This window comes from Pogona vitticeps, chromosome 6 (genome assembly GCF_051106095.1).
Source record: "Pogona vitticeps strain Pit_001003342236 chromosome 6, PviZW2.1, whole genome shotgun sequence".
In the NCBI taxonomy this organism is placed as follows: Eukaryota; Metazoa; Chordata; class Lepidosauria; order Squamata; family Agamidae; genus Pogona; species Pogona vitticeps.
The window spans coordinates 31,056,105-31,186,426 of NC_135788.1; the positions used below are offsets into that span (position 1 = coordinate 31,056,105).

General features: G+C 40.1%; 2 protein-coding genes and 2 long non-coding RNA genes across 7 annotated transcripts; 2 read left to right on the plus strand and 2 right to left on the minus strand.

The window, feature by feature from the left end:
- Positions 1-1,858: 1,858 nt before the first annotated feature.
- Positions 1,859-74,435, minus strand: CRPPA (CDP-L-ribitol pyrophosphorylase A). 3 transcript variants are annotated; one of them, XR_013537196.1, is made up of 11 exons: positions 73,989-74,435; positions 68,499-68,778; positions 52,309-52,458; positions 48,575-48,679; positions 46,331-46,376; positions 41,354-41,451; positions 37,363-37,455; positions 34,356-34,448; positions 33,960-34,082; positions 17,600-17,806; positions 1,859-3,359 (listed from the first exon to the last, which is right to left on the minus strand). XR_013537196.1 is itself a non-coding variant. In XM_073003261.2 (10 exons), the coding sequence occupies exons 1-10, from the start codon at positions 74,213-74,215 to the stop codon at positions 17,702-17,704; spliced, it is 1,320 nt and encodes a 439-aa protein (XP_072859362.2). In that variant the 5' UTR covers positions 74,216-74,434; the 3' UTR covers positions 9,379-17,701. The 3 variants fall into 3 exon arrangements, 1 of the variants encoding a protein (XP_072859362.2); XR_013537195.1 differs by lacking the exon at positions 1,859-3,359 and adding an exon at positions 7,555-9,339; XM_073003261.2 differs by lacking the exon at positions 1,859-3,359 and having other exon boundaries at positions 9,379-17,806; positions 73,989-74,434.
- Positions 74,436-74,453: 18 nt separating this feature from the next.
- Positions 74,454-91,872, plus strand: LOC140708136 (uncharacterized). 2 transcript variants are annotated; one of them, XR_013537197.1, is made up of 3 exons: positions 74,454-76,138; positions 76,493-76,723; positions 83,350-91,872. It is a non-coding gene; the product is annotated as an uncharacterized LOC140708136 (long non-coding RNA). The 2 variants fall into 2 exon arrangements; XR_012088293.2 differs by lacking the exon at positions 83,350-91,872 and having other exon boundaries at positions 76,493-81,825.
- On the minus strand, positions 91,345-96,325 carry SOSTDC1 (sclerostin domain containing 1). The gene is made up of 2 exons (XM_020782187.3): positions 96,110-96,325; positions 91,345-92,601 (listed from the first exon to the last, which is right to left on the minus strand). The coding sequence occupies exons 1-2, from the start codon at positions 96,318-96,320 to the stop codon at positions 92,186-92,188; spliced, it is 627 nt and encodes a 208-aa protein (XP_020637846.2). The 5' UTR covers positions 96,321-96,325; the 3' UTR covers positions 91,345-92,185.
- A 253-nt stretch (positions 96,326-96,578) lies between these two features.
- On the plus strand, positions 96,579-120,958 carry LOC140708137 (uncharacterized). Its single transcript, XR_012088294.2, has 2 exons — positions 96,579-96,685; positions 97,814-120,958. It is a non-coding gene; the product is annotated as an uncharacterized LOC140708137 (long non-coding RNA).
- The last annotated feature ends 9,364 nt before the right edge of the window (positions 120,959-130,322 follow it).

The following is a 130,322-nucleotide window of genomic DNA, read 5'->3' on the forward strand; positions in this document are numbered from 1 at the left end:
GCCAACATTAAGTGCAATGATGTTAATTGCACTGATGAATTACCGCTACTTAACAAGCCATTGCATGCTTCCCTCATTGTGCACTAGTCGCATGAGTTCATGTAATTCTGGGCTACTGTGTGTGTGTGTGTGTGTGTGTGTGTGTGTGTGTGTGTGTGTGTGTGTGTGTGTGTGTGTGTGTGTGTGTGTGTACGTGTGTGTACGTGTGTGTGCGCGCGTGTGTGAGCCTTTTTGTTGCTGTGCAAAGGGGGTGATATCACAATCCTGCTTTCCTTTTTCATTCAGACTGATGACAACATTTGCAGTCAGACCACCAATACATTATTTGCTTTTAATAAATGGCACTGAAACTCAGTGTCAGTGGCTGGGGGAGGGGTGCTCTGGGATTGTGAAACTTGCCCAAGGCTACCAATGTTGGCCCTTCTCATGGATTCCCTTAAGGCAGGCTAAGGGAATCCAGGTTGCCCTTTGCAAAGATGGAGGTTGCAGCTTCCCTTCCCTAAATGAAGCTGCAGCCACCATCTTTGTAAAGGGCAGCCAGTGTCCGTTACTGCAGGCCAAGGCTGTGAAGGTCACTGCAGTGGGTGGTGATGGATGACAGCGGCGCTGGGCAGCGGCGGATGGTGGCAGCGGCTAAGGTAGGGAGAGGAAGGGGTGGGGGATACGCTGTGGGGGCAAGTCCCTGTGAAGCTGGCTATCAGCCTGCCCATCAGCTGATCCGAGGGATCATAGGCAGAATGAGAAGGCCATAGGAAGAGAGGAAAGGCTAGCCTTCCCTCTTCCTATGGGAGATGAATAAAAATGGGACAATATTCATCCATTCATATTCGTCAAGGTCTCTGGAACTAATGAATATGAAGGGATGAATATTTAATGAATCAGCAATTTTTATTGAATACCTCCATTCGGTTGTTTATTTGCCCCATATCTAATTGTAAGCATTTGCTTCTTGATCTGTAAGCAATCACCTGTCTAGCTCCAAATAATGAGAGGCACCCCCCCTACAAAAGTAGGAAACAGAAAAAAAACTACTAAATGGTATGTGGATGAGATCCAGAAATGAAAAGTCTATGGCTCTCTAGCTGTTGACAGATGCCACCTTCCATTATCCCTGATTGTTGACTGTGCTGGTCAGGTGTGATGAAAATTAAGTTCAACATCTGGAGCAGTGCAGGCTTTCCAGATGTCTTTGCCCTTTCAATGAACATTGTGAGGGAATGAGCTCCAGCAGGCAAAACAAGGAGAGTAGATACCCCTAAGTGTAGTTGAATGGCCCTTCTTCTTGGCAGGGATGGCCCATGTTCTCCTGCCACTCAAGGTAGGAAGGAAGATGCCCCTCCCTGCAATTGGCTGCACATTTCCCTGTCCCTTGTTGATGACAGAAATCCACCTCCCAGTGCAGGGGTTTGAGGGGGAGAAAGAGACACGGAGGGAGAAGAGAAGAAAACTTACTTTGGTGCTTTCTCCTGTCCTGCTCACCTCTTTGTGGGAGTACCACAGCAGCACTACTCCCTTCTCCCCACATCTACAGCAGCATATACAGTGGGGTCTCTACTTAAGAACGTCCCTACTTAAGAACAATCTAACTTAAGAACAGCTCCATTTGCTAAATTTTGCTTCTACTTGAGAACAGAAATCCAAGATAAGAACAGGAAAAAAAAACCTTTCCTGCTCTTTTTTTAACCTTAGGTCATCTTAGGTTTTAAAAAAATTCTCCCCATAGTGGTAGAGTACGTATTAACCAGCTCTGGTTAATGTACGAACGCACCTCTACGTAACAAAAAAACAGCCAGAACGGATTAATTGGTTTTCAGTCCATTCCTATGGGCAATTTTGCTTCAACTTAATTAAGAACATTTCAATTTAAGAACACCATTCCAAAACGGATTAAGTTCTTAAGTAGAGGTTCCACTGTAGTTTCTATGGACGGAAAAGAGCAGATACGGATTAAATGGTTTTCAATGCATTCCTATGGGAAATGCAGATTCAACATAAGAACTTTTCAACTTGAGAACCACCTTCCAATACGGATTAAGTTCTTAATTAGAGACCCCACTGTATAGACATTTTTTTCCCTGTTCCCCTCCTCTCTTTGCTGAAGGGGCATGCAGCACCCTGCTTCCTTCTCCTCACATCCAGTTTGCTTGGGCCCTTCCAAGGTAGTGTTAGCAATGGAGAAACAGCTGTTTTTTTCCACCTGACTCTGCATTTTGGTGTGTTCCTTTCTTCATGGTTTATAAGATGTTCCATGTACTGAAGCATTTTCATTGACACCTTGTTTCAAAATGACGCCAGCCCTAGCTGGCAGCTGACAGTAGGGGTGGTCTCTCCCAGTGCCCCAGTTGTTAGCCCTCGTTTATGCCTACCATGCTACTGTGGGGTTTCAGCAGGACTTGGATTAAGGCAGTACAGTGAAGGAACGACTGCTGTAGTTTGCTTCCACAATACATACCGAGACTGAGACTGCATTTCGTAGTGAGATGGATAAAATGGTGGGGTGATAATGAGAAACACTACCAGCTGAAGGCTCAGACTACACTCACAGTTCCCAAACCATCTTGGAGTTAAAACAAATGCTATAACAGTAGCTCTATTCTTCAATTAGAATTAGTGTTGCAAAATAGTTGGAAGAAATGTCCAAAGCAGGATCTCAGGAAGTCTGGATGAAAATATCCTTGATTCAGTGCTTGATTTAATGCAAGAAGTGGGTCCACCCATCGGCACATTTCCTTTCTTAAGTGGAAAGGTCAGGAAAAGGCAATCTTCATGTAGCAGAGATCACACTTTTCCACAGCGACTTATTATTGAGACTAGATCTGGATAAAATATGCTCCTACAGAATCTGCCCAATAACTTTAAATCTGTTCTACATAATACTAGAATGAGATTTAAATTCACAACAAGAGGAATATTACACACACATAGACACATATTTACACTTTTGGGGGGGTTAAAATTATATTCTAATGTAATAGTTACAAGAAAGGAAGTTTCTCTAAGAAACTCATTTCCCAGACAACACTTGACTGCCAGTTTAGTTTGATTTATTCAGCGCAGGAAATACAATAATTCTGGCTTTGTCTTTTAAACCTTCATGGGAAGGAAAGAATCATGTCCCTGGAGTCTCTGGGTGGCAGCTTGCACGAAGGTACACACAACACACACAGGATTAATGACGAGTTGTTATGATTTCAAACAATGAAGAGAAAGGTGGCTTTTGTGTTGTGCACTCAAGGCATTAGAAAACCTTTTGTTTTGCTTTCCCCCTCAGCTTAGTATGATTTCCTTGAGCGGGTGCTAAGCGGGCACTCCCCAAATCCTTTGCAGACAGTTGGTTTCCTTCCTTCCTTTTCTTTCCCCTACCAAACAAACAACAAACAAACAAAAAAAAAGATTACAGTTCCAACCCTTAAGACTTTTTAAATACTGTTTTCATTGCAGGTTTTAGAGCAAAGCCTGTTGGAGGTCTGGCCTGCATTGAAGCTGCTGGCCCATTGATCTGTTATATGCATGCAGAAATGGGTTTTAAAAGAATTCCCAGCAAGGGGAGGGATGCTTTCTTGGAAGGAAGATTTCCTTAGTTAACTAGCAGTTGCCACCATAAAGGGTTGCTCTTTCCACCAGATGCTGATCATCTGTATTCTATTGGCACTGGCAGTGACATCTGCTGCTAGCCCCACCAAGCAGAGCTGAGCAGAGCCAAAGACCAACAGCCTCAGTTCCTGCTCCAGAGCAGTGAGGAAAGGATTCTTGTGCCAGACCGTGGCCTTGGGTTAGAACACAGAAGGGGATCATTAAGTCGAGCAGGGTGGGCTTTGACTGAGAGACTGAGACAGAGGAGGGAAGCAAGAGGCTAGCAGCACAGAGCAGCACAGAGCAGCACAAAAGCAGCTTAGGAAGGATGGTAAAACATTGGTTGATGTCAGCTATGGGACAGCTGACGAGATTGTGGGGAAAGTGGGGTGGCCTGGGGGAGGGGGTGGACTCGGATAAAAGACTTTTCTAATGCTATCTGAGAAAAGCAATAACTGGCATTGCTAGAACTTTATTTAGACTTATACCCCACCCCTCTAGACAAAGTCTACTCGGGGCGGCTTACAAAAAATGATAAAATACAATAGAACAATATAATTACTAAAACCTAATAATACAACTAACTAGTGGATATATACATTATCAAGATGGGAAATTAAAGAAACGAAACAGTTAATTGACTGGAGGGAAGGCCTGCCTAAAGAGCCAAGTTTTTAAATGGCTTTTAAAAACACCCAGCGAGGGAGCCAGGCGGATTTCCGTTGGTATAGTATTCCACAGCCAAGGGGCCACTGCCGAGAAGGTCCAGTTTCTTGTTCTTTATTTCCGGGCCTCTCTTGGCGTAAGGCCCCTCAGCCGTCCCTGCTGGCTTTGTCGGGTGATTCGAGTAGACTTGGCTGGGAGAAGGCGATCTGCCAGGTATCGATTAACTGGATTTTAAAAAAAAACATACTAATCCTATGTAAGGAATGGGATGTGCATGAGAAGGTAGGCATAGGCATGTGCTTTTTAAAAACTCCAAACCTCCAAATGTTCTAAGAATTCTCCAGGTAGAATTCTGGGAATCCCAGCCCACAGACACCTGCATTTCACTCATCTGGATGGGCACCTCTTCACGCCTTACCACCTATATTAGACCTTACTTTTCAAAAAGGAACCTACCCCAGGCTTCCTGAGAGGCCTACACTGTGGGAAGTGTAATCCCACTGCTCATTAGGCTCTATCGAAGGCTTCTATGAGGAACTATACCTCCCACAAAAAAATGAGGTCTCCTAGGAAGCACTAGGGCGGTGTCCTTTTTGAACTTGAAGCAAGGCCTAAAGTAGGCCCTGGTCCAGGTGAATGAATTGTACGTGTCTGTAGAAATGTATTTGTTGACTGGGACTCCCAGAATTCTACCTGAAGAATTCTTGAAGAACTGTGATTATTGGAGTAAGAAGGAAAGAAAAAAAGCCCAACTAGGAATCCTGATTGCAGAAGTTTTATGAGAGTGTTCCTCCAACATGTTTTCAAGATTCTATCCAGATCACTGCATTCAATGAACAAAGGTCGTTCATGCAACTAGAGGGCAGCAATGTTTGATTGCAAAATTTGCATAGGTACTCATTTCCCATCTTTGCTTTAACTGTATTTTTGGTGCTGATAAACCCTGGCATAAGGGCATTCAGTGTGTTTGATGGTGCTTCAAACAAGCTTTCTAAGTTTGAATCGCTCTCCCAAGTGCTGAGGCTTACTGTAAGGATTTCTCCGCTTTCTCTTCCTCTGCCTCTTTGGTCGACATTGTGGTGCCTTTGAGAGGATGGGCAGGAATCCCTCTCATGTCTGCTAGAATGGTCACCCTTTATAGTTGGAAGCAGCAGCGAGGCCAGCTGCTTTGGTTCAAGCAAGTGTGTCGGAGCTCTTGATGGGTTCATTTCTTGACTTCAGCCTGTATGGGTGTGCCTGAAGACTGGTCAATAGGAGCGTGGCAAATCTAGGACATCCTTCTGTGTAAATCACTATTTTCCCCCTTTTATAGAAGGTACGTGTCTCGGATGGAAGCAATACTAGCTTTCCAGTTGTGCAGACTGAACAAATAATTGGGGTGAAGTGAATTCACTCCTCATCGTCTAGCAACAGGGGAAGTGGACACACCTAACTCTGACTCACTGGCTCTGTATAAACTTGCTGTTGTAGACTCCAATAAGATAGGATTAGGACACATCTAATTGATTTATCATGCACTTAATTGCTTTTATTTTTCTTTCAGCCAGACAGCACAAAGCTTCTTTCTCTAACTGTACTCCTATCTACTCCCCATGTCTCGCTGCATACTAGCACTGAACTGAAATGAGTGTGTTTTGTGACTTTTTAAAATCCCACCAAGAAAAAGACTTTGGGCAATTTGACACACCCTTGGCAAGAAGATGTGAAACTGTTCACAAAGAAGCAAATATGTGATAAGAGGGAACATGTTTCCGTTCTGAGGCAACTGGGCCAATACTTACTTGGGCTGGGCCAATCATTCTTAGTTGATGGGTCTAGCCAAAAAAAGAGGGGGGATGTGTGTCAGAAAGCATACCTGCTGAAAGCAATTCAGTGCAGACAGATGACATCCGTGTTCAGATGTGTTTACCCAAAAGCAATATACTGTTCAACAAGTTATGTGCAACTAGAGATAGAGCAGGGTGAGAATGGTAGCTTATGGTTTTGATGGCTGTAAAACTGCAAGATCATCGATAAAAAACAAAGCAGCTGCATGGTTGCCAGGGCAACAGAGATGTGATCCTCCCTCCCCCAAAAAAAAAAAAAAAAAAGATGAGAAAATAATTGACTGAATAGGAACCGGGAGGAATAGGAAGCCTCAATGTGCAGGTAGGTTTTCTGGCAAACATGTTCCAGTCCCTTAAACAGAAAACATTGCATGTTCTCTGGTGCTGAGTTGATATAGCAACCTGTCTACATTTCACAATCACAGAAATTGTTTTCCTAGACTCCCCCCACCCCCGTTCCCTAGTGTAAACCTAATGATTAGTTCCCTTTGAAAGAAATTAAGGTCATTGCATGGAAAGAAAGCAAAAAAGAAGTGCATACTGCTTATATACTGCCTCATAGTTCTTAAAGCACTCTCTAGGTGGTTTATAATTTAGTCAGGCAGGCTACATACAGTGGGGTCTTGACTTAAGAACGGCTCGAGTTAAGAACATTTTGACTTAAGAACCACTCTCATAGGAAAATATTGACTTGACTTACATACTTAGATTTGAGTTAAGAACTGAAAAAAACCCATGTGGGAGGCAGGGAAAGTGCAAAATTTGAACTTTCAGTTAACTGTTGGCCAGTGAAAAGGGTGCCTGTCTGCTTCCTCACTCCTCCCAGCGTTTAGAGAGTGGATTGGGAGACAGTCTTCAGACTGCCTGGTACTGCACTGCCTGGACTGTATTTTCCCTGCCTTCCCTGAACCTTTCTTGACCTAAGAAAAAAAGAAACAAAATATTCCCCTCTAATGGTTGAAGGCGGAATAGCAGCTTCCCATTAGTTTCTATGGACGGAAAAGAGCAGATACGGATCAAATGGTTTTCAATGCATTCCTATGGGAAATGCAGATTTGACTTGAGAACTTTTTGACTTGAGAACCGCCTTCCAATACGGATTAAGTTCTCAAGTCAAGACCCCACTGTATTGTCCGGCCCCCAGGAAGTTGGGTATTCAATTTACCAACCTCAGAGGAATAGAAGGATGAGCAAACCTTGAGCTGGCTACCTGGGGCTGAACCCAGGCCCTGAGCAGAGTTTTGGCTGCACTACCACAGTTTAACCACTGCACCATAAGGCTCCTGGTGAAGTAATTAACCAAAACATTCCGAGGAATTGAATGGAAAGAAAGCTAAGAAAGGAGCAAAATAATTGTACTGCAAGGATTATGTAGCATAGCACAACTGTCGACATAGTTAATTAGTTAGTAAGCAAATAACACTTTTTTTGGAGGAAAGACCAGAGAGCCCAAGGTATTACCATAAAATGCTCCATTGAAGACATCATGTTCAACATTATTTTATTTATTTATTTGGCTTTTATACCGCTCATCTAGATAAATTTACTGTGGGTGATTTACAGGCCAAAAAAGCAATAAAATGAAAACATCAATAATAATAATAATAATAATAATAATAATAATAATAATAATAATAATAATAATAATAATAATAATAATAATAATAATAATAATAATAATAATAATAATAATAATAAAACAAAAACAAGCAAACATAATCCAAGATGGAAAAACCAAGGGAAGAAATTAAGTAATGTCAGGAGAGAAGGCCTGCTTGAAGAGTCAGGACTTCAGTTTATTCTTAAAAATTCCCAGCGAGGAGCCACGCGGATCTCAGGGGGAAGGATGTTCCAAAGGCGAGGGGCCACCACCGAGAAGGCCCGGTTTCTAGTTTTTTCCTTCTGGACCTCTCTCGGAGTTAACCCCCTCAGCCGTCCAGCCTGGCTAGAACGAGTGACAACGGGTAGAACTAGGTAGAACTACCATGAAACATGTCTGGCATTGTTATTTTACACTGACACAAATGATCACACATACCACAGATTAATGCAAATTGTGTGTGTATTCTGTGCCATAAAGTCGAAACCAACCTATAGCAACCCCAAATATCTCAAATTAAGTGAGATATTTAAGGAGTGGTTTTACCAGTTCCACTCTCCCAGTGAGTTTCCATGGCCAAGTGGGGATTTAAAGCCTGTTCTCCAGAGTCCTAGTCTACTACTCTATCCATTACATCACACTGGAATAAAAAGCTGCAAAAAGAGTATGCCCCTGTTGGCAGAGCAAAAAAACAAAAAACAAAAACACACACAACACAACTGATGAGGAGAAAAGTCTAGGCTTATTCATGATTAGTTGTACATTGTGCAGTTAACACTGAATTTAATTGTGTTAAATATATTGAATTTAACCATGTCAAATCTAGAGCAATATGGTGATATTTTGCAATGGAGTTGACCCCTCTTGCAGAACAAATGTAGAGTATTAATCTTAAAGGTGCCTCATTACTTTTCCCATTTGGTTTTCTTGTTGCTGAAACAAACACACACAACTACCTCTGAGAAGACTGAAACATTTTAAACAAACCATTTTAGAAAACTGACTAATGTTAAACACTTCATATCTCATCATTTTAGGAAACCATAACATCATGTGGAAAAAACACATTAGCAAGTCCAGATGCACCAAACTCCATGATGGCACAGAAATTTGAAGACACAACACCTACAAGCATTTTTTTTGAAATTTATGAAGCATTACTTGAATGATAGTTGCTAACATAAGACACACAAGAAGTCTGAGTTCTAGCGGTAGGGCATGAGCAAAATAGAAATGAGATGATTAATGAAAAAAAGCTTTCCAGAACTGTTTCCAGCATCATGAGAGTCTAAATTTAATGTTTCTCCCACAAATAATGTCCTTCTCGTTTTCTAAAAGTTAAAACTGTAATATTTTTTTTGTCTCCGTCAAAATAACTTCGCATTTAAAGTGTATGTGCAAAAGAATAAAGGGGGGAAAACAGAGAAAACAAAACCACATTTTGCTGAAGGTACTGTCGTGTTCCCATGTCTGGGATCTATCCAGTAGAAAGATGGCAGTGAAGTAGTGCTTTTCTAGTTGGGTCATATGCTGTATCACACAAATATAAAAGCTAGCAGTTTGTGGAAAAATGATCAACTGGAACACTTCAAGTAGTTATTTGTTTTGCATATCTTGGCATGCTTCCAAGCAAAGTCAGGGAGAAAAGCTAGCTGTAGGTTCAGGTAAGTGATCCTTGAAACAAACAAGAGGAAATGCCTTTGAATAGCCGTCTTTCAAAGTCATACAGAAAATCTTTTATTCAACAAACCGTATATCTTATATCCATTAATACTTTTTTTTAAAAAAAGAAGCCACTAGTATTAGAATGAAGTCTATTCTATTAGAATGAAGTCTATTCTATTAGAATGAAGTCATTCTACTATAATCTAACAAAATAGTTCTGACTAGCATATTAATATTTGAGCATGCTTACAATTATTTTTGTCCAGTGTGGTGCTGATCTGCATGACTTTCAGAAGATTTGCTTCTTGTTACCTGATCTTTTCATTGATTCCAAATTTGAAATGCTCTCTGTATTTAATAGAACTCAACATATACCAGAGCAGAAGAGCTTTACCAGGATTTCTGGCAAAATGAAGTTTCCAATCATTTTAATCTCTAGCCCCCACTTTCTAAAAATCTTCTAAAAGGTATGCACATGCAAAAAAGCAAGCAAGCAAGCAAAGGACATTTTTAAATTTCTTGCATTTTTTCTTACTGTTTCTCAACCACTAGACTAGGACCTGGTGTCACACCTGCATCTAAGACAAAAGAAAAACTAGCATTCTATTTTCCTACCTCAAAACTAGATGAGGAAGAAAAAAAGCTTTATTTATGGTTGAGGCAGGTGGACTCACTTGGTTAGACAGCCTGTTGAACTTTGTCAAGCTTCAGGGAATGATCTCCCTCCAGCACAAGACCAAGACACCATGTGCGGTTTTTTCCGTCATTGTGCTTTGTGTAATTTCTGAAAATACCTGTTGCACAAATACCTTTGCTCTTTCTGAAGCTAAGCCCCTGCACACATAGCAAGTACAAAATGATAGTGCAGATGTCATTTAATTGTACTGTATTAGTTTTTTAAAAAATCCATGCAACAAGACAGCAGTTATTATAGACTATGTTCTGCACAAAAATAATATAAATGCACAAAAATCTTTTGCGGTTTTTTTTTTAAAAGCCTCACCATTTTGGAAAGTTAGAGGAAGGCACTATCTTGTTTAATACACATGAATAATTAGGTCACAATTTACATTCCTCCTTAAGGCTACCATGTGTAAGAAAGATGTTCAGATCCCTTGTTTCTGCTGCTTGTTTGTCAGAAACAAGGTCCAGTGTGGTCCAACAGTAAGCCATTTACAAGCTGACACTACTGTTTGGCTCTGATGTCATTAACCAGTTTGATGATGTCACAGGAAGCTTGGGTACCTCAGAATACTATAGTATATGAACTGGTTTAGCTAAATTAAAATGCACAAATATTGTTTTTCAGTGTAATCTCAAGTTCAATTATTGTGGCTATTTTTTTTCCTTTCAAAAATGATTGTTTAATTTAATGAATATGCTAGTTAATTTGTTCTGTCATAGAAATATACCATATAATCTACCATTGTGGATGAAGACTGATAATCACAGAAATGCATATAGCACTCAGATGAGATGATGAATGTAAGCACTCTGAAATAGAATTTTACTGCAACATTTTAAAGCCCTGTAAGGTAGACCAGTTGTAATTTCATGCTGCAAACAGAGAGATATTGCTTAGAGCCACATCTGGGCTATTTACTACATAATTAAGGAAAACTCCCCTCCACTGCGCCAGAGAATTGCTGACCTGAAGGTGTTTGGTGAAAACGGGTTTAATGGAAACACTGGAAAGTGTTCAGCGGTTCACTGCCATGGGATTAAAAGACAGGACAGATATTATTTCTGTAAGTTCAAGCAAAGGTTTCTTTGGGGCAATCTTTCCATGCACTAAGTAAGGAGGACAACAGGAGAACACATGTTATGTGCAAAAATGTGTCCCCAAGTCAGAAGCCTAGCATATCACGTGTGCCCACTGCTACAGCCAAATCAGAATACTGCCTGGACACACTCCCCCAGGAGCATACACAGGTGCTCATAGCAAGGGTAAAAAGTAGCTACAAAAATAAAGGCCAGGAGTGGTCATTAAAATAAATAAAAAATAAATAAAAGCAAGCAAAAAACCATGGGGCAAGGGTATGGAGTAAAACAGGCCCTAGAATTTCTTTGACCTCACTAATTGAAGCCCACATAAGGAACTTAGTCACTTATCCCACATTCACATTCACTCAAATTCTTGGTAATGAAGATTTCGGTGTAGCAAGCTACTTGAAAGGAAAAAAACAAACAAAGAAGGGCATTCCAGAACATGGTCAGTCTAGTAACTGATATAGAATACTTCCTCCACCATGCCTGGCTGTAAAATGGCTGCTTGATTGGGTGGGTGGGAATATACAGTGAGGTTTGTCTGACCTTCTCCAGGAGCTCAGTAACTGGAGTTTCTAATGGAGGTTTTGGCTTTCACTGGGATTCATGTGTTAAGCACTTCCTACTTTAATGCTTACTTCTCTTGCTACTGCAAATAGTGCCACATTTTTCCCTCACTAGAGATCCGGAGGAGTGATTTTCCTCTTTTTTTTTCCCTGGAAAAAGTGGATTTTTCTAGAAATTTTACATCTCTAAAGGGAACTTAAATACATAAAAGTTTCAGAAGTCTTTCATGAAGGTCCTCATGTTATATAGTTTGAATGTCATGTCATATACATATTATTTATCATTGTAATAGTCCACAATCCATTTTTAAAAAATCTGGAAAAAAACAAAAAGTGGTTCTGAAAAAAATAGGGGAAAACTTTTCCCCCCTCAATTTTCCCTTCCCCCCCCCAGACCTTCCCATCTCTATTCTCCACAGAAGTTTAGCATTTCAAACCCCAAATGTCAGTAAATTTGTGATTTGTAGATGTGCTTGAAGCTGGCTGGCTAGCTCAGTGAGATATGTAGGTATCTAGCTGTGGAGCTAGAGATTGGGAGTTTAACTCCTCATGGTACTTCCACAAAAGCCAGCCTGTGTGGCCTTGGGACAGCTGCACAGTTCCAGGATGCCCCCAGAAGAAGGAAATAGTAAAATACTCACTACCCCAGAATCCTTGAAAAGGGTTGCTGTAAGTCAGAATTGCCTTGACAGCACACAATAAGAGGTGAACAAATTGACCCAAGGGTGACTTGGAGACTTCATGAACTAACTTGCAACTGATCTGGAAATGCACATATACTGTATCTCTGCTCCATTCTATCTGGACACATTTCTCAAAAGTCAATGTATACCCCGAGTTTATATGGCCAAATAGTGTAATATAGTAATAGGCAAACAAGCAATCTCTACCTGTTTTGGGCTACAACTCCCAGCTTTGGCTGAGCCAACAAAAACAATGGTTACATTTTAAGGAAAATGCAGTCTAAAACATCTGGAGTGCACTAGGCTTGTAACCTTTACATGACCCTTGCACCTCTGTTTCTGAGTTCCTGTTTTCTCTTCACTATATTTCTTGGAATGAGGTCAAAAATTCTTAGCAGCAATGACCTAAATATTGGATTTGCTGCACAAAAATACTGTGATTATTCAATCAGCTCTTCTATAATTCAATAACTTCAAGAGCATTAAACAAGCTTCATTCAAGGATACAACAAAGGTGTCAGAATATGAGCATGTCATTCTTTCCCAGATGTTCAAAAAGATGTTCAAATAGTTTGGGCAGAAATATCCATGCAAACATATAAAACTATGTAATACTTATTAAATATTAGATTTGTTTCTGTTCTCTTTACATATTTATTAGATTAGATTAGGCATCCTTCAGTCTTGAGAGACTATGTAACATGCTCTGTATGGAGGACTTGGAAAAGCATCTAGGGTGGCTGAGAAGGCCAATTCGAGAGTGACAATCCCTTCCACACTGAAGACAAATACAATCTGCCCCCTGTCCAGCTCCTTGTTTTTGGCTGGTTTTGGGATTGCCTCTTTGCCTTGGCCTGCTGGACAAGGGCCTCTTCAAATTGGGAGAGGCCACAATGCACTGCCTGACTCCAGGCTGAACACTCAGACGTCCAAGGTTTCCCATCTGTTGAGGTCCATCCCTGAGGCCTTCAGATCCCACTTGCAAATCTTGTATCACAACTGTGGTCTCCCTCTGGGGCTGCTTCCCTGCACTAATTCTCCATACAGGAGATCCTTTGGAATCCGACCATCAGCCATTCTCACGACATGCCCAAGCCAACGTAGATGTCGCTGTTTCAGTAATGTATACATGCAAAAATTCCAGCTCATTCTAGGACTACTTTATTTGGAACTTTGTCCTGCCAGGTGATATAAAAAATGTGTCGGAGACAATGCATGTGGAACGTGTTCGGCTTCCTCTCCTGCCGTGCACAAAGGGTCCAGGACTCACTGCAATACAGGAGTGTGCTCAGGACACAGACTCTATAGACCTGGGTATATGCCGTCAATGTCTTATTAAGCCATACTCTCTTTGTGAGTTTAAGGAACAGGGTAGCTGCTTTGCCAATGTGTTTCTCCAGCTCAACATCTAGGAAGAGGGTGTCAAAGATAGTTGATGACTTGTGTTTTCTTCAGGCTGATTGTTAATCCAAAGTCTTGGCAGGCCTTGCTAAAGCAATTCATGAGTTGTTGGAGGTCTTCAGCAGAGTGGGCAACAACAGTTGCATCATCGGCGAATAAAGTCCCGCATGCATTTCAACTGGACTTTGGTCTGCGCTCTCAATCTAGAGAGATTAAAGAGCTTTCCATCTTATTTAGTTTGGAGATAGACAGTTCCAAAGGTGTGGTGTGCTTTAGCATGACAGCAAAAAAGATCCCAAACAGGGCCGGCGCAAGGACACAGCCCTGTTTCACTCCACTTCAGATGTCAAAGGGATCTGATGTTGAGCCATCAAAAACTACAGTGCCCTTCATTTCATCATGAAAGGACCTGATGATGTTAAGGAGTCGAGGTAGACATCCAATCTTGGGAAGTATTTTAAAAAGGCTGTCCCTGCTAACCAAATCAAAGGCTTTTGTGAGATCTATGAAGGCCACAAAGAGTGGCTGTCATTCTTCTCTACATTTCTCCTGCAGCTGTCAGAGGGAGAATACCATGTCAGTGGTGAATCTATTAGTTCGAAATCCCCACTGTGATTCTGGATGGGCTCTGCAAGCACCTGGAGTCTCTTCAGCACAACACGGGCAAGCAGCTTCCCTACAACACTGAGATCCCATGGTAGTTATTGCATCCACCCCTGTCTCATTTGTTCTTATACAATGTGATGATGTTTGCATCCTTCACGTCCTGTGGGACTCCACCTTCCCTCCAGCAAATACAAAAGATTTTGTACAGCTTGGTGGTGATCTCTTTACAGCACTTCAGCAGGGATGTTATCCTTCCCAGTTGCCTTGCTAGAGGTGAGGGAATCCAGGGTTGCTTTTATTTCTGCTAAAGTTGGTTTGTTGTCCAACTCTTCCAAGACAGGCAGGCACTCAATGTTATTTAGAGCCTCTTCTGTTACTATATTCTATCTCTAAAATAGCCCAGAGTAGTGCTGCACCCAGCATTCCATCTGCTGTGCTCGGTCCTGGATGATCAAGCCTGTAGCAGACTTCAACAGAGCAGATTTCTTTTGCATTGGACCTAAAGCCTGCTTGATACTGTCACACATTCCATTGACGTTACCTTTGCTGCTGTTTGTATTTAAGAGCAGAACTGAAGCCAATAATCATTGGAACATCTGCTGGCAGCCTGTTGGACTTTGCTACAAGCAAGTCAAAGAGCCTGCAAGTTGTACTCACTAGGATAGGCTTTGTATGCTGCTAGAGCCTCCTCTTATCCTTGAAGGCTGGCATCAATTCTTCCAACCAGTATGCCTTCTTTTTGGTCTTCTTGCCAAATGGTGGACAGGGCGGTGTTATAAACAGCGTTCTTGAAATGTTCCCATCATTCAGGTGCATTTGCATCAGCCAGGCCTGGAAGGGTTTCCTCAAGCGCTTGGGCAAATTCCTCCACTTTTTCTTGATCGCGAGACTTGCTGATGTCAATACGTGGTCTTCCTTTTTTGTGTGATACAATCTCTTTGTTCGCAGTTTTACTTTACTACACACCAGGGAGTGATCAGTATCACAATCAGCACTCTGGTAGCTGCGTGTGATCGCAATACTAGGAAGGCTAGAACATCTAGTGAGGATCAAATCGAGCTGATGCCAATGCTTTGATCTTGGATGTCTCCAGGAAACTCTGTGTTGAAGCTTCGTATTAAAGAACATGTTGCTGACACAGAGACCATAACAGCAAAACTTCAGCAAGCGTTGGCTATTTTCGTTCATCTTCCCAATGCCAAAACAGCCTAGACAAGTGGGCCAAGAATTGTGATCAGCACCAACTCTAGCACTAAAGTCTCTGAGAATGAACAGTGTCTCTCTCTTGGGGATTTTTTTGATAGTAGCTATACTTATTTATACACCGTATGAAAACAGACATAACTGTGTACTCATCCACATTTAATGCTAACAGAATACAGCTGAAAGGGAAAAAGTAACTAACTGAGACTCCATAAAGAAAATGGCACACTTAGTTATTTAGATCATCTTTATGCCATATGTAGCATGCAATGAGGACATAGTACTGTAACACTGGCATTTTTTGCAACTGATTCTTAAGGCATAAACACACATATAACAGTCTTCCCAACATACTCTTGTGTTTATCAATGCGACTATATCATCTGAACTTTGTATGTTTGTTGCAGGAAACACTGACATAACTACTGCAATATTTTCTCCTGGCTTAAGGCATGAGTTAGCTAATACATGTATTCTTTTAATATGATGGTTTCCTTGTTCACTTCACTGGTTATTCACTGCAAAGTAATGTCTTCCCCCAAGCTAGGGGAACACATATAGGCCAAATAAGTCCACCAAGTAAGTAGTGGTTGGTGTTGACGATGATGGCTACCCACTGGACTTCTCATATTTTTTTTCTAAGTGTAAAAGCAGCAAAAACAGAAAGGAAAAATTTGAATGTAATGTCTCTTTTAGTGTCTGTTAAAGGGTATTTCTGAAGAAAGCTGGAGAGGAAAACAGTCTTTCTGAAACACATCAGCAATAAAAAATATCACCACCACCTGCAGGAATCTTTCTTCTCTGTATGAAAACACACCTCCTAGCAAGTAAGGTCCATTGAACAGAAAAGGACTTATTTTCCAGTAAATATGCTATTACATTAATTAATATGCTATTAAACTGTATTAGTCATATTTATTTCAAGAGCAGAGTTGAGCACACTTTGTAATCCACATCATGAATTAAGTGACTTGCACTACTAAAACTCTACACTTATGCCTCTTTAAGACACTAGTAACCTTTATGTATCACATTTCCTTGACCAAAGTCATTCAAGGCAATATACATAATGTTCTGTACTTTTGAGTAACTATATTTCATATAAAATCTGTCTCATGAAAATATTCAGATTGCGATGCTAAAAAGCATGGCGGTAGATTTTAGTTTCAGTTTGGGCTGTCTGATCATAGGGTTTTCAAGGTCAGAAAGCTTCAGCAGTGGTTTACCATTGTCTTCTTCTATGTAATATTAACAAACTTAGTTTCAGTGTCATTGCTGTTCTCTGTGAAAGATCCTTTGCCAGCGTCACCGTTAGCTACTGCTGCTGCCCAATAGCTGCCCTCCATTCTCTTCTGCTGATGTAGCCATCACCCCTGAAGAGGGCTCAAAAGGGCAGCAGTGAAGGAAAAGAACATCAAGTGAAAGGATGTGTCACTGGAGACCAAGGTCAAGATAATCTGCACTATTGTATTCCAGATTACTATGTACGGGTATGAAAGCTGGACAGTGTCAGGGGAAAAAATGACTCATTTGAAATATGGTGCTAAAGGAGAGCTTTGCTGCTATACTAGACTGCCAAAAAGACAAACAAATGGATCCTAGAGCAAATTAAGCCTGAATTATGTCTGGAGGCAAAAATGATGAAACTGCTGCTGCCCTACTTTGGGCACATCATGAAAAGGCAAGAATCTCTGATAAAAACAATAATGCTAGGGGGAAAGGCCGTAGGAAAAAAGGAAGACCAAATATAAGATGGATTTACTCGAGTCTGCAAGAGCTGAACAGGGCTGTTGAGGCTAGGATATTTGGTAGATCTCTCATTTGCAGGGTCGCCGTACATTGGGGGCACCTTGACGCCAAGCAACAACAACAGATTTCAGTTTGTTAAAGGACCTGCTTTCTCATTAATCGGTGAACTGACTTTATTCAGTCGATGCTAGCTGTAGCTGATTATTTTTCTGACTTTTTATCTCAGTCCAGATCCTGTTGCTTATATTTAAGCAATTTGCATATGTCAATATATAATTTCCCACCACAACTTACTTCATTTTCTTGCCTGTCTTGTCAATTAAGGATAGATCAGTTTTCTTCCTTCTGGGTGAGAAAAACAAGGAAGTTTGCTTGAAATAAATGTTCCCTCTCTTTTCATGCTTCCAGGATCTGGCCAACAAAGACAGGATTTCTTTCCCTTATTAATGCCATGATAAGTGCAGCAGCTGAATCTATGGTCTCTTCCAGCATCAGGCTGTCCTGAAAGAAAAGAAAAAGGAAACAATCATCGGTTGCCTTGGTTTGTAGAAATTAAACTCTTCCTCCAGCTGAGGAAGCGAAAGTCAAAAGGTAGGGTAGGCCCATAGTTCAGCGCTGAAGTATATGCTTTGCTTGCTGACAGCCACAGGCTCACTGTTGGGATCGACAGTTTCTAAAAGGACTTTTGATTGCAGGAAAGGAAAATAACTCTGTGTGGTATTCGCACCTCATGGCCCCTCCCTGACTCCCCAAACACAGAGCACATGAAGGCAAACCAATAGTCCGTTTCACACACTGCCACCAGTTGATCACTAAATCAACATACTTTACTTATGGAAGGATGAAGATGAAGGTCCAAACCTCACTGTCTTTTAAATAAAACATGTTTATTGATTACAGATGTTTGATAATCATAAGTAACTTCTACAGGTTTATTTATCATCAATCTCAACCTTCTATTTGATCTTAACAGTTTTTATTCACTCTTCTCACTAATCACACCTCAGATCTCCCAAATATCCATTCTAAAGGAAATCAACCCTGAGTGCTCACTGGAAGGACAGATCCTGAAGCTGAGGCTCCAATACTTTGGCCATCTCATGAGAAGAGAAGACTCCCTGGAAAAGACCCTGATGTTGGGAAAGTGTGAAGGCAAGAGGAGAAGGGGACGACAGAGGACGAGATGGTTGGACAGTGTCTGTGAAGCTACCAACATGAATTTGACCCAACTCCGGGAGGCAGTGGAAGACAGGAGGGCCTGGCGTGCTCTGGTCCATGGGGTCACGAAGAGTCGGACACGACTAAACAACAACAAAAAATCTCCCTCTCCACTCTCATCTCCCTCTTGATTCTCACTCACTCTCTGACTCCACCTGTTTTTTACCTATCTCTTGGCTCCGCCTCTCAGCAACATTAGCCTGCAACATGAATATATATGACTACTTAATAAGGGTGAACACTACACTCTGTATGAGATCTTGGACAGCTAATTGGAGAAGCACACACTGCACCAGTGCCCAAAATTCTTATACAGCTTCTTGTCATTAGATTCTTTTTCATTCTTCTAGGTTAGACCTTCACATGTTCACAGATTTGGATATATGTGTAAAGTTGAGACATGTTGTAAACTATCAAACACAGCAGGGCAGGAAAACAGAATAAGCAGCAGAGATCTTGTTCTTGTCTCACACCAATTAACTTAAATTCCCGACCACCCACAACTTCTTGTGTAGCTCTGGCACTCTGGTTATATGATGCTTATGTATCATGCAAAGCAGAATCTTTTACATATTAGCAAAACTGGTAACAATAGCAAAAACATAGTGATTTTCGTAATTACTTTTTCCAATCACTCATTTCCAAAACAGGCCAGCTTGCTAAATTACTAGTTTAATAAATCCAGATTAGTTAATGCCTTATGGAATCTTCCTGGCTTGTATTAATTTTATTGTTATATAAATGGATGATCTGCTGCATTTTTACACCAACTAACACTGTCTTTACCACAACAATTGGATATAATTTGGAAAAGAAAGCAGTCTGATATATCGCCACTCATGCAATCTATAAATTCATAGCACCCGAGTTTAATTCTGCAAGACAATAGGCATTTTTTTGAAGTAAGAAAAGACTTGTGGCACTAGATGGATTCAGATGTGCACTCACTGATCTGTGTTGCTTCTAACTATATATGCCCATACAATACACAGTCCTTGCATGCTTTAATGCTTGCAAGATCCCACTAACAAAAGGGGGGAGGGGAGAGAAACCAGCTCAAGTCTTAAGTGTTACACGTGCAAATATAAATAAGTCCTTGATAATGTGAGAAAATAATTGTTCACATTTTACCGAATATATGAGAAAGTGTTGAGCAGTAAAGGGACTTCTACAAAAGTATTCGTGCACTTGTTTCTGATCCTTTTAAGTTGGTACAGAAAGTAAAATACAGTAAAGTAATAATGGGAAAAGCAGCAAGTAAAGGTCTTAAAAACAGAGATTTCCAGAAATAAACATGTGTTTAAAAGCGTGCAGAAATTTTAAAGAAATGTGTTTTTTTTTCTTGATGGCTTGAAAATTGCAACCTTACTGCCAGACAACCTTCTTTGGGAAGGACATCTCACAACAGGGGCTTTACTACTGTTTCCTGCTAGCAATTCTGGGGTAACTTCTGCTTGATTCTGTGACATTTATGTTAGGAGGAACAACAGGGTTCCATCGGCCCCCTTGTGCTGTTTAATATTTATAAGAAGCTGTTGAGTGAGTTCATTCGGAGGTTAAGAGTTCGGTGTCACCAGTACACTGATTAGGCACAACTCTTTCCAACTGGACCTGTAGAAAGCTGATTCATTCTCTAGTATTCTCCCCACTCGATTACTTTAATGTTGTTGCATCTAGGGCTGCATTTGAAAGGGTCTCCTGATAATCACCCACAACTGAAGTGAGACACAGAGCAGCAAGAAAAAAGTGCTGGGCTACCTTCTAAGGAAGTACTGTAGTGGGGGAAAAGCATGAACTTGTTGCTGTCATCAGAAACACTACGTAGGCCCTAAAGACCTCTCCTTTGCATTCAGCTGTATCCTCAATGAGCCTTTGAGTATTACCATTCTAGCAGTCTCTCAGTCTATTCTACCTGCAACTCCCAGTAAAACAAGGAGTCAAATGGACTTCACATACCAGTAAAGAACAGTGGTGCCTCGCTTAGCGATGTTAATTCGTTCCGAAAAAATTGCTGCTAAACGAAAACATCACTAAGCGAAATTAAAAAGCCCATAGAAACGCATTAAAATGTGATTAATGCATTCCTATGGGCTTAAAACTCACCGTTGAGCGAAGATCCTCTATAGCGCCGCCATTTCTGTGCCTCTAAAGCGAGGAATCCATCCCAAAAAACAGCGGGTGGCCATTTTGTTTACCCGACAGCCATTTTGAAACTGCCGATCAGCTGTGCGAAAATGGGGGCTTTGCGATGATTGCTTCCCTGCGATCATCGCAAAGCGAAAATACCCCATAGGGACCATTGCAAAGCGATCGCAAAAAATGCGTCGCAAAGCAATTTCATCGCTAAACGGAGCGATCGCTATGCGAGGCACCACTGTATGAGGAAAGTCTTTTCATCACTCTAGTGTTCATTCCACTACGGCAGAGGGTTTTGAAACACTAATTGCAACTAGAAACTACCAAAGGCATTCAAGAATCCATAGGATTTGGTACATGTCTGGAGATGGAGACACTTTACTTCTCTTGCACAGATAGTGCCTCTCCTCATCAGGTTGTGGTTACCACCAAAAATATTCACCTGTGACTGTCTTAGCTGCCAAGAATTCCTCATCTGGTCTTAATGAGGAGACCTTAGCGTGAATACTTGATCTTCGCTCTCAGTGCTGAGTTTTGGCCACAGCTAAATTTTAAAAACTTCAAAAACCATGCTACTTTTATTATCAAACCACAAGGCTTGGAATCTGACACCTTAAACATGCCTATTCTGTTTCCTGTTATTCTGAATTCACACCAGGCTAAAGCTTTGATGCCAAGTGACAACTGCATTTTTGTTTATGAAATACTTGCAAACATATATTTAAACTGAAGCTATTCTATTCTAATCTACTACATCCACCACAACTAAATCAAATAAATTGCTTCAAAAAGTTGACCAGTGATAAAAAGCAAGATAGCTCTATAGAATACATGTGGAACTTGAAACGAATATTGAATAAATAAACTTCTTCTGGGTAGTGGCAGTGAAGTATCCTGAATAATGGCATATAACTCATGTATAACTGACTCAGTAGCACAACCAGACCCTGGTTTCATTTCATCAGGTTTAAGATAAGGAAAGCATTAGAAGTCCACTTTCTTATTTCCCCTGGTATAGTGTGGCAATACCAGTCGTCTTGCTTCAGAAGTTCTTAGAAATCTGTAGAAACCTTCTAATTCTCTTCAGGAGATCATCAGGTTCTCTCTCTCTCTCTATTTGAGTGCCTGCCTTTCAGTACATCCATTATTTGCATATATGCTAAGATAGCAATTTGGTGACAGAAGAACAAGGACAGTCTGCATATTATTTTGATGACTAGGGGTTGTGGATTAGAAGACCAGCAAACTTTCTTCTTATGGTAAGGAAAACCAAAATTCTGGGAGCTGGGGGGGGGGGTGGACAACCATCTAAACCACAAAAGGTAAAGAAGATTTAAGAAAGCTTATCCAAATATACATATACATCAGCAATTTATGGTAAAGCCAAAGTAAATTGTTTTCCAGTGCTGCTTCTCCGATTCTGATCAGAACGCAATATCAACCCTTTTGTTTCCCCTTTATTTCTGTTTCTCATCTGTTCCTAACAATTAAGAGTTTAATCAGTCATTGATTAAGGGCTTTATTTTCTTTTTGCTACAAGAACAGCCTTTTTGCATTTGTTCCTGACTAAATTCCTGGTTTTAGTCCATGGTTCTCATTTGTAGTTAGCTGGGATTAATAATGCAAATCTGCTCTTTACATGCTCTTTAAATTCTTCAGGAATGTCATTTATATTTTGATATGATTATTTTAATCCTCTCTTTCAGTTTTATTCTAATATTTGACATTAACAGTTCATGGTCTCTGTCACAGTTAAAACGAGGTCAGACTCTCTGGCTAGTGGCACAGTGGGAACACCCAGGGTTAAATCTCATCTTAACTAATAAGTTCAATGGGTGGCCTCATGTCTGTTACTATTTCTCTAACTTAACCTATATCACATTGAATGTGAGGATAAAGAATAGGGTGGACATGAAAAATCATGGAGGCTGCCTTGAGGAAGTAACCACCATTAATACCACCACCTATTGGTATGAAAGTATAATAACACTCCCTATCCTTTCTGCTTAGCACTATAATATTAGTTACCTTATAAATGAAAACATCTTCATGGAGATTTTATAGAATGCATTAAATCTTCTACAGAACACAACAATGAGGATGTAATACAGTTTTCCATATTCTCAATTAAAAGCACACTTATCTGGCTTCTTGGACACACTGGATACATAAACAGTAATTTTGCATGTTACGAAAGGTTTCCCTGTCTAGACAAAAATGTGAAGCTACAGTAACCTGTATTCATCTAAATTTATTATTGGTGTTTTAAATCTTCAATTAATCCAAACTTTACAAGCTGAGAATAATTTGAGACATCAAGAATGTGTAATAACTACTGAATTCATTCCAAACATTCCTCTCAGGTTATAGATAATCCAGTTGAGATGCCTGGGTAGAAAAGCTAGTATATGGAAATGGAGCTTTAAACGCAGCTCTATAGGGAAAAATGTTACTCAGAAATCCGGTGTGCAGATTGGACAGTCCTATAAGACATATTATTCCTAATTTAAATTTTTGTGGCCAAAGTATATAAAAGTTAGATTTTAGATTAGGCATCCTTCAGTCTCGAGAGACTACGGTAATGTGCTCTGTATGGAGGATTTGGAACAGTGTCTAGTGTAGCTGAGAAGGCGAATTTGAGAGTGACAATCTCTTCCACACTGAAGACAAATACAATCTGTACCCTGTCCAGCTCCCTGATTTTGCTGGTTTGTGGACTACCTCTTTGCCTCGGCATGCTGAACAAGGGCCTCTTCAAACTGGGAGAGGCCGTGATGCACCGCCTGCCTCCAGGCTGAAAGCTCAGATGTCAAGGTCTCCCATCTGTTGTGGTCCATCCCTAAGGCCTTCAGATCCCGCTTGCAGATATCCTTGTATCGCAGCTGTGGTCTCCCTCTGGGGCCCTTTCCCTGCACTAATTCTCCATACAGGAGATCTACTTGGACTTTACAAATAAAAAGTAAAATCATGCTCTGCAAATCAATAAAGTTTCTCCCCCCACCCCCATGGGCAGTACTCCTTACAAACTATATATCATTGCCGGTCATCACCATTGCAGAACTTTCTACTGTTAGTGGCTTCATATTAAGTTTCAAAAGAAAGCCACAAGTGTGTTTATTTTGTCAAATCACTAAATAAAGAAAACTCAATCATCTTTAAGTTTTCATTATCCTAATAAAAGCCAGCTATTGTCATCTGGTAATTCAAAAGCCTAGGGGGATATGAAGTCAACACACATAACCCAATTTGGTTTCAGCAGCTGAACTTGGGGTTTGAAGTTTACACTGATACATTCTTAACTTCATTGAGAAAAACAGTAAGTTGGTTGGATCCCAATTTAGTCATACTTCACAGATGACCCAGTGTTTGCAGCAACTGTCCACACGTACTCAAAACTAAAGCCTACTGAGTTCATTGTGCACCATCTAGACGGCAGGGCTTGGAATATTGAGAAGTGTGGGGAAATAGTGGGAAGCACTACAAATGATTGCTCATCAAATTTATCCTGCTCAGACAGAAGCAGCTTCAGAAATGGTAATATGGTTGTACCCACAGTTTGTAAGACACGGTTATATGAAGGAGATTTAAAAATTGCATCTTCCATGAGTTAACAAATAGAAATCTCTCATTCTATGTCTTTCAGGTTGCAAATCAATTTGCTCCAGAAGGCTGTACATAAACACAGCTGGAAGGGATAAATCAGGAGAGGAGATAAGCACATTAACCCTTTTCACATATTTCATATATTTGTGCTTCCTCAAAATACTATCTTAGACCTCAAGCTTTACTTAGACATACACTTAAAATTTTTCAGAATTGCCAACATTTGTGTTCAGATTTTTGAGTAAATTATTTACAATTCAACACAGGAAATTAAAAAGCTCACCAACTAGATGGTCCATGAACAATGAGGGATACCAGACAAATCAGATACTAAAGGGGCTTTTTGCAAATTAAGTAGAGACCAATGCTTCCAAAACAGATAAGTGGTTTTAAAAAGATAGCAACAACCAACACATGTGAAAGTATCTACTGGACTGGATAATGGATATGCCAGACAAGTGCAAAATGATTCCTGAAAGGGACTTCACATATAGTACCTCAGATTTTAATTTTAACTCATTTAAAAATTCATGTTTGTCATGTTTCAGTGTGTAAATGAGCATATGTGCTGTGGAGATGAAAGAAAGACAAGAACAGCAAGGGTAATTAAGAAGCATGAAACTGAGCTAATTTATTATCTTTGCTTCTTCATTTTTTACTTGTTCTTAAATAGTTTTGTCTCTTCTGCACAGACTAGTGGTTTCAATTGTAGGAAAGAGCAACAGAATGGAAAATTTTTAATTACTCTATGAAAGAATGTACATTTATGTTTTCTGTTAAAATTTTACCATAAAAATTAGCTGTGCTTCAATGTAATTTGCCAAGGAACACCACACTCTATGTTCTAAATGAAAACAGATAACTGGCATGGCAATAACTACCGTATTTTTCTGTGTATAAAATGACACTTTTTCCTTAAATAATTTGAGAAAAAATTGAGGGTCGTTTTATACAGATAGGCGGGGTATAAATCAAATAAATAAATAAATAAATAAATAAATAAATAAATAAATAAATACACGGAAGGCAGCTGCCTTTTGCGAAGGCACAGGGCTTAGCAAAAAGGGGAGGCGTTCCTCCCTTTTTGCTAAGCTCTGTGCCTTCGCAAAAGGCAAGGGCGCTGGGCTTAGCAAAAAGGAAGGGGAGTCGTTGCTCCCTTAATTTTTGCTAAGCTCTGTGCCTTCTCAAAAGGCAAGGGTGCTGGGCTTAGCAAAAATGAAGGGGAGTCGTTGCTCCCTTCATTTTTGTTAAGCTCTGTGCCTTCACAAAAGGCAATGGGTGCTGGGCTTAGCAAAAAGGAAGGGGAGTTGTTGTTCCCTTCCTTTTTGCTAAACTCTGTGCCTTCTTAAAAGGCAAGGGCACACACGTGGGGCTTTAGCAAAAAGGAAGTTCTTGCTCCCTTCCTTTTTGCTAAGCTCCATGCCTTCTCAAAAGGCAAGGGCACATGGGGCTTTATCAAAAATGAAGGGGAGTCATTGCTCTCCCTTTTTGCTAAGCTCCATGCCTTCTCAAAAGGCAAGGGCGGGTGGGGCTTTATCAAAAATGAAGGGAAATCATTGTTCACTTCCTATTTGCTAAGCTCCATGCCTTCTCAAAAGGCAAGGGTGCACATGTGGAGCTTAGCAAAAAGAAAGGGAAGTCATTACTCTCTTCCTTTTTGCTAAGCTCTGTGCCTTCTCAAAAGGCAAGGGCACTGGGCTTAGTAAAAAGGAAGTGGGTCCCTTCCTTTTTGCTAAGCTCCATGCCTTCTCAAAATGCAAGGGCACACTGCGGGGCTTTAGCAAAAGGGAGTTATTGCTCCCTTCCTTTTTACTAATCTCTGTCCCTTCTCAAAATGCAAGGGCGCGTGGGGCTTTATCAAAAATGAAGGGGAGCTGTTGCTCTCTTCCTTTTTGCTAAGCTCCGTGCCTTCTCAAAAGGCAAGGAAAACGGCAGTCACTTCGACAGCCGCTTTCCTTGCCTTTTGCGAAGGCGCAGGGCTTAGCAAAAAGGGAGCCCTTTGATTGCTGTTTTTCCCCCCTAATTTGGGGTTAGAAAAGGGGGGGTTGTCTTATACATTGGGTCATCTTAGAAACAGAAAAATACGGTACTACTGTCCCTAAAATAGCTAGGAAAGAAGGCCTGCTTGCAACAAAATGTAAAGCGTATTAATAAGCCACAGATCCAATACACAAGAACATACCACACACACACTTATTTGCATAAGATATTAAGTAGTGGTTTTAATTTACATCCCTGATTAGCAGCTCTGAGCTTCATTCAACTGGACATGCTTACTTTGCTTAGAAATAATTAGGTAATTTTTCCAACTGAAACACATTTTGTGGCAGCTTATTTATTTAAATACATAAAAGAATATTCTTATTATGGGTTATGTGTGGCTCATAAATTACCAGAAACAGTTGCAATGAGGAGAATGCAGTGAGTACAACCCTAAGCTTACCCACCCAGAGAAATTCTCATTCAGTTACACCAGAATGTATAATGGTAGTCAGGCTGTTAGCACGCGCTGGGGCAGAAGCAAAATTAAAAAAAAGTGTAGGAGAAAAGAGAAAGAAGCTCTACCACAGCACAGTCTAATTCAGAGTTCCTGCATCAACCAAGAAACCTCTTCTTTCTCTGGTGATGAAGTTATCAGACAAGAATGAACGAAATAACATAAAAAAACCCACTTACAGTACATATTCTGCATGACAGTAGGTAAAACATGAACAGAATGCAAGTATCCATTAACTTTCGTGAATGATCATGAACTACCATGTCTAATGGCTTGATACATAAGGGTAAAATATTCAGTTCCATAAAGATAGTAAGGAAATTCAGTAGAATTACACTCATCACTGTTTGATTAAGTGTAATCTACAAAAATATATCCTATTCTGATCACAAGCTTGACACATTTAAGCACCTCCATGGTTAGTTGGTTATTCTTTAATTTATATTTATTTATTCACTCAATTTATACATTTCTTTAATATTCATCTTACTTCTTTCTCCAAAAACTGGAACTGAAGGAGGCTTACAATAAGATTAACTACAAAGGTACACATGCAAACATATAAAGACTGAGCAGCAAAACAATTAAACAAATTAGTCCTGGCAGCTTGAACTGCCTCATAAGGAGTTGGAGATGGTAATATGTTCAAAGCAGATATAGTGACAAGTTTGCCACTCAAGCCACACTATTGGCAATCATGTATTATGCAAAATGAAACCTGAGTGTCAATTGCAGAGGACCTCCTGTGAGTGTAATCAAAATACAGTGGTGCCTCGACTTATGAACGCCCTGACTTACGACCATTTTGAGTCACAACCAGCTCTGGCCACAGAATTTTGCTTCGACTTGCGGCCGGAGCTTCCACTTACGAACAGAAAAACGCACAGAAAAAAGGAGGGGAATTCAAATTGCTAACCGTTGGTGGCAAAGAGCTTCTTTGTAGCTCTTTCACCCCAATGGTTAGAGTGAGTGTGATCGGTGGAGGCTTCGGACTGCCTGGAAAAGTAAGGTGCTACTTTCTGCTTTTTAAAAACTGTTTTGGGTGGGTTTTGCAGCGTGGTTTTGGGCTGGGGGTTACGTTTCTGTGCTGTGATGGGTCTTGGGGGGTTTTTTTTGGGTTTTTTCCCCATTTCTGATGGGTCTTAGGAGGTTTCTTTGCTTTTTGGGTTCCCCCCCCCCATTTCCGATGGGTCTGGGGCGGTTTGCTTGCTTTTTGCTTTGCTTTCCCCCCATTTCCGATGGATCTTGCACGCTTTGCTTGCTTTCTGCTTTGTTTTTTTTTGCATTTCCGATGGGTCTTGCGGGGTTTGTTTGATTTCTGCTTTGCTTTTTTTGCATTTACGATGGGTTTTGCACACTTCGTTTGCTTACTGCTTTGCTTTTTTTGCATTTCCAAAGGGACTTGCATGCTTCACTTGCTTTCTGCTTTGCTTTTTTGCATTTCCGATGGGTCTTGCACGCTTCGCTTGCTTTCCCTTCCCCCTTCAGCCGGAAAAGATTAATTGGGTTTCCGATGGGTCTTGCAGTGATTTTTTGTTTGTGTGATTTTTTTCTTCGGCTGGAGAGCATTAATTGCATTTCAATGGGAAATGGTGCTTTGACTTAAGACCATTTCGAATTATGGCTGGAGTTCCGGAACCAATTAAGTTCGTAAGACGAGGCACCACTGTACTGAAACATAGTTTTACACCCTGGTTACAATAATGCACATAGTGCTCAAAACCCTGTTGCTCAGCCTAGTACATCACTAGCGTACATTGCATCAGTGGGTATGTGGTGAGTCAATTCCTCCATAAATTCCATTGATTTAAATGGGCCTACTCCAACTGTGATTTATTGTGCTAAAATAAGTTGCAATTCAAGTAGGCCCATTTGAACCATCAGACCTTACAGAGGAGTTGATTCACCAAATCCCATTGATTCAGTAGGCTTGCTGTAGTGCAATTTACTATGTTAAGAAACAGGATTTTGGTCAGTGGGTTGCAGGCCAGAGTAAATTAGTTGAACTTAGGTAATACAGAAATCGGTGTGAAAAGGCAGACATTACTAACGTCAATCTGACCGATTTCAGTGGAGTCTCAGAGAAAGCGCTACTTGCCTGGATCCAACCCAATCTAGTTTAAGAAAGCCAAGAAGTTATATAGCTGCTTACTATCTATGCAACGTTAATTATTATTGACAAGTACAACAACCATCTATACTCCCAATTACAGTGATGCCTTGATTTATGAACGTCCCGACTTACGACCATTTCGAGTTACGACCGGCTCCGGCTGCAAAATTTTGCTTCAACTTGCAGCTGGAGCTTCCAGTTACAAACAGAAAAAGGCACAGAAAAAAAGGCGGGGAATTCAAATTGCTAACTGTTGGTAGGCGAAGAGGCTGCTTCTTTGTAGTTCTTTCGCCCCAGCAGTTAGAGTGAGTGCAATTGGAGGAGGCTTCGAACTGCCTGGTAAGGTAAGGTGCTGCTTTCTGCTTTTTAAAAATTGTTCTTGGTGGGTTTTGCAGCGTGGTTTTGGGCTGGGTGGTGGGATTATGTTTCTATGCTGTGATGGGTTTGTTTTTTTGGGGGGGTTTCAACCATTTCCAATGGGTTTTGAGGGGGTTGTTTGCATTTTGGTTTCCCCCCTCCATTTTCGATGGGTCTTGAGGGGGTTGTTTGCTTTTCCCCCCCCTCATTTCTGATGGGTCTTGGGGGGTTGTCTGCTTTTTGATCCCCCCATTTCTGATGGGTCTTGCGGGGTTCGTTTGCTTTTTGGATTTTCCCCCCATTTCCGATGGGTCTTGCAGGATTTGTTTGCTTTCTGCTTTGCTTTTTTGACATTTCCAATGGGTCTTGCATGCTCTGCTTGCTTTCTGCTTTGCTTTTTTTGCATTTCTGGTGAGTCTTGCACAGTTTGCTTTCTGCTTTGCTTTTTTTGACATTTCCGATGGGTCTTGCATGGTTTGCTTGCTTTCTGCTTTGCTTTTTTTGCATTTCCGAAGGGTCTTGCACGGTTTGCCTGCTTTCTGCCCTTCTTTTTTTTGCATTTTCTAAGGGTCTTGCACGGTATGTTTGCTTTTCTTCCCCCCCCCCTTCGGCTGGAACGGATTAATCACTTTTCCAATGGGTCTTGCAGTGTTTTATTTTTTGTCTTTTTTGGTGATTTTTTTCTTTGGCTGGAACAGATTAACTGCATTTCAATTCATTCCTATGGGAAATGGTGCTTTGACTTCCAACCATTTCAAGTTATGACCAAAGTCCCGGAACCAATTAAGTTCGTAAGTCGAGGCACCACTCTAAGTCAGAAGAGATTTTCTAAGGTATTCTGGAGAAGTATTATTTCAACTTGCCAAAGTACTTGGGGAACTAGCAACAGGAAGTCCATTCATTTTTACTGGCAGTACATTGGCTAAGCACTAAATTTTAGCTCCTGTGAGGGATATGTATTCTGTTATTACATCTGGAGAGTAAAGATGGCCACCACTCAAAACAGTATGAATATATTCTTGCCCACAGAAAATGACTTTTGAAGATCTGCATTGTCAAGAAGCATGCACTAGCAGGCAAGTGAATGTCTTGTGTTGATATAAAATGCTGAAACTTTGGCAATACATTATAATTATAAATCAGGACAAAATGAAGATCTATTACCTGTTACTGTAATTATATTAATAAAATCACTGCTGACTGATGAAGACATATGATATTTATGCTTGAGGGATTAAAAAGGAAAACTCATTGATGGTCAAAATAGTTGAGTAATTGAGTTTTTGGTGGAGCATTTTTCCTGAAATATAATGTAAACTTTTTCTGAACTCTACCTGGTTAACCCTTATGCTCCTCTCCCCTTTGTCTGTCTTATTTCATTGTCAATTCTATTACTGATTTGTTTGTATTTTATCAGATACTCACCAAAATCCTGTTGCTTAGTTTAGTAATTCAAATTAGAATAGGCCTACTGAATCAATGGGGATTTAGTGAGTCAGCTCCTTTGTATGTTCCATTGGTTCAAATGGATGTACTGTAACTGCAGTTTACAGTGGGGTCTTGACTTGAGAACTTAATCCGCATTGAAAGGCGGTTCTCAAGTCAAAAAGTCTGTAGGTCAAGTCTCCATTGACCTACAGTGCATTGAAAACCGATTAATCCCGTAACAGGCCGTTTTTGTTCCATTTTGGTTTTTTTCTGGTCTGTAAGTCAATTCTCAGGCTGCAAGTCAAACCTAAATTTTGCGGCCAGAGAAGTCTGTAACTCAAAAAGTCTGTAAGTCAAGCCGTCTGTAAGTCAAGGGTCCACTGTACTGTGCTAAAGTATAGTCCCCCTACCAGCACAGTGAAGGGGGTGAACAGGAAGAAAAAGGTAGCACCATCTCTGCCATTACCGCTGCCCTTTTATCCTCAGATAAAAGCAGGAGGAGAAGGAAGGTGCAGAAGAGACAACAGGATTGATGACAGAGAAAGGAATCACCAATAATAGCAGCAGTAACAATGACAGAACCCTCCACTCCCAGATAAGGAGGCAAAGACAGCACCTTCATCTATGTATAGTGCCAGCCACAGGTGGGAGGTATATACTGTGTTGCTGCACCCTCTCCTCTCCTAACATCTTAAGGGGGAGGTGGATTGCTACTGCTGCTGCTTCTACCGTTGTCATTTTCTGCTCTCCTCATCTCCTATATATCTTAGGACAGAAAGGTGGAAGTACTTCTGCCCCATTTGCTCCTGTAATGTTATTTGTAGTTGTTTGTATTACTCACCTTTGCTTTATATGCCAAGAGCTAAGTTTCATTCAGCTACTTTAAAAGATCTCACAGACGAAGGGCCACTTTGCTGACAGATAGAGAATTAAGGGTCCACTAGACATTTTTCAATGTAAGAAAATAATAATTTAAGACTGCTACTTATCAAAAAGTATCTTTGTGTAATAGCGTTGAAAAAGACACATCTGCTGATGTATCTAAACATAGTGACTCAATCAAAAGATTCTAAAACAGGATGTCATATACACTGAAATAATACAATACACCAATGTACAGTGATTGTATTATGTATGTAGAAATCTTTTTACATCGGTGGATTTGAAAATCAGCATTGAAAATCCAGACCTGTAGACGTGCTTGGGGCAGTTTATTACATTTCTCCTATTCACTGTAAAAGACTCACCCAAATATAACACAAAAAAGTCATACAAGGGCCAATATCCTTTAGTGCATATAAATATCCTTTTACAGGCAACACAAGCAGAATGCAGACTTTCTCCTTTCCCATTCTAGCCTTCTGGGGTACCAAAAACCTGCTCCAAAGATTTTTCTAGCTTTCCAGGAAAGGTTTTTGAGATATAGTGAGGGGCATGCAGTCTGGGGTGTCACTGGTTCTGACACAACCAGCAGAATAAAGTAGAAGAAAACCACGGAAACTTGGCTATTACTGAAAATCAATCATTGGTATTTAAATTTATTTATTTCATTTTACATAGGGTATTGTCAGGAGAACATGTTCCAGATAAAGTGGAAACTGTGTCCTTTTATCATTTGGTTGACCATAAATTACAGTGGTGCCTCGGTTGACGATGTTAATTTGTTCCAGCGAAATTGCTGTAGAGTGAAAAAATCGCAAAGCGAAATAAAAAAGCCCATTGAAATGCATTGAAACCCGTTCAATGCGTTCCAGTGGGCTGAAAACTCACCGTCCAGAGAAGATCCTCCATAGGGGCAGCCATTTTCAGGTGCCTATTTTGCGAAAAATGGCTCCTAAAAACAGCGGGGAACCATTTTGTACACCCCACAGCCATTTTGAAACCCGACGATCAGCTGTTTATAGATCGTCATAATGCGAAAGTCGGTTCCCGTGGCAGGGAACCAATCACTGTGAAGCAGATTTTTCCCATTTAAACCATTATTTTGCGATCGCTTTTGCAATCACAAAACCTAATCGTCAAGCGATTTCTTTGTTAAGCAACACAATTGTTAAGCAAGGCACCACTGTAAATAGATGGCTTTTGTAAAGTGTCATGCAATACAAATACAATGCAGTGATGCCAAACATTTCTGATAAATATGGAAAAAGAAAAATCCAATTTATTTATTTTAAGTATTTTTCCCTAAATGTTTACTTTAAAATGCAGAAAGATATTTTGTTTTTGCTTTGCTGCTTTTTTGTCAATCCATACCTAGGACCTTCCAAATCTATGTTTTGAAATAAAATGAGCACTACGTGTAAATCACAATTACTGAACATGTGACATTGTTCAATATAAGAGAAGAAGGTTATTATGACCTGCCCTGGGATATATTGGCTGAAATCCTATTATGTATTTATGGCAACAACTCAATTTGCAGAAATTTCAGTGATGAATTGCCAAAAGTAAAGAAGTCAGCATAGGCATTTCATTTTTGCACTCCCAAGTCACAAAACTTGGCATGCAACAATAAATGCCTATGCTGACTTGCAGTAATTTTCTCCTGAGATTCATGCTAACAATTTACGACAGCAGATATAGCTAACAGGATTCTGGATGTCTTACCTGATATCAATACAGTGGTGCCTCGCTAGACAGTTACCCCGCATGACAGTTTTTTCGCTAGACATTGACTTTTTGCGATCACTATAGTGATTCGCAAAACAGTGATTCCTATGGGGGAATTTCGCTGGACAATGTTTGGTCCCTGCTTTGCAAACCGTTTTTTGCTAGACGATTTTTACAGCTCCCTCTGTGCTCGCAAAACAGGTGTTTTCGGGACCTAAGCTTCTCAAGACAGCGATTTAAACAGCTGATTGGTGGTTCACAAAACAGCTTTCCTATGGCCGATCTTCACTAGACAACGACGATTCTTCCCCATTGGAACGCATTAAACAGGTTTCAATGCATTCCAATGGGGAAATGCTTTTCGCTAGACAATGATTTCGCTAAATAGCGAATTCAGTGGAACGGATTATCATTGTCTAGCGAGGCACTACTGTAAAACTGCTGAAAATATGCAGCAATGGCTTTTTGGTGGTGGTGGTGGGTGGCAAATAAAAAATTCATCTGATGACAACATTTACATTTAGATTACGATCAATAAGAAACATGAATGGGCACAATCTTTCCCAACAAAAAGAAATGTGTCATATTTATATCACTTTTGACATTTTTATATGAATAACAATGAACCATATGAGTCACACAAATGTGTGCATTATCATTCACAGATATTTCACATTCAGTCAACTACATACCTTTCTGTAATGTATAATCAGACCATAAAGTAAAATATTTTTCTTTTTTATTTCTTTTGCAAGTTTAGTCAAGCTCTGGTTTTCATTGCAAGAAGATGCACTATTTAAAATGTCCAAGTGTACCTACAAATAAAGGTAAGATAAAAATTCACAATTTTCAGAAATGGTTCAGCTGTCACAGAATAAAAGCAAAGGCAGCTAATTGCAATTTTAAATTGTTGTTTCAAATAAGACACATTTAAAATGTGTAATAAGTCTTCAGCCAATAGCACACATTTTGGCTTCTCTTTGCTAAGTGTGTCTTACATGTTACAGAGGCCACACTGATTTTTAAGAACAAAATCTCCTAGACTATGATTTATTTTAAAATCTGAGTACTGTAATAAATTAACCTACCGAGATGATGACAAGAGAATATAAAACAGAAGCATTTGTGTTTTCAAGTGTTTCCACTAGTTGACAAATTTCTTGGAAGTCAGATGATTTATCCTAAAGAAAAGCAGTGTTCACATTAGGAAGAATGCCCTTCAGATGCACAGTAGACTTATCCTAATTACACTATCACCTTTTGATTTTCTGCAAAGTCTGTGGCACAGTAACTACTAGTAACTGAAGTGAAACTGCCTGTGACTGAAACGAGGTATCATTCCCCTTTCCTTCCCTCCCTTCTTTGCCTTGACTTGAAGCCCCAATCTGTTATTATGATGTGCCCTCAAGTCAGAACTGACTTATAACAGCCCTAATAGGTAAGTGAGGTACATAAGGAGTGGTTTTATGTGATCCACCCCTCAGTGAGTTTCCACGGCGGAACCAGCAAACTGAATCCAGGTTTCCTGTATCCTAGTTCATTACTGTATCAATTCCAATTGGTTCCCCAATCTTGGGTGCTCAGCTATTCGTAGACTACAACTCCCAGAAATCCTGGCCAGCATAGCTAGTGGTGAAGGCTTCTGGAAGTTTTAGTTTACAAATATCTAGAGACCCAAGGTTGAGAACCATGACACTACATCACACTGGGTGCCCAAGTCCCAATATACTTGCACTTCATTTAATGCTATGCACAGTGATGTCCTAGATAAGTAAGCATATGCACAATTAAAGCAATATGGGTATACAGTTTACATCAGTGGTTCTTAACCTTTTTGAAAGAAACGCCCCCTTGAGCCATTGAGGAAGTTATCATCGCCCCCCTCCCCACGGTGATGATATCTTATTTATTTATTTATTTATTTATTTATTTATTTATTTATTTATTTATTTATTTATTTATTTATTTATTTATTTATTACACTTAAATCCAATGATCCCTGAAAACAAAATTAAATTCCAAGAAAATGAAATGCCCCCCAAAAAGTAACATTTAATGATTTAGTTGCAAGTGAATTTTAAGACGCAAAAAGAAATATAAAAAGGGCATAGAAACAAATGCAGGAACTAAAAATTTCAAGACAAAAAGTCTGAAACTAAATTAAAATTGGAGGAAAATATATATTCATGTACACTGTAAAAAGGCTGCAGCCATCTTCACAGGTTTGGCTTGCTCCAGCGCCCCCCTACCGCCCCCTTTTGCTCCAGCGCCCCCACGCCGCCCCTTTTCTTTTTACCGCCCCCCTGAAAAATGAAATCACCCCCTGGGGGGCATTATCGCCCACGTTAAGAACCACTGGTTTACATTATCTCCTGTGCTGTGTAGGGCCCACAAACCACATGACATGTACAGGTGGGGGGGGGAAATGAAGTGTTGGCAACCAAGTTATCAGAAGAATGAACTCAATTTTCTCCCATATAGATCTCCACATACACTTGCCCAAACTCAAGATAAGCTCAGAAATCATTCTCACAAGTGTCTCCACTGAATTACGTAAGGCATAAGGCTGCTAAGAAGAATACTGTACGTTTTTAGTCATAGCACAGTTGTGGAACACTTTTCTCTGAGACTGTCACCCAGCTCTGGCTCTATGGCTTTTTCAGTGAAGAACATTTCATTTTCCAAGGCTTTTTTATATCTTAAATTTTCAAACACAGTATTTGAGGGGTTTTTGACCTTAGCACTGCAGATGAGTGTCCTTTTATTTTATTTGTAGCTCTTTAATTTTATCTTAACTTTTATTAAGTGTTCATATTTTATAGTCTTCAAGAATGTTTTGAGAATCCCCCCAGAAATTCCCTCTGTGGGAGAGTCTGGAAAGAAATACGTAAACCTTTTGTAAGAAAGAAACATCTCAATGTAGTCAAAGAATAAAATAAAATTGTAGTAGAACCACAGAAACAATATATGAGGTCTGCCATGACAACAGAGCAGCTTTGTCAAAGAAATGTATCTTCAGAGCAAATAATGCAGTATTTTAACTGCAGTAAGGCTAGAATGTTATTTATACATTTATTTCAGTTATAACTACCTTCGCCCAAGCAAGTCAAGTTGCACACATGTAATAAAAACTAGAACCATTAGCTAACCTGTGTAGGTAAAAATGTCTTTTCAAATATTGTGAGTTTATAAATATAGTAGATCAGCCAGAACCTTTGGGCTTATAAGCAGTAAGGATTTTGTGTGTACAGTGTTATTCTCTGTGGGACAGCTTTATTTAAAATGCGTGCAAAAGAAATGAGTTTGTGAACCTCTCATGGCAAAGACAATGGAATTAAATGGCTAGAATCCTATTAGTTGCACTTGACAATGTAATCAGTGGCAAATTGCTACAAGTTAAAAAGTCAGTATAGGCTTTGCTGTTGTGTACCAAGTTGAATGATAGCAATAACAGGGAAAAACCTTCGTATTGGATGCATCTAGCTGAAAAATGTTTTGACATTTCTACATAATCAATAATCCAAGTATTAAATTGACAGAATTAATGTCCAGATGTAAACACATAGCTCAATTCAACTAATACCTGCAAGGGGGGGGGTTTCATAGTGGACTTTTGACCCATTCAACAAAGCTTGTTTTCAGAGGGATGGCATATCTAAGAGACACTGTAAAGCTTATAATCTTATCTTAGAAATGCAGAACTGGATGGGACCCTATGGATCACTGAATCCAGCCCCCGTCAAAGAGTCACAGTAGAAAACTGAACTCCCAACTTCTGGCTCTGCAACCAGTTACTTAAACATATGGTCCCCAACCTTTTCGACACTGTGGGGGGATACGGGGTGCGTGTGCGGGAGTATGGGGCACCCCTGCACTCACATGCATGGGCAAAGGGGTGATGCTCACTTGCACGGGCACTCTCACAAAGGGCGGGGTGCTCGAGCAGTGCATGCACACACTTGCGCTCATGCGCCAAGGGGCTGTGCACTTGGACATGCAGGGGGGAGTGCGTGCGGGGGGGGCAGGAGATCTGTCTCTGTGGCCCACTGAGCTACCCAGCAGGTTTGAGGGCTGACAGTGACTTTCCATACTTACATTTATGCAAATAAAGTTGTAGCACTGTCTTGATACAACATTTTGTAAGTGATTATCATTTTTGGAAAGAGATCTTGATAAACTCTCAACCACCTGGAAACGGAAAATGAGAAAGTATTAATAAACACACACCCCAACCCGTGTCACTTTGCACGTTTTACAGAACTCATCCCCAAGGGGTCAGTGTGTCATCTACATGGTTGAAAGATTTTAAAATTTTAAAAATTTAACTATTTATACTATAGAACAGAAAAGCCAATATTTCAAACTATATCCAACTACAGAGCCAGAGGCTGCTAAATGCAGACCAAGAGGAATGATTTTATAAAGTTTGGTTTGATCTGACTGATTGTTATTGACCCAGAGAAAAAGGCTTTCACGGCTGGGATCCAATGGTTGTTGTAGGTTTCTTGGGCTGTTTGGCCACTCCAGACAGATGGAGTGGCCATGGGGAGTCCCCTCAGCCCGGTTATAGTGAACTTCTACATGGAACATTTCGAAAAACAGGCCCTGGCTTCGGCACCCTTCGCACCCACAGTCTGGTTCCAATACGTAGATTACACCACGGTGAAGAAAAACTCGAAGAATTGCTAAACCATCTCAATAGCATCCACCCAAATATACAATTCACCATGGAAAAAGAAATAGAGGGCCATCTCCTTTTCTTCGATGTCATGGTCATATGTAAACCTGACCTCCTATTCATTGGAACACAAGGTCTACAGAAAACCCACCCACACAGATTGGTACCTACACAACAACTCCAACCACCACCCACGCCAAAAAAAAAAGGCATAATCAAAACACAGGTAGATCATGTGAATCGGAACTGTGAAGCTCAATTTCTCAGCACCGAACTCAACCATCTGAATTGGACTCTACAGGCAAATGGCTATTCCAGGAATGAAATCACAAGAGCCATCCAACAGAGAAAACAACACCGAACTGAAGAAGAAAAACACTCACCCACAAATGAAGTATTTCTGCCATACATCAAATGGGTCACAGACCACATGGGGAAACTTTTGGAAAAAACAGAACTTACAAATAGTATTTAGGAACACCACACAAATACAACAAATGTTATGGTCAGCAAAGGACAAAAGAGACGCCCTCACCACTGCAGGAGTATACCAGATACCTTGCAGTTGTGGCCAGGTATATATTGGGACCACAAAACACAGCATCCACACCAGAATCAAAGAACATGAGAGGCATTGCAGACTAAAACAACTGGAAGAATCAGCAGTAGCTGAACATGCCCTGAAACAAGCTGGACATGAAATCCTATTTCAAAACACATAAGTACTAGACAACACCAGCAATCGTTATGTTAGACTACACAGGGAAGCCACTGAAATCCACAAACATCAGCACAGCTTCAACAAAAAAAGAAGAAAGTCTAAATCTTAACAAAGCCTGGCTCCCAGCACTGAGAAAAATACAGCCTACAAAAAGGTCAGTGAACTCTACCTAGCCACAAGGACTGATGATCACTGCACACAAAGACTAGCTAACAATACACATCAATCACAGGGACAGATCATCTCCCCCCCTTATCACTACACCCATAACAAAAAACACCACGATCACCATAATCACCCAATCTCCTGAAAAGTACAAAAACCTGATCCCGCAGTTACAAATGCTGTACTCAACTATCCCACACACTACACCAGAACACAGAAAGAGTCCTAACTCCTGTCTTCTGAAGATGCTGGCCACAGAGACTGGTGAAATTTTAGGAAGAAAAACCTCCAGAACATGGCCAAAGAGCCTGAAAAACGTACAACAACCATCTATTATATACATTGGCAATGAACAGTTATGACCAGCTACAAGTTTTCTTATTTCAGTACTGCCCATCTAGTGATGTCCATGTGTAGAATTGCCTCTTGTGTTGTTGGAAAAGAGAGTTTGTGATGACCAGCTTGTTCTCTTGACAAAACTCTATTAGCCTTTGCCCTGCTTTGTTTTGAACTCCAAGGCCAAACTTAACTGTTGTTCCTTTTATCTCTTGACTCCCTACTTTAGCATTCCAGTCCCCTATGATGAGAAGAACATCTTTCTTTGGCCTCAGTTCTAGAAGGTGTTTTAAGTCTTCATAGATTTGGTCAATTTCAGCCTCTTCAACATTGGTGGCTGGTGCATAAACTTGGATTAGTGTGATGTTGAAAGGTCTGTCTTGGATTCATATTGAAATCATTCTATCATCTTTGAGATTGTATCCCAGTACAACTTTTCCCACTCTTTTGTTGACTATGATAGCTACTCCATTTCTTCTACGGGATTCTTGCCCACAATAGCAGATATGATAATCGTCTGAACTTAATTCGCCCATTCCTGTCCATTTTAGTTCACTGATGCCCAGGATGTCGATGTTTATTCTTGCCATCTCCTGTTTGACCACACCCAGCTTACCAAGGTTCATAGATCTTACATTCCAGGTTCCTATGCAGTATTTTTCTTTGCAGCAGAGGACTTTCCTTTCACTTCCAGGCGTGTCCACAGCTGAGTGTCCTTTCGGCTAGGCCTAACCACTTCATTAGCTCTGGAGCTACTTGTACTTGTCCTCCGCTCTTCCTCAGTAGCATGTTGGACACCTTCTGACCTGAGGGGCTCATCTTCCAGCGTCATATCTTTTAGCCTTTGTCAAAGAAATGTATCTTCAGAGCAAATAATGCTAACATGCGCTGGATTATGGAGAAAGCCAGAGAGCTCCAGAAAAACACCTACTTCTGCTTCATTGGCTACCCAAAAGCATCTGACTGTGTGGACCATGGCAAGCTATGTGAAGTTCTTAAAGAAATGGGAGTGCCTGACCACATTATCTACTGAGAAATCTAGATGTGGGACAGGAAGCAACAGTTAGAACTGGATATGGAACAACTGATTGGATCAAAATTGGGGAAGGAGTACGACAAGGCTGTATATTATCTCTCTGCTTATTTAACACATGCAGAATACCTCATGCAAATGGCTGGACTGGATGAATCCCAAGCTGGAATTAAGACTGCCAGAAGAAACATCAAGAACCTCAGATATGCAGATGATACCACTCTGATGGCAGGAAGCGTGGAGGAATTAAAGAACCTCTTAATGAGGGTGAAAGAGGAGAACACAAAAATGGTCTGAAGCTCAACATTGAAAAAACTAAGATCCTGGCCACTGCTCCCCTCACTTCCTGGCAAATAGAAGGGGAAGATATGGGGGCAGTGACAGATTTTACCTTCTTGGGCTCTATGATCACTGCAGATGGTGACAGCAGCCACAAAATTAAAAGACACCTGCTTCTTGGGAGGAAAGCAATGACAAACCTAGACAGCATCTTAAAAAGCAGAGACATGACATTGCCGACAAAGTCAAAGCTATGGTTTTTCCAGTAGCAATGTATGGAAGTGAGAGCTGGACCATAAAGAAGGCTGATCACCGAAGAATTGATGCTTTTGAATTGTGGTGCTGGAGGAGGCTCTTGAGAGTCCCCTGGACTGCAAGGAGAACAAACCTATCCATTCTGAAGGAAATAAACCCGGAGCGCTCATTGGAAGGACAGATCCTGAAGCTGAGGCTCCAATATTTTGGCCATCTCATGAGAAGAGAAAACTCCTGGAAAAACCTCTGATGTTGGGAAAGTGTGAAGGCAAGAGGAGAAGGGGATGACAGGGGACAAGACGGTTGGACAGTGTCATCGAAGCTACCAACATGAATTTGAACCAACTCCGGGAGGTGGTGGAAGACAGGAGGGCCTGGCGTGCTCTGGTCCATGGGGTCACGAAGAGTCAGACACAACTTAACAACTAAACAACAGCAAGTTTTCTGAACAAAGTAAAACAAAAAACAACCTAGGATGCCAATTCAGCCAAAGCTCTAATGATTCTAATTTAATCATTCTTTGACAGAGGCCACTATATTCAGTGGCAGAAAATCAACTTTGTAAATATTTTCATGCTGGAATTCTCTCTGTCTTTTGATACCAGGAATTAGTACTTACTTTCACATGACTCTTCAGTGTTTCATGAAGGAGGAAGCCTACTTGCACAGCATCTTCCTTCATATCAGTGATAAGACAAATTTGTTGTGATACAGTGTCTAATTAATAAAATGTAAAAACAAGAAACAGATTTATTATCGCAATCATTTTTCTAGTAGTTCCTAGTGTACATGCATCGTAGAGAATTTTGGTTCACATGAAAAGACAGCATTTTCTACATTTTCCAAAAGTAAAATTTTACAAAAAGGATCCAGTCAATAAGCACAGATATTATCCCTTGGCAACCCCATAACTCCATCTCAACCTAAGGATTGCTCACATTGTTTTCAGATTTAGCTTCCTCACACTGCTACTACAATCGTACTTGAATCTTAGGCTGGGTTCTGTTTACAGCGAGACACAGCTCCATAATCCATCTCATGCGTGGATTGCTTTGCTGTGTAGTTTTCTTTGCTCTGAGGTCAAAATCAGATTCCAAATTCCAAGTGAGAGCTGCAAAAATATTCCACCAATCAGGATGTCTTGATTCCAACTCTTTTTCCTATTACAGATGTAGCTGAACTAGACTGTGGAATATTTCACATCTTCCACTTTAAGGGACAGATGGAAAAAGTATCAGGTTGTTATAAGTCTGTGCATGATTAAATACCACAGGGTTTTGAGCTACATGATTCTATTAAATGTATGATTTTATAGGTACTTACTTTGTAAAATACGGTATTTGTATATTATAGAGTACAGCAATTATCACTTAGTAATTTTTCTTTATTTATAGAAGCAGGAGATGTTCTAATTGTTAATACGGGGGCTAATGAGACTTGATATCTTTAGCATCATAAAATGGGGCATTAATTTCTATGCAGCCCAAGTTAAAACAAAATGATATTTGAACACCTGCATTCTATTCTTGTTTTGTCAAAACACAGCAACAGAGACAGGACAGGGATAAGAGTCAAATGACAGTCATGTAAAGGAGTGCATTTGTTCAAATACAAAATCACTCAGCCACCCTATAAGGGGTAGCAAGTCCAAGCAGGGCACAAAGTTATTTACTGCTTAAGGGCAGACCTGCTTTGAAGATATCAGTTAGCACCTGACTTTTTAAAGTTTGCTACTATTCAGAAGTCAGAATTCAGGGTAATATAAGTGAAAAAATTTCAGCAATCAAACAAGTGTGCAAATCAGAGCTAGAGTTCTGAAAAATACATTCATTCTTCACTTTTTTGAATGCATATTTAAAGATATACCTAAAAGGCAAACTGAAACTTTAAGGTTAACATGTTTCAACTAGAGGTTCAAAGATATACATGCCCTGGGGGATACGTCCTTAGAGAGATTTTTTTTTCCAGGATGTTTTTATACTACCTAGGTTCTAGCTACCTTTCTCAATGAGTCATCCTAACTGCAGGATGAGGTTTCCATATTTGCAGACTAATAATATGAAAAGGAAAAAAGGCAGACATGCGCCACATTGTCTGTACATCCTGCAAGTTCCTACCTGTTTCATTTATACAGCATTACAATCACTTAATATTAAATGGGTGTTCAATTTTTTTCAACAACATTATTTGTTTGAGAAAGACTTTAAAAAGTATTAAATGCATCATTATATACTAGAAAAGCATTTTCTGAACATAGTCATATGGTTTACATATTGCAATCACATTGCTTAGAATATGAATGATGATCATGTTTTTCTTACCAACATCCGTGCTCTGTTAGCAGAATGGAATGTGTCCTGTATCAATAACTCATTTTGCCTTCAGCAGAAAGCTTTACTTGAGCTGTTCAACAGTATTTAAATTACAGCAGCAGGATAACATTTGTAATAAAGACTACCAACTACTGCTCACAAAATTGAAATAAAATGATAAACTGATTACAATTATTTGTATAGGTCATGCATTTTTATTGTGAGTTGATTAATCACATCAAGAAATAACATATGTAAGTTAATGCTTAATGTATGTATGTATGTATGTATGTATGTATGTATGTATGTATGTATGTATGTATGTATGTATGTATGTACGTACGTATGTGCGTATGTACGTACTGTACGTATAAAGCTTCAAGTATCTACAAAAATGCCTGGTACCCAGTCCGGTATAGTGGATAGAGTAGTGGATTATATATACTCTACTTATAAATACTCATAATGCTTCAAATACAAGATCTTACAGTAATGGTTGTTGTGGGTTTTTCGGGCTTCTTGGCCGTGTTCTGAAGGTGGTTTTTCCTAACATTTTGCCTGTCTCTGTGGCCGGCATCTTCAGAGGACAGCAAACTGTGCTCTGGTGTAGTTTGGCTAGGGCTTGGAGTATTTATGGCTGTGAGTTGGGATGATTAGTGTGTATTGTTGTGGGTGTATTGTTTTCTGTGGATGGGTGATTAGTGTGTTTTGTTGTGGGTGTATTGTTGTGATAAGGAGATTATCTGTCACTGTGGTTGATGGTGGTGATCCCCTTGACACGGCCAAGGAGCCCGAAAAACCCACAACAACCATTAGATGCCGGCCGTGAAAGCCTTCGCAAATAGATCTTACAGTAATCCTTGCAAGCACTACCATGTAAAATAGATAAGTCCTGTCTGAGTAAGTAGACTTGTCCACAAAAGCTCACATTAAAATATAGCAGTTAGTCTTTAAGGTGCCTCACCCAGAGGAGCTGAAAAGTTAAAGAAAACATTGGTTGTGAAATTGCAGAAAGTGATGGCTTGTGTAAGGACACCAATTTATGGCAGAAACAAAATTGAAACCAGTAATTCACAGCCAATGACAGGCTTAGTAATCAAAATCCAGCAAATAAAACAGTCTTTCTGGAATAAAATGAGACAGTTAAACAAACAGGGATCACGGCGTTGGGGGCAGGGTTAGCCAAGGATACTATGTCTGAACCAACCTGAAATCTCACTGTTTCTAACATTTAAGAAAACTGCATGCACAAATATGGTTCAGTGACAGTACTTAATACATTTTTTTAAAATAGTGCTGCCATGTATCCTCCAGATAGAAAGAAAACATTATTTAATCCATAGGATATTTGAAAGGATACGTACATGGTAAAATCCAAGATAATGTTCAGTAATACAGCACCAAAAAAGAAAGAAAAGGAACTATTGCTTCCAGAAGCCTTCGCCACTAGCTGTGTTGGCCAGGATTTCTGGGCTTTGTAGTCCAGAAATATCTGGGGACCCAAGATCGGGTACCACTGTATTAGGACTAGCAATAAATGGATTTATGCTCAGATTTTAATGGATCTATTCTGATTACATTTTTATCTAATTCAATGTATAAACCCCCTATGTATTACAATCTAAGACAACCTGAGTAATCTTTGGGAATATGTAGCACTGATGTTATTTATCATTTCATCTGCACTGAAATGATTCAAATATTTATGAAGAAATGTGTTGGAGAGCAGTTGCTTCACTTTCAGAATCTGCTACTAGATTTGGGGGAGAAACTTGTTTATTTTATAGTAGAAAAACATTGTTAGAAGTTTATGGAAAATCTAATAATTCATTCTGAAGCCCCATGATTATTTTTGTTGTTCACAGATAATGTACAATTTACATTCATATGTGACCAGAAATCTTAACATGGATTAAGAAACAAAAGCACTTTATGACATTCCACTATTTGAACATAGTGTACTATCCAATAATACCTGGGGGGGGGGAGAGAAAAAGGTAAAATAGAAAATGAAAAACATATGTCTGGATATCCAGGTGTGTCTGGATATTTTCAGTTTTTGCTAAGGTGACTAGTAGAACATTTGCCAAGAAATGCACTGACAACGGGGGGTGAGGGTGGAGAGAGAATCAGTATTGTTTTAGAATGGTTTGTTTATGTAAATTAAATTCTGCTTTTTTAGTCTTGGCATTTTTAGCTGATTTAATAGCTAGTGAGCATAAGCTTGTACAGCAACTGTGGGTGGGCCCAACATGTCTGCACAACAATGTTGCATTGTTGAGAGAATATGCCCCTATCCCTGCGTAAACATGTAGTGGTTTTAGCTTATTGCAACCAGCTCTGTATTTGTTATTTGTAAAGGAGTCTTTTATAGATGTATTCTCCAGATTTAAACAATTACAGTTGCTCAGATACCATTTCTCAGTGCACCAGAAATTACAGTTTAGTATGAATTTTAAGTGGATATATAAAGATTTAGGAGTCAGGATCTAATTGTGTGTGTAATTTGCTAAAAAGAACAAATGCACCTTGGTGCTCAAATCTGCATCCATATACTACTGTAATTTCAGCAATACCGATACTGAAAGTCCAGAACAGCAGTCATAAACCTTAAATTGATTGTTTGAATAATAAGGTCAACATGCATTTCAGAAGATGCTGTTCTTCTTTAATGAGCCGGCATAATGGTGACAGGGATGGACTGGGATTTGACAGTTGCAGGTTCAAGTCTCAAACCTGCCATGAAACTCACCAATGACCTTAGAACAGTCATGCTATCTCAGCTTAACCTACTTATCTCTGCATTTTGAGAATAAACCACTTTGAATTCACTGGAAAAGGGTGAGATAATAAAGAATGCATAATTAATAAAAAGATTCTAGCACAATAAGAACTCAAGGGGACCATACTGTATCCACTAATGGCTTCTGGCACCGACTTCCCTCTGTAGGGAAAAAATGTGCATTAATCTCTAATGCTGTCCTATTCTTGCTGCACAGCTTTACTTCCACGAACACACAATAATATGAAACTGGACTCTGTTTATTAACAGATTTTTCTGTTGAATCCAGATTTATGTTGTGCTGTGTTTGTACACACAGAGGCCAGAGCATTGATGCAAATGAATGACATTACTCAGACTTCTCTGAAGACCTTGAAGACATTTGCACCTCTTTACATTTTATCATTCAATTTCAATCAATAATATTTAAATGGCTTGCATATGAATCTGTGATTTCAGCATAGGATTATATAAATTTGCAGACATGAGGACAGATACACACCCTTAATTAAAGAATCAGCTGCATACAGATCCCGTTTGTAGGTCACCTAGAAGACAGATATATATTTGATTAGGTTTTACAGAAGAAAAAAATGTAGAGGAATCCTGGTGAGGCTCTGGCCAAGGGCAATTCTTCACAGTGAACTACTAGAAACAGATGATATTGTTAATTTCTTAATTATACATATTAATGTCATGAGAATTAATGTGATGAGAAAAAATGCTAACAAGCCCTAAGTTCTGACAGTTCTGTATTTGTATTAAGCCAGAATCAATTTTAATACATCATTTTTGACCTTGAAATAATGGTTACATTTGGATTAACCTTAAATCTTCATCCCATTCCTTCTGAAACCATTTACCATTATTCTGCTTCAATGAAACAGTCAATTTATTATTATATTGTTTCATATCTAGGCATTCTAACCTACTATGACAATTATGTAACATGCCATACTCTAGTAAAGCCAGATCTTTCATTTTAGTAACAGACATGCATTCAGAAATTATAATCCTTTGACTCTGTGATTGCAGTTCTCATCTCCAAAATATCTGTGCTGTTGCTAACCTGGAATCTTTCTGGATTAATAAAACAGGTCAATGGAAGTATGACTCCCCAAAATTACAAAATGGAATACAAACACCTAGGTACACCAGAAATTCATATTAGCAAATTAAACCCTTTCTGTTTCCAAAAATAATATTTCCTTTAGGCAAATAACAAAAAGGAAGTAGAAGCTCTTCAAAAATTTAGGTCAGCAGGAAAAGAAGAAAACAAAAAATGGAATGTTTGGAACACAGGGAGAGATAAGAGGCCCTACATCAGAGCCCCTTTTAAAAAATTGCTATTTTTGCTTGCCTTTCATATGATTCATGTCATGGAATCTTGCTAAACCTTTTCCAATGTGTTTGTAAGTCTTTTTCAACAAGGAAGGTTTGGGTTTGTTTGGGTTTTTTTTTGGGGGGGGGATGAAAAATCTGAATTAGGTTTCCCCAGATTGCAATCAATGTATTAAAGGGCAAGAAGATGTACACATGAATTTTGGGGACATTACCTTTCTATATTTCAGAATTTTGTAACCTACTGTACCTACCATATAGTAACTCATAATTTTATTTGTCATTTGGTATCAACACTGAAACATACCAAGAGACATACCTAAAGTGTAATGTGCATATAATAGATGCCACCACCACCACCCCAATTTTATTTTCTTTGTTTTATAATGTTTTGTTTTTTGCACCCATTCTTCAACTTAATCTAAAAGTTTCTATTTGGGGATTTAGGTTACTACTGCTTAAAGGTCCGCCTTGGTTTTTTTTTAAGCATCTAAAGCAGGCTTGTCCAACCTGCGGCCCGAGGGCCGCATGCGGCCCAAGTCGGCTCATAATGCGGCCCAGTGCAATTTTTTATTTTTAAAGAAATTCCAAAGTTTCAAGTTACACTGCCGGTGCTTGCAGCCGGAATGTGGCTGGGGCACGTCACAACGGTAGGGGGGGGAGAGAGGGAAGGTAGGAAGGAGCAGGAGGGGAGGGGAGAGGGGGGCTGCGTGACTGCATTGCGCCATCCCCGTCAATAGGTGGACCTCCTCCCGGCCCCATAAAGCCACCGGAGTCAAAGCTGGCAGCTTCTGCTGTCTGAGATCGCAGCTGCCGGTAAGCGCGCTTGGAGCGGGGCTGCGGCGGACAGTTAGGGCTGCCCCCCCCCATGCGGCCCAAGCCAAATTTATGTGCGGCCCAAACCAAATTTTCATCTTCTAATGTCCAGGGAGGGTGAAAGGGTGGACACCCTGATCTAAAGAAATCTAGCTAGATCTTTCAAACATGCAGAGAATTAGTTGTCTTAAGAAAAATGAAGTAAGGCCAATGGCACAGACAGTACAGCACCTCACAAATTCTGTCATGGACATGCAGCTGGTATTGCTATCGTATCCCGTCACTCATACTCTGGGGTCAATGTTTTTAAAAAGTATGTTATTCTTGAAATCTGTTTTCAACAGATACAAAAACTATCTGGCACTTTTTTGTGTCGTTGAGGGTCGCTCTGCTGAAAAAATACTTTAATAAATGAACAAATATATAATCAGCAATTTTAAGCAATGCAGGCACATAAGCTACATTTAATTGATTTTATACTGGCTCTTATTTCAAAATATTTGATTAAATCTTCTCAGTACAGGGCCATCATCATCTTGCCAAATCCTAAAACTTCTATACAGTACTGTAGACAAAAGATCACACTTACCTTCCATAAGTCAGGGGGGCCTTCAATAAGTTTGGCATTTGTTTTGCTGTATTTTAGAGCAAGATGTAAACATTCTGTTCCAAAATCCAGGTCATAGTCACTACACTGCAGGATGTGTGCAAAAAGAAGAAGAGAATTGTGGAATAAATCTGAATAAAACATGGCATTGTCTATTACTAACTCCTGAATCTTCAGAAATGCATTTTGCAACTGCATACATATTGACTTTGCCCATGCCAGTTGTAGCTGCACCCTTCAGATGACTAACAGGCTTGTGACAAGTGGCTTATCAAGGTATGAGATTGGTGCCAACATTAGGCACAAAGAACTGTGTCCATAGGCCATCTCTGTGTCATCTCAAATGTTTTAGATGCTGCGTAGGTAGATCCTGCACCAGAAAGGAGACCTCATAATGCAACCTATTTTTGCTGCCGTACAGCTGCTGCATCACAACACATGAATTATCCACTGACGACATCAAGCACAAATTATCAAGCACAAATCAGATATACTATACTTAAAATAACAAGCCAAATGGAAATCACTGTGACAAGGTAACATGGACTGCTCCATAAAAATGAAATGTGAAGATATTCAGCTGCAGTAAAAACAGAATCTCTATACTGTACATCTCTGTTTGAATGACAGTCATGTAAGGAGACACAGAACTTTACAAAGTTACTTTTGTTTTAGACCAATGACCCTCAATCTTTGGTATCACATTCCACAAATTACTCCAGAAAACAACCTGAGTTATGACAGAAGCACACACACACAAAAAAGGTCACTTTTTCAGAAGAGGATGTGTCTCGGTTTACAGGCATTCTATTTTTATACTTTTATACTACAGGATAGTGGAGGCAAAGCAGCAGATTACAAGAAACAATGAGTACATAAAGGTACTATAATGAAGGTCACAGATGGATAATCTGTGCTAGTAATTCAGTAGGAGACACCATGCCATATTTTGATAAAGGTATGGAGACCAAAGGGAAATGAATTCTTAGTCAAGGTTACAAAAATCCTGTGTTCCAACTTGACTGTTTCTGGGCTTCATCAATAGAACCACCATCCCTGAACTGCAACTTCCAGAAGCTCTCAGCAAGCATGGTCATTAGCCATGATGGCTGAAGCGTTCTAGATACTGGAATCCAAAATATAATTGTTCCAAGTTCTCATTGAGGTGGAATTAGATAAAAATTGCTCTGCTTCAACAAGTCCCCTGGACTAGTGTTACCACCCATCAAGCCAAATTCTGTTACGTTTCAGGAACCCAGGATTAGGGAGAAGTGGAAAAATGCATTTTGCCTTCTCAAAATGCAAGGTCCACATTATTATTCACGCTTAGCTGCCAGCATGCTATGCTTTTAAGTCATAGAATATACATGAAAAGAAAATGCACCACACAAAAAGCCAAGCATGAACAAGAGGAAGCTATTTTATATATGATCTAGTGACTTAGATGTTAAAGAAGCTGCAGCAATTGCACGGATTTTACATTTCACAAGCTCACTAGAGCATAACATCAAGCGATATTTGAACAAATATTTTAAATTGTAGTTTAAACATTGCAAGAATTCAAACAGCTAAGGCTGAATAGTCAACAATCACTCACAAGGTATCAAATGGTTTTGTAACACACTACAGGTATCAAAACATAATAAACTTTGAGAAAGTGGGCTTTACATAACTTTGTTATATACAATAATTTAAAAAGCTTAATAAAACAGATCCTTGAAAGCTCATGTTTTTCAAAAGTCAAGGAGTGAAGGCTCTGTGTGGTCATCCTGTATATATAATTATTCCATTAGTAAAGTGACCCCTTTTCTCTTTCCCAATTTTGCGTAGTCTTTAAAATTTTCCACACAATGCCCTAATTATAGAAGCTTCAAACTATATCCTGAATCCACCATTATGCCAAAGACATAATCAAGTGCAGAGCTATCCAGGATAGTCACGTTCACTCAGACCACCAATCTTGTTTCAGATTTTGAATAAATTAAAACACTGCTGAACTAAAATCTCATGAAAATTATTAATCAAAACTGTGGAAGACTTGTTTAGACTCTGCCTTCCTGCAACAAAATGAGGTGGGCAGATGGCATATTCCTCCTTCCTGCTTATGTTTTGTGGGAAGCTAGTATGAATGAGGATTGCCATGCATGGACATTTCAAGCGGATGAAATATCTATCCTTGGTTAGAAAAGTCCAAACAATTTTTTTAGCTTGCTTCCTCCTCTTTTGTGCCAGGCCAGTGTATAGTCAGAGGAAACATTTACTAAAATAGAACTTTAAAGTATGAGGAGCAATCAAGTTTGTTCATTTGCTGCCTGAGAGAAGTTTAATGTGGCTGCACACCAAAAACATGTTGTAGAATGGATGGGGGGGGGGGGGGTAGAATTGTAAGCCAATTAATTTTTCATTATGATCAAACACAGTCTACAGTTACTTGGGAAGTTATCCTAGTTTCATGTAGAAACTGGATTAATAAGTAAAAGCCATGTCTCATTCCATTTCGGTTCTAGCTCAATGCGCTGAACTTCTTTTTAAAGAGAATCCATGGGTTTAGATAAGGAAAGAACTCTAAATCCCAAGATTCAAGAAACAAGCAGTTTTGAGTGATTACTGTGTAAGGTAGCCTAAATCAAACCATAATCTGCAAGACAGGAACTAAGCAAGTATGAGAGTACTGTTACTGCTTTGTAGACTAGATACTCAAAGGCAAATACTATAGGCAAAATAATGAGAAGGTAGTCAGAATTCTATTGCTTACATCTGCTGGCCTAAGTTAAATAGTGTAAACTGCTGTGGCAATCTGTTGTAAGATAAGAAGTTGAAGCTTGCAGTTTGTGCCTTGGTGCATGGCAAGTGCTGACTTCACTAGGGATAATTCACAACTAGAATATACCAATTTGAATGAATGGAATTTACAGAGGAATTGACTCACTAAATCCCCAATGATGCAGTGGGCTTAATCTAGTGCAATTTACTACACTAAGCAGCAGGATTTCAGCCATTGTGTGTTATGTGCTATCAAGTACAAATTTGTGTACTGTATATGGTTCTTGTGGGGCTTTCAAGGTAATTGGGATATTTAAGGAGTAATTTTACTAATTCCTCCCCCTCCCCCATTTAGTTTCCATGGCCCAGCTGCAATTCAAATTCAGGTCTACTGACCCCTAGGCCACCACCTGAATATCAAGGAACATTACCAGATCTCAATCATAAACTGAGACCAGAGGGGAATTTTTTTTAACAATTATGACTGCGGCAGAACTACACAACTCTTATGTTGATAATGAAGACATTTAAATAGTGAAATATGTTTTTTACCTTGGTTCAATCACTAATCAAATGTAGAGTGCAGCCAAGAAATCAGAAGACTGAGGCTTTGAAGGGCAGAAATGAAGCAACTAGAAAAGATCAAGTGTTAAGGATGTGTCACTGGAGACCAAGACCAAGATCATCCACACTACTGCATACCTGATCACCATGTATGATTGTGAAAGTTGGACAGTAAACAAAGTTAAGAGGAAAACAATTGATTTATTTGAAATACGGTGGTGGTGGAGAGCTTTGCAGATACTCTGGACTGCCAAAAAGATATAAAATACGTAGTGGATATGTCCTAGTTTCTTTCTTCTCAGGAAACAGGCAGATTGGTTGTCTTGTAGGGTACACTGAAAGGTGAAACGGTGAGTGGTGATGATGGGAGATTATGCCAGAATTCTTACCTGATGATATGCTTGATGGATTATATCAAATAAGAAAGCCTGAGGCATTTCACTTGCTCTGTATTTGGCACGATCTAGCGAATGGTCTAAACATCCATCTGCAGAGGAAGCAATAACAGTAGAAACAAGAGGACGGACTGCTCCTGCTGCCTGGAAAACAAAAAAAAAATTCTTTTAAACACAGATTTATGTGTTTACCTTAGTTAATCTTTGCTTAAAGAACAAGTCTAAACAAATTAAAGGCTTTGACTTCCACATCTACTGCTAGCCTGATCTAGAGAGATGCTGAACTCCCCATGGGATATGCTGTACATCCTATTCCAAATTACTTCAGTGAAAGAAGTTGAGCACTACAGAAAACAATTACATTCAGACCAATGGAGATAAAATACTTGTAGTAAGCAGAAAAATTAATAAAAATGAACATTAAACCCCTTTTTCAATGGATGTGGAGAAGAAGATAAGCACAAAATGTCCATGTTTGTGAAAAATTACAGTACATATTCCAATTGTATTTAAGGATTTACTCAATATGAAGAAGAAATCTGCTTCATTACAGGAATCACATAACTCCACTGGCTGCTAATCTGTTTCTAAGCACAATTCAAAGTGTAGTGTGTACCGCTCAGAGTGGTATAAATATACCAGATGGGCGGGATATAAATCAAATAAATAAATAAATAAATAAATAAATAAATAAATAAATAAATAAATAAATAAATAGTTTTTAACCTAAAAAATCCCTAAACAGCTTGGGTCCAAGCTATCTCAAGAATTGTTGATTAGCCTTCTTGGGTGTTATGGTCATCAGGGAGGCCTTTCTTTCTGTCCTACCACCTTCATAGGTGTGTTTGGTAATGATAGGAAAGGGCCTTCTCTGTCGCTGCTCCCTGACTCTGAAACTCATTCCCCCAGGAGGCTAGACTGGTCCCACCTTTGCTGTCCTTCCACAGGCAGGCAAAGACCTTTCTCTTCAGGCAGCCTTACCCTTAGTGACTGGCTGTCTGAGAGAGATTGTTGAATTGCTCTGCCTTGTTGCCTTTGGGTGCATATTTGGTGTTGACTTTGTTAATAGTTTTTAGTGTGGTACTGTTTGAATTTTTATTTTTATTTTTGTATACTTACTCTCTTTAGCTTTTAAATATTGTTTTTTAATTATGTAAACTGCCTCCGTCCCCTTTAAGGAGAAAGATGGGGTAAAAACATTTTAAATAAATGAAATATGATGAATAAAAGAGGCTGAAGAACCAGCTGAACATACAGTCAACCCTTGACTTACGAACGTCCCTACAATTTACGGTCGAGGCTCCATTCGCAATGACATTTTTGTGAATGGAGCCATTCGTCCCTTTCTCCCTGCCTTTTTGCCTTCGGAGCTCTCAAAGGGCTTCCTCCGATGTCGGGGGGGGAAGTCCTTTGAGTGCTCCGAAGGTACTGTAATTTTTTGAAATGCTGGAACGGATTAATTCCGTTCCCATGCATTTCAGTGAAAAATGGTACTTCGACTTACAAACTTTTCGAGGTACGAATGCTGGTGCAAAACAGATTAAGTTTGTAAGTTGAGGTACCACTCGTGGCGCAGTGGTTAAAACGCTGTACTGCAGTTAAAACTGTGCTCACGACCTGGGGTTCAAATCCCAGGTAGCCGGCTCAAGGTTGACTCAGCCTTCCATCCTTCCGAGGTCGGTAAAATGAGTACCCAGCTTGCTGGGGGGGGCAATGTGTAGCCTGTATAATTAAAATTGTAAACCGCCCGGAGAGTGCTTGTAGCGCTATGGGGCGGTATATAAGTCCAATAAATAAATAAATATAAATAAATAGTGGCAGAAATCCAGTTTAGTTTAATTTAAAATCTTTAGTTTAGTTTAATTAAAATTTAATTTAAATTTTCGATTTGTTTGTTCGTTCTATATTGTGCAGCCACAGACCCAAATTTAATTTAAATTTAAAACATCCTAAACCCCTTCAGGTTTCAAGAATCTCAAGAGATCCCTTTTGCCCTCTCGACAACTTTGGGAGCCTTGGGACAGCGGAAAGGAGCTTTTAATATCAGAAAAATGCTACCAGTGAGCCCACAGTCTGGGTGTAACAGTCATCTAGACCAGGGGTCCCCAACCTTTTTCACCCCATGGACTGGCTGGGGAAGGCAAGGCACCCCCATGCTGGTGCGCATGCACAAATGAGCGTGCTTGCGCACTCACTCACTCCCATGCATGAACAGCAGTGCGGTGCTTATGTGGGCGTGCGCACGCTAGTGCACATGCACAAATGATGGTGTGGTGCTTGTGCAGGCACACGCGCTCATGTACGTGTGCGAACAGTGCAGCCATTTGCACATGCACACAAGCGAGCCATTTGCACATATGCACAAGCACCGCACCACTATCCGCATATGCGCACGAGCACGCGTGCAGGCACAAACAGCCTTTGCGGGGGTGAGTGCATTTGGGGGTGGGGCAGATCTGTCTTTGCGGCCCAGTCTGCTCAGGCCATGGACCGGCACCAGGCCGCGGACCAGGGGTTGACAACCTCTGATCTAGACAAGGTTTTGCCTACCTCATGTTCTTAAACTGCGAATTATGAGACCATCTACTAATAAGGTCCACACATTAGCTAACGACAATGAGAGGGTGCAAAATTGTGTTCTGGGGGATACAACTCCAAGAACAGCTTGTAATGACAGTAGATAAATCTAATCATACAATGCCATGATGATGTCATTTAAATTTAAATGGGTTAAAATAATTTTTATCACTTTTATCCAAGTTATTCCTATATAATGCTCAATTGGACAGCTAGGAATGGCTGGCAGAACTTTCTTCAGTACAGACTCCCACAATATAGTGAGCATGACAGCAATGGATACCTATAACTACAAATGGCAATGAATGCTGTCTGGGTGCACAGGCTACACAAACACAACTTACAGCCAAAATTTATTTTGTGAAACAAAGAACTATAGCCAGAGAGAGAAGCGGTGCCCTTTTTATCCAAACATGCAGTAATCTTCAAATATCCCTGAAAACTCCTAGACACCACCACCCTAAAACAAGAGATCATGTCCTACAGTAATAACAAGACTTCCATAGACAAACATATCAGAATATTCCAAACTGCAATTCAGTACAATCTAAAAGAAATAATCAGAAACCACCACAGGGACTACTCATAGGAGTCGTCATGGCTGTCTCTAGTACCAGGAGTGGTAATTTTAGTGTGTTGCTGCTGACCCTTATGGCAAGCTACTAAATCCAAAGACTAGAGTGGTCTCTAGCTTGTACCGAGTTTCTTAGCCCCAGAATGAACCCATTTGACCTAAGAAGAACTATACAATGCTTTCTTTAACTTGTTGGAACAACAATAGTCCATTCTAGATTTAAAATCTGGCTCTTGTTTGATTCAAACCTACCTGTCAGCTTTCACATGTTACCTTTCAATTTATCCATCCTCATTACAACATCCAATATTAGTCTAGGCTCCTTAAAAAAATTCCAGAATATACCCGGTTGTTCTCCCTTTAACAAGGCTCCCACCCACAAACTCCCCAACCTTGGGCCTCCAGATGTTCTTGGACTTCAACTCCCAGAAATCCTGGCCAGCAGAGGTGGTGGTGAAGGCTTCTGGTAGTCCAAGAACATCTGGGGGACTCAAGGCTGGGGACCACTGGTCTACAGCAGTAGTGGGCAACTCTGGCCTTTTAGATGTTTCTGACCCCCAACTCCCAAGCAGCAGGTGATTCTGTTTCAGCCCTTTCCTTGCCAATTCCCCTTCTCTTAACTTTTTGCACTTGGTGGAAGCTTGTTGGTGGAATAAACAACAGTGTGACATTGAAAAGAACACCTACTCCAGTATATCTCTGGGTTCTACACATACACAGTCACTTAGATGATCCTCTTCTTGCCCAGCAGACGTAGCTCAACACACTGATAGTATTGCTCTGTAAATCAATATAATTGTCTTCTCCTAATTAGCAAAAACGTTTTCCATATGGTGCTGCACTGAACAAAAATTACATCATTGAAGCAACTTCCATTAGTGAGTATCCATAGCCATATGTGCTTTATAAACTAAAGCAGAATTAATTATATGATTGCCACAGGTAAGAACACGCATTTCTATTCAGACTTCTATGCTCTTGCCAACTATATCTCTAGTAATCAACATGCTTTAGCCACAAACTGTAATTACCACTTGTGTTACCAGAATTGTCTTAAAAGAATGCTTATTCTAAGTTTACAGAATACCCCCTTCAAAGATGAAGCTACCCCTGGCAATTACGAGATTACAATATTTCAACTATTTCTAAAAATATATCAAGTTTTTGTATATTTGAACATGAAATTGCTAATACATTAAGCTACTCTTTTAAACTGAGTTTAAAAGAATTCCTTTAATTTAATAGCCTGCAAACTGAAGACTAGACCAACCAACTTTTATACATTTCTGCTTCTTTATTATGAAATCCATGGCTGATACTTTCATTATGCTTTTGCAAGAACTCATTTATTCTGTGAAGAACCTGGTATGCATAAGATATTGTCTAGTGCTCCACAGAGTTGTCACGTCCATAGGGAACATATGGGTGGGGTTTACTCCACTTGCTTCATGTCTTAGTACTGCTCAGAACATTGATCACCATTATGAAGGGAAAGCACTTTCAAACACTCAACAGGATTATTGCTTACAAAGACTCTTGTATGAACAACTCAAGTTGAAGTACTTGAGCACATTAAAGCAATAGACATAAGCAACAAACTGAAAATTAAAATACACATTCATAGAACTGATGGATAGCTCAGTGGCTTAGGCATCTGGCTGTGGAGCCAGCGGTTGGGGGTTTCATTCCCCACTGTGCCTCCTTCATTTCTATCAGACCCTCAACATTCAGAACAGACAACATGGAATTATAGTTATGCTTATCCAGCATGCTTTCAGTCAGATTTAGGACCAAAGCAAATGAAATATTAAAGTGAGGCAGAAATAAAATGCAGAATTAAATATAATCAGTTACAAAAGTCTCCCAAATCTTGGTAATATAATGGAAAAGCCTAAGATATTTTTATCTATAATTACCGCACTTTTTGGTTTCCTTTGACATACGGGAACACAAGTCTTTTTAACAAAAAATGTAGAAAGGTAAACATATATCCCCTCTTAGCAAAACGCTCAAGACTACTTCCCAGGATAAAACACTTGATATACTGAAAATTCACTTTAGTAGGAGGCACTGAGTAGCACCAAACAAGTTCTTGGCGTGGATCCAGATACAACAAACCCATTGAAATCTGAGTTATTAGGCATGGATTTGATGGTCTACTTCCAGCGTGATATGATCTGCACCTAACCTTTATGTATTTAAATTCAGATGCCTATTTTAGGTAGTATCTGTTTTTCACATCTCAAACAAAGACTAGCGTCAAAGATACCCTCACAGCCCTTCTCCAATTCAGGTCAATAATCAGGCCAAAAAGGGTAGCTGGCTTTCCTTACTCTGCTCCTGCTCCTGGCTATTCTTCCTCATTTTTTTGTTAACCTGAAAACAAAAAACAGAACCAGAAGCAAAGGTATTTCTTCCTCCTTTTTAACTTGACACATTCTATAACAATATCAACAAAGAAAGAATAGCGGCCCTTAGGACTTGGAATCTTCCCAAGAGAAGTAGCAAAACACTCAAGATTACTTGCCAAGGTTAAATACTTAAGATATTGGAAATTTACTTTAGGAGGAGGGAGGAAAGCACTGTGGTGAAGTAGACTTCAGTATTCTGCTACAAGAGAATTAACTTTGTCCTTCTATGTTTTTCTCAAAGAGTCATCTTCTCTGTTTCACAAAAGCAGAACAATTAAAGATAAGTGTATATTGGCACATTTGAAACCTACTTTTTCAAATTTAGAGAATATTCACAGGTCAAATTATGTATGGATGCATCTTCAGTGCCGAGTGAAAACTGCCTTTCTACAAGCCTGATTAGAGCAAATGCTTGGCTGAGCCAACTGAGAAACCATTGCGTTTATCAAAACACAGATGAGTGTCACAAGAGTAACTTCAGGAATGAAGGCAAGAGAATAATCTTGTAAAGTACTCAGCACAAAATAACAGAATGAAGGCCAGAGATGTTCCAGAATATGGATGACTGGTTGAGAAATTAACAGAAAAGCTCAGTTGTTAGATGCATTACTGAAGGGTTGTCTGAGAAAGGTGGGGGAAATGAAACAATAACACTTTGTACTTGTTATCATTCATAAATCATAAGCATTAGTGTTAAGACATGGACCTACTTTGTTTTCCCTGTATTTTGTACAATAAAAGATAAGCTTGTGAGCAACTGCAAGTCAACAGTCCACATTGTCAAATTAATTCTATGAATACAAGCAAGCTGAACGGTTGTTCACTAAAGTGACACTTACTGTATTGAAAGACAGCAAAATCCACATTCTCAAATTCTTTAATTTCAGAATTAATTAACTACTGAACCTACATAAACATGTCTATGGGAATAGGAAAAAATGTAATGAGACAATGAAAAAGAAGTTTAACATAATTTTGAATCAGGGGAATGTAAATTACAGCATATCTGAAAGGTTGGATACTCAACTGGAGTAGGCTGGTTGTACAGCCTTCTTGAATGAGGATGCTGGGAAGAAAGATCTAACATGTTCGTTCTTAAATTCAAAATGGGTGGACTATCAGAAACATAATTCAGGCAGCTTCCAATATATTAAGCCGACATTAATAACAAGAATTATGCTTAACAAGAGCAGTGGTCACGTTCCAATGGAATGAGATGCCAAACTTCTGGGGAAATGTGGGTTATTGTTCACAGATTTATTCTTTATGAACACAGCCCTTTAAGAATCTAGCTCTGCTCCTCCCATCAATAAAACTAGCTAAACTATCTGGAAATCAAAAGCTCAGCATGCCACCAACGTGGAGTTCTTGCTTTGTTGTTTCAAACAAACAGATCAGAATCATAAACCTTATATGCAGTGCAATAAGCTAGCTGTCTTGGTTCAGATGTTATCTGTTTTCTGGTAAAATGAGCTGCTCTTGATGGTGTAAAAAGCCAAACATAAGCAATGTAAGCTCTTCAGAGACTTTATTATATTAAGTAGTATATAAATAAGCATAAGTATATAAATAAATACAAATAAGTTGAAACTAAAAGGATAATATATATAGTGGCATTTAACTTGTGAAAAGAATACGCCAACAAATATGGAAAATGAAACAACAGCCCACAGGACAGAAAAATTAAATATACATGCCAGTCCCCAAGAAAGGCAATGTTTTTACTAATTCCTTCCCCCCCCCCCACTGAGTTTCCATGACCAAGTTGGGATTCAAACCCAGGTCTCCTGAGCCCTAGTCCATCATTTGCAAAAGCAAGTAACATTACCAGATCTCATTCATAAACTGAGACTACGGGGGATTTTTTCCCCCAATGAGCACGACTACATTCAAATGTCCAAGAAAGGACATACCAAGTCATGCAGTAACATTGCTGTAATTCCCAAGCAAGCCATGTGGTGTTCATGATGTTACAACAAAGACATTTATGGAGTAAGAAATGCCTGATGTTCAAGCTGGGTTCCAAAAAGGGAGAGGCACTTGAGATTATATTGCAAATATCTGCTGGCTGCAGAAGAGTACTAAAGAATTTCAGAAAAAAAGATCAGTGTATGCTTTATAGAGTACAGAAACACCTCTATGTGGATCATGAGAAAGTATGGGTAGTTTTGAAAGAAATGGATGCCCCTCAGCACTTGACTGTCCTGACATGTAACCTCTTTTGTGGACAAAAAACTATCATTAGGTCAGAATATGGAGAGACAGAACCGTTTCCTATTGGCAAAGCTTTCAGACAAGAGTGTATTTCATCCCCTCATCTGTTCAATCTGTACGGAGAAGGTATCATACGGAAAATCTGACTAGATTCACATGAAGGAAGAGTGAAAATGGATGGAAGAAACATCAATAAGTTAAGATATGCAGATGACAATGTCTTACTGGTAGAAAGCAGCAAAGACTTGAAAAAACTTTTAGTGAAAGCAAAAGAAGAAAGAGCCAAAGCAGGACTTCAGTTGACCATTAAGAAGACAAAAATCACGACTGCAGAAGAATTATACAACTTTAATACTGACAATGAAGAAAGAGTGAATGATTTTATATGCCTTGGTTCAATCATCAATCCAATGGAGAGTGCAGCCAAGAAAATAAGAATGTAAAACATTCCAGTTAAAGCAGCATCTTATTTTTTTGTCTGCAAAAATATTTGCATGCATGAAAAAAGTTTCACACCTGTACAGGCACTATCTGAACTGAACTGCTTGCTTCTTACACATTCAGCTAAGCTCTTTTATTGGGACAATTGCCGGGCTGCATCAACTATGCCAGAGAAGTGTCATGAATTCCAGCAGTACAGCTAGGAACTAGACCACACACTGAAGTTGAGCCTAGCAAACGATGTGAAACTGTGTGGCACAGTGTTAGTTTTTCCCCAATATGGTCTTCAGTGTAAGCCCCACCTTTGTTTCCAGGGCTCAGTTTAAAGGCTACTGGATTGGATATGTTAATTGTTAACAATGGTAATTATTCCTATTTCATGGTTTCAGTATAGTTTAAAACAAAATGCAATGAAATTTTCTTTAGACTTACTAAGGAAGACCGAAGAAGCAATGGATGGAGCAGGAAAGGAAGCCACAGTTTGCACGGCTCTGAATGATAGGACCTTTTGGCAGTCACTAATTCATAGGCCCATCATAGATCAGAAATTACTTGAGTCAACTGCAGAACTGTGATTCTAAAGTTTCTATATAGTGGCTGAAATCCAGTTGCAGAATTCCATATATGAAGCAGGAATGATGTCATCAGCCATGGCAAATCACTGCTAATGAAAGGTTTCCTTTAGCGATCATAGGTGACTTTGTCGCACTGTATATGAGTGCACCTTAAAATTGCCAACTAGCCTTTAATTAGTGGCAATTAGCATAGAGCTGCATACCAGAATTTCACTGTGTTATCTGCCACTGTGTTCATGGCAGATAGCAAGTTTCACACTAAATAGACATAAGCAAACTGAGGATTTGTGTTCAATGTTGCATTCTTTTCTAAAGATGAATTCTTTCTTCAATCCTATGGGTCTGAAGACATTAGTTCCCAATTTTCTAATTTGCTCAGATTGTAGGTTAAATTTTTTTTCTTCCAGTTCTTCCTTTTAAAAGTGCTTAGGTTTACCGCCCCAAAAACACTAGACACACAAAGAACCTTTTGTACAATGCTTTCTTACTATACAGTACTAAGCTTCAGAAATACAATTTTCTGTAAATACTACCTGCTACCAATGATTCATAACCTGTTTTAAAAAAAAGGCAAAAGTATGAAAAAGGGGTTTCAGTACATAAACTCTATTAGGAAGAGTTTCATTATCTTTTTAAAAGAACCATTTAGGAATTTCAAATTTGCAACTCTGCAATGAACATCATCAGCATTCTTGTGACATACAGTAAGTTAAGCAAAAAAAAGCCAAAAATGTAAGAAATGTTTCTTATATACTGTGAATAATTTAAAAGCAGTATCATTTCAATAATCTGTTTTTCAGCAGCTTAATTTGAAATAATCACAGTTTTAAAACTGTATAGTATATAGTGTTCCATGAGTTATTAATCATAGGAAAGTTCTCCAAACTGCCTAAAGGGAAGCAATATTTTACTAATGAGCACTGTAGTGAAATATCTAAAATTTGAAGAAAGCCAGGAACAGGATCTAAAGACTGCACCAGAGCTCAACTGCCCACAGATTGCTAGCTTTCTGCCCAAAGGCAAAATATTTTTTTTTAAAAAATCAATAAATAAAAAATTAAAGAATGTTTAAGAAAACATTACTAGAAGGCTCAAAGCATACCTGAAAATTTACTGCAAGAGAAAGACTGCATAGTAAGGTTTGAGAAAGAAACCAAACCTCCCAAGAATTTTGCCTGGGACCATACTGAACGTCTAGTTGAAATTAAAATGAAAGAAGAGCAGTTCTGTTTCTCCAGCAGTTGACAAAAAAAGAAAGAAAGAAAGAAATCTCTCGCTCTTACTACAAGGCAGTTTGCTTAGTTTATTTTGAGATAACAAGCTTCTACATGCATGTGCAAGTACAGTAGCTCATTTTACAAGAACACTGAGGCAAACTGGAAATCAGAAAGGTGCATGACTTAAGGCTGTTGATCATTTAAGTTACTGACTTGGATGTCTCAATGAAATGACATGCACTAACTGAATTAGGAATGTTTTCAAATGGTCCCTGGTGTCACCATGTATGGCTCCAGGGAACTTTTTTTTAAGCCATGGCTTAAAAAAAACAGGATGCAAAAGCAAAACTTGATTCTAAAGGATGTCTGACCACACACATAGAATGTAAAAGAATCCTACTGGAATAGGTCCATTTAATCAATGGGGATTTGATGAGTCAACTCCTACACATGGTCCAGTGATTTAAATGGGACTACATAGTTAACTGTGACTTACTATTGGACCAATGGTACTTATAGAGGAGTTGACTCACTAAAATTCTATTGTAGTAAATCACACTAATCTAGTGTGATTTACGACACTAAGCAACATGATTTTGGCGAATAGGTGCATTTCTTCATCAATGTCGTTTCCATCTAATGTACTTTGTTATGTGACTGGGTTTTGGAATAAAATGCAGGCTTAATATGGAGCTCTGCTTGCCAATGCATGTTTCTCCTTAAGGAAAGTTACTTGGCATGTTTGATAAGCAATTTTGCATTAGTGTGTCATTATGTTAGTTTAAGAGTCACACCACTCACAGATTAAGTTCATCAAATCTTCAGGCTTTCCAGAGTATGTCCATCCTCCCTTTTTTTTACACACTTCAATGTAACATATTGCATAACATAGAACATAAACATTTTCTGTGCACTTACAACACAAAATGAAGTGAAACCAAAGCTGTTACAGATCCCTTTATTGAGGCAATATACATATGATACTATATCTTTTGCTGTTTTTAGTTCCTGATTTGCTGTTACCTTGGAAATAGAGGGCTGTTAGTACTTAATCATAGAATCACAGAAAAGTGAAATTGGAAGGGGTCTACAAGACCATCATGTCCAACCCCCTGCTCAATGCAGGAATACAATCTAGCAATCAATACTATCCCCATCAACTAGTTCACTGCATAAACAAAACACAGGACGATTCTAACCATGGTCAATGGAAGACCTTGAGTTGCCATAGCATAACATGAATTAGAGAAGGTTTTTTAAATGATGAGCACATTGTCCTGCAGGACAATCAGACATGATTAGCCTTCTCCTAATACAGCACATGAAAACCATTTTCTAAAGCACCAGCACACAAACTGAAAAGCGTAACTCCAGCAAAGATGGGGGAGGGGGGGAAGAAGACCACACAACTCAAACGGGTGGAAGTCATTGATCAAAACTATGAGTTCATATAAATAAACAATGTCTTACCCTTTCTGTTTCAAAATTAATATAAACCCATGTCTCTTATTTATCTATCTGTTGAGCCATTGTAAAAATATCAGCTATACTTCCCCTTTAACCTCAATTTCTAGTTATAAGGACAAAATGTGATTTGTCAATAAAATAGGACAACATTTGTGATCCTGCAATAGTATGGAACCAATATGCTCTGAGAGTGTGGTCTAATGGACAGAGTGATGAGCCAGGACTTAAGAAAGCGAGGTTTAAATCCCTGGAAATTCACTGTAAGATTACCATGTTAAAGCTACTTTTTAAACATTTCAGTGACTATAAACTCCCTTTTACGGTCAATATGAATTGACACAGGTAACAACAAGCATGTTTTCGTATCTCATTCTATACTCCATATACCTATATTTCCCTTTTTTCCTTGCATGCCAATCTCCTACACCACAAAGGCAATACCAACTAGATTTTTTTCTCAATAGACTACATCTTATATGAAATGAAAAAGAAGTTACATACAACAATAGTCTGAACAGTTGTTTGTTTCTGAACTTTTTACCAAAATTATAAGCATTTGTTATAGTCACAAGTGATACAAAGAATGATATTTTTGCATTTCATTCAGTATATAGAATTTCATACATTTAGGATGCAATTCTGTGTCAACCCAGAAGTCCCATTGATCTCAGTGTCATTTAGTCTGAGTTACATTTTAGTCCCAGGATTACTGCCTACATATCTGACTTAAGGCTGAAAAAGCATGCTTTATGTCTTAAGAAAGAGAGGCAAGGTGCTGGCGTTTAAGAACAATCATGATCATTTCTGATTCATCCTTGAAAATGTGGAAAATATTCAGCTGTTTCTATTTTAATTAAAAAGTTTCAAGGACTCAAACCTTCCTGCAGTTAAATAAACTCTGTCTCCCAACCCTATCTTTTAAGCAAGATCGACAAGATCTACTTTTTTTCCAAAAAGGTTGCAAGCATTTTGCTTTGTGGTATTGTTTAAATTGTTGGCAATAAGAAGTTGCTAGGGGCTTTGGAATGCTGCCAATCTTCTGTTTCCACTACCTTTCACAACTTGTATTGGCAACAACAACTAAAATGGTTTCTAGAAATGTATAGTTTTAATTATAAATTGCTTCAAAACATAAATGGAATTTAATTGGTTACAAAGCTATATTCTAACATAATCAGGAGATTGTTTCATACAATTAATTTATTAAAGCATAATTTAGCAGTTCTGGTTAAGTTGCACATTTTGAATCCTGCAGGCAAATAACAAACTGATTAGTAAATGTAATAAAGTAATTTATTCTACTGACAAGAGCACAATATCCTACTTGATCAATTGCCATTTTAAGAACATCAAAACTTCATGTGATTACACTATCTATACAGTATCCAGAACCTGAACTGTCATGCAGCACCACTGTTGCCGTGTGAATGATATAACAGGATGTTTAAGTTAGCTTTTTGTAAAACTATGAAGTCTAAAAATATAATGTAAAAGGAAACAATTATTTTGAAAAAAAAAGAATTTATTTTATTTACAAAAAATGCTGTCTTATTCTACCACTCAGAATAGCTTCGCGTGTTCTCTTTTAGGCATCTGTCCCTCCAATGGGTGTTTGTCATGAAATAAGCAAAGCTGTGGTTGCTTATTATTGGAACAAAACTCAAGGTAGGTGGTAGGCTTAACACAAGTAACATACACCCCAAAATATAACACAAGGCATACTTCTAAAATAAAATAGACAGCTAAAAGCCTTTAGAGCCATCATCAGTTACTAACACCTTTATGGCTTTTGAAAGTCATCTAGGCTTAGCAGGCAGCTCTACAGTGGGGTCTTGACTTGAGAACTTAATCTGTATTGGAAGGCGGTTCTCAAGTCAAAAAGTTCTCAGGTCAAATCTGCATTTCCCATAGGAATGCATTGAAAACCATTTGATCCGTATCTGCTCTTTTCCGTCCATAGAAACTAATGGGAAGCTGCTATTCTGCCTTCGACCACTAGAGGGGGGTCTTTTGTTTCTTTTTTTCTTAGGTCAAGAAAGGTTCAGGGAAGGCAGGGAAAATACAGTCCAGGCAGGACAGTACCAGGCAGTCTGAAGACTGTCTCCCAATCCACTCTCTAAACGCTGGGAGGAGTGAGGAAGCAGACAGGCACCCTTTTCACTGGCCAACAGTTAACTGAAAGTTCAAATTTTGCACTTTCCCTGCCTCCCACGTGGTTTTTTTCAGTTCTTAACTCAAATCTAAGTATGTAAGTCAAGTCAATATTTTCCTATAAGAGTGGTTCTTAAGTCAAAATGTTCTTAACTCGAGCCGTTCTTAAGTCAAGACCCCACTGTACAAGGTTAATTCTTCTCTAAATGGCTTTGATACAGTATTTGTCTTTAATGGTCTGTTCATTTTTACTCGGTCCCATGGGATGTACCCAGATGAGATCAGGGCTGAAGCTTGGATTGTCTGTTGGGATAATAACAATCTTACATGCAGTGACATAGGGTATTAGTGCAGTCTAGGCTGATTCTGCTTTGTCCCTTATTTGATTGGTGGAGGGTTTTTTTCCTTGCTTGAGGCAAGCCTTCGCCCCCTCTTCCTATTTATTTGCTCATTTCCTTTGTTTTTTAGTTTTTCTTTTTCTTGACCTCTGAGCATATAGAAGACAGGAAGGATGTCTCTTCGATGTGGTGGAGACTCCATTTTTCCTAATTTTCTTCCATTAAAAACTATAGACAGCAACTGTAAACAAATCTGTTTTCTGCTTTAAAATGCTTTCAGAGTGATTTTTTGCATATAAAGTGCTGGTCACTGTGAAAAGGGGTGGGCTACTTAGGTTCATGCTTTCTCTGTCCATTTTTTGTTTGTATCAGGTACTCTCCTAACTTTAAAGGCATTAGCCAAATTCTCCAATAATCTTCTTGTATTTTGGGAAGATTAAAAAACATCATGAACATCAACATCATAAAATAAGCAATAGGTCTATTTATTTTCTCCCATGTTCAAGTGTCCACCTTGTTTCTTCACATGAGGGGATAGGAAAAGCTAAGGACCATACACACTCAGTAGTAGCAAGGGAAGGAGTCTTTAAACCCAAGGACAACTCATGATCAATCTGGGGTATATTCTCATTTCCTGGATACAATAGACAAGAACTAACAGTAGTGACACAGAGAGATATTATTAAAGTCTCCATGGTGTGTGGAAATTAAAATTTTATGCATAGGAAGTATACAAAGGAGGATTTAGAAACATGATAATAGACTATATCAATAATAAATTGTTAGGAAATACTAGTAATGCAGAAGCAAACAAAGTACAGGGAATATAGCTGATATCACTGAACAGCAACAAGAACGACATGCATATCAATTGTGTTTTTAATTATGTAAATTTTAATGCTGTGAGCCACTTTGGGTCCCTTGTTGAGAGAAATGTGGCATACAAATAAAACTAATAATAATAAAATTAATCATCATCATCAATGACATTAAAATGATTCAGAACTTGTAAAGACTAACTAATAAAAAGATGGTAACAAATGTATCAATTCTTACTTTACCAGTCCTATCACTATATTGAAGTTCAAAACTTTGTTTCAATAGTTTAACTCATTACAACCAAAATCCTGTTGCACAACTGTGCAGTCGTAAAGGCTAATAATGTCATCAACCATAGATCCTGATATTTAATTTATAAGTTCCCATCCCTCCACTGGTTCTGAGGATCTCTAAGGGTTGGAGCCTCAGGATGGCAGGAGTCTTTAAGACCCACAACCAACAGTGGCAATATTTGCAGATATTCAAATATTGAAAACCACCCCCCACCCCAGAGGCTCCAAAAGGCTTGCTCAGGCCAAAAGGGATTCCTAGGAAATTTCAGAACCTGGGCTGGGGCTGGGGAGGGAAATTTTAAATTAGAGATTAATGTCCATGGCTTTACAATTGCTCAGCTCTGACAGCAGGATTCCAGCCATTGTTAGTTAGTTAGTTAGTTAGTTAGTTAGTTAGTTAGTTAGTTAGTTAGTTAGTTAGTTAGTTAGTTAGTTAGTTAGTTAGTTAGTTAGTTAGTTAGTTAGTTAGTTAGTTAGTTAGTAAAGCATTTAATAATATTTTTATAGCTAACACACAGATTATACAGTCTACACTGGCTGTTGTTCCAAATTTACTCTTAGACTTCATCAAAATTATCTGGATTTTCAAATACAGCATCCAAAAGCTGTATCTTAGGAATTATAAAGGTCTCTTTAGGCCTGGTGGTTTTGAGGGTGTGTGTGTTTTATAACAAATTCCTGATGTTTCACCATAATTCTACTTTGACCATTTAGTATGGTGGACTGCCTCGGATTTTCAGAACCAGTTGCTTTGTTCTTCAGAGTTTAACCAGAGTATTTAGGAATGCAGTGGTTAATTACAATGTAATTCTTTGCTTAAAAATATTGACATAGCTAGTAATTATTTATAATATACATCTTACCCAAAGGTTTGGGGCAGGTATCAGAGGTAAACCATCACTACAGCATGGAGTAAAATCTTACCAACTATATACAATGTTCAAACTGATGTGTCCCAATGCACACTGGCATTTCTATTTTATGTTTAGTACACACTTTTACTAATTATCTTTTCATGCAATCACATCTTGAATTAGTTCCAAGAAACCTATATCATAACATTTATTACCACACAATAGTAGGATACATGTGAATTTCAGAACTTACCCCATGTTCTTTTGCAGCCATAACTACTTTAAAAAGAATATCTTCTTCAACAAATGGCCTCACAGCATCATGGACTACCACTACTTCTGGTTTCTTAAGTAGGGGACTGACACAGTCGCCATTTACAAATATTTCCAGTCCATTGAAGATAGATCTATGACGAGTCATTCCACCTTGAACTACTACTGTCCGATTGTGGCCATATTTTTTTAAGATAGACCTCATTATTTCAATATTCTCTGGAGACACCACCACGACAATATCAGAGATCCAGGCAATTCTATAATGCATGAAGGAAGATAATTTAAGGTACATTCTTAAATATTCTAGGAACTCTGTTAATCTTTTAGGTTTATTCTAACTGTAAATAAAAACACGTTAAGTTGTAAAAGTATCTTTCATGAGCTCTACAATTATACTTCCCGAAGGGGAAGTTGAGACAGGCATTCATACACTTATACAGCAATACAGTAAAATAAACTATTGTGGGCAAAGATTATATTAAGTGACTGAAATTAATTATTTGTTACTTTTTTTGTTAACCAACCAATGTTACTACTGGAATTTATTCCTAAATGGAAGCTATTTAGCTGCAGGTTCAAAATATTTCTCAGATATGGATCACAACCTGGGAGCATAAAATACTGAGTTAGATCCCAATGTAATCATACTTAAAGAAAATGTGTTGAAATCATCGGAACTTAAGTTACTTATGACCAAATTGAGGGCGAATACCATAGATTTAAATTAAGTTTGCATGACTTATTGCCAAGTTTGGATCCAAACTAGGGTCCTATTTTGATCTGGGATCCAGTGCTAGCTTAGGGAAATTCCCAATAGACATTTGCACAGTACTGTCTTAGAGAGAATTGCACAGTGCTGTCTCATGGAAATTTGCACTGGATCCAGTGTTGTCTTACAGAAATGTACATATGCGAAAGAAGAAAATGAAAGAACAGGATAAGGAAAGATGCAAAACAAGAAGAAATTGCATTAGCACTTATTCTGTATCTCCCAGAGGAGAACAATAACTGTTGAATATCACACTGCTCTAGAGAGGTTATAGCTACAGAAATCCCTGGAGTTGACAACTTTTGCAATGGAGTTGAATAAAGTTGTGGTAGTGTTTGAAAACATCATATTAAAATTCCCTGAATAGTTTTAAAATATACTTTTATTTTATCTCTCCCGTTCTAAGAAATACATTGCTAATTCCTCAAATCAGTAAGGACTGTTCAGGATTTGCATAAGATATGTGAAACTTCATTCTATTGAAATGCAAACAGAGATCTTGCTACAAGGGGGAAAATTACAAAGTATACCATTTTGCTTGAAACATTGTACGATTATACATGTTTTCAGATGACAAGACTTCTTAATTGAAGACAAGTGTTCCATGTTTTCTATTAAGGCATAACTTGGAAAAAGAGGTCAAAAGACAGAACTTCCCACTCTTTTACAAACAGTATTTTATAATTCCTTTCTTGCTCCATATTACAGAGGTTCTCTGCAACCATGGGTGGTCTGTCAGTTCCATTCAGGTGGTCTGTAGAAAGGACAGCCACCATTTTCCTTCTGTATTTGAAAAAATGACTGCTGAATCTGACCTGAGGCTAAACTTGACAAACATTAGACCCAACCTCACACAACTTTACTAACAAAAAACAGGCATATTCACTGCATTACAAAGACTGATATTAGGAACTGTGTGCTTTGATTTGTAAATTTTGAAAGAAAAGTTTAAGAGATCTGCTGAGTTCATTCAAGTTATCAAAGCATCCAAAGGACAAAGATAATTTGAGAAGCACTGCTATAGTACATTTCCCTCTTCAGTCTTTAACTAATGAGAACGAAGTCCAAACACTATAGAAATTCAAAAATCAAGTCAATTTAATAGATATATTCATTGTAGACAGAAAAAGGAGTGATTGATCAATAACAGATGGGATCAAATTTTCCATTTTGCTATGCATACCTCCTGAAGAACTGATCCAAAATATATGACAAAGGTTATCGCAGGTCAGGATTTCTTTCTTTAAAGAAAAGAAGATGCTCGAACATGATGGAACTTCTCACTTTGAAATCAACTGTGTAAAAACATTTTCTAGATGTCTCTTATGGCGATTCCAGCTCTCAAAAAAGGATCTATATTGTATGCTTTGGAAATGGAAATATTTGATCTTCCATGATTAGAACACTTTTTATATTGTTTGGAAATAGTTTTGGCTATTCAGTAAGACATGATCCAACAAAGATTGAAAAAGAATAACAAGAAGACAGAAATGGGGAGGTTCCATATGTTTTCTGAGACAGATAATAGCTCCTGATGAGACCCAGAGGCTGAGGCAGAAAGAAGCTAATTAAATCATTAGCATGACACATTATAAAATTATGCCAAGACACAATAATCCTCTGTCATCTATAAAGAATGAAGGCAACCACCCAGGATAGGGTCAAAGAAAACTTATTGGAAAGGAAAAATCTGTTTGAAAGTAGGGTAAAAATGTTTTACGGTAGTACAAATTCATGACCGGGGAACAAAAGAAAAAGTGACTATAGGCAGAGGAGTTAGTGCACAGACTGAAGCAATATTGTAAAGATAATGGATCACTCACTGCAAAACACTGAGCATGAAAACATGGATCTAAGGTGAGGATCCTCGTGGAGTCACATGGCTTTTGTAGATTCATAGGGCTTTTGTAGATTCATAGGAAATCATATAGGCCATCATGAAACCATCAGTCCTATCAGCAACTACAGACTGGACCATAATAATAACAACAGAACTTTTGCCACAGGTTGCAGTGATAATATAAAGATCCATGGCACAGATCCTCATGTACAGTATATGCATCACTGTTTCGTAGAATTCTCTGAAACCATCATAAAAATACAGTATAGATCCTATCTAAGTGGAAAAACTAAGGATCCCTCATTCTAGGAGACTACCTTAAAAGCATAGTATTGTATAGATCTAAGGCATGGCGTCTTGTGGATCCAGGAACACTCTACATGGAATTCATGCTAAGCCATTGTCATCCTATCTGAAAAATAAAAATCATGTATCCCTCACTACATGGTGCAGTGATAGCACCAAAACATGGACTGCAGTCATGATCCTCTTGCATGCTAAATGCTGATATGCAAGAATATGATTCTGAGGCAGTTCCTTATGGCCATACATTTTCTTGAGAGCCTCATGAAATCATTGCCAAATCTCTGTCAACAGACATCTTAAAAATTGTGCATGATGCAAAAACATGGAGCTGTTTTCATATGGCATTCAAGCTAAACCACAGGCAAATTAAGTATCCCATACCTTACCACAGACTGAACCACAAAATCATAGATCCCTTAGGGCAATGGCGACAAACCTTTTTGGGCCCAAATGCCCAATCTGGGATGGGGGTGGGTGGGAGGTGAACCAGCCAGCAGCGGTGGCGGAATCGGAAGTGGCGGTGGAAGGGGGAATCCTGGGAATGGAGGTACCTCGAGACCCCACTCCAAATCCCCCACCAGTGCTAGCTGATCTGGATCCTGGCCCGCCGCCTATTGAAGCGCCAGCACTGCAGCTACAGCCACCTCCTGAGGTTTGGCTGTGGGGGGGGGAGTAGCAATCTGGCAACTTATGGCTTGCGTGCCCACAGAAAGGGCTCTGTGTGCCAGCTGTGGCACGCGTGCCATAGGTTCGCCATCGCTGCTTTAGGGCAGTGGTTCTCAACCTTTGTTACTCAGATGTTTTTGAACTGCAACTCCTAGAAACCCCAGCCAGCACAGTTGGTGCTGAAGGCTTCTGGGAGTTGCAGTCCAAAACTCCTGAGTAACCCAAGGTTGGGAACCAGGGCTTTAGGGCATGGTGCTATCCTAGTGAAAACATGAAACCAAGGCATGTAGCCTATAGTTCTACATGATTTTTCACATGACATTTATACTAAATCATAGTCAAATCTAAGATCCCATTTGGGCCTATGGACTGCTGTACCAAGGAAATGGCATTCTGTAAAGGTTTTGTGAGTTTTATGTATTAGTCTGTGGGAATTGGTAGGATATATGATACAGCTGAGTTTTATGAAGTTATCCTATAAAAATCACATGAATTCATGAGGATCTATGCTTCAGACTTTTTTTGTTTCATGGCATCACTGTTTAAGTGAGAGATTTATAACTTATGAGTTTTATGTTTCAGCCTGTGCACAGCTTTGCTATCTATTATGTAACCATGATTTAATGTAGATGCCATGTGAAATCCCTAGGTATGCCAAAGAATCCATGCCTTGGATTTATACTATGCCAGTGGTGAGCAGCAAGGTATCCATTCTTTTCATGGCTCATCCAGGGGCACAGAGGGGATCTATGATCTGACTATGGTTTGGAAACGCCTGAATGTAAAACTCAGATTGATCCATGATGTTCTGTGCCTTGCATTCATCTTTTTCCACCATGGTGACATCATACAGTAAGTGATCCATAATTTTTCTGGTTCTGATTGTAAGCACAGATGAGACATATACAATAATGATGATGATAGTCTTAGAACTGCAAAGCTGGAAGGGACCCTATGGATCATGGAATCCAGCCCCTGTCAAGGAGGCACAATGATGAAATCAAACTCCCAACTTCACAGCCAGCTATCTACACCACTGAGCTATCCAGCAGTTCCTAGATAATGGTTGGGGGAGGATCCAATTAAGATAATATAGACTTTGGAGAATGTGCCCTTTAGATCTTACCAGATCTGCACCTCAGATCTAAAGCAATAGTATACTCTGAAAGGGTAACTTTCATGATCCAAACTGTGGATACAGACAGGATGTGGGATTGAGGGGATCCCATATAAAATAATGTGGATCAATGACAATCTGTGCAATAGACCATTTTTATTTTTACTTTTTTTGTGCCATGACAGTATCACACAGCAAAGGATCCACATTGTTGATTACTCAGCCTGTGGATGCAGATACTGTAGTATATTAGGTGGATGCATGAAGATCTGCATCTGGGATTTACTTTTTTTGTGACATGACAGGAGAGCATTCATGATTTGTATGATTCATTCCAGCATAGGGACGGGGTCTATGATTTGCTACCCATTTTGGAGGATCGCATGCAAAAAAAAAAAAAAAAAAAAAAAAAACCACAAGGATTTCTTTTGATTACATTTAAGTCCCGGAATTAGCAGCCGACGAACGGACTTCACCTATTCCCAAGTAAATGCGTTGTATAAACGTTGAGACAGGGGCCGGTTTCCTTTAAAAGAAATTCCTACCGTGCTCCCTCCTTTTTAATCCCCCCCCCACTCCCGTTTACAACAGATTGTTCTCATTCTTTCGCCCACGAATCGGGGTAAACCGCGAGCCCTCAAATTTCCCTCCCCCCTAAACAGAATACGCATGCGCGCATGGAGGGGGCAATCCACTATATCTTGAGAAGGCCCCGCCCTGCTCGCGCGAAAGTTCTTTTTGGGGGGGGGTGAGGGGGCGGAGTCTTTACCTTTCCATCGCTCCCACCGTATAGCTAATTAGAGGCCTTCCCAGGAGGGCGCAGAACTGCTTCGGCGTCCCGCCACCCATGCGCTCTCCGCTGCCTCCGGCGGGTAGCACCGCCGCCACGGACACCGGTGGAACTGGCTGCCGGGGACCGGCTGCTTCGCCCGCTGCGGAGCTGCTCTCGCCCGCCGCAGCGTTGCCCTTCCAGAGGGCCGTTGCCGGCGCCTCCATTGCAGAAGTCCACCTTGCAGCTGTTTTACCTCAGAACAAACTCCCACCCTTTTTTTCTGAGTCGCAAACACCGTCTCACGCCCGATCTTCCGGTCGGCTGCCCGTCAGAGCCCCTTTTAAGTCGGTTTTCCCCTCCCAACAAGCGGCTACCCCGGCATATAGATCACCATCCCACCCAACCGCCCCCACCTTCAAAAAAAATCGGGTTGCGGCCCCTTTAAGTATTCTTTGCCGCTAGTAAACTCGTCGCTTGTGGTGCGCATGCGTGAAGCCCGATGACAGGAAGGAAGTAGAAGACTCGTGTTAACAAGAACGTGTGGATGAAGGGGGTTAGGGACTCATCTGCTTCGTGCGTTAATTTTCGTAGTAGAGGATGAGAAATGTGTGTTATTATTATTGGCCATGCTGGCTAGGACTGGTGGAATTTATAGTTCCAATCGAAACAGTGGTGCATAGCAATCTGTCTAAAAATCACATACAAGTAGCTAGTTACTGAGGGAAGGCTTGTCTGCAGAGAAAGATCTTTACCTGCTTGCGGAAAGATAGCAGAGATGGGGCCAGTCTGCATATAAGCAAGGATACCATTTGGTGTTCATTTACTAGGCTAGGGAATAGACCTCAATGAAGTCCAATGGACTTCACTCCAAAATTAAGATATTGCAGGTTGTTGTGGTGTTTGTTAGAAGTAAGTCTACAATTATCTTTTCCAAGATGAACTGAAGCAGTTGAGAATGGTAGTAAGGCTTTTAGAGCAGTGATGGTGAACCTTTTTGAGCCCAAGTGCCCAAACTGCAACACAAAATCAACTTATTTCAAAGTGCCAATACTGCAATTAAAACCTGAATGCTGAGGTTTTAGTTTAAAAAAACAACTGCTCCTGCACTGCAAGGGTTAAATGCTTGTCTCTCTCTCTCTCTCTCTCTCTCTCCCCCCCCCCATGGGCGTTATTAACAAATACTTACTGGCTGGGCAAATCTGCCTTCCAGTGGGACGGGGTTCCAAAGGCTGGGAGAGTCTTTGAAATATAGCTGCATCTTTGATAGTTTTAAAATACTTGTATGTGTTTCAAACACTTAGGTTGTTTTCTTAACGGGCTCCTTATAATATCCTTTTCATGGCAAGGGCAAGAAAAAATGTCCAAAAAGAGGCAAAAAAAGCATCAAAGGCTTTGTTGTGTGACTGTGCTCATCCTTTTTCATTTATTTTTTCATTCTTACTCCCCCCACCCACCCAGCTCAGGGCTTAGGAAAGTTCCTTTTGGTGCAAATGTTGGAAGATAACTTTTTGGAGCACCAGCCTAGAATCCTGTCAGAAGGCCAACATGGGGAGATTTAACAATCAGAGGTATTGGTCATAGGGGATAAATTAATAGCCACAAATTTAAAAAAAATCATGCAAAATGCAAGCTTTTGTGGATGAATCACATGATCAGAGGGACTATTGACATCATCTTCAGGACTCAGCCAATCCTGAAGGTGCTGCTGCTGCCATGGAAACACAACCCCACTCTCCTGGGTCTTTGTGACCTCACAGAGCCCCACCTCTCTGCTGGCAGATAAAAGGGGCTTGCTGGGCAGGGCAGAAGACCAGAAGGGAGGTCAGTGGCCAGAGGGCAGTCGGGCAGAGAGAGTAGCAGTGGCTGCAGGGGACATAGCCCTTCTGCCCAAGGCAAGTTCTCTCGCGAAACCAGATGAACTTGCTAAGTGGGCTTGCGAGTTAACAGCTCGAGGCTGGCGGAGATCCATGGCTTGAAGCAGGCTGATGTCGGGAATGGACCAGGGGGAAGTCGATGGACGCTGGCAGAGAAAAGGTGGTGGAATCTCCCTGCGGAAGCTGGCTGAGGCCGCAAGGCAGAGGCTGGCAGAGATTGGCGGATGAAGCCGGGGGGACGTTAGCCTCCTGAAACCAGTTGGCAGAAGATTGGTGGGTATCGGTGGATGGAAGCCCAGGCATGTGTGTGAATGGCTGGTGGAGTGAAGGTGTGTGTGTGTGAGAGAGAGAGAATGTGTGTGTGAATGGGCTGGCTGGCATTCCATGGGGATGTTACTGGGCGTGTGTGTGACCCAAGCATTTGGGACCTGGCGGAGGCTGGCTTCAGAAGCGGAGTGGAATAGATGAACGGGTAGATATTCCTGGTGGAAGCTGGTGGATGTTGGCAGGTGGAACTTAGGGATGAAGTTGCCAGAACATTGGTCGGTGGATATGCCTGGGTTGAAGCCAGTTGACGGCAGTGGACGAGCTTGCCCCTTAGTTTTGTTTTCTCTCTCTCTCTCGTAGGGCCCGAAGTGTCTTCTTCCCCAGGGGGATGCGAGGGACAAGAAGGCAGGCGTCCTGCTGGAGCTGAACCAGGCCGCTGTCTCCGCTGAGGATACCCGTTTAGCCTCTTTTCCAAAACCGATAAAAGAATTTTCTGAAAGTCTTGTTTGTTGAGCTGTCACGGGATTATCTTCCCCATCCCCTCATTATATCTGGGGCCCAATGCCTGGAGTGGGTCTTTGTGAAGTCAAGGTATGGGGCCTTGTGATGTCACAGGAATTGGGGACATAATATTTATCTATGCATGTGTGAGGGAGTGAGCTTGGCATTGTGGGTTCCCTGTCTGAGCTCCTAAACAAGTATATTATGTATCATGTTGGACAGATGCAGGAAGCCAGTGAGCCCTGGTGCCATTCGGAGAGGGTTGGAGGTGGGTACCCAAACACTATGGCCACCCTGTAACAATAAATGAGACTTACTCCTTCCCTCCCACCACTGCTCCTCACATTTGTTTGCCTGGCCTGGAGATTCAGGGGAGCCCAGCCATTCCGTGGCACAGCAGCTCGTTCTCTGAGACCTGGCAAGCGTCACCTTCATCATCAACACCATGAGCACTCCATGGACTTGCAGAGTACAATTGGGGAGAAAATATGCCACTTGAAAGAAGCTTCCAGTCCAACCTCTCACGCCAGTGCCACAACCGAGGAAATGGAGATGGGCAATGATTTGGAGATGAGCATACATTAAAATTCATGTGGATCCATGCCATGAATAGATGACAAAAATACACAGGTACTGCAAAATCTGCTGCTTGAGGGCAGTGACTGCCTCTGAGTGCCTAGTGCAGTGATGGTGACCCTTTTTTGAGCCCGAGTGCCCAAACTGCAACAAAAAATTATTTATTTCAAAGTGCCAATACTGCAATTAAAACCAGAATGCTGAAGTTTTGGTTAGAAAAAAAAAGCTCATATACTGCAAGGGTTAAATGCTTGTTTCCCCCCAATGGGCGGTATTAACAAATGCATACTTATTAGTCCTCCAATCCCCCATTGGGCTAGACCGGTAATGGTCGCCATTGCACCCCTCTGCTGGACCACTGCACCAGCAGAGGGGAGTGCCAAAATCTGGGATCGGAGAACAGGTAAGTATTTATGGCAACTTATGGCTCATGTGCCCACAGAGAGGGCTCTGTGTGCCAGCTGTGGCACGCGTGCCATAGGTTTGCCATCACTGTTTTAGAGGCTTTGCATGCTTGCTTACTTTCTGAGATTTTTAAGACTTACAATTGGAGTTTTAAACATACTATGGAACTGAAATGTTGAGTGTAGTGAGAGTTAAAAGAAAACTTTAGATTAGATATTGATAACCTATATTCCCTTAATTTGTGTTGAAATTTTGGAATGCAACTTCCATTGTCATCCTTCATTGGATGCATTAGCCAGCGCTGACAGTTGAATGTCATATTAAGTTCTGTAAATTATACACTTAAAGAGAAAGTTCATGGTCCTGCAGCCTCTTATCTTTTTTGAAGCACTACCACTGATGGCTTTTCAAAAAACATAACAAGAACATTAGGGCTCTGAGGAACTTAGAGTTATTCTGCAACAGATCAAGGTGCCCAGGCGTCAGATCAGTTAGTCTCTGTGCTACTTTTTTCATGCTCTTCCATTTATCTTTCAGGGAAATGGAGTATATCTAAGTATACTGTCTTTGTTCCTTTTTAAAACCCTTCTAACAAATAGCCCTTTTTGTACTACTATAAGCCATAGATGCCTTTTAAAATATTTCATCAGATATTTACACAACTGTTTATTCATTCTTTGCCCAACAATGAAATACGTTGTTATTTTTGAAAGATCAGGATGAAATTATAGCTTTGATAGACCTTCCTAGTTTTCTATGAAAAGTTCCCTATTCTACATTAAACTGAATGTTTCTCAAATTGCTAATCTATCCTGGTACTGAGAACACATACAGTAGGACTCCCATGTCCACTGATTCACTTATCCACGGTCTGAAAAGTAGCGTGGCATTCACCCTCGTGCCCTCTTGCTGGACCCTCCAAACACAGAGCACTCGAAGGCAAACAATATCCCCTTTTACACTGCTGCCACCAGGTGATCACTAAACACGATTACTTCAGGACGATGAAGATTCAGTTCCACACTTCAAAGTCTTTTAAATATAACTTTTGTTTATTGATTACAGAAATTGATAGTGATTCATGAATATCTTCTTTAGGTAAATTTATTATTAACAACAATTTTCTATTTGATAGAAAACTCCTAACTCTAATCACCTCTCAGATTTCCCCAAACTCCACACTCTATCTCCACTCTCTCACACTACTCATACTCTCTCTGACTGACTCCATCTCAGGCTCTGCCTCTCAGCAACATGAATATGCATGAACAATTAACATAACAAACACGAAGCATTGAGATAATAAAGGTGAACGCTACACTCAAATTGCTAATCCATCCTGGTACTGAGAACACACAGTAGGACTCCCATGTCCACTGATTCACTTATCCACGGTCTGAAAATATTAAAAATATTAAAAGAAATCCAGAAAAAAAGTATTTTCACTTATATTACTAGAACTGGCCACTAGAGGAGCCAGAGACTGTGCTATGATTACTTGCTAGAGAAGACTATATGGCATGGTTTCTGGCGCACTCTAGTAGCCAGTTCTGAAAATATTTTTTCAGTTTTTTTTTCTTTTTATCCACATGGATGCATGCACCTGCCCCCACATGCACTCATACCACATGGACACACGCACACCCTCCATGCACGCATGGATGAATGGACGGACGCCCTGCCCAAGCACATCCCGACGCCCCACGCATGCATGCCAAACCAGTCCGTGGTGCCAGAAATGTTGGGGACCACTGATCTATAGGACGTATGCCAGCAAAACTCTTCAAAGGCCAGTTTCTTAGCCATCACCATTACTAACATGGAGCTGTGGCTTTGCTGCCCAACAATCAGTCCTGGATAAGTAAAGCTCTTTAGTCTCTATGCCACTCAGTTCCCGTTACCAACTGGGAGTTGACCATTGCTTCTTTGGTTCTCATCTGTCCATGGATCCTATGCAAGGAGAGCTGCTTCTAAGGCCACTTGCTTCCCAACTCCCCAGCCTTTCCTGGAGGATAACTATCAGTTGTTCTCTTCTGTGTGTTACTTTTAATTCCCAATTGTTCATTGTTGTGCCTCCATCCCAAACAATTTCTGCTCCTTGTCCAATGCCGATTTTATAGCACATATTTGTTTTCATGCTTTACTTCTCAAGAGTCTCCCAGCATCCAGATTGCTAATGATTTCTACTAATTACAGTTTACTGTCTTATGTTACTGGTATTCTCTCTTCTGAATGACAGAAAAGTAGGATCTGAGTGCTGCTGAGCTTCCCAAAGGACACTGCATTTGTTTACATCATCCCTAGAGTGGAAGATTCGTTAATGTATGGGTAGCCATTTAATTTAGCCACATGGAAATACAACTACAGTTTATTAACTGCTGCAGTTTGTAATTGTGCAAATGAGTGTTAGAAAGGGACAGGGGTTGGAGTAATATGTCTGTCACTAACACAAGTGGTGTTAACTCCTGCTAAAGCCCACATCCAGTAAAGAGTATATTGTCAGTCCCTGGAGATTTCTCATCACTACCTGTCGAGGCAAATGAATAGGGAGAGGACCAAAGTAAAGAAACAGCAATTCCCTTGTGTCTTTACTCCAGGAAAAAATTAAGACATACAAAAGCTGTAGCCTATGTCAAGTGTATGAAGCAGCACATAATTATGCATATTATTCTAACAATATTGCAAAACTTGAATTGTATTGTTTTTGTATTTAGAGGCCTCTCATAATTTGATGCTCTCAAGAAACTGGAAAAGGTGGGGATTAGTTGCCTTTGAAACTGAGTCCTGTTAGCCGGTGCTAGGATGGGTTAGCCAGAAGAGAGAGGGAGAAGTTGACTGTTAATTGGATGTTTTGGCCAGCTGTATCTTACTGGTGTGAGAAAGAATCCCCAAGGTTGTGGAAAAACTCCCGGCAGAACTTTCTGCTGGTACCAAGAGCTGGTTTCAGCTGAGAAGAAGGAAGAGGGGGGAGTAAAGTTACTTTAGAAAAAGTCTCTTTTGGAAATTTCAGGGCAATTCAGAGTCTGAACAGTGGAATACTGTTTGGACAGTGATATCAAGACAGATGTATTTTCCTGTAGCATTTCAACAAGTTTTTTATTTGTTACATCTTTTATTTACCTTTATATTGGTTCTCTTTTATTAATTTATATCTGTTGACAAAACAAATGTTTTGTGGCTGTTTGTTCTCTGTATTTCATTGCTCATTATTCCAACATTATTCTTGCCTACTGTGGCATTTTCATAGGGAGCAAAAAGTACTGCTATTTCATGGACTAGAAGTAAAAAATTACTGGAAATGAGACAGGCTAAACTGGCAGGACTAGAAGCAAACTGAAGTGCAGATGCTTGGCTCAAATACAAGCCAGGAGTACAGAAACAACGAGTTTGTCAAGGTCCTTGTCAAGCCACAAGGTACATGGCTGGTGGGCTGCGTGCAGCTTTCTTTTGCTCCAAGTTGTGCAGGCCTGTTTACACCATCGATGTGTGTGGTTGTCTGTTATTAGTTACGTGGGTTTAAGAGCAGGCCTCTGTGGTTTCTGTTTCTAAATGTGTAGTGGATGGGAACATGTGGGTAGGAGATTCCATGTTTTTTTTTAAATTTGTTCCTTTTCCCTCTCTGAGCATCACATTACATACTGTAAGCATTAGACTTCATGGGAAGTCAGGGGACGGGGAAGGGGCACAAACCTCAAATCATAACGTAAAGGTGACAACACAGTTTTATCATTATTAAAGTAATGAAGCAATTTTCACAGAACACCCACAATAGGAACTGTGTTGGCACAACAAATTTTGCTGACTTGAATAATGCCAAACATCCCCTTTCCTCATTAATGCCAGTATTTAGTACACCATTGACTTGTTTTATTTTATTTTATTTTATTTTATTTGTACCCCACCCATCTGGTCCTAAGACCACTTGATACACTTGTCAGGTTTTTGCAGAGGTGCTCCCTTAAGTGATGAAAGAAGACAGGTTTCTCATACTGCTTAATATTCCTCACCTTCATTGAGCATGTCTTGTTTTTCAGTTGATCATAAGAAGTAAACACAGGATTAATTTGCATCTCTAATGACTGATCTCTGAGGAAATGCTATTGTGGAAGGGGAAATGAATCAATTGTGGGAAATAAGAATTGTAGAGAATTTGTATCTTCATCTAGTCCTTTTTTATAGTCACTTCACCAGTTGCACAGCAAAATCAGCCCTGTGTTGCAGTGTGTTATGCACATTTAAAAATATTCTTATACCCTCATATATTCTATTTTTTAAGTGGTGAGAACTTCAAAGATATGAGCATTACTTGAGGCACTGTTTCTTTGGAGAGAACATTTTAACATTTTTGAGAGCAGTTTTTAATTGTTTATGTTAAGCATTAAACGTCAACAGTGCTATTTTTGTTTATTCTCTTCACTGCTGTCACAAATTACTGTCCTGCTTTAATGAACAAATTTATTAGCAACCAATTCATTTTATCATTTAATACTGTTATATAATGGAGTTGTGTGAGACAGTTCTGGGAGAAGAGGATCCAGAAGTGGTGTTGATTGCAACTGAGCCAGTGGAGGAGATTTTGCTAATGCAGACAACTAGGTGAATTGTTGCTGCTGTTGTTTTGGCTTTATAGTGGGGTCTTGACTTAAGAACAGCTCGAGTTAAGAACATTTTGACTTAAGAACCACTCTCATAGGAAAATATTGACTTGACTTACATACTTAGATTTGAGTTAAGAACTGAAAAAAAACCCCGTGGGAGGCAGGGAAAGTACAAAATGTGAACTTTCAGTTAACTGTTGGCCAGTGAAAAGGGTGCCTGTCTGCTTCCTCACTCCTCCCAGCGTTTAGAGAGTGGATTGGGAGACAGTCTTCAGACTGCCTGGTACTGTACTCTCCGGACTGTCTTTTCCCTGCCTTCCCTGAACCTTTCTTGACCTAAGAAAAAAAGAAACAAAATATCCCCCTCTAATGGTTGAAGGCGGAATAGCAGCTTCCCATTAGTTTCTATGGAGGGAAAAGAGCAGATACGGATCAAATGGTTTTCAATGCATTCCTATGGGAAATGCAGATTTGACCTGCAAACTTTTTGACTTGAGAACCGCCTTCCAATACAGATTAAGTTCTCAAGTCAAGACCCCACTGTATATACTACCCCATACAGTAGTGCTAGAACAGTCTCGGTGGGTTGACAACATAATTATGCAAACCACAACTTGCCCCCACTGGATACTCATTTTACCAACTTTGGAAGAATGGAAGGAGTCAACTTTGAGCCGGCTACCTGAACCTATCAGGATTGAACTCAGGTCATAAGCAGAGGCTTGTCTGCAGTTTAACCACTGTGCCCCGAGGTTTCTTGTGGAGATGATTCTGAAAGGGAAGGCATCAGAGGTGCTACATCCTAGCAGAGTTAATCAAATGGACCTTACTGTTTCAACTGCAGCTGTGTGAAACAGCACTGACAGAAGTTCTAGGAGGAGAAGAACTCATTCAAGCTGATTATGGAGGCCTCAGTTGGGATCTGTCCCTATGATGTTCAGCCCAGGCTGAATTTCCAGCCTCCTCTTTTTTTTGATACAAATCGAAGCATTTAGTGCTCTCGAAGGGGTTAAATAGTTCACACACATTCCCTGCACAATTCAGTGCCCTAAATCACCCTCATTGTTTTTCAACACTGGAAATGAATTTCCATCTACTTTTAATTTTACCTTTCCACTTTTCTTTTAGTGTTTTTAGTGGTCTCCATGGATCCTGGAGGTCTGGAGGAAGAGAAAACTGGCCACTGGACTTTCCATATTTGTCCACCTTAGTCTACTACAGCACTACACAGCTTTGGTCCACCAAACCATAAGCCACATAGGATGGCCAACATGTTTGTGTTACCAATCTGTGAGTGCTAAAACAGTGGTCACATGCCTGGTAGGCTCCTATTTTATCTGTCCTGTATCCAAAAAGTTGAGGTCTTTTAATAGAAGACAAAGTCACATATGGTTGATTGTTGCTAGTTCACCAACATAAGCTATGCTTCCCATTCTTTTTAAAATGATACTATGTGAGAGGTTGCGTTGGTCTGGACATTCATTGTCTGCAGTGCTCTCCCACAGTGTGTATTTACATTGTATCTCCTGTTGAAGAACCACCTCTGCACCTCATTAAACTATCAATTAATCTACAATTTCTCATATTCAGAGTAGCAAAATGTTCTATCTGCAGTGATTCTGTTGGAGATCTTGCAGAAGGAATTGCAGATATGTCTTATTTTGAAGTACAGCTTCCATCTTCAGCTTACCTGCTTGCAGCCCTACTTTCAGCAGTGGATGGGAGATAGAATTTGGTGTCTGAAATCTTGCAGCAGCCAACCTGAGAGGACAAATCTTGACAGATAGATCATTCTTTGCTGATGGTTTGCTGATGTCTGTATGCATGAACTACATTGTCTTCAAAGCTCTGCAATGTCCAAGTGCTTGTATTTGTGCTTATTGTTGTAAAACTGTTGGATGGGACGATAAATCTACGTGTTGCCTGCCTTGACACATGCGGGCTACACAGTTCTTGGCTGATCACACAGTTCTTGGCTGATCATACTCACATAACACGAACACTATAACTTTTGCAAATGAAATGCCTTTATTCAAGAAATCTCTGGAGACATCTGTTGCTTACTGAGTTGTGTGACTTAGCGTGCAAATGCTAATGTACGCAAGAGGATTTTGGCTCTGATTTGGGCTTTTTAGAGGAACAGCCAAATTTATACTTACATGTCATTGATGGAATGGCTGGTTATTTTCTAGTTTAAGGATTTATATATTAAAAAGATCTAGGTCCTTGAATGAAAAAGTTCTTGGCTAAAATTAAAATATTCCTGCTATACATAATTATTATTTATTCATGTTGTTTCTTTTATATACACTTTCTGCTAAATTTATAACACCTCTTACTCATCCTTAGAACATTTTTAATCCGCTCAAAAACATTTATGTGGCCTCAGTTCTTCTCATGTTCTTTTTTAAAAGGGGGATGGCAGGAAGAGAGAAAAGGAATGTGCTTTAGCTGCTGAAGGATCACAGAAGAGATTTATTGATTTTTTAAAAAAGCTTTGTTTAAATATAATCAGTACACAAGCAGCAATGGAAAAGATCACCAGATAGAGTAAGATACTGCTGAAATTGAATCCTGTAGTTCCTAAATTCTGAGGGAATCTTGGTTTTCTGTTTGTCTCCCCTGCCGTTCATGTAACACCAGCTTCCCTATGAAAACATGCAGGTCAACTTCTAAGTTTTTCAGTAGAATCATTGTTTTCCTGTAAACCAACATCTTTTAATAAGCGTTTTGTATGTGGCAACCTAGACTACTATGAAGGTAGCAGAGGGTTTTGGTTTGATTTTTTTTTTCATGTTATGTACTCTTGCTGGTATTAGTGTTGAGCATACAATTATGTAATAGGTTCTGTACCTAAATGTGTTACATGCAGATGTGCTCTTTAGATCCATAGGCATCCTTCAGTCTCAAGAGACTATGGTAACATGCTCTGAATCGAGGAGTGTCCTCTCCAGAGCATGAAGCCTGGGTAAAGTAATATGGAGGATAGGCTCTTACCCAAGCAGCAGATCCCCCCCTCTCCACATTGCTGAAATGGTCCAATGGAAACTCAAGAGCCAATACAACTGGTTCAAGCAACGTCACAGGAGTTGGCAGAACGACACGAACTGCCTTCGGGACTCCAGCTCCGGATTTTGCCTCTAGGTTAACTCCTGAAGCCTTTTCCATCAGTGGATATAGCCACAAGGCAGTGGAGGTTTAAAATCAGAGTTTTCCGTCTCCTAGAGGGGCTGCCTTCTGTGGCTGACGAGCCCCACCTACCCGGCCTGCTCTTTAATAGTGCGGAAGTATGATCTGACCCTTAAAACTTTCCTGCCTCCCAGGTATATGCAAATCTAATTGGCTTTCCTATTTACCATATTGGGGCCAGAGATAGAATCAGAGAATTTAAGAATTGGCGTGTGGTCCTGGGACACGCTCATTTAAAGCAGAAAGCCCCACCCCCTAGGCCCCACCCCTCAGGCCATGCAGTGGGGGAGACAAAAAGAAAGCCCAGAAGAAAAACCTCCTCAGCAAAATGTCCATGCAAACATACCTGGCCTTCAGCCTCAGCCCAGCTTCCTAGGGAAAAGGGCCCAGGGTGAAGGGAAAAGGACCCTGGGCTCTTTAGATGTTATTGGCAATTGCACTTAAAATTTATCATCTGTATTTGGTGACATGCACCCCTGTTTGTTATGCTGAGTTGTGTCCCAGAGTCTTGCCCTGGTAACACTACTACCTGGTGATTTCTCCTTTTTCAGTGGCCACCAGTCATGTGCCGAATTCAACGTTCTTGCACTTCCTTGCTTGGCACTGTTGACTGTGCCATATTCAAAAGCTGAAAGGACAGCATGAGTCAGATTCAAGAAATGGTGTCTGATGACCTGGATCTGTTACCATTGCTGCTGATAAAGTCAAAATACAAATATGGTTGGAAAGTTTTAGAAAAGCTCTCTGTTATGGGAACTAGAAAACCAAAAAGTAATCTGATCACTTGCAGAGTTTTCTCTACTGACACATAACACCAGAAAAACTAGTTTGATCAAGGGAAGTAGGGACAAATACCTTTAACAAAGATATAATCCATGCTATAAGGACCTTAACATGTTGTGAATAAAAGCTGGGGGAGCAAGAAGGATCATTGGAAATATCGTAAAGGGAACATTCATTGTATCCTTACCACTCTGCCCTCCCCAAGAGTGATAAGTAACCATAGCCAATCTGGGTAGGAGGCCATGTACTCTACTTTACAGCGGACAATCCTCTGTTCGAAGACATTTTCTATTTCATGGATCAGAAGGTCAGCACATGGGTCACATGCATGCATATATGTGCCCATGCATGCACACACAGAGATGTTGTGTGGCCTTCCCTTTCATCCCGCACCATTGGCGATGATCCATAATAACTGTCTACAGCATTAGTAAAATCACAGCTTTTTAAAATGTAGAAATGGGCTTGAAAGCTTTGGTGGTAAATTTCCACATCTGGGAAGTGCAACTCCTAAAACAAGGTGCATGTCCTCTGTATGCCTTGTTTACATGTTGATAATGCTGTTTTTTGTTTGCACATAAATGGGTATGTTATGGCCTGTTCCTTGTTATGTACATTTCTTATCAGCTTCCACAAGTCAAATTTCCTTGGAAAAAAATTATTGTTGGGTCAAAGTTTTAGAGAAAGTGAGGCCTTTTCACTTAACTGATTATTGATGCTAACTGCACAAGTTGAAGTATGTGTTAAGTGGTGTCTCAGTTCAGAAGGCACATGGAAAAACATCTGTATTGAATATTTTAATGATACACAGGTAAGAAAATCCTCAGCTGGCTGGATTTTTTTGGTGCTTAATTCTATAAAGGCAAAGCCTCACAGAAATCTCTCTCTCTCTCTCTCTCTCTCTCTCTCTCTCTCTCCCCCCAGTGAAGAGGGAAGCATCTGGGGAATCTCAATATATGTTACACTCCAGTCCCATTCACTTCATGATTCAGCTGCTTTGCTCATCAGATTACAGCCCTTTCCCAGCAGATACGTTATTAATTTATGATGAAAATTATGCCTTTTATCTCGTAGCAATAATGAACCTACAGCCTAACCCAATATGTGAGGGCTAAATTACCATGTAAATTTGTATTTATCTGATACATATTGATATCAAGTTACCCTGCATTCTATGTTTCAGAGATGTTACATTCCAAATTCCAATCACCCCTGCTTCTCATTTCAGGAAGTGGAAGATGAGAAATATAGGAGATCTTTAATACCGGAGAAGGCTGTTTAGCTGTATGTCCAAGATCTTGTAGTTGCAAGATATTACTTGTGCCCAGTGTGATAACTGCTATAACCTTAATCTACAGTTATTAGGAAATGAAATATAGAATATATTTCCATGTTGGGGTGTGTGGGCATGTCCAGATATTAAAAGAGGAGATTCCTTAGACTTCTGGTAAGGTGACATATAATTCAGTCCTATTGCATATTTTCTCAGAAATCAGTCCCATTGTATTCAGGGATGTTTACTTAAGAGTAAAGTAGGCATAGAATTGCAGCCTAATAATATATTGGGGAAGTAATAAAGCATAGAGAAGGAATTGAATCAGTGTGGTCACAATGTCAGATGATCTGAAAAGCTGGCTGTCTTTCAAAAAAAATGCTGAGGAGGATTTTTTTGTGAGGGTGATGTTCAAGCAAAAGGAACAAGTCAAGTGACAGACTGTCTGCCTAGCTCATAAATCTGCAGTCAAATTTAAGTTTTAACCTGGAGCTACATTTACAAGTATGTCAATGAAATTAGAATCAAAGCCCCCTTGCCTGGCCTGCGGGAAAGGAAATGCATCATGAGAAGAGAATGCTTTCCAGTACTCACGGATCCTCCTAAGTTTCTGAAAACCTCCCAAGTTAGCACTGCAGCAACAAGAATCCCCAAGTGGAATGTGTTGAACATGCACATGATTAATGTGGCACTTCTTCAGGAAGGATGTAAAGGTCAGGTTTAGGAGGACTCTTATTTATGAGGCAGAAACCTTTTAGGTATTTCCAAGGGTGTTTTCAAAAGTCAGCATCATGTTCGTCCTGAACTTGGATTTGACATTTCTGGGTTTGGAGATGATTGAAAAGGGAATGAATTGCAGGTTGTGTGGCTGCTGTTCAAAAGGAAACAAGGCAAAATCAACAGAAAAAAAAAACACACCACATCAAGTCTTGGTTACTGACATGCCATGAAATTAGTCTCCTAAACAGTGGATCTCTTAATGTCACTCTAACTCACTCTTTATACCCGTAGCATGTCGTTCATCTATATTATTTCCATGGTGCTATCAAAACAGCCAGCATGCCAGAGGAGAATGTATTTCCTTTCATTATATATAACCCTGATTACTTCTTTGCTCTGGGCATTTTTCATCAACAGACAGCAATTCACTAATGAGGATGACACTGTTTTTTTTTTCCAGCTTTCCTTCCTATGTATTTCCAGCACAGGGATTTATCAATTAAGAAAAATATATATCCTTGATCTTAAATGTAGTTAATTTTATTTTACATACTCTGCATTTTAGAAATCAGATAGCAAACCAGTTGAGGTGCAGTGTTCTTATTTATTACAGCAGAGGGATCTTTTTAAAGTCGGTAAAAATGGCTTTGGCATTCTGTGCCCTTCATTCAGTCACTGGAAAAGGAGCATCCAGTGAAAAGCACTAGGTGCTGAGCAGAATGTGAAAACTCAGTTTTAAAATTTCTCATTATATTTCACATCAGAGAGCATGGAGATATAGGCTGTGATCCCGAAAATTGTGGGTTAGGTCTGGTTCTTTGAAAGATGCAACCCTGACAACTGGGGAGGCGAAGCAAAATTGAGAGGTCAAGGGATTGGTATTCAGAGTATTAAGGGGAAGAGTCAAATGGTTAAAAAAAGGGTGGGAAACCCATGGCCTTCCAGATGTTTTGGACCTCAACTCCCAGAAGCCTCAGCTAATACTAGTAACAGTAACAGAGCACGGGAATTGATGTCCAAAGCTGCTCAAAGGCTCCCCAGTACTTGAAGATGGAGTCAATCAGTTCTGTTCGTAGAAATGTACAGCTCTTGCACAGACAGGTTCTGTGCTCCCAAGGAATGCCATTTCTGCTTAATACCAGGTCAAACAGTCCAGATAAAGATGTGTCCCAAGGGCAAAGTAGGATAACTCAAAGCAATACAGCTCAAAACTTCTGTAAGCAAGGAGACGGAGACAGATGGGCAATCAGAGTCATCCAGAAACAGTAGCTGGCTTTGCAGTAAGCAGCCACCTTCGGAAAATAAGCCAAAGAGAAAACAGGGAACAATGGCAGTGACAATCTCTTGTGCTGCTGCAGTGTGGCCCATCCCTGTTGCAGGTCCATGGCCTGACATGTCCACGTCCACTTAGATTTCCCCTGAACAGCACTTGTGTATGTGCAAATCAATGTGCATCCAACATTAAAACTAAATAAATAAATGGGGTCAGGGACACTAATGCTCCATTCCTGGTGAGAAGCATGCAGATGGGTCAAAATAGATTGAACTACTGTTGTCCCCCCCCCCCTTCCTTTTATATTGTAGATGGTCGACTGGTGTATCGTAAGAAGGGAAAGGAATGGAAAGAGGAGGGCTGCCTGGAGAGCTTGCATGTGTACCCAAGCCTTTGTCCAATTATTGTGTACATAATTCATTTTGCAAATAACCTGTTTCATGGCTTTGGACCCTGGCTATTAAGTATGGTTTCCAAATACGTATTATATACTAGTAAGTACTGAAATTAATAGCATTTAAGTGCTATAAAACATGTGTTTTTAATTGCTTAATTTGTCCACCATCAAAGATGAATATTCCCCTTAGTTTATGGCATCATGATTGGGAAAGTGTTAATACTTCTTTTGCAGGACTTATTTTTTTCCCCTTTTCCTGCTTTCAGGCAGCAATGGATGGGTAGTCCATTATGAAATGAAATGTGCTCTTTATTTCAGCTTGGACCTGTGAGGATCTGCTGAGAAGAAATCAGGAACCTTCTGTTCTGTCACCTCACATGGAGGAGCAAGGACTATGGTGTGCATGCACACGAATGCACGCACGCACACAGTGCAATTTTGCTACCACAGATCAATATACCGTGCTGCTCTTTGGAGGCAAATTGTTACAAATTGCTAGTGATCTGGGATGTGAATATGGCATATGCGGAAAACCTTAAAAGCCTTCTTTCCCTGTACTGTGGCCCTGAACCATATGTGGATTCCCACCACTGAAGCTGTTCTTCAGGAAGCTTGATTCTAATCCACCGACAGCTCATGGCTGGGTTGGGGCCATGCCTCCCTTCCCAGTTCACAAGCTACCTCTACTGCTTGATTTTTGGGGTGTAGTTTCAGTCCTTCTATACAAAACTCAATTCCTAGTTTTCCCCCCCGCAAGATTCTCTTCATTGAAGATGCCCAAGTATTGGGCTGAGAAATCATTTAAAGTACTTGCTGCTATTTTTGAATAGGGATACCCAGTGTGGTGGACAGTGACAGACTACAACTCTAGAGTCCAGGGTTCAAATCCCTGCTCAGCCATGGAAACTCACCGGGGGGGGGGGGACTGCAACTGGTAAAACCACTCCTTAAATATCTCACTTAGTTTGAAAGTCCTCTTAAGCTCGCTCTAAGTTGACTCCGATTTGACAGTATGGAACAACAGTTGTTAAACAAATGAGAGCTTGAAACTTGCTGATCTACTTCAAATAAGCCGAGTAATGTATCAAGTAGATCCCATCTACTTTTTGAATGTCATGAGGAATTACTGTCTTTTTAACTACTGTTTCCTGTTTATGAGATTCTTGTGATGTATTGTCTCCTTTTTGCTTCCTTATATCTTTATGTCTCTCTCAACCATCTTGAAATCTGTTGTGTGCCTCCTGCCATTAATCATGGTACATGTTGGTGTTACCCACTTAAGTGCTACATGTTCTGTTACACACTACCTAAAATCGGAAATGTTACCTGTATGGACTAGAGCTGTCAGAACACTCTCAGGCCAACATGCCTTGTGGCCATGCTAGCTGATATAAACTGTGTAGTCCAAAAAATGAAAACTGTCCTACTTTTGCCCTTCCATAAAGGTAATGAACCAAGGCACACAGAACAATAGTGATAGGACCAAAGACAGTGATTGTGTTATTGGACTTTTTTTATTAAAAATGGGTGAAATCAATGTGAAGTTCTACTTTTTGATTGCATACTTAAAAAAATACAAATTATTTTACAATGTCCTGTATTTACAAAACGTTCCTCAAAATGCTTTACTTGCGTTGAAACTGAGAATTAAAAGAACCTACAAGGGTTAAAATATCTATTTTACATTATCTACAAAATGTATATTCTACTTTGACCACAAATCATAGGAAAATACTTTGATGTTGGAGAAAGTGTTAAAACATACAATAGGCATCTTAAAAAATTGAAAACACAAAAAAGCTCATTAAATAATTACACTGACAAATAAATAGCTTTTGTTCAAGGATACTTTTCAGCCGCTGTCATGCATAGTTTTTTCTTTTGTAATGTATTGATACCAGTATTTATGAGAAAGAGAAGAATCAGCATACATACTGCTTTTGTTTCATTGTACTTAAAATAAAAGCTTTTGTTTCCTTTTAAATGAGACATATGAGACCCTGATAAAATACAAGCGTGCCCATGAAAACTCACAACAGCAGCTTTCTAGAACAATATAAAATTGATTGAATGTCCATGGTAACAACTATTTATTTCCAGTAAAAAAAGGGGGGGCAGGAAGTGTTACCCAATTAGCTGTAGGCATATTGCCCATCTTGAAAATACAGATGATAAGCAAAAAAGCAAAAAGTACTTATGCACTGAATGCCCTTTGGAGTTTGGTCAAAGCTACAAAAGTGTGTGTACACTCAACTGCGAAGCAACTATGGTGTGAAAGGATTTTTGTTGGATGATGATATCATTGAGAAGTTCATCTCTTCAAATGAATGGTGGAGCTCTAACTTGTGGGATGCTTCAAGGATTTGCTGTTCCTTTTCCTCTCTTTATGATGTTGGACTGGCTTTGTTTGAGAGGCTCCTTCAAAGTTATGGCTAGATTCGTTGTGTTGCCTGGTGTATCGTTTGCACTTGCATGCTGTAACCACAGTTACTTTGTAGGTTCTTGTACTTCCATCTTGACACTGCAGCTGGATCCTCTGAGTGCGGGTTTTGTCATTCACACACCTCCACTCCTGGGAGCTCCTTCTGCTCCAGTACTTGGATCCATAACCTCCTCCAATCCAGTTAGGCAGAACTGGCAACGGGAGGCACTCTCCAGCACACACCAACTCTTTCAGAGGGTTTATGCTGGTACATTGGCCATCTGAAATATATTTGGTGGATCTCAGTTCCCGGCAGCCAACTTGAACACGACCTGTCAAAGACACAGAATATTGACGTCAGGGTTAAAATTCTAATCATTTACAGCTGTTTCTCACATCAGAACAGGTAACAATGGACCTCTGCATCATCGGGGCATGGTGGTCCACACTAGTCTGCCATATAGATGTCAGAACATCCATGTCAACATTCGTTCAGCTGAGTGCTCCTCTTTCTTATGGCTGTAGGTGGATGCTGCAGTTCATTTATTTGCACAACCACAATGGTATGTGTAGTCTTTACATTAGGCAGAGATAAACAAGAGGTTGTAGGAGCTACTTCCTTAATTAAAAAACTGCATCACAGAAAGAGCCGCTCCAATCTTCTTTGATCCCTCGTATCTTATTGACACATATAGCCAAGCATCAGTAATCTTCACCCAGTTCCACCTCTAGGCAGGCCTTTTGTTTGAGCTGGCATAAGGTGCACCATTTCAATGGCTAAAGTACGAAGAGCAAGAGTATGTGTAGGAAGATCAGCATCGGAATGGGGCACAAACAAGGTGAATTTTATTACTGTGAACCGCTTTGAAATGTTTATAAGAAGATCAGTATACAAATGCTAGACATAAATAATAGGTCATGTAAATTTTTGATGTGTTTGCAATCAGTGGATCCCTTCTGGATGCCTTAAATAAATCTTCACTATAGCTATACATGCTATGCCTTGTAGCTCTGTCAAGGCCAAGATCTGATAACTGGCTTCTGCTTGTCACTCTAGCCATAACCTGTATGACTGAAGCTATAATACAGCATCTGAGAGAAAACTGTGTGACAGCAAATTGGAGTGCTCGAAAGTAAATAGGAATATTAATGCTGCCTCAGCTACTGATGGTATCAGAGGTAATTTCACGTTGTAGGGCTCCCTTTCATCTGCCTGTCTTTCATAAAGAGCATTGTCTTGATCCCAGGTGGATTTGCTCCAAGATATTAAGTATTGGGTTAGCATGAACATTTTGTGTGTGTTGGTTGGGACAGAAGCTCAGGAAATTAATATGCTACATTCAGAGAACTGTAATAAATTAATGCTTCTATTTTACTTTCAAGGAGATATGCTGCTAGTTCTGTGGAAGATTCTTAGAAACCTACACTCTATACTTGCCTGGCCCATTAAAATATTCTTTAAGCAACAATACTATTTTGTTGCAACATGACTTACCCTGTTTCCCCGAAAATAAGACCTAACCTGAAAATAAGCCCTAGTTAAGTGAAACCCTGCCCTCCACCATTGTGTAGCAATCAGAAGATGACATGTAGATTGTTGTACATAAAAAAATTAAAACATCCCCTGAAAATAAGCCCTACTACATTTTTGGAGCGAAAATTAATATAAGACCCTGTCTTATTTTCAGGGAAACACGGTACTAGCACCCTGTCTTTAAAAAGTAGGACTCTAAGTCCGGAGGCAATGTTATTTCATTTTTTCCAGGTATCTGACATCGTACCAAGGTGCTGAAGTAGCTGCAAATGCAGGCATGTTTGTGCCTGCATGCACCTGTAGATATCTTCACTGAAGTAAGCACAATTCCTTATTTTAATAATTACCCCTTTGAAATGAACATGAAGCGTGAATTTCAACATGCCATCTTTTGCTCTTGCACTTTCTCTTTTTAAAAAGTAACTGTTATCATGGTTACCGTGTTGTCTTATTCCACAGCAATGCAAATAGGAAAATTACATTTAACAATGAGACACCTTACAGTCCTGGTGATAATTTGGCTTGCATTCATGCTTTAAAATTCAGCAGATTTGAAGATTTTTTTAATAAAAGATGCATATACACACATAACGAAGATTCTTTGCAACTATTATTATTATTATTATTTATTTAATTTATATCCCGCCTATCTAGTCGTGGTGGACTACTCTACTCTACTTTAACTGTATTAAATAATGGAGATCTACATGGGAATCCTTCTGGAAAAGTTCTTTCTAGAAACCACAGGCCAAGTCAAATTTGACAAGTTTTATTTTTAAGTGCAATTGGCTTTTTACAAACCATGGGTATTGTATTTTGGTACCATTCCATTTTTCTAGAAACAACAAATGCACAATCCACACAGGCATTCTTTAATTCACAATTTTGAATATGGTGCCAAGGAGATTCGGATAAGTTACTTCTTGGACTACTGTTCCCAGAATTCATACTGGCTGGGTTTGGGGGAGTTGAAGTTCAGAAAAATAACTTTTCCAAGCTCAGTTGCCAACCAGCCTTGGCACCATCCAAAGTAGTATCAGAAAGCGCCATTTTGGGGTGGATGTGATTTATTACCTAAAATAGTAACAGCTTTAATGGACTATCCCGATTAGGAGAGGATTTTCAGAAGAATGGGTTTCTGCATATTGCCACTTGCTTGAATCCTTCTGTTACATGTTTGCATCTTGCACCTGGCTCAGGAATGCATGCAGAAAGAAGCGGCTAGCCCTTTGCATCATCTGCCTTTTGGAAAGTCTAATGCATGAATGTTCAGCTTTTTTATTTTGGAGGGTTATGATGACAGCTAACAGACAAGGAATGCTCACTGGGCTGTTTCAGTCAACTTGAATTGATCAGATGTTTCCTGCATGTTCAAATCACTTCTTTCTGCTGAAGGACGTGGCCGTCAACATCTTTGCTTCTAAGAGATAAACGTGTTCCTGTGAAGTCAATGGTCTTGGCATGCCTTTTGGAGCGGAGTTGTGACTGAAGCCAGCCCCGAGCTGGTTCCTTATGGATCTTTTCTGAGCCAAAATCCGACCAGGAATGCAAAGTAGGGGTGGCAACGGATTGGGAGGGGGGCACATTTTCAAAGGCATGTTAGAGCAAAGATTCCAGGTAGGTTGTGAACCTGTTTGTTTATACAGACTAGAGGAGTTTAAACAGGTTAAGTGCTAAATCAGGAAGTAAAAACACTACTGGAACAGAATCAAAGCCTGGTTGCTGGAAGTAAATGTTGGTTTTGAGAAGCAGCACAGAAAATTGATGTTGGTGAGAAAGCATGAGGTCAGGAAGGAGAGCTGGAAAAAGCATCTCTCGCCTGAACTCCTCAGGAAGGGACTACTGGAAACAAGCAAACAGTCTCAAATTGGTCCTGATCATGGTAGAAAGAGAACCACAATAAAAAGCTGCCTCACCACCAGCTTCATAATTCATCTTTTGCTCTCTATTTAGATGGCAGGAGATGATCGAGAAGAAGAAGAATAATTCTCAAAGACAAGAGAGCCTAAAACTAAGGTGAAGCTATTACCACCTTTGGCGATTTAAAGGTTCTTTCCTGTTGTTTGGGCTATTGTTGCTGTTATCATCATCTTCATCATTATTTTTGAGAAGGGAGGGTGAAGCAGGAGACCTTCAGATGGAATTCTCAAGGGGGAATAACAGATACTGTACATCCTTTATGACCAAGTGAAAGTTACTTTTGAAGATTTTTTTTTAAAGTGGGGGAGACAAAAAAATACTTGAGGGAGACTAATTAAGAGGAGTACATCAGTAGTTTACGAGCGGCTGCAATTCCCAATACTTACTGCTCCGATCGAAGCCGGAGTGCCTGCCTCCGTTTCGGGCTTGGTTCAAGGTGCTGTTGTTGCTGTTATTGTTGCTGTTGCTGCTGGCAGGCATGGCTTTGACCACATGCGAGTACAGGATCTCGGTCGCATCGTTCTTAAAAGCCCGGCAGCTCTTCAGGAGCAGGCAGGCGAGCAGAAAGGCAGCGAGCTGGAGGGCAGGAGGGAACATGGCTAGCTGGAGCTCGGCGCCTGGAGACGGCTTGCTTAGTCCTCCTCCTTCTGCTGCCGCCGCCGCCTTTGCTGCAACTGTGCAACTCCTCGCCGAAGCCCGCCTTTTTATATCGTCCCACAGAAAGCGAGCGAGCGACGCTTGGCGCTCCTTCGGGTGTAAGCTTGGGGAGAGCTTCAGGATGCAAAACACAGACAAGTAGAGGGTGGGATCCCCCCGGGAAATAGCCAATCGACGAGGGCAGTAAAAGAGGGGCTACACCGAGATGGGGGGGGGAACCATAACGCTCGTTAATTGCAAGAGTCCTTGCAGAGGCGTTTGAGGCTGAGGGGGAACAAGAGCGAGCGAGCGAGGCTGAGGCTGAGGTGAGAACTCTTCGATAGGAAATACAACTTGGCTTGCACCGAGCCCAGACCCAGCTGCCATTTCAGACGTTAGGCGCTCCTAAGTGTTTCCATCCCGTGTGACCGCGTTCCGAAAGGGTATTTTCTTGCTCCTTCGATGCAGAGCCGGCGCCCCTCCCCCTCTGTTCCTGTGGTGCGGGGTACCGGGGAGAGGACTCAAAAAGTTAATTTTTGACGACAAGTCCCAGAATCCCCTCTCTGGTCATTTTGGCGGAGGTGCATCCTGGGAATCCTAACTCAACCATTGTGCCGAACGAAAACCAGTAAGGCACAAAAGTACAAGAAAGAAACCTGCAATTCAAGGCAGGAACGCTTCTTGTGAAGGAGGAGGTGGTACCGCTCGCCCTCTATGTACTGTGAATAATTTAATGATTGCCTTGGGAAAGATTTTAATAATGCAGCTTTGATCAGTGCAAAACTTTCCTACAGCAACGTTTGTGTTAAGGGAATCATCTCCTCTCAAGAAGTGGAATGGTAAAATTCTCTCCTGTATTTTTCTGACACTCCTGACAGGAAGTAATTTCTCTGAGGGCCACAAATATATGCATGTTCTTCATACTGAAGTAAGTTTCACTCGTGCCCCAAGTTACCCAGTTAAACCCGGTGGGAACATTCTAGAATAAATGGTGCATGGCACACCGCCTTAACTGTCTATGCCAATCTGAAGGATGTTAAAGCGTATTTTACATAATGAATGATAATACACTGTTTTGTGCAGATATACCAACAGAAATTTCATTTTGGCTTGTAGTGTAGCACTGATGTCTTATTTCTGGACATGACGCATTCATGCCAGGTTGATCCCCCGGGATGCTGGTGCAGCGTTTCTGCTATGTCAATGTAATTTCAGACTTTGCGCAACTCCTACTCAAATAGCATTACACACAATTTCAGCCCTAGCTTTTATATATTGCCACAGAGTAAGAGTGTGTCCCCAAGGCAGCCTTGGAATGGCATTTGCAGTTGGTATTCCATCCACTCTCCGGTTCCCACGGTAGTCCCATTCAAGTCCCTGTCAAGCTTGCCATTTCAAACAGCAAGATAATAGGCTAACCTGTAAGTAAATGTACTTATTCCGGTCTCTGACAGGAAGCTGAGGCATCTGTCTGCAAGCCAGTTGGTTCACAGGTAGGCACGCCAACCTGCCATTTGAACACTAGGCCATCTTTTGCACATCCATCTTGAAAATGCAGAAAAAAAGTGGAAGAAGATTGTGTGGGGTCTGATTCTCTCCCCCCCCCCGCCTCCACCTCTGTTTGTTCTGAACAGTACCCAGTTGTATTCTTCATAAGCACTACCTGTCCAAGCTGAATTCTCTCAAGCAAGAGTTGCTCTTGACTGCTGCCCAGTGTTGTTCTCCCGAATGAAAAGGCAACATTTATTCTACCAACTTGCAAGGATCAATAAAGTACCACCTATTCTTCATGTTCTCTTGATTGAACAATTTGTACTTCAAGTTCCAACAAAACTATTCTCAGATTGCCCATTGCTGCATGATGGTCTGCCTGCTTGATTGCCTCCACTTTGTGATTCAACTATCTGTTGAGTTGGCACCTGCTTACATCAACATTATGAGCCCTGTTTTAGAGGTTCCTTGCATGTTTGACCAGAAATAATTTGTGACCTACATCACTGCTAACTCATCCGACAGATTCTATTCTCATACTTTAAAATAAGTACATGACTTAAGGAACTTATGATAGTAGAGTACAAAGTTTGAAAAAGTTGATTTTTTTTTTTTTTGGATTATAGCCATAAAAGCCATATTCAGTCTCTCCTCCATTTAACTGGTCATGATTAGCAGGTCTAGGGAGCATTAGTTCCTGAAATAGCCACTAGTAACTGCAGGATGATGACTTCTATGGGAAAAGGACCTTACCTCTCCTCTAGTGGAATATCTACTTCACACATAGAAGATTTCAGGTTCAATGGCTGGCTTCTCTCACTAAGAGTTGTTGATAAGTTGATTAGTTCATGACAAAAAATCACAAACATTGCCTAGCTTTCAACCCTGCACAAGTCTTCTTCAGGTTGGGCATCACAGAGCTGGAGGTGGTGCAGAAGAAATACAAGTGTTTAAAAATTCATGGCTATGTGTGTTGGGAAAGATTCTCTGCTTACAGCAAGTTTTGGAATGGAAGCTGCGGACTCAGGTTGGAGGTAGAGGCTCCAGAGGTCACCTCTGGTCATGCAGATTGGAATGTCCCTCTCAATCAGATTAGACAAAGGTTTGTCCATCTTCTGACATCCCCCTGTATCACAACACATGATTCCTTTTGGGAATGTCAAACTCCATATTAGAGAAGCTGAGACAAAGTTTAGTTTATACTCTGGGTAATAGCAGCCAAATTAAAAGTATTATCTCTAGAGCTTGGAGAAAGATGAAAGAGGCATTCCAACCCACACCAAGAAATCTGAGGTAAAATCTGAAATGTACATCTCTGACCTGAATCTGCAGTCCTTGTCTTAAAATTTGCTTTTAATAATGGAGCCCGGCCTACACATTTGACCATGATTTGTGGGACTCTTGTATTCCTTCTGCACTGCCCCCAGCTTTGTGGTATCCAATATTATAGAGACCAATTTGGGGCAAAAGTTAGCTGAGATTTTTATTTTTTGGGTGGTCTGATAAAGGCATCGCCCCCCTTGGATTTTGGATTGTGTTCAAGGAACACATGGCTTTTCCCCCTAGTTTGTTGGCTTCTTTAACAAAAGCACTGCCACTTAGTGTGAATAAAAGCAAACTAAGGGCACACACCATCTATGTTCTTAGATAGACCAAGGACCTGACTCAAGGCTGAAGATCAGACTAGATGCAACACGATTCATTCAATCAGCAAACGTGTGAAAATCCTTTAAAATTATTTGTAGTTGTGGGTGATCTGATTTGTGACCCTGATAGGTGAGGGGGGCATTGATCTTTACCCCCCCACCACTTCTGATGTCTCCCATTTGCACTAAGATGTGGGATGGTACTTCCATTGAATAAAATGTGAGTTTTCCTCTTAATGAGATAGCAAGTGTATGAGGCTGAATTTGGAGTAGGACCACCATCGGCCTTCACACCAGGGATCTAGTAATTTTCAAACTGGGGTCCCCAGAAGTTCTTGGACTGCAATTCCCTGAAGCCTTCATCACTTACTGTGCTGCCCAGGATTTATGGGAGTTGAAGTCCAAGAACCACTGGGAACCCCAGTTTGAGGACCACTGGATGAGTTCCCTGCACCTGCAATTTACTTTTTAAAAGCTGCTCCTGAAATTACTAATTGCTTGTATGGCATCATATCTCATTTAGCCTGCAGCCGGATGCATTTCATACTACATTTTGTATCTTGGTAATTTTAAAAAATTGCACAAAGAACTTGCATTCATAAATGCATAACTAGAACCTTCCATATACACATTATGTCCATATGCCATATTTTTCCATTTCTAAGATGCCCCCCCTTTCTAACCCCAAACTTAAGAAAGCTTAGCTTTGAGTACTCAACCTCTGGGCTCAGAACATTGGACATTAGGAGTCCCTGTTGAATCTGAGCCTACAGGCTCCACCTCCAACACGGTGTGTTCCAATTGGTTTGTTCAGCATCAGCTGACATCAGTTCCATAAAGCTTGTGATTAGAGGAAGCTAAGTCTCCTGACTGTAGGAAGCTAAGCCTTGTGACTGAAGGAAGCCTGTTTACAGAGGCAAGATACAGGCCATTTTGTTCTTTCCTCAGCTATCTCAGCTTACTTCCATGTAAAAGATGCCCCTCAATTTTTATTGTAATTATTTTAGGAAAAAAGTATCATCTTATACAGGGGAAAATATGGTAATTATGAGTTGCTAATAGGCAATTTTGTTGTTGCCCTAGGTGTCTGATGTAATCTTATCGTTCCCAAGTGGTAAAATTTGGCCAACAAGCCAATAATGGGCCAGAACTGGACATCATGGCCCCAAGGGTTTAATCTGTATCATTTCAGATAAGGAGATCTATACAACACATGTCAATAACAGAAGATCAAATATGTAACCTGTCCAGGTGAGAGCATCCCTGAAAGAGACAGAGAAACTGCAGGGTGATGACAATCAGGATCCAGAGTAGAGATGGGGTTATTCGTATTCATATACAAATATCCCTGCACAGATGACATTAACAAGGGTCCAGCCCCATGGGGCTGGACGGTCCACTCACCAATCCACCACAGATGTGGATGGCACGATTCTACCAATGGTGCTGCAGCGCACAATCTGCTTACCACTCTTCAACCTTGCAGTGGGGTTTGGCCTCCCGCTAGGAGTAGTGAGCAGATCACGTGCTTTAGAGCCATTCGTAGAATCGCGCTGTCTGGACCATCCAGCCCCATGGCGCTGGACCCTTGTTAACACCACCTGTGTGAGGATATTCATATTCATATACGAATACCCCCATATCTAATCCAGAGGTCTTGGCAACTGTTAAGGGGGGGGGAAGCTCCTTCTGTACCTGCCTGTGTTACACCTGGCCACACCCTTTTTTGGAATAGGAAGAAGGTTGCAGGGTGGAACCAAGATGTATTAAGACACACTTTTGTGTGGAAAAGCTTGATCTTGCATCTAGCCACATGTGGAGTATAACTTCCCTGCTGTTATACAAAAGTATAAATTTTAACAACTAACTTTTTACATAGACAATGAAATCTATTTTCGTTTTAAAAGCAATACTAATGTAAGGTTTTCTTACCTTAAAGCTATTGAAAAAGGTATATTTGGTAAAAGCAGCTGCATGGGAAATATATTGTGTACTATTTCTAGGAGCCTTATGGTACAGTGGTTAAACTACTGTACTGCATAGAAAACTCTGATTATGACCAATGTTTAATTCCAGGTAGCTGACCTGAGGTTCACTCAGCCTTCCATCCTTCTGAGTTCAGTAAACTGAGTAGCCAGTTTGCTGTGGGAGCAATATGTAGCCTGTATAATTAAACTGTAAAGCTCGCAAAGTTTTTTAAGAGCTATGGGGTGGCATATAGACAGCATGTTTTATTAATATAATTCACCGCATCATGTTTGTGCATCTGTGTGTGTGTGTGTGTGTGTGTGTTTGAGAAAGAGAGAGAGCTTGCAGACTGTGTAAAAGCCACATAGAATTAACAGGTGTTGCAAGACATGAGGGATGTTTCTGAAAGAAGTGTCCGGATTATACTCCACAAAAGATAACAATCAAATGAATCTGTTCCTCTTAAGGGTGTGTGAGGATGTCGGTGAGAGCAAGGCCCCTCTCATGGGAGTGCCATCCTTCCCGCTCCCTGCTGACAAGGAGGTGCAAACACCACCCATTCCCCCTCCCAGGAAGATTAGACCACCTGAGCAAAGCTTGGGGAGAGTGGAGGAGGAATTGAGAGGAATGTCCGTTGGAGAAGACGGGAATATTTTGGCGGGAAAAGAATGACAGGCCCAGGTAAAAGTAGAGGTGGGGCTGGGGGATAAAAAAGAGGGGGAAGGACAGCTTGCCTCATGGTTGGGAGTAGATATGGCTAGAGGACCCATGGACTGGGAAAGTGGAGAAGCAGAGGGTCCTAAGAGAAGAGGCAGATACCTGGAGAAGAAGTGAGCTTACACCTAAGCCCTCTTATTGCAGGGAGTGGGAGACGAAGGAGTGGAGAAAGAAGTTGTGGGAGGAAAAAGAGAAGGTTGAGAGGGAAAGGAGGGAGAGATTGGGATGGCTGATGATGCTGCAGCAGCAGAGAGGTCCTTCGGGAGACTTTGGCCGGAGAATGCCTCCTCCTGGGACCCGATCTGGACAGATGACCGGGACGAAGACACAGTATTGGAGGGGGAGAATGGACAATTATTAAACACAGACTGTACTCTGGACTGGCCGGGACCCTGGAACACCCAGGAGACTAATCTGTTCAAAGTTGAAGACTGGAAGCCCCCTCCTAACCCATTGTTAGAGGAGACAGTGGTTGGAATATGTTTGTAGATATAGGCTGTTTATTAAATAAGCCAATAAATGTGACACCTATTTCCAAACCAAGGAAGTCTGTCGATTTATTCGAAGAAAAAGTGGAGCCAGGACTCGAACCCTCACAGGGTGCCACAAATCTGTTCGTTTGTTCAAATTTTTTTACATGCTGAAAAAGACTAACACAGCTGCCCCTTTGAAAAATGTTTCTGAAAACCTCATTTCTTCCTTGGATTTTGGATTTTTAACTTCTCTGCTTGTGTTTTTGAAGGTGGTGCGACAGACTGAGCTTGGAAAAGTGCTTTTAAAGTATGAAATAACAAGTTTTTGGACTCCCAGGACTCTCCAGCCAAGCATGGCCAATTACAGTTCAGGAATTCCCAAGAGATTTCCATGGTGTGGAATCACCTTCCTCAGTCTTGTAGATCATCAACATCTGGAGAATATTCTCTGTAAGAATAGATTTACCCCCTTCATTAGCTGACCTGTAAGGATCTGCTCAGGAGTGAGAGGCTGAGGTGTGTATACCTGGTATGAGTGATAAGTGAGTATAAATGAGGATATGTGATGAATATGTGAGTCAGACACAGCCACAGAGAGAATGGTGTAGGTGGAGTGAATATGTTGTCGAGATGGATGAGTTGGTAGCTTGACTCTTTTGGCTCTGCTCTCAGCCTTTGCTGGCTTGTGCTTCCTCCAGTGAGGTTTCCTGGGTTGCCATCCACTTCTTGGGCTAAAAATGTTTTCACATCCCTGATGACAACTTTCTTTGAGAGCTCAGTCTTGAGTCACCAGTTGGCATTTTTAGCCAGGGGAGCACACCTGGCAGCTTTGGACTTCATTGATTACAACTTTTCCATATAGTGAGGATTTATAATCTTTCAAATACTACAGGCCTTGAGTTTCCAGGGTTTTGCATCCTAAATGCTCATGGAAATAACATATTGCAGGTTAAATGGAAAGACTAGATCTAGTTTTATGATTTATATCAATTTGCCTTTGATCCCTTTCAGATTTCCTCTGCGCCTATCTTTGTCTCTCTGTATGTGTTTTTACAACAGTTACAAGGTTTTGATCAGACAGACGAATTGTCCTGGGCTGGATCTGGCTGGATTGTGCTGAACAAGGTCACTTTGAGATGTGCTGAGTCATTTAGGGTGATCTTTTCATCCATATGCAAGGAATACGTGGTTTCAAGGTCAGAAACCACACCACACATCAAGTGGCCCTATTTACTTTTAAAAGAAAAGAAAAAAATCCCCTCTTCATCCCTTCCTTTTTCTCCATGGGGGAGGGGGAAGGAAGCTTTCAATTAAAAAAAATCTAAATGACATGGCTTTTAATTGGCTTGGTTAAATTGGTTTTAATTGGCTTGAATCAAGCAATCGATTCAACACTGCCTTAAGAGGACTTAAAAAACCCCCATTGTGTCCCCTCTCTTCCCCTCCAGGGGGAGCAGACGGAAGTTTTAATTTTCCGATATCATGAAGCAGCTTAAGCAAAGGGACAGCTTGAGCCATCTGCTGTGGTTCAGTGCTGGCAATCGCACACGCTAGGACCAAATTACAATAGGATGATCCTATCTGCACAAACAAACAAACAAAAATCAAAAACAGTAACTCCCCCCCCAACAGGGACACAAAAAGGTGCAAGTAGGTGTGGATCAGGAAATAGGTGGTTTGTGATTGTCCATAATCATATGGTCACCAGTATAAGGAGTGAACCAGCCTGTCTGCAAATCGGGCCAATCTATAGAACAAATTCCCATCTGATCACACTCTAAGTCTGAGTAATGCTTGAGTGTCACTACTATTGGCTGTGAAAGATCCTCCTCTAGCATCACCTTTAGCTACTCCTGCCACCAGTAGCTACCATCCAGAAGATGCTCTGTGCCCATCACCATTGGAACTGACCATTCTCTTCTGCTGTTACTCCTGAAGAAGGTGGTTGCATCTTAGTCTGGTGCCTTAGCTGTGTATTATACACAGCTATAACCATTCTGCCTTGGGTCACCTTGCTAGGGGTCCAGGCTCATAGTGGAGTTTAACTTCCTGATGGTGTTGCTGTCTGCTTCTCTGACACACTGAAACACCCCTCACCACATTAAGGGGGAAGAAAAGCATATACGTATCCTTTCAGAGTACATGCTGTGTGTATTTACTACTATGCCATCAGTCATAAACTGAAGAAAAAAGAAGCTCATTTAGTAAACTATATATATTTAGGAGACAACTGCACTAGTATATCAATTTTGGAGGTGTCAATTATTGGTAAAAAAAAGTTCCCTGTGGTGAAATTCTTCATTTGTAATTTCAGTCTGCATTTTGGAAACTTATGAAATTATCTGTGTCAAGCTTTTCCCTCCAATATATATTCATGACAAGGTTTGCTCCATATTCAATGTTTTCCAGATGTTCTATATCTTTTATAGATATTTGCTCCCAGCATCTTCTCTTCTCAATAGGAGACTCCAGTGCAGTTTTTGAGATCCCTTGTCTTGTAGCATCACCAGAACATGGGTGATGGTTTCCCACACATCACATCCAGATGGTGCCATTTCAATAATGTTTTTGGTGCCTATCATGAATGTATTATTTAGTCCAGACAAGCATGAAATGATCCTGGCATATTGGTTCACCTTTTGTTAAGGCACTCTGCAATCTGGAAGTGTTTTCTTAGTAACCATCTGGCTCCTGGACCCTAAATTACATGTATTTGCTCTTTGGCTTTGATCACAAAACTGTCAGCATCTCTCTGACAAATGCTTTCTCAAACTTATCTACTCTTTTGTGATCTCCTGATGACGTGATACATTGTCAACAGAATGGTCTTCTCCCAGCTCCATAGCTACTGCTTTCTATAAAACATGGATCCTTGATTACGTAATTAGTGGTATTGGCAATAGGAGGTGTAAGGCTTTTGAAGTCTATATTGCCTTCCTATTTGCCTCTAGGCAGAATATTGCTATTGATCTCTATAATGTGCTTTCCTCTTGGAACACTGCCTGACAGATCTATCCCAATTGTATCAGGGTGACAGCTGACATTTTTCTATTTCCTCTGAGGCTAAACTACTTTGGAATCTAAAAGTACATTCCTCTTAGAATCGCATTGGTCTGGAAGAGCAGCAAATTGAAGAGCTTGGAAGTTACTTTGAAAAATTAATTGGTTGCAGTTATAACTCAAGGTTGCAAACAGTCATTTGCAACCATTATAGTTCCAGGTTTTTAATAGTGACTTTTCACTTTCCCACTTTTCAAATGTAACTAAAATGATTGCTGTGCTTTCTTGCTAGTTTGTAAGAAAGTCATTTGAATGCTAAAAACTGCGGGCGACAGGGTGTGTCACAAAGAATGGGCTGGAATCCAATGGTTACTTCTAATCTGAGTAGACCCACAGGATCACTAGGAACTTGTTGAGTCAAGTTTGACTGAGGAGATCTACCGACTACTATATACTACATACACACTGGATTTAAGTTGCTCTCACTTTTTGTTCATCTTTATTAACCACAATACAGCAGAAGGCAGCACTAACAAGCATCTGTGTAGTATTCCTTCTTTGTCATCTAATGAAGACACACAGTGTAATTAAGTATCCAAAAAATTACAGTTAACACCACAAAAAGATTGCATTTATAATAAAACGTAGTTAAACCTTCATTATTTGAAAAAAAAATGCATGTAATTAATTATTTGCAGCTAGTTTTAATCTAAGAAATCCCTGAGAAAATCCATCATTTTCTTGACAGGCTGTGGAAGAAATAATCAGCTTTTATCCAGAGGCACGTTAGATATCTCCTGTGTATATATATTGAATGCTGCGCCTGGTGACTGGGCAGTACATGAATTGCATAAAGCTGGCATAATGCAGCAGTTAAGAGTAATTATGGCTTACCATAAGCTCAGTTAAGAGCAGTAAAGACATAAATGTCCCCAGCACAGATATCAACTGATCACTAACTGGGTGGCCCACTGTCTCAAACCCTTAGTTCCAATAGTAACAAGTATATAATAATACTGCCTTAAGGATTATACTTTGATAATTTATGTGAAGCATTTTGTTCAGAAAGAATGCTATGGTGTCCAGGGGGGAAAACATTGGTATGGAAACAGCTGATAAGACACCTGAATTCAAACGACTAGAACAGAGATAAGGAATCCATGGCCTTACAGATGTGGTTGCCCTTGCACTGCAATAAACAGCATTCCACACCAACAGGTGTGCTGATAAAGGTTGCTGGGAATTGCATCCCAACAGCATCTGGAAGACCACAAATTTGGCACTGCTGGAGTAGGAAAAACATCTAGGGTTGGTCAGTACTTCTGCTTGATGTGACTCCCATATTCAGAAAGAGAATAGGAGAAAACTCACTTGTCTTCCCTAATCATCTGGCATACCCACCTCATTTCTTCTCTTCCTGAAATTCAGTGAAGATTGGTACTGTCTGAACACAACATATACAGTAAGTGTGAAACCAACATGTGTAGGCCAATTTTCTACTTTTGATTTCCTGGGCAAAATTTAGTAATTCACTGTGAATTCTAGGTTTCTCCTGGATTTTGCATACACATAGGCCATATTCAAATGTTACAGCCGTGGTATGGGTTTGTGGATTAATTTAGTGAGATAGCTATGGCTTATGAAAACAGGATTTAACAGGTTTCTCAAGTCACAACCCATCCTCAAGGCTGGCCCAACATATTTTGATGTCTGAGGTGATGAACAAAATGGCATCTCCTCCTCGTCCATGCACTAAAGATGATTGGATTTTCAAATCTTTCCTCAACACTAGTGGCAACATCTTCCACTGTACTAGAAGGCAGCAGCTAACTTAGGATGTGCAAAAAGGCCATGTGTCACAAACTGCTCTTCTTTGACATCTTACTGCCAGCTCCCAGCATCTGCCACCTGACATAACTGTCCTGCTTTGCCTTATGGTAGGGCCAGTCCTGTCTACTAGCACAACTGTCCATAGAAATGGAGGCACGTGGTAGCAGAGAACACAGTTTTCTGGCAATGGTTTGGCTTAATTAAAGCTGTGAAGAAAGTACAGTATTCTAGGCTAGATAACACCACATAATTCTTCTCTTTTTTATATCATGAAGATGTGGAAGCTGATAGCTTTATAATATTTTCAGTGCAGCAATATACATTCACATTAATTTAAACAATTATGTAGCCAAAATGTAGAACTGGATAACATCAGGATAATAATAAACTCACAAAAGTGGCATAAGGCATATAAGCATTTGAATTTCCCATAACTCTTCCTCAAGCGTGATGTACAAATATCTGGGGCAGGGGGAGACTATTAAATTCATTATGTTTAGCATGGTAAAGGTGCCCTGCTGCTTTTAACAAAAGTTTTAGTCACATTGGGCCATGACAATACATATTCTCAGACTGGTGAGGGATCCGGAGGAAATTAATCAGTAAATGATTATAGATTTCAGAAATGATTCTACCTTTGGGCATATCCTTCATCTCCCTCATATGTTTCTGTAAAGTAATTCTACTATTCTTACCTCTAAATCCGGCTTCAGGCAACTTCTGACTACGAAAAAATATGTACTCTTAATTCCCAAAGTATACTAAATGTGTATGGAATAAGTGCTGCAAAGGTCATAAAGCAAAATCACCCACTCATATCATGTTGTGGTCATTTATACACCTGTCATGATCCTGTCAGTGATTGCCCTAAGCATCAGGATGATATCCTAAGAGCTAGGCATGTTTGAACAGCACAAACACCCATCTAGCAGCATTAAACTTTCAAATAGAAGATTTGCATAGGCAAGTATAAATTCCTAGAACACAGACTTGCCTCTACAATCCACACTATCTCAAAATTTAAAAAAATACAAGAACTATCCTTGCCTTTTTCACAGGGCAAACAAGTCCCATTGATAGCAGTAGAATGACAAGAAGGTGATTCTCAGCTAACATTACACTTTGGGGCGAACACAGCAAAAAACAGAATGTTAAAATGGAAGGACAGGTGTGGCTATCGATAACATTATGCAGTATGGAATGTTCCTATACAATGTTCCAGCCGGCTGGCCAGCCATGTCTTTCTCCACAATGCTCCATTCCATTTCAATTCCCCATCTACTTTCCATTTCCTTCCAACAGGCAGTGAGCATTTTCTTTCCATTGAGCATGCTCAGTTGCTTTTCCTCTATCTTAGAGTTTGGTGTATCTGCAGAGATAGAGCTTCAATAAACTGCCGATACCTCCCTATTGTGAACAGAGGGCACTGTTCTGGCTATTTGACAATCTATGATGGCTTCTGACCTTTGGAGAAATTCTGAGAGATAACTCAAAGGGTTTACTGCTAGTTAGTTTTAAAATCAAAAGCACATTGTCTGTGTGTGCATGGGGGGGGAAGAGAAGCAACTGCAGAAAGGACATTGACATTAATTGCTTTACACAATGTGGTAGCTTTGGAATTTGGGCTTATACCTCCTGCTAAATAATAAGCCTAGCAGTGAACTTCAAAGAAGAATAAAATGCAATCTGGAGCATGATAAAAGAACAAGTCCAAAACCGAATATAAAATTGTAATCCACATAAAATTCTTCAGGAGTTAAAAGTGAATTGTTGAGCAGCAGGTTTGCATAGTTTGAAGGCCTCATAAAGAGTACATTAGAGCTGCAGAATAGAAAAATGGAAACTTTAGAAAATGGCATTTCCATTTTCCTGAACATGTTTAATCAATTCCAAACATTTCAAAAATTTAATAGAAAACAGGAGTATATATTTTAATGAGCACAAATGGGCAGTCTATTCTGCTACGTGTCCTTTGTCTCTTTTTTGGAACACATCTGCATGCACAATTGGACAACAATTTCCTCCCCCCCCCCCCCCCAATTCCTATTAGACTTGGGCTCCTGGAAACAGTTATCACAAAGGGATTTACCTCTGAGTAGATTTGGCCTGCATAGGATTGCACCATCAGTAACACTCTAATGCAGTTCTGAATTCTCTTTAAGAAATGTATTTCCCAGCTGTATTGAACACAGACATTTGAGTTAATCTGTCCAAGAAGAAGGATATGTTTATTTTAAAATCTTCAACAATTTTTGCTTCTGTTTCATGTATTCATGTACATGACTTGCCTTCTCTGGAGTTAATTATTGAACTGCACCACTTCTGATAGTAGATTAACTGAAACTGATGGCAAGTGATTAATTGTCTGAACGGTGTTGTGTGGAGTAGCTGAAAATTGTAACTGATGGCTGGTTAATATAAAGAAGTTACATACATGGTCTGAATCCTTTTATGGGTTTCAACTAGAGTAGGCCCACTGAAGCAATCATGTTGCTATACAGCAATTTATCTAGTGAGCCTACTCTAGTAATATGTGTGTTGTCAAGTCAATTCCAACTTATGGCAATTTTTTGTAGGTTTTTTTAAAAAGCTATGCTGCATTCATAAGTAGCTCACAATGCCCTTATCCTGGAGGTGCTCAAAGACTCTGCAGCTTACCCAAGACTACACAAGGTGGTTCTTCTCCCAGGAAGCACAGTGAGTAATTGAACTCCTGATATCTCATTCTGCAGCCAGGTACCTCGCTTGTTGAGCTATCCAGCCCTACTCTAGAAGAGACTGCCAACTGGATGTAGGTCTTGATGTTGCAATTAACAAGCACTGAATTAATACTGTGAATTCATGCCACGTATTCTTCCGTTCTAACTATATTTGAATGCCATATCAATCAAGAATTGCTCCTGAACCCATTGCATCAAGTTGGCCTAAAATGGGACATGAATACAGTCTTCCCCCCCCCATTTGAAACTAAAACTTCGATGCTCATACAAAGATGGACATTCTGATCTCCTAATGGACGTTTATTTTGACAGTATAGCCTAGAAAATGAAAATAAGAAACTGCAGTCCATTCAGAATAACATTACTGTTTTAGGGTATTTTTCTCTTCTAAAATGTGCCCAGCAAGTTTCAGCAGAACATGTTTGACTCAGATTGTGCCAGCTCCCTATGAAATGGGAAGATGGGAAAGAAAGTTAAAGAAAATCTTGTGTTTTTATTCTAAATTCTTTCTCTCCAGCTGTTTCTTGTGTTCTCAGCCACTTGTTGCTATTAGGGGAGGAAAACAGCAGGGATGGGGACTTCAGTCTCAGGACTTGCTGTCAAGTTGAATTTAAGTCACAGCAGTGCCTCAACTTGGACTTGACTCGATTTTTTTTCAGTGACTTCAGACTTGACTCATGACTTGGAACCCATCCACCCTCCCATTTTCTGGGTGGGAAAGTTTGTTTTTAATAGGGACTCGGACTTGGGGCTTGGGACCTGGGACTTGGTACTTGGATCCAAAGACTTGACAGCATCCCTGGAAAACAGTAGGAAATACGTGACAGACTTCATGATGGGAATTCAGATCCTTGCACCATCCCACTTGTACTTCAAATTGTATTTTACACTCGCCTTCAAAGAGGTAAGTTTTGAACAGAACTTAAAAGAGTTTGTAGACTGTAGAGGCCAGAATCTTCCAGTCAAGTTAGCCGGGTGTTCTATCTAAAAAAAAAAATAACAAATGTCCATGTTCTAGTGTTGGTCTATAATTTTCATCAGCCTCACCCAGCATGGCCAAAGTAAGGAATTTTGAAATATATATACCAAACTGTTTCAGAGGTGCAGTGAAACGAGTTCGCAGGGGGAAAGATCTGATTAGTAGGAGTTATGCCATCATCTGCCACCCTCTCAGGCTTCCTTATTCCCCATGATGGTTTCTATAATCCTCTTAATTGTGGGGCTAATAATGGATTTTCTCAGGAATACTATACTGGTACTATCCTTGTAAAGCAAAATATTTGAGGGTTGTTCAGTCTTGAATTAGAATTAAGAGATGTTAGATTTATGAAAGACCTATGGCTCATTTCTTGAAATAAATTCAGCTCCCTGTCCTTTTAGACTGTCATGGTAGGGGAGTGTGTGACTATGAGAACTGTTATGATGTGTACTTACATTTTCAAATTTACTGCTACACCAGTTTTCACCTTTGATTTATTTTATGTGGAATCAAGAGTGGCACAAATTGGTAAGCTATGGATCAGCCACCATTATATGCCATTTGGCCTTCTAGGTCCTTGACTCTTTGATTTATTAATATTATACACATTAAAGATAGACCACAGGTAATAAAAACTAGCAGAGCTACAGGAGCCTCCTTTATAGCATACTGTTGCACAGGTGAGAGTGAGCAGATCCATCCTCCTATCCAACCCACTAGCTGCAGCCATCATCTAATACCAGCTATCAAGATAAAAACTGGAACCAATTTATGGTTCTAGTATTTCATCTTGGGAGTCATTGCTGTAATCCCTGAGTTCAGTCAGACTCACTCACAAGTAGATGTACCTAAGCTGGCAGCACTATTTGTAGTCATGCGAAAAAGGTCCTGAAACTCTCAACTCTCCAAAAACCCTCCACTCGATTGGTAGGTTGCATTCACTTGAAGGCCTGGAACATTGTCCAGAATATTCATCTTGAAACAATGTTAATTAAAGCTGGAGTAAGTGATAGAAGAGAATATCTTTCAAAGTTACAGATTAAACTTTTAATATAACATTCTGCTAATTGTGTTTAAATTTTCTACTTTGTTTCTAATTATTTAAGTGCTCTAAAATGATGGCAAGAGTATCTTAGGAAAACATATACTCAACAGCAAATCCTTCCAGAAAATCTGGCAGAGTTGTAGAGGTTTTACCCCCCCCCCCCCCAAATAAGCGCTTGCCAAACCTGTTCTTTGATCCAGTGAAACAGCCATAATTTAAAACAAGGCCTACAGGCCTTTAAGGAATCAGGGAGGGTTTTCATTCCTTTCTCCTTCCTCTTTTCCCCAAGGGGACCACTTTACCTTGCTCGTTTTGTAATCTACAAAGTGCAGTTCCCGCACAAGCTGTATTAAAATAAATGGGGCTCTCAAGAAAAAAACACACACACACACACACCAAAAAAACCATGGTGTCTTGTGTGGAATGCAACACTTTCTTAGCACTCACATTCTCTAAACCAGATGCATATTTGCAGTATTCTTCTGAATACTCAAAGGCACAAAAAGATGACCGATTTTAGCTTAAATCTTTGTAAAATAGTTGGAAATTAGATGTTGCCAAATGGGGAAAACAGCCTGTCTTTAAAATACAGCAAGGATTATCTTAAAGATTTTTTAAAAAAACCTTTGGAGAAGGTTTTCTGTACCAACTTGTCAGCCACAAATACTTGTTGCATTCTTTGCAAACAGAGAAAATGTCGACATGTATAGGAAGGGTTATATGGTCTTACCCTCATTACAAACTGCACTGTGTGTAAAATCTGCTGGATTTCCATGTTTTGAAAGTCATTGTTTATTCATATAATACATTAAAAAAAAAAAAAAAACCACCTCTTTATATCTGTACAGGGCCAAAAGGTAGGCAGGATTAGTTCAAGATTGAAAGGATTCTACTACAAACTGGGTAGAATGTAATGAAGAGCAAATACAGTTTGAAGGTTTCTTTCCAAGCTTGGAAACATTTCTTTTTTTTTTTCAACCATAATTCCCAGAACCCCTCAAGCTGGAGAGATTGTGTCCCCAAGCTCCTGCTTGTCTGGAGATCAGAATGTAAGGATCCCTACTGGATCAGATTGAAAGCCCATCTAGTGCAGCTTTTTGTCACCTGTAGTCTATAGCAGTGGTTCTTAACCTTTGTTACTCAAGTGTTTTTGAACTGCAACTCCCAGAAACCCCAGCCAGCACAGCTGATGGTGAAGGCTTCTGGGAGTTGCAGTCCAAAAACATCTGAGTAACAAAGGTTAAGAACCAGTGGTCTATAGCAGTGGTTCTTAACCTTGGATTACTCAGGTGTTTTTGAACTGCAACTCCCGGAAACCCCAGCCAGCACAGCTGATGGTGAAGGCTTCTGGGAGTTGCAGTCCAAAAACATCTGAGTAACAAAGGTTAAGAACCAGTGGTCTATAGCAGTGGTTCTTAACCTTTGTTACTCAGATGCTTTTGAACTGCAACTCCCGGAAACCCCAGTCAGCACAGCAGGTGGTGAAGGCTTCTGGGAGTTGCAGTCCAAAACTCCTGAGTAACCCAAGGTTAAGAACCAGTGGTCTATAGGACATCCACTAGCATGAAAAGAAGGCAACAGCATCCTTTTAATCACACTATCCAATCAGTAACGTTCGGACACATTCTGCTTTTGGTGGTGGACAGAAAATAAATATACTGATAGGGATGTGGGTGGGTGGGGAGAGATCACGACTAGTAGCCGCTAATAGTCCTATCCTCCATGAATCTGTCTAGTCCTCTTTCCTCTTAAAACTGCCCCAAATGGTATATTTTGCAGCACTGAATTTCACAGTTTAACAATTATGTTCTATGTGAATAAGTACTTCACTTGTTGTGCCATAAATTCACATCTTTTAGCTGCAGCAGATGATTCTGGCTTACAGTACCGTGGGAGGAGGAGATTATTATGGTATCTCCACTACTACCCTTGACCATGTTGTAAATAAACCTACTTGGATATAAATCCTACAATAATTGATGCTACTTTCACCATCATGAGTTCAGGATTGTCTTTCCTAAAATGGTTCTTGTCATTCAGCAAGAGTTCTGTCCTCTTGTTGAATGATTTCCCAACGTATACCTTGTTGCTTGTCTTCATCTGCCAAGTTTAAAGACATAATTATGGGTAGGAGATTTAGCTGTGCTCTTCCTGGCTCACTTATAAACGTAAGTGAACCTTATTATCAATCATCATATTTTGGCAATCAAAAGTCTTGTTAATGGCACACAATCTAGAAATCTATTTTGTTTAATTAGGGTACACCATTTACTAACACTTTAAATATTGGTCCTCCATAGTTCTTTGTTACCCAGATTTGTGCTCATACATGACTGCAAGCCTTGGGAATGATGCTCCCTTTTTAGTATGATTCTAATAAAAATGTCTCTTGTTCCACAAGCCACAGGGATAAATCAGAATGAAACCATGCATTCATTAGATGGCATCAAAGTGAAGGATAGTATCTATGGCCTCTTTCTTCTATAACAGGTTGACTAAGAAAATGGCCTTGAAGCATGGCTGGATTTCTCAGCCTAGAAAGAAAAACACACTTGCCTTAAAGGTAGAAAGGTCCCATACAACTCACTGGAATTTAGGAAATGTACCTCAGATTAAGAGAATACAGGCTTGCATAAAATCTGCACATGCTGGCTTGCATGCATAGGTGGAAATTTGGACATTGTCCAAACAATTTAGTTCAGGGATTGGCAACTGTGGACCTTCAGATATTTTTGAGCTGCAATTCCCATGATCCATCACCATTGGCTATGGTAACCTGGGCTGATGGGAAATACAGCCTCAAATATCTGAAGGGCCAAAGTTTCCCCTTCTGATTTCAAACAGAAATGAAGTACATCTCACTATAATGGGGAAGAGTGGGAACCAAAGTGATCTGTGTGGCTGCTCTGGTGTCTGTGTGGCCTTCTCTCTTTTCCTCTGCTGGTTCAATCTGTTTTAGTTGACCTTCAACCAGACAGCCCTCCACATGGAGGTATATCCTCTGTAAAGGGAGATTCATGGCCATCTTGCTTGAAAGATGTACACTAGACTGCACAAAACGTTGAGTTCATGATTAGCAAGTGGCAACATCCTCCCCCTCTAGCAGGGTGATTCAAGCAGAGCTTTGTGCTGGAGCAACTTGCGCAGTCTGGCCACTTGTAAAGAAGCGTATCTTTGCCTCTCAGTGATCCACGGACAAACAAAACAAATTGGTTTGCAAAATGCTCACATGAGAAAGGGACTCATTGGGATAATCGAGTGTCTTTTATCACTTTACAGGACATGATTTCTCGGTGGAGAGTTGGTCATCATGTCTAGTTTGACCCTTGGTGATCCATAGATAAGAGATGAGCAAATGCATAAAGTAAAGATAAATCTCTAAAAGTGAAATGGCAAGAACCAAATAAACAACAAGAAGAAATTTCTCAGCATGAATCCTCAAAATTATGTAATTTCTAAATGGTATTTGTGCATTGGTCCAAAGACAAATAAATATAACTTAGAACAGACAGAAGCAATGGTTCAGTTCAGACATTTATTGGATAGTGATGATGATGAGGGCCCATATCTGTCCCATCCATTACATATAATGTAAAATGGAAACAAATGTTCTACATTCATGTTTCTACATACATGGTACAGACATAATTCATGTGATCTTCTCCACTCTTTTCTGCTGCCCTTGTTTTGAAAGGGGAGAATAATATACGTAGGGTATTATCCTTCTAGATATCCACCTGGAGTGTTCCCTTCACTCATTGCATTATAACCTTGTTAAGAGAAGAAGGTTTATGCACTTCTCCACTGTTGCTGGTAAGGTGTTGCACTGTATCTCTTGGATGGTCAAAAGATATGGACAACGATAAATTTAAAAAATGGGGATCCAAAATGTTTCAATTTTGGAAAGAAACTTTGTGATTTGTACCCTTTACATCAACGTAGGGTGCCAGTGATAATTTCTTCCACTTTTCTCAGTCTTTGTGCTATGTAGATTGCATAAATCTAAAACAGATAGCCTCCATCAGAACTCTTCTTTCACATAACGAGCTTACTTACACCAGATGTTTAAATGAGATGATGATATAAGACGGTAGACTTTTCACTGCCAAATGTTTCCATACCATTTGTCAAGTTTTTGGAAAAATTGGAGGGGAAAGGATTCTATGGAAACTGTGGTTTTCCATATGAATTCTGCAGAAGCTGGAGATCTGCAAAAGTTTAGCACGGGTTTCTCAATCATTCACCACAATCTTTCCCTGAAGCATGCAGCCAGATAATACATTCTGCCTGAGGCACAGCAGAAAATGCACTCTCTGCTCAAGGCTCATGGTATCCAGGTCGGTTTTATATTATTTTGGCACCCAAGGCTCAAAACCACATTTAGTGCCTCTGCCCACCCTTCTAATAAAAATAAATTAAAATAAATTAACTAGCTGATAATTTGCTGCCTGTTTATGGCAAAGTGAGTCAGCTGCCTTAGGCAGCAGTTTCACTCATATAATGTTAGTTTGAGTCTCACCCTACTGCCTTCCAGCTGCATTGGACCAGCAATGCAATTAGATACCTGAGAATAAAGTGAAGCCATTCTGGAGCCATTCCATCCCTGTTTGCCCTTATTCTGCAAAGAAATATTCACCGGAGGTGGTGGCAGCTTGGTTAGCAGTATCAATAGGAAAGTCTGGAAAAGCTGCTTTCTGGAGAACAACTCCCAGAATTCCCTAGTTAGCAAGATTAAAGGTCCTGCGAATTGTTGTCTAAAAGGTTATTTTACCCAAAGCTCTAATTAAGTGGGTTTTTTTTCGGGGGGACTGCTTGGTACTCAGCAGGAAAAGTGGCTATGGACCTCTCCACACAAGCATATGTGTGGTATAGGGATCTCTGACAGCATGGCTTGGATCAGAAATAAAAATCTTATCTGCATGAATTTCTACTTGGAATCCTTTCCCTTTAAGACCTGTTATGTACTTTTCTGGCACAGTAGTAGGGCATGCATTCTTTTTGGCTTGTTATTTAGCCAGGAGATAGCAGCCTCAGGCATCTGCAGATTCCAAGGAAGAATTTTAGAAGAGAGGTGGAGGAAAAATGAGGGAAGGGAAGCAGAGAGGAGAGAAGGAAGAAAATGGTATGGTGTGGATAGAGGGAGCCTATAAAAATCACTTCCCCTGACCCTCAGATGATCAGGAGAAGTGCTTAATTTACAGTTGATCAGGCTACAAGGGGTTTTCTGCTGTTTGAATGGGAGGAAAATGCTAAATGGCACATCGTTCCTTCCCTGACCTCAACAAGATCCTTTGTAGTCCAATCTACCCCACACCCAAAACAGCAAATCTGGACAGACTCTTATGTTTCTCTTTGCCTTCCTTGGTACATGGGGGCAGGGTGAACCTTCTTGCATTTTAGTATTCATGACCAACAGGGTCTCCCTTTCTACTCAGCTCATGGCTCATAGCTACCCCTGCATCCTTACTGAAAGCCATCTCTGGGCTGACATGCCAAATGACTTTGGATGCAACGGGAGGGCAGCCAACACCAATGTCCAAACTACTCATCACCTTCGTCTTTGTCCTCATGATCAGTTTATTATTTATATATTATTCTTTCTTCCGAAGAGGACCCAAGTAACTAGCTATAAATAATGATTACTTGAAATTAATTCCCTCTTGCAATGAGTATAGCCTGGGTAAGTTGCATTGTGATTGTATAATGGTAGGCAATGACTCTTATTGTGTAATTGTAAATGTATTAAACTAGCAGGATATACTGTCTAGCCTTATGGGTGTTATTCCACAGCCTAGATACCTGTGTTCCAATACATTTAAAGGAACTAGGAAGTAAGTAAATTTTAGTAATTTCCAAACCGAGTGAAAGGAAAGAATTCTGCCTTTTGATTCACATTGTCGCAGCTCCTCGGGGGTCTTTGTTTTTAACTGGTTCAAATGGGAAGTGAGGGATGCAACCTGTGCTCAACACCCAGGCTGTCCTATTCTCCATAAAAGCTACTATAAACACCCAAACAGTACCAATCACATCAAAAGGGAGACAAGGCTCCATAAAAGGCCAGAGAAGAAGAAAGATCCCCTTCATCTTTTATTATTTTCAAACTGCATATTGCAGATAACTCACCATGAGATTTGAGGTCGCGTTACAGTTCAAGCAGTCTTGTATGATTGAGAAATCAAACTTGCAACCAAAACAAACAAACAAACAAACAAAACTCTGCCTGTATCGTGAAGACCAGCCACAAACCAAAGAAAGCTAACTTGCAAACAAAAGATGTGTGAAAAGCTCCTGTTGTGACAGTTATCCAAATCTGTTGTTTAAGGAATTTCCTTTTCTAATGAACTGCACTGTCTTCCCAACTCAATCTGGGCCCAAAGACACACAGATTGGTGCTTGAGCCAACCTGTGTGCTTAAAAACAAAACAAAACAAAGACAATTACTTCAGCATCTCTGGAATCTTTGTGCTCTTAGCGGGAAGCAAGGAAAATGATAAAGGCAGTGATTTTCATTTTTAAGCAAGTATCAGAACTGTGAACAACAGAGTATGAACATGCCGCTCATAAGCCAAACCCAGAAGAGAAGGTGTGTGCAGAGATGAAAACACATTTTTCTTCCCACATGTCAGCAAATCCTTATAGTGAAATTCTTCAGAAGGTATTTGACAATTTGGTGTTGAAATATTTAAGGCAGACATTCAGTTGTATCATGAAAAACATACAAGAATCACCTATGATTTCATCAAGGCAGCTATTGTTTCAGTACCCCAATATGTAAACCCAAGCCCTCTGACATCAACTGAGATGTTTCCATTGACTTCAAATAATTTGGATCCAGACATTAAGTCTGTCTAGTAAACAAAAATATTATAGTAGAGAGTGCTCTAGGAAGGAACATCTTGCTTCTTTCCGTATTTCCAGGATACTTGTGCCAAAGTGTGAATTGGGAAGAAGGGGTAGAAGGTGAAATCAAAATGACTGCATTTTAGTTGGAAAAGATTAAAAAATCACAAACGAAGGAGTGGCTTTTAACCATTAAGAAGAGAAACTATTTTTTCCAGTTCCAGCTAGAAAGATGGCATTCACTGTTGATGAGCAGGTAGTTACAATGTAGTTTCATTAATTTTTCAGTTAGTGCTATTGATAGCATGATTAAGAACAGCCAGACATATATTGGTAGTTAGATATAAAGCCAACAACCCTATTATGAGGAATCTTTCATCAATGCTATTGAAATATTCTAAATTACAGATGGTTTATGCCATTGCTTTTGCATGTTCCTTCTCAAGATATGTTTTGTGTTTGGTAAAATGAATTGCCTCCTAAAAATCTGTAATATATCGATTTACTATGCCAGTGCTTCCCAAACTTGGGCCCTCAGATGTTCTTGCACTTCAGCTCACAGAAATCTTGGCCAGCACAGCTTGTGGTGAAGATTCCTGGGAGTTTTAGGCCAAGAGCATATGGGGACGCAAGGTTGGGAACCAATGTACTATGCAATCAACATTACAAACTGAGTCCATGCTTATCTTCTGAAGACCATCCACAAAACCAGCCATGCTGGAATTCAAGATAAGGAGATGAGGAAAAGTATGTCCTAGTGAAGTATTTGGTTTATTTCAGCGGATGGGAAAAACCTGCGGTTTGGCAAAAACATTGTTCTCAGAGTATGATTGGGCAAGGCTGAGAGGTGGCCCAACTTACTTCCTGTTAACAACTATCAGTGGCCACCCAGATGACAAATAAGCCCATTTGCCAAGGAGTCTGACATCCTACTTATGCTTTCATGGTGAGGAGTGGGCAGGTTGTGTATGACCAGTTGTGAGATATGCATTTAAGGCTTGAAGAGACCATACTGGGCTACTGAACTTTCTCCTCTGATCTTAAGGATCATATAAATGTTTCTTAAATATCAGCAAAGGAATTGTGTGTAAACACTTGGCAAAAGCTTGTCAGTTTCTTGGAAAGCACTGTGACAGATTGTTCACAAAAGAAGAAGAAAATAACAGTCAAATTCTTCCTTCTTTTGATTTCATTGGCTGTTATGCCCCCCTTTCCCACTGCTTCCTCCCATTGGTTTTCAGCATTTTGTCATTCTTCTGAATAAGTTAGGGGAGGAATTCTGTTATATTGTGTGTGTTCATGACGTTTGGTGTTGATTTGCAGCAACAAAAATATAATTTAACATAAGCCTTCCCCCTTTCTCCAAATTTCCAATTTGGCTCAAGATAACTCATTTAATCCCCTAACTGTGGGTTGAAAACAAAGCAACAGTCAATAATTTTCTCCAGATTTGCTCCAAACATGCATTATTCACACATTTTTTCTCATTAAGGCAGCTGTAATAATAAAAAGTGTTCCACGTATGCAGTTCTTTTCATTGTGAAATAGTTTAGAGTCTTTGCAAATTGAAAGAGAATGATTATTAAAGAGATGCAGTGGTGGGATAAAAGACAAGGCAGGGTACCGTTTTCATCATCATTTTAGAACTGGAGAGCTGGAAGGGACCCTACAGATTATTGAGTCCAGTCCCGGTCAATGAAGCACAGTGGGGAATTGAACTCCCAATCTCTAGTTCTGCAACCAGATACCTAAACCGCTGAGCTATCCAAACTGAATGATGGCTTGTTTCTTCTGCATTATGTCTTCTTCCAAAAGAAAGAAAGAAAAGAAAGAAAAGAAAAGAAAAAGGTCTGGCTATGCATGCATTCTATACTGTTATGTGTCCCATGTTTAGATCCTGGCCTGTATGCCAAATCAAATGCTATATATTTTGGCTCTAAGATAATTGTTTCAGCTTTTCCTGCATAACCATAGAAACGAAAGTTTTCTAAAATAAAAAGTAGATTTCAAGTGTGTACCTTAATATCCAAGAGCAATCAGGTGATGACATGAAGCCATAAACCAAGAGCGATCAGGTGATGACATGAAGCCATAAACAATCACTTTTGTTGTGGAAATGGACAACACTTCATGATGATGGAGACATTTGGATGTTGTCTGGATGTGGGCTTTCTATAATATGGATTGCTGAACATCAAGGAAGCAAGGGCTTTCCTTTTTGTGATGCCGTGCAGACCTATCCTCCCATCTCATCTACACATTCTGCTTTGTGGGCATGATGCAAAATTTAATACAGTGGGGTCTTGACTTAAGAACGGCTTGAGTTAAGAACATTTTGACTTAAGAACCACTCTCATAGGAAAATATTGACTTGACTTACATACTTAGATTTGAGTTAAGAACTGAAAAAAACCCACGTGGGAGGCAGGGAAAGTGCAAAATTTGAACTTTCAGTTAACTGTTGGCCAGTGAAAAGGGTGCCTGTCTGCTTCCTCACTCCTCCCAGCGTTTAGAGAGTGGGTTGGGAGACAGTCTTCAGACGGCCTGGTACTTGTACTGCCTGGACTGTATTTTCCCTGCCTTCCCTGAACCTTTCTTGACCTAAGAAAATAAAGAAACAAAATATCCCCCTCTAGTGGTCGAAGGCGGAATAGCAGCTTCCCATTAGTTTCTATGGACAGAAAAGAGCAGATACGGATCAAATGGTTCTCAATGCATTCCTATGGGAAATGCAGATTTGACCTGAGAACTTTTTGACTTGAGAACCGCCTTCCAATACGGATTAAGTTCTCAAGTCAAGACCCCACTGTACACCTTTTGCAGTGGGTTGCTGCTGGATTCAAATGCATATTATCTAGGTTGTTATCCATTTATAGCCATTTTGCTGTAGGCACCAGCCACCACTGGGTAACAGCAAAGAGACTGAGTGAATGAGTGAGTGAGTGACACACACACACACACAGAGGGAAGGGTATACAGCCAAGAAAGCAGAACCTCCCCATGCTCACAAGTGGTATATGTATGATCCTTGTCACCATTTACTTTTCTCACAGCCTTTGGCATTAAACTCACAAGTGAATTTTCATTTATGTAACAGATTATAGACCACATTCCAGCTATTTCGGTCTTCAAGGTTGCTTATAGTCGCATTTGAATGAAGTTTTAGTCTTAGCAGGGAAGGATTTCAGTGTAGCTCTTTCTGAGCATAGCAGATTTTTCTTATCTTGTGTCTGATATAGCCTACTGAGATCCCAGTTCTCTCTGGAGAGAGAAATGTAAGGTGATATAATGCAATGGGCACTTGATCTTCTGGATTTCTAGTTCATCTACCAGGTCCTGAAAGGACTGAGGAAAACTAAGCAACTCACCCTGCAACAAAAGAGTCATACAGATAGAATGCTGTCAAATGTGTTCAAATTTGCCACTCTGAAGCATGGTACTAAGAGATGTGGTGATATATGACTCATTAGCAGTGTTTCTTGCATGTAATCCACTGGACATACAACTGACCAGATCAGGATCATCTTCTGGCTCATCTAAATGAGCCAGAAGAAAGAGAGAGGTCTGCTTAATGCCACGGTTTCAAGATTCACGCTTCAGCTCCACATACACTTCCTGATTAATCAAACAACAGATACTTTATAAAGCAGAGTTTGGCTGGAAACCCAGTGCAGATTACAGGACGTCTGAGAAGAGTTATACTAAAATTCCCCTAAGGACTTTCCAGGCACTAAACCCAGTGTAAATGTTCTAGGGGGTGGGGACACAAGTAAATGCCCTGTTTAAAGTATATCTGCATAGAGCAGATGCCACCTAAGTAGATGTTGGAATTAGTTGTCTTCCTCAGACCTTTCTTTTATCTGCACTAACCCTTCATGCCACTTCATAGTGTAAAGGTTCCTGGCTGGGAATGACAATAGGAATCCAGGCAGGAAATCCTAACTACTTTCATGATGCCCTGCACCTTAGGGTTTTTCCAGACAGGGGTATTTGTACTGCTTTGTTCTAGCCCACTTTGTTCTGTTTTGTCTTGCAGAATTATTGAAGTACTCGGATTTTACAAGGGTTTATGTTCACAGACCTATTACCCCTCCATGCTGGAACTATGGGGGCAGAAAGCAAAGTGGAGGGAGCTGCTCCCTGCTCCCTTTGCACCTGATGCTTCTTTGCCTCAACAGGCAAAAGCAAAACTGGTCTGCCCCCTAGGATCCTTCAAAAAGACAAGGCAAAACACACACACACACCAATGTCAGGGAAAACCACAAAGGAAGGTACCATAGAGGTAAACTCCAGGGTCTAGAACAAGAGATACTGTTCAAAACATTAACCAAGGATTTTAAAGAGGGAGAAAAAGGTCCAAGAAACCAGGAAAAAGGGGTGTTGTGAGGCAAAGTAAGAGAATGCTCTCTGGAATTTCTGTTATGAGTTGTGCTTGAAATCACAAGGGGTATAAAAATCCCATTTGAAAGAGCCCTTAGCCACCCTGAGACCTTCCAAACTACCAGCCCAAAGTCTTAATTCCAACTGGAGCGGAACTTTCCGAAACTCTGGCACTCCTCCACTCCTTTCCTGGGAATAGTATTGGTTTTCTTCATCTCCTGTATTAATGGGATTGGGATGAGCACAGCTGTGTCTAATCCTCACAGGTGATGCATTTGTAGTCGTAGGGGAGCATTATCTCCCTTTGTCAAATGCTGAACAAACAATGTTGAATCCAATGCAGAACTATTCTCCTATACAGCACTGCTGCACTGTGGTAAGAACAAAATGGGGTTGCTGTCTGCTGCCGGCCCCGCAATTGGTCAGGCTAGGACCTTACATTTCAGTGGTACTCTCATTCTGAAGTTCCTGTTGCATCTCAGCCATATCAGCTCTGAAAATCCATGTGTCTTTCCTTGTGGAGTTCTCTCCCAAGTGAAATTAGGCTACTTGCATCCTTTCTAAGCTCTCAGGAGGCAATTAAGTATTTGATGTTTAAATCCAGGTTTTAAAATTGGCTTTAATGATGTTTTAGTCTGATGCTTTTTGCATTACTTTGGGAGTTTTCATGGGTACAGGTTATTAATAATTTTAATAACTAATAAAGATATTATGAATTAAGCCAAGATATTTCATCAAAACCAGACTTTCTTCTAGATGTGCACAAAGTGGCACTTCCATATAAGCAGTAAAAGCAGGCAGCTGAGTTTGTCCAATTGTTATCTGTTAACCATCATTAGCTCTCTGGGTTTTTCCATCATCTTCATTGTGCAACAAAGATCCGGAGGGGCCAACTGTTAATTTTATGTAACATATTGGTTCTGTTAAATTTTATAATCAGGAAATTATGCCATCACCTGTCTTGCAAATAACTAAGAATATAGTGTCCGTCACATTTTAAAACTAGAGTCATGCAGGAACTCTTCTGTCTCATCTAAAAAAAGATGCTTGAAGAACACCATCTAGTGGCTACACATAAATTAAGAATACAATCAGCTGAAGAAATGGCTGTTTTTGTCTATGTATTTCTGCACATGAAGTAAATAACAGAAAATTTGGAAAGGTATGATGACACCTTAAAGAATATCAAAATTGTTTCTGCATGAACATTTGTAGATTATGTGCATCTTGTGTGTAAAGCTCAAAGTGAAATAAATCTGTCACTCTTCCAGGTGCCCCAATAGTTTTATTTCCCTTTTTGTTTCATTTTGTTTTTGCAAGAAATATTGTATGTTTGGTAAATTATCAATATTATTGGCCTACAATGTAAATCAAAAACAGGACAAATAAATTTCGATAATTCCATTGTTTAATAATGTTCTTGATGCCCTTACATTCCTGGAGAATTAATACAATTTCTTTTTCCTCAAAACTACTGAGCTGTTATGTTATGGACAAGGAATATATTTGACTCAGTTCTGGTGTGTGAACACAATTCCCTAACGCCTATGGTGAGTCCCAACTAGAGCAGATCTAATGAATCAGTCAACACTTACGTAAATCTCTTTGATTTAGTCCATCTACTCTAGGTGGGACTACCACTAGGATTTTACTCAATGTGGTTAACAAGATCTACTTTCTCTTCCAGGAAGATTCAGACAACACTCCAAATGAAAGGAAAGTGTAAGAGTCACTTATGCTGAGCTGTTGACAGAGAAAGGGTGCCTCCTGCCAGTTTGCAAGCTTTATGAAACTGGGTGGCATTATTTTTGTGTTGGGTGGGAGAAAGGAAGTCAAATTATTATATAGCCTTGGGCTGCTGAGATTCATATGAGTAACATGAAGGTGGCAGAAGATCAAGAACACATGTCTCTAAGGCTGCAGTTCTACACACACCTAGCTGGGAGCATGTCTCACATTCTTAGAATTGCACTGTCAAGCTACTTGCATAATGAAGATAAATTAAAGCACAATTTTCACCTGTGGGTACATCCTCTGCTAGCATGAAATTGTTTATATATTTTTAGCAGCTTGTTTGTAAAGTACAATGAAAACAAAACTACCATGCAAAATAGTAAAACTTCCAAAAGTTAGTAATAATCCCTACTCAGTGCAGAATGACAGCTAATTTGTAAATGGTTACTGTTTCTTTCCCATTCCACTGTCTCTAGAGCTTGTCCACACTAAGCATATGTTCAGCCTTCGTTGCCTGCACAGAACTAAGCAAAGTCTGCTGCTTCTATACTGCCCTATCACACTTAAAGCATTCCCTGTGAGATTTACAATTTAATTATGCAGACTACACATTGACTAGCAATTTTCCTCTTGTCTACTAAAAATCTTACATTCTGGGTTTTTAACGTGACTCCCAGATGGTAGTGTGTTTTATTTCTGTTTTGCTCTTGTGGACTGTAGTGCTATGGTGAACTGCCCACTTTGTGGGTGGGTATCAGATGATGTTTTCTTATGGGAGTGTTTCTTTTTATCAGTCTCCACTAGACATGGGGACGAATTTTTAAAAAACCAGATTGTATTATTTGTGGAAAATCGCTGATCCGTTAAATATTCATCCCTTCATATTCGTGGGTTCCAGGGAGCCCCACAAATACGAAGGGATGAATATTTTCCTGTTTTATTTGTCCTGCCCCTTTGTAAAAAACAAAAACAAAAACCCATTCTGCCTACTGGGCGCTGATCAGCTGATTGGTGGGCTGATAGGCACCCCCGCCAATACCGTCTTACCGTAATCGTTGCCACTGCTGCCAAGGTCTCCATCAGGCCTCCACAGCCATGGCGTGTAAAAAGGGAAACTGGCTGCCCTTTGCAAAGATGGTGGCTGTGGCTTCATTTAGGGTAGGGAAGCTGCAGCTGCCATCTTTGCAAAGGGCAGCCTAGATTCCCTTAAGGCAGGCTAAGGGAATCCAGGAAGCCCTGACTGCAGAGGCCTGATGGAGACCTCAGCAGCAACAGCAACGATTACAGTAAGGGGATGTTGGTTGGGGTGGGTGGCTGGGTGGAGGGGGCGGCAAGGCAGTGGCCATGGCAGCAGAGGTGGGTGGGGGTGAAGTTGGAGGTTTTTTAAAATAATCCCCCATGAATCGACAAATATATTCGTTATTCATCGCTTCATGGAAGCAACTTCATGTTTCGTGAGTCGTCAACTTTTGATGACTCAAGAAGCGAGACAACTCACCAAAATGGTGAGTCATCCTCATCTCTAGTCTCCACCCCTCCAACCCTTAGTGTCACTCCCATATGTTTGTTTTCTGTAATTTTCTTGGAATAGAGGCTTTCTTTCTTTCTTTCTTTCTTTCTTTCTTTCTTTCTTTCTTTCTTTCTTTCTTTCTTTCTTTCTTTCTTTCTTTCTTTCTTTCTTTCTTTCTTTCTTTCTTTCATAGCATGAATTTAGCACTATGGTGCATAGGAACTTATTTTAGAATAATGCAATAGTGCAATACATTACAAAAAAAATCAGTGGCACTCCCCTTTTGTCTTCTTTTTTCTGCCTTTTCCACTTTGTTTTCTTGGATATCATTCATGTCCTCAGTTTTTCCCCTTTCCTTTCTTTTTAGTTTTTTAGAGTAGTAGGCATCCTTCAGTCTTAAGAGGGGAGGGTAATCAATGTTGGCAGTGAGACCTAGGGGAGAATTATCCAGATATATTTGGGCACAAATACTGGAATGACCCAATGCATTTCATTCTGTATTTCTTTAAATGAGCCGTTAAAAACCTCTGGCTCAACGCGTTTCAGTGAAGCCTTCTTCAGGAGCTGAGCATAACACAAAGCCACACATTAGATATTGAATCATTCACATTTTCTTTTCAAAAAATGTGAATGATTCAATATCTAATGTGTCGCTTTGTGTTACACCTGGCTTGGAAACTCTCAACTTTATATAAATACATGTATTTATACTAAGCACATTAGGTATGGTAAAATATATTAGACAGAATATCAAACACTTACTGAGCTTCTTTATACTCTGGACAGAGATCCTGGAGAACTTTGAAAGGTCATTAAGTGTTTGATATTCTGTCTAATATGTTTTATCATGCCTAATATGCTTAGTATAAGTACATGTATTTATATAAAGTTGAAAGTCCCAAGCCAGGTGTGTATATATAAATATTTAAATAAGAAAATGTGAATGATTCAATATCTAATGTGTGGCTTTGTTTTATGCTCAGCTCCTGAAGAAGGCTTTGCCAAAATGCGTTGAGCTAGAGCTTTTTAACGACTAATTTAAAGAAATAGAGAATAAAGAGTTTGTTTCTACTTTCTACATCCTGAGACTTCATCTCTTATTTATAATCTGGACTTCCGTGGATGTACCAGGTCCTTTTGTTTTGTTGTGATCCAATGCATCACAAGACATCCAGCAACAAATACGTTTGTCATGTGTGGACACAAATACTAGGATGATGTATTCAGATAACCAAAAAATATATCAGAATGACCTCAAAACAATCCTAAAATAACCAGGGACAACACAATGGTGTACACGAGCCCATTATTACATTCTAATGCTACTATTGCCAGCCAATGGGTTTGGAAACTCAACATTAATCATGTAACCCTATCCTTCAAATTTGTTTTTTTGACTAGTTCATATGCAATGAACATGCAATATCTAAATTTAGACCAGAGTTAATGGCTGTCAAACAGTCTAAACATCCAAGAGTCAACAAGCTGTTTGGTCTAAGACCTACAAAGTCAGGGAGTCTGACTACATAGCAGGTAATTCAGGCTGAAAATAGAAATATATTTACTTCACATCCATGTTCCAGCAAGTGCCTTGTGCCCTCAGGAAATACTTCAAAGTTAAACCATCAGGCATCTGTCTACTCTGAACAGTTTAAAGCGGCATCTTGTATAGTAAAAGTCTGTTCAAGTTTAGTGATTAATCCTGAAGTTGTGAATGGCAGTGATGGTGACAACATAAAGAAACAAAATTTGATTTGTATTCTATTCTTTTGACATTTGATCTGTTCTTAGTGAGTTCTAAGTGAGAATTTTGGCACATTTTATTTTGATTTGTTTTCGTGTGACACCTATAATAAATATCTTGTTTTGATGTTTTCTTTTGCTTCAGAGTCATACCTATTCCTCATTGGTATATGGGGCCATGTCACTTTAATCACTTAATTTAGTTTTAATAATTCAGGGGGGGAAGTGCTCATGGTGCTGTTGACATTCTTCTATTTAGTTTTTTTTTAAGTGTCTCCAAGGTACTCTTGGTAGCAGTTAAATAAGTGAACAATGCTTACGTAAACAAACAAACAACATGACAATGAAAATAAAGTCTAGCTTAGGCGGGAGGGTGAGGCAAGGGAAGCCTAAACCTGAGCTTCAAGGCACTCTGCACATGCCCAGAGAAGAGGAAAAGTTGTGCACATAGTGTGCAAAACATGCCGAGGCTGCAATCCAGAGCAGGCCCGGTATGGAAGGGTGGCTGCCTGTTGTGTGGAGTTGCGGGACACCGGGCTCAGGTGCAGAAGGAGGCGGAAGACCATGGGTGCTTTGAAGAAACAGCTGCCCCACTGAACTGAGGGCACTGGTGGGAAGAGCACTTCTGAGCCTAAGCAGAGTGCTCTGCATATGCCAGCTGGCCTTACTCCCCCCTTCCTCACCTGACCTCCCACTGGTGCATCTCCCACTTGCACAGCGACGCCACCCAGCACAAGAAGAAGCCACCTTGATGGCACCCACGGCAGCCGCAGCCCGGCTTCTGGGGGAGTGGAGAGGAGGCAGAGAAGGGTGGAGTGCCCGCCAGAGGATCTTGTGGCTCTTCCCCAGGTGCAGGGGTGGGGCCATGGTGGGCCGTTGGGGGCAGGACATGGTGCGCAAAGGAGCTGAGCACCATCTGCCCGCTGTTCAGACCCCACGGCTCGCCAGCCAGGAGTACCTCCTGCATGTACTGCACCACCACACTGGGCTGGCCTCACCCTTGCAGCCCCAACAGCTCCATGTGGCTCCTCCAGACAGTGGGCCCTCTGAATAAAATGGCCCTGCAAGAGAGGCGAACACTGCTCTGTCTGCTCAGTGCTTGCAAGCCTCTCAGCCACAGCTACCCCAGCATCCTTTACCACATTCTGCATAAGAGCAAAGCTGGTACCACTTTATACATGACAACCAAATTTCTGTATAAGCCTTATTTTGCAGATAAACAAACTACAAGAGTAAATATTTGCTCACATACATTTATTGAAATGAATGTATTCTCCCTGTTTCTCACTCCCACACCCTAATAAACTGCAATACATGACACAAAATGAAAGGTTTTATAAAGGTTTTAGACACTTTATAAATGCCTATTGTACATATTGGCTGGCAGGATAGCTCAATGGTTAGGCTTTCCTAGCTACAGAGCTAGAGGCTGAGAGTCGGTGCCAGGGAGAAGAGCTGTACAGTCCTAGGAGACCCCCAGAAGAAGGGAATGGTAAACCACTTCTGTGTACTGTATTCCTTATCTAGAAAACCTTGGAAAGGGTCACCATAAGTCAGAATTGACTTGACGGCACATAATAATTATTTTATTGTACATGTTTAGAAAAGAGCTAGAAACAATTTGCTCTAATTAGGACATAAAGATTTAATTTGAAAACACTAAATAATGCAGGGCAATTTTGTTAAGCATTGCATTCACTACAATTATTTTGCCCTTTTATTTTTCCTTTTTATTGTATTTTAAATGTTGTAAGCTGCCCAGAGACCTTCAAGTAGTGTGGGCAGCATATAAGTTAAACAAACAAACAAACAAACTTGTAATTGCCTGTGGTTTCTCACAGTGTAGTGGTCAGTTTTAAAATATTAGACATATCCCAATATCCCATT

Excerpts from the sequence above, each read along its gene's own strand:
- CRPPA (XM_073003261.2), bottom strand. The coding sequence starts at position 74,215 with ATGGAGGCGCCGGCAACGGCCCTCTGGAAGGGCAACGCTGCGGCGGGC. Across the intron at positions 41,452-46,330 it reads AGCTGATTCTTTAATTAAGG|ACACTGTATCACAACAAATT; the intron begins GTGTGTATCTGT and ends TTTATTAATTAG. Across the intron at positions 37,456-41,353 it reads CACTGAAGAGTCATGTGAAA|GTGGTTGAGAGTTTATCAAG; the intron begins GTAAGTACTAAT and ends TTCCGTTTCCAG.
- SOSTDC1 (XM_020782187.3), bottom strand. The coding sequence starts at position 96,320 with ATGTTCCCTCCTGCCCTCCAGCTCGCTGCCTTTCTGCTCGCCTGCCTG. Across the intron at positions 92,602-96,109 it reads CTCCGGCTTCGATCGGAGCA|GTCGTGTTCAAGTTGGCTGC; the intron begins GTAAGTATTGGG and ends TGTCTTTGACAG.